The sequence below is a fragment of the Salvelinus namaycush genome, chromosome 30 (genome assembly GCF_016432855.1).
Source record: "Salvelinus namaycush isolate Seneca chromosome 30, SaNama_1.0, whole genome shotgun sequence".
In the NCBI taxonomy this organism is placed as follows: Eukaryota; Metazoa; Chordata; class Actinopteri; order Salmoniformes; family Salmonidae; genus Salvelinus; species Salvelinus namaycush.
Genome location: NC_052336.1, coordinates 27,415,142 through 27,559,320, shown reverse-complemented (window position 1 = coordinate 27,559,320; position 144,179 = coordinate 27,415,142). Strand labels below are relative to the sequence as shown.

At 41.6% G+C, this 144,179-nt stretch overlaps 4 protein-coding genes and 1 long non-coding RNA gene across 30 annotated transcripts; 2 read left to right on the top strand and 3 right to left on the bottom strand.

The window, feature by feature from the left end:
• Positions 1–46,916: 46,916 nt before the first annotated feature.
• On the bottom strand, positions 46,917–52,168 carry LOC120025010 (39S ribosomal protein L21, mitochondrial-like). 2 transcript variants are annotated; one of them, XM_038969437.1, is made up of 7 exons: positions 52,035–52,168; positions 51,624–51,681; positions 51,352–51,440; positions 50,934–51,097; positions 49,788–49,840; positions 49,544–49,647; positions 46,917–47,181 (listed from the first exon to the last, which is right to left on the bottom strand). In XM_038969437.1, the coding sequence occupies exons 1-7, from the start codon at positions 52,129–52,131 to the stop codon at positions 47,117–47,119; spliced, it is 630 nt and encodes a 209-aa protein (XP_038825365.1). In that variant the 5' UTR covers positions 52,132–52,168; the 3' UTR covers positions 46,917–47,116. The 2 variants fall into 2 exon arrangements, with proteins under 2 accessions (XP_038825365.1, XP_038825366.1); XM_038969438.1 differs by having other exon boundaries at positions 51,352–51,437.
• An 8,155-nt stretch (positions 52,169–60,323) lies between these two features.
• LOC120025321 (CUGBP Elav-like family member 1) lies at positions 60,324–114,010 on the bottom strand. 25 transcript variants are annotated; one of them, XM_038969819.1, is made up of 16 exons: positions 113,859–114,010; positions 112,288–112,332; positions 94,966–95,088; positions 82,128–82,315; positions 81,278–81,360; positions 80,321–80,369; positions 80,013–80,147; positions 79,419–79,498; positions 77,761–77,922; positions 69,352–69,430; positions 68,329–68,499; positions 67,958–68,074; positions 67,644–67,844; positions 66,348–66,491; positions 66,060–66,233; positions 60,324–62,684 (listed from the first exon to the last, which is right to left on the bottom strand). In XM_038969819.1, the coding sequence occupies exons 3-15, from the start codon at positions 95,067–95,069 to the stop codon at positions 66,106–66,108; spliced, it is 1,641 nt and encodes a 546-aa protein (XP_038825747.1). In that variant the 5' UTR covers positions 95,070–95,088; positions 112,288–112,332; positions 113,859–114,010; the 3' UTR covers positions 60,324–62,684; positions 66,060–66,105. The 25 variants fall into 25 exon arrangements, with proteins under 25 accessions (XP_038825747.1, XP_038825753.1, XP_038825748.1 ...); XM_038969825.1 differs by having other exon boundaries at positions 67,644–67,829; XM_038969820.1 differs by having other exon boundaries at positions 67,958–68,071.
• On the top strand, positions 62,662–74,361 carry LOC120025323. Its single transcript, XR_005472984.1, has 3 exons — positions 62,662–62,899; positions 74,041–74,198; positions 74,322–74,361. It is a non-coding gene; the product is annotated as an uncharacterized LOC120025323 (long non-coding RNA).
• Positions 114,011–120,581: 6,571 nt separating the features above from the next.
• Positions 120,582–125,110, top strand: LOC120025023 (NADH dehydrogenase [ubiquinone] iron-sulfur protein 3, mitochondrial-like). The gene is made up of 7 exons (XM_038969454.1): positions 120,582–120,655; positions 122,334–122,390; positions 122,653–122,750; positions 123,238–123,387; positions 123,515–123,640; positions 124,377–124,496; positions 124,829–125,110. The coding sequence occupies exons 1-7, from the start codon at positions 120,601–120,603 to the stop codon at positions 124,988–124,990; spliced, it is 768 nt and encodes a 255-aa protein (XP_038825382.1). The 5' UTR covers positions 120,582–120,600; the 3' UTR covers positions 124,991–125,110.
• Positions 125,111–129,322: 4,212 nt separating this feature from the next.
• On the bottom strand, positions 129,323–130,375 carry LOC120024867 (complement C1q tumor necrosis factor-related protein 4-like). Its single transcript, XM_038969201.1, has one exon. The coding sequence runs from the start codon at positions 130,373–130,375 to the stop codon at positions 129,323–129,325; it is 1,053 nt and encodes a 350-aa protein (XP_038825129.1).
• Positions 130,376–144,179: the final 13,804 nt, after the last annotated feature.

Here is a 144,179-nt window from a genome sequence, read left to right as displayed (position 1 = left end):
TTTCATTGCAGCCTCGTTTGAATGCCGCGGTTGTGCAAATTTGTACGGAATGGGGTTAGTCAACAGTACAGTGCAGGCTAACTCAAATGGTCTGCTAACATATCTAGCTATCTAGCCAACTTTACATACTGTATAGATAGCTGGCTAAGTGAATTAAATTATCTTGATCATTTGTAGGTAGCTAGCTACCAGCCATGGAGGAGGGTGAAAAGATAGCAGCCACAACTGTCAAAGTGAGAGTAGGCTATTCTGGATAGGGCAGGTACTTTTGTGTAGTTAAAGTCCCTAGAAGTGAGGACGGATATAATAGTAACATAATATTCAGTGCGGTCTAATTTGAGTATAATGAAGTCTGTTTCTTGTGAGGTTTTCTGTCCCAAAGGACTAGTATGAGTCAAGCGATAAGCTGTTTTGCAAATTCTGTCAACATTACTATTGATTGGACCCGTAAAAATATGTGTGATGACCACTTAAAGTCTAAAGCCCATGTGAAGAACAAGGAAAAGCACCATGTTAGCCAGAGCATGCCTCTTCAAACAACCATTACTAGTGCAAGCGCATCAGCAGATTCAAGAATTCATTCAGGACTTTGTGGCCGTGTGCGCCGAGTCTGACATCCAACGTAGAAAAGCTAAGAAAGCTACGGCCGTTTCTAGTGAAGAATTGCAAACAGGGAGGAGAGTTACCAGAAAATGAGAGCAGCCTCCATCAAATTTACCTGCCCCATGTGTTCGACCAACATATGACTGCCGTTCTACAGAAGATCCGTGGGAAGAAGTTTACGGTGGTTGTTGACCGAGACAACAGACGCAAGGGATTGCAGCGTTCTAAACATCGTCATTGGTGAGTTGAACTTAACAGCCTATTATTATAATGTTGCATTAGCCTACATTTACATTCTGCAATGTGAATTGTCCGCCTGCGAATTGTGATATTCCAAACCGTGGTGAAATATAGGATGCATAATGTCAGCAGCTGTCTGCCTCTCCGTCTAGCTAACTATCTCTGTATCTACATATTGTGTTTACACTTGAAATTTAAATAGCACTTTTATTTTGTCACATTCTTATTTTAGGTTCAAACATAATTAAAGTTGTTCCTCATCTTTCATTGCAGGTGTTGAAAACCAGTACTTTCTGGTGGATGACATTTTCATGGACAGATGCAACTACTCCACGTTTTCCCAAGCTATGCTAACCTCCCTCCAAAGCAACGATCTGAACCTAAATGATGCCCGGGCAGTGGTCACAGATAATGCCTCCTACTGCCTTAAGGCATGCAAGGAGGTTCTGAAAGGAGTGATTCCCAACAGTGTCCATGTAACCTGTCTCTGCCATGTCATTGATCTGGTGGGTGAGACCTGGCAGCACTACAAATACTTCTATGAAGTTGCATCACTTGTGACATGGATGAGATCTGTCTTCTTCAAGAAGCCTGCCAGAAAGAGAAGATGGGTGAGCTTCCTCATTATGAAGGAGTTTGTGCAGGCCAAGGCTCCTCCTGAAGCAGTGAGCTCCAGATGGAATAGCTGGTTTGAGGCAGTGAAGTACCATGCAGAGCATGTTCATCTGTATGGAGAGTTTTTGTTGGCAGAAAAGTCATCATCCCAGGCAGTCACAAACATCCTCAGCCAGCTGGAAACAGAGAAGGTCAGGCCCTCACTGTTAAGCTAACCTTCATCTCGGAGGGCTGCTCCAAACTGATGACAGCTCTGTCAATCCTGGAAGGACCCCACCGTCCCACAGCAGTGTCTGCATACAATGTCATGGAGGATCTGGGCTCTTACCTAGTGAATGGAACGGCAAAAACATGTGGGTATGGTGCCAAGACAAATGAGCTATTGAGAAAGATGGGGATTGGAGAAAGGAGGGAGGTGCTTGACCATCTCCATGATACATTCCACTTGGCCTTCACAAAGTTCTCAAAGCACTGAGACACACATTCAGCCAGAGAGGTCTACAGGCTGACTAGGGTGTTCGATCCTAGGCAGGCTCCAGCCATGGAAAAGCAGATTGAAGCCTACACACAACTGAAACCCATGGCAAGCCCATCAACAGAGCTCAGCGAAGAATGGATTGCCTATCAGCTCTGTGCGTCCAGGGAGCTTTGGCGCTTGCTGATTACTGGATGGGCCTGAGTGCGAGATTCCCAAGAGTTGCAGAAGTGGCAGTGCCCTACATCTACTTCCCAGTCAGCTCAGTCGACTGTGAGAGGAGTTTCAGCAAATACAAGACTCTACTCACAGACAAGCGAGAGGCACTCACCGAGCTCAACACAAAGAGGCTGACAATCTTGTACTTCAATGGAGATGTCTGTGATAGATGGAAAACTTACAATGGACAGATAGGAGCTCATAAGGTAGTTCCACAGGTTTTGCCTATTGCTGCATTATTGCCTAGATTCTTGCATTAATCTTTGTATTATTTTTTCATTTATAATGAAACACTTATGTGAAGCACTTTATTTTACAAAAAACAATGAATGCAATGTTCTTTTTTACATAAGTATAACTCTAGTTTTTGCCTATTGCTTGCTGCATTGTTGCCTAGATTCTTGCATTACTTTATTTCATTTATAATGAAACACTTAGTAGAACTCTGTATTGAAGCACTTGCCTTGATAAAAAATAGTGCACTGTTGTGTTGTATCATTACAAATGTACTGTTATATCTTATTAAATTGTTGACGTTTTATTCATTCAAATTATTAGACACTCTTTCTGATGATAAAATGTGCGTAAATCATAAAACACAGTTTTCAGAAAAATGTCAAATGAAAAAGAGGGATTTGGTGAAAAATAAAACGGAATTTGGAAAAAAATAAAACGGATTTCATAGGGCCCTAAAAACCTTCGGGCCGACTGGAAGCCCAAGGCTGGTTAGGAGACATCACTAGAGACACTATTATGTAATTGTGATGAACTGAGAGAATATTAGGGTAGCACTGTGATTCATTAATCATATGCTGCTCCTCTGTTCTTACCTCTTTCCTTTCTGTCTTTTACACTTATTTCGCAACCTCTTTCTTCCTCTGTTTTTATAATGCTCACCAGAAGTGCATTGAAGTACAGATTGAACTTGTATTTATAATATAATATTACAATTATAATGTTTATAATGCATATATTATGTATTTATAGTACTTGGATAATGAACTTCTTTCAATAAAGCATTTCAAATTCTCTACTGGTTGAAATTAAGTCTCTCATTTGATGAAATACTACACCTATCCTGTGTTTATCAGATCAATGCAGATGAAGGAAATTAGATATTGAGATGAACCGGTTTTAGAGTATTTACATGATGCATAGAAAGTGTAGTGTACTGTTTTTTAAATTATATCTATGTATATATGAATTACAAATCAGCCTTTATCTAGTTGAATCATGTTTGTAGTCTATTGCATAGTTACAATGTGTAACCATTGATGTCCCAGGACCAAGAATAGTAAACACTGTTGAAGTGTATAATTGCAATACATACATGCAGACACATCATCATTCAAAGACCAGAATTTGATACTCCTGGTATTGGATATGACTGAAAAATACCTGGACTGCACCTTTATTTGTCAAGGTAGAGTACATGATCATTGAATATATTAAATGTACAAGCTACAATGTGGGGATCTCATGCATGGTACTAACTACATGTATATATGACTTGCATCCTTGGCACAAAGTTATATTATATATATTCTATTCTACATTAATGTTATTCAGACTGTTTTGAAGTTGACTGGCTATGATAGCTGAGGTTCATAGCTAGGTTCTGAACTAATATGTATACCAAACGTGTTATGTTCCATACACAGATCGGCTGCATAGCTAGCTACACATCCATAGGCATACAGGTATTGTTATCCTCCACTGCACAATAAGCAAGAAAATAGTTAGCTAGCTACGTTACTTCATCTTTCTGCATTGCAAGGCAAATATCAGCAAAACAAGCTTACAACATTGTACATTCAATTTGCAGTAAATGCTTTAGCTAGCCATTGTTTCACAAGATGACAGCCTGGTTTGCTGGTTGTTTCAGAAGTCCCTAAAACATTAAACAACCAGAATTACACCTTCGCACTGCTTTCCTTCCATTGAAAATGAATGGGAAGCTGTGTTTCACCGCACGGCACCGCTTGCTAGTGAACAACCTCCATAACACCTCCTCCTCCACACTTTACTGTGGGAAATAAACATGCAGAGATCATCCTTTCACCCACACCGCATCTCACAAAGACACGGCAGATTGTACCAAAAATCTCCAATTGGGACTTCCTCAAATTTCCACGGGTCTAATGGCCATTGATCGTGTTTCTTGCCTCAAGCAAGTCTCTTATTCTTATTGGTGTCCTTTAGTACTGATTTCTTTGCAGCACTTCAACCATGAAGGCCTGATTCACACAGTCTCCTCTGAGCAGTTGATGTTGAAATGTGTCTGTTACTTGAACTCTGTGAAGCATTTATTTGGGCTGCAATGTCTGAGGCTGGTAACTCTAATGAACTTATCCTCTGCAGCAGAGGTAACTCTGGGACTTCCATTCCTGTGGCGGTCCTCATGAGAGCCAGTTTCATCATAGCGCTTGATGGTTTTTGCGACTGCACTTGAAGAAACGTTCAAAGTTCTTGAAATGCATTAAGGAAAATAATTCCACAAATTAACTTTTAACAAGGTACACCTGTTAATTTAAATGCATTCCAGGTAACTACCTCATGAAGCTGGTTGAGAGAATGCCAAGAGTGTGCAAAGCTGTCATCAAGGCAAAGGGTGGCTATTTGAAGAATCTCAAATATAAAATATATTTTGATTTATTTAACACTTTTTTTGGTTACTACATGATTCCATACGTGTTATTTCATAGTTTTGATGTCTTCAATATTATTCTACAATGTAGAAAATATTAAAAATAAAGAAAAACCCTTGTTCTAAAACTTTTGACAGGTAGTGTATATGCTATCTAACTAACTACCCAACGTTAATTGATTTGATTATTCACATCATTCTTAGCTTAGCTCATTGGTATAGTTGTGTGCATTCTCAATAGCCATTGTTAATTCTGGCTATCTACTCCAATTTCAGAGCACTCTCGTCTGAGTGTGCGCAGAATAACTGATGAATTTATGAAGGCTCAACACCCATTGAATGTGGCCGGTGTCAGTAAAAAGTGTAATAAATTGTTGCCAGCAGCACAGTTACAGTCACCAACACTCTGGATAACATGAAAACAGCCTGACAAGCTCTGCTAAGGCGAGTAAAAGTGTCAGAGTGAGGTGTTCTCTCATTTGTGCCTGGAAATAGCTAGCAAGCTAGCCAACGTTAGCCAGTTAGCTTGGGTGCTTGATTGCTGATGTGAGGTCTGAACGCTTGGATCAACCCTACTCCTCGGCCAGAGCGTCCAGTGTGTGCTTTGAACGCTCCGAGAGTGAAATGCTCTGAATTTACGAATGAACAATCTGACAACTCTCTGAACTTACAAAAGCCCAGGGCGCACTCTGGCACTCCAGATTGAATTTACGAACACACCTGAAAATGTCTAGCTAGAAATGTGTTATGCTAACAAGCTAGCAAGAGGTTGCATAGCAACAGCATCAACTTCCAGGAGACAGGCGAAGCGCTAGTACACTCAACTGAAAGGATACCATTTGTTTACAGTATACTAAAATTAACTAATAGTATGTAGTATATACTCATTAAGTATGTACAGTATGTTAGTATGGGTATTCGAACACAGCTATAGTTCATGGTAGAAATGATTATAATTGTGGATTCACATTTTATTTCAATAAATTTCCAACAAGTCAGTTCATCAAATTTCTGCCCTGCTAGAGCTGCCCCAGTCAACTGTAAGTGCTGTTATTGTGAAGTGGAAACGTCTTGGAGCAACAACGGCTCAGCCTCTGGAAGCAACATCAGCACAATAACTTTTCGTCAGGAGCTTAATGAAATTGGTTTCCATGGCCGAGCAGCCACACATAAGCCTAAGATCACCATGCGCAATGCCAAGCGTCAGCTGGAGTGGTGTAAAACTCTCCGCCATTAGACTCTGGAGCAGTGGAAATGTGTTCTCTGGAGTGATGAATCACACTTCACCATCTGGCAGTCCGACGAACGAATCTGGGTTTGGAGAACGCTACCTGCCCGAATGCATAGTGCAAACTGTAAAGTTTGGTGGAGGAGGAATAATGGTCTGGCTTCGGGTTAGGACCCTTAGTTCTAGTGAAGGGAAATCTTAATGCTACAGAATACAATGACATTCTAGACGATTCTATGCTTGCAACAGTTTGGGGAAGGCCCTTTCCTGTTTCAGCATGACAATGCCCCCGTGCACAAAGAGAGGTCTATGGTTTGTCGAGATCGGTGTGGAAGAACTTGACTGGCCTGCACAGAGCCCTGACCTCAACCCTATTAAACACCTTTGAGATTAATTGGAATGCGAGCCATGCCTAATTGCCCAACATCAGTGCCTGACCTCACTAATTCTCTTGTGACTCAATGGAAGCAAGTCCCCGCAGCAATGTTCCAACACTAACGGAAAGCCTTCCCAGAAGAGTGGAGGCTGTTATAGCAGCAAATGGGGGACCAACTCCATATTAATGTCCATGATTTTGGAATGAGATGTTCGATGAGCAGATGTCCACATACTTTTGGTCATGTAGTGTATCGTCGCGTTACTCTAAGTTTACTTCGATATGATGGTTATTATATCAATATTTGCACACTGCCATTTCTCACATAATTAATTTTACCAACACAAAAAGATCCCACCTTGTCAAGTTCACCAACAAATTTGCTATTTCCATCAGGCCTGTCGTGATATTTTTTATCCGACATGTACTTTACTCGCAGAAAAAGATTGGATGGAAACCTGGTTACTGTCTAGTTTTTCTTCTGGTTGTTGTTAGTTCTCAAAGATGATCCTATTTAAAAATGTATAGCTCCATTATCTTTACTACATACAGTACATTATATCTGGTTTCAGTTGTTTAAGTTTACACTGAAAACTTTTTCCCCTAAGAATATAACAGTGTGTCTCATTAGGCTAAACATGTAGCTACAGTAGCTTCTTGAGCTCCAAAACTTTACTGAGCTCAAATGATCCCTGTGAATTGACATTATCAAACATGTGCAAGTTCATCCTTTGAACTTAAATGTTGAACTTTTTGAATAAGCATACACTAATGCATATTAAATGCATTCAGCTAATCTAAATTTCTTTTGGTGGGTTGTAGTTTTGGTCTGCCTGGTGACATCACCATAATCATCATAAATTAGTTAATAGACCAGTAAGAAAGAGTTCCAAACCTCTCTGCCAAAAACAGCTAGTTTTCTGTTTTCCCCCCTCCCCCACTAAGAAGCAATTTTTGTTTATTTTTGACCATTTTAACTGAAAACAATCACAGTAAGGTACTTAATTGTTAACCAGAAATGATTTGATATTAAGATAAAAATTGCTCAATTGTACCTTTTAATGTTTTTATTGTCAACATAGGCCTTCTTCATATAAACAACTTAAAATTATTAAATACTACATCATTACGATCAGTTGGAATTATTCTAGCTATATGTCATATTTATTTCCTGATGCTCTCACTGTATTGTAACAGTATCTAACTAGATATGGATACACGACTACTCATGGATCAGAAAAACATTATTGGGAGTAATTTCCTCTGTTTCTTAGAGCCTCCCTTATTCATCATTGTTGTGCATTATAAAGAATGGAGTACTTCTACCGTACAATTTTTCTTATTCAATGTAATGCAATAGAAGAGTTCACCCTGTATCCTAAGGGTACTCTGATGGCACAGGCTTAAGTAAGCCTTTTCTGGAATGTTGTCCCACTCCTCTTCAATGGCTGTGCGAAGTTGCTGGATATTGGCAGGAACTGGAACCCGCTGTGCTCAATGGATGACATGTCTGGTGAGTATGCAGGCCATGGAAGAACTGGGACATTTTCAGCTTCCAGGAATTCTGTACAGATCCTTGCGACATGTCGCCGTGCATTATCATGCTGAAACATGAGGTGATGCGGCGGATGAATGGCACGACAATGGGCCTCAGGATCTCATCACGGTATCTCTGTGCATTCAAATTGCCATTGATAAAATGCAATTGTGTTTGTTGTCCGTAGCTTACGCCTGCCTATACCATAACCCCACCGCCGCCATGGGGCACTCTGTTCACAACATTGACAGCTAACCGCTCGCCCACACAACGCCATACACGTGGTCTGTGGTTTTGAGGCCGGTTGGACGTACTGCCAAATTCTCTAAAACGACGTTGGAAGCGGCTTATGTCAGAGAAATTAACATATAATTCTCTGGCAACAGCTCTGGTGGACATCCTGCAGTCAGCATGCCAATTGCACGCTCCCTCAAAACTTGAGACTTCTGTGGCATTGTGTTGTGTGACAAAACTGCACATTTCAGAGTGGCCTTTTATTGTCATCAGCACTGTGTAGTTGCAACTGTGTAATGATCATGCTGTTTAATCAGCTTCTTGATATGTCACACCTGTCAGATGGATAGATTATCTTGGCTAAAGAGAAATGCGCACTAACAGAGATGTAAACACATTTGTGCGCAGACAATTGAGATAAATAAGCTTTTTGTGCGTATGGGATCTTTTATTTCAGCTCATGAAACATGGGACCAACACTTTATATGTTGCGTTTATATTTTTGTTCAGTATACATCACACAATACCGCTATATATCAAAACCGTTTTACATAGAAACACCTGATTGTATTGTTGATTAATTATGAAATTATGAAATGAATAACATTCCACCCAAGAGGACACACTAGAGGGCAATTTGGTCATTTGACTGTAGGAAAGCGGTACGACCAATACTGAAAAGTGCATCTTGCTGAGTGTTGCTTCCTAATATGCAACCTATCAGCTAGGTTGCCAGAAAACTGTGGCTGAGATGTTGTCTATGTTTGTTATTATATGTTTTTAAAAGTATAGGACCCAGGCTCGGGTATGAGGAGGTAGGGGCTTTTAAGTCCAATACTTAAAAGTGCATCTTTCTGAGTGTTGCTTCCTAATATGCAACCTATCAGCTAGGTTGCCAGAAAACTGTGGCTGAGATGTTGTCTATGTTTGTTATTATATGTTTTTAAAAGTATAGGACCCAGGCTCGGGTATGAGGAGGTAGGGGCTTTTAAGTCCAATACTTAAAAGTGCATCTTTCTGAGTGTTGATTCCTATCCAAACTATTAGGTTGATGAAAAACTGTGGCTGAGATGTTGTCTGTGTGTTATTACAATAAGAACCATAGCCATGGGTCAATTAGACCTTAACGGGTCTCTGTTTAACGGTAAACATGTCCTCTGCTGTCACCAAGTTCGCTCGGGTATCGCAGTACATTAGTGTGTACCTCTGTTCTCTATTGAGCGAGGTGCTGGTGTAAGCTCACATCAACAGCCAAAGTCTCCTTTTTAAAGCATACTATTTTCTTTCACCTTATCTGTCCGGTGTGCGTAATTCGCCCTCGGTGCACAATGCGGCAAAGTGAACGCAAGTTGCTGAAAGGCTTTGTACATAAAAGGCTTTTATGTAGAGAGGCAGCTCAACAGATCCCTAGGAGCACATGATCATTACTAATCCGGTTAGGTTAGAAGTAATGTTTTATTATTAGTCCCATCCATTTAGATAATGGGATTCCCTTCACCATGCTACCAGGCTTTATATTCAGAATGCTGTTGTTGTCAGGTCGGCTTGGTAGTTGGATTAATGGAAGTTGTATAAGGCATTACACAACCTTTCAGTCACTTAACGGAATGAACGTTCAGGGGATGAAACACGAGATTCTGATAAACAAGCTACAATGAAAATCCTTTTGATATATCCATGAAAGCAATACTCAACTGAACTGTTGATATTAAAATAACAGATTTGGTAACATAATACTATTTATTACCAAATGTAATGATCTTTTATTGAAAGTGAATGAACTCTCCCAAACAAGATGATCAATTCCTAAAGCCATTTTCCTGAAGTTGAATTACTAAAGTTACTAATTCAATCGAGTTAGCTTATTGTTGATTTACATATGCAGAATCTGTCATGGTGCAAGTAAAGATCCTCTCACATTCAAGGACAGGAAGGAAACAAGGAAGAACTGTCCAGCTACAGAGGGTGAAGTCAATGCCCATGACAGCTGACATAGGGGACCCTTTGTCTGAAAGGTGCCTTATATGGTAGAGGCTTGACAAGGTCATGTTCTCTGGAGACATTTTGACCACACGTGAGACAACCTCAGTATTTACACTTTTAAAATCAAATCAAATTTGATTGGTCACATACACATGGTTAGCAGATGTTAACGCGAGCATAGCGAAGTGGTTCTAGTTCCGACAGTGCAGTAATATCTAACAAGTAATCTAACAATTTCACAACTACCTAATACACACGAATCTAAAGGGCTGAATGAGAGCATGTACCTATAAGTATATGGATGAGCGGTGGCTGAGCGGCATAGGCAAGGTGCAATAGATGGTATAAAAGACAGTATATTCATGTGATATGAGTAATGTAAAGATATGTAAAGATTATTAAAGTGGCATTATATAAAGTGGCATTGTTTTAAGTGACTAGAGATCCATTTATTAAAGTGTCAAGTGATTGGGTCTCAATGTAGGCAGCAGCCTCTCTGAGTTAGTGATTGCTGTTCAGCAGTCTGATGGCCTTGAGATAGAAGCTGTTTTTCAATCTCTCGGTCCCAGCTTTGATGCACCTGTACTGACCTCGCCTTCTAGATGATAGCGGTGTGAACAGGCAGTTGCTCGGTTGGTTGTTGTCCTTGATGATTTTTCTTGCCTTTTTTGGGCATCGGGTGCTGTCGGTGTCATGGAGGGCAGGTAGTTTGCCCCCTGTGATGCGTTGTGCAGACCGCACCACCCTCTGGAGAGCCTTGCGGTTGAGGGCGGTGCAGTTGCCGTACCAGGCTGTGATACAGCCCGACATCAACAGCCAAAGCAGTTTTTTTGGTACGTTGCAAAATACCACAGTTTCACACATCAGTGTTTCGCAGACTGCTCAGGGTTGAATTGTCTGGCCATACATTTGTTTTATATCTTGCATTTGTTTAGTTTATGGCCTTAACATATTGTATGGACTTACTTGGTCATGTTGCTCTTCTGTGTAAGCACAATGGCCTTCGTGAATTAAAGGGACAGTTCCCTGAAAAGAACAATCTACTGGTATTGACATCATGCAGGGTGTCACCTGGTGACTTTCAGTTGCAGGACTAATTCTTTACAGGTTAAGTAATCAATCAATCAACCAGTGATCAAGTGACTCATAAAAACGTTCCGTCATGGGTGCCCGTCTATCCATTAGAGCTCTCTCCTTGTCAATTTCACCTCACCGACACTCCCACAGATCATCCATGTGTCAGTGATGTACGATAGTGGCCATGCGATAATGTCCCCTTCTCTATCATGACTGGGTGTTGCTAACTGATTTAGACCACATAAACCAAGTGGGTGGACATTTCAGTAAACGAATGACAAAGCCATAAGGCACTGAAGCTCTGTTGGACTTGAATCATGACGCAACTCTGTTGGATGAAGAGAGTTTTTGTGAGCATAATTGGAAAAAGGAATAACTTTGAGACTTAAAGCCTTGTGGCCTGTCTGTAACATCATGTTGTGAGCCCAAGAATGCATTCCAATGTCCATATTAGCATACATATAGAATGTATGTATGGATATTGGGACGGAACCAGAACAGAACCCAAGTTCCCAAAATGTTGCTCTACCTCCACCCTACCGGGGGAATTTGTCAAACTGTCAAATCCACACACCTGTAAGCAAACCGCTATTTAGCTGACCAGGATACACAAGTAGAGTGTGTGGTGACTCAATAGACAAACATTTAAGGACAAGCACTGCTAAACCAACTCCATCCACTTAAAGTGATTGCATACAGGATTAAGGCTCATCTAGTTCTTCGATGATCTAGTTCTATACTCGTCATTCTACCCGGTAACCTCAACAGTCTCCGATTCCAATTACATTTATTCATAAAAAGACATTCATATTCATAATGTGCCCCCAATTATAAAGATTATAAGATTATAAGCACATTAGAACGCTTTGCTAATCCTCCATGTTAAATCGGAACATTAGACTGGGCTACCTCCCGAAAAGAAATGTCTCGAAAGCTTCAGAATTCCAAAGTGCTGTGTCAATAGCTACCATGGACCAGTTTCCTGGGTAAGCTCTATTATTGGATTCATGATATTGTTGTTGAGCAGCCGTCCTACTTTCCTTAGTTTGCTAAACAGCGGAGGCCTAGCTGAGCTAACAACAACTCTGTCACAATTGTAAAATGTTTGACTGTTTGTATCAGTGTATTCAATCATCAGAATCACTGCAAATTATATAGTTAACGATTGCTATTGGAATGCTTTGAGAATGTGTTCCTGTGTGTGTGTGTGTGTGTGTGTGTGTGTGTGTGTGTGTGTGTGTGTGTGTGTGTGTGTGTGTGTGTGTGTGTGTGTGTGTGTGTGTGTGTGTGTGTGTGTGTGTGTGTGTGTGTGTGTGTGTGTGTGTGCGCGCGTATGTGCGCGTATGTGCGTGCGTGGTGGGTGTGTAGTGCCACAGCTCCACACAGCCTGCAGCCTGCATTGCTCTCTCTACACATAGCATCACTGCAGATCTGGTAGAGCAGGGAGCCTCTATGCTCCCTGGGAAACAGTGCTTGCATGCCAAATTGACATTCACTGGAGTATGCTTCGCTCCTGTCATTTTGTCAACACCGTCACTGTGTGGAGTGCAGTCAAGCAAGCCTTCTGACAGACAGGCAAATGGGAGGAGGTGGACTTCAGCGACATAACACCCTCTCACCACCCCTCAGCCCAGTGGCGGGGTTCAGTGCACACGCACACAAACACGCGAGCAGGCGTGTGCACACATGCCTTTTTTGCCCGCCAACATCCAACACTTTTCTTGGACACATCACAAATTATCTGTAAGGTACAATTACCAAGCTATGATTCGCCTCAATGACTTCCCATTAGTCCAGATTTAGGAAAACTTGCACGTAGAATTCAAGGATGCCACAAATGTGTGGCAAATATCAATGGCCTCTGTTTTTTTACCCCCTTACAAGCTAAGTACCCCCTGAAGTACTGAGCTTGAAACTATTCAGTTTGCCTTAATGAAGATTGTACAATCGATAAGGTATTCGAAAGGTCACCATGGCAATGTTGTTGTGTAGGAAATAGAATCTTGAGGCTGGGCATAATCAAGAACCATTGTTGCCTCTTCACCATTCCATTAATCCAATACTCCATTTGCCAGGAATATAATCCAGCATATTGCTGAATTCTCCACCGGGCATGAAGGCACATTGAAAAAACATTTTTTAAACATGGCCGTCGCCGAAGATAAACGACCTCCACAGCATCATTGAATGGTTTATCCATTTCATTTGTGCTGGTATCCCTTGCAAAACACTCCCTCTCCAAACACACAGGAGGATGCACTTATCAGGAGTCAGGTGTCATGGCAAAACACCGGTGAAACACAGGAGATAGGGACTCAAATGGAACCAGCACTTGTCAGCCAAGATGGATCCCAGACACCGAATATGCTTAGGGGGAAGAGATTAGATAAAAAATAACAGAATCCATCCAAACGTTGTCAGAGGTGTGCAGGTAGCTGATAAAGGATTCAGATTTATGTAGCCCTACCAGAGGAAAAGAGCAAATATAATGTTGCCTGAAAATATATGCTCAGTGAGAGAGAGAGAGAGAGACAGAGAGAGAGAGAGAGAGAGAGAGAGAGAGAGAGAGAGAGAGAGAGAGAGAGAGAGAGAGAGAGAGAGAGAGAGAGAGAGAGAGAGAGAGAGAGAGAGAGAGAGAGAGAGAGAGAGAGAGAGAGAGAGAGAGAGAGAGAGAGAGAGAGACTAAATGTGACCTCTAAAATCTATTCTATTTTTTGAGTTTTCGCTCTTGCAATGGAGAGAGAGAGAGTTTTTGTTTGTCCTTCAACAGTAACAATACATCTCCCACCCACTACTGAGCTTGCCACCTGCCTTTGTTCCCAGATATTGATCTCATGATACGTCCCCCCTAGTGGTACCAAATCCATCTGTGGTGTGGTCTGGGTGGGAAACAACTGTTATTTCCCCCCATCATCCAGAGGCGAATAGTCAGAATCAGAGATACGTAGCTGAAAAAAAATATGAAAAAACGATACTATAAAAACACTCTGCTTTCATTTTAGGCTGTATTATTTATGATTCCGCTCTTTTGTTCATGCCCAGACCCATCTCTCTCCACACACTCTGATCTCTCAAATAATTTGTGAGTAATGCCTCTGAGCACTTTGGTTTGTTCCATAGGGTACCAATCACGGGCCATTAGAAAGCCAAAAGAGAAAGAGGGGGACGGAATAGATGCAGAACTCAGGGAGTGGGAGACATCCTTCAGATAAGTCAGATATGATACTGTAGGATGCTGCCGTACTGTCATGATTATAGTGTAGATAAAAACCACTGGAATAGTGATTACTGAAATATCCATCTTTGTATGATTTTTGATCGGGACCATCGTATAACCTGTAGGCTATATTTGAACTATTCCCAATTGTGTAACGTTCCAATAACGATAAGAATATAAATTATAGGGGTGGCATAGAGTTGATCAGACCATGTCATGCATTATACTGGTATTCCATCTCTCATCCTTTCTCTGTCGTTTCTGCATATTGACGCTCGACACGTCTACTCAGATCCTTGAGGTCTACAAACTCCAAACTTTTAAAAAATGAGGCAGTGCTCCTTTGAATTGACAGTCTTTTTCAGCTACTGCCAACTAAATATTTTACTTAAAACATAGTTGTTGTATTTAATATATAAACATATGCAAAACCCAGTCTCTATAGCACAGCTTTGCCCTTCAGGTTTCGACACATTGGAATGACATTAAGTGTCATGCCGAATGTCAGAAAGTGCATTCATCCTCGCAGCCCTCGGAATGCCACTGATGGGTTGATTGATGTTAGACTAAACACAACTAACGACTTGCCTGTGTAGTCAATTGCCCCTGTGGTCTTTGTATGCTGCCATGAGACCTGAGCGATCTGAGCGACATACTCTAACAGTAGAGGGCGACCGATTTATGATTTTTCAACGCCGATACCGATTATTGGAGGACCAAAAAAAGCCGATACCAAGTAATCGGCTGATTTTTATATATATTTGTAATAATGACAATTACAACATTACTGAATGAACAATGAACCCTTTTATTTTGACTTAATACAATACATAAATAAATTATATTTAGTCTCAAATAAATAATGAAATGTTCAATTTGGTTTAAATAATGCAAAAACACAGTGCTGGAGAAGAAAGTAAAAGTGCAATATGTGCCATGTAAAAAAGCTAACGTTTAAGTTCCTTGCTCAGAACATGAGAACATATGAAAGCTGGTGGTTCAATATTCACAGTTAAGAAGTTTTAGGTTGTAGTTATTATAGGAATTATGACGCGTCGACTATTTCTCTCTATACCAGTTGTGTTTCATATACCTTTGACTATTGGATGTTCTTATAGGCACTTTAGTATTGCCAGCCTAATCTCAGGAGTTGATAGGCTTGAAGTCATAAACAGCGCTGTGCTTCAAGCATTGCTAAGAGCTGCTGGCAAACGCAGTAAAGTGCTGTTTGAATGAATGCTTACTAGCCTGCTGCTGCCTACCACCGCTCAGTCAGACTGCTCTATCAAATATCAAATCATAGACTCAATTATATTATAATAAACACAGAAATACGAGCCTTTGGTCATTAATATGGTCATATCCGGAAACTATAATTTCTAAAAAACAAAACGTTTATTCTTTCAGTGAAATATTCCGTATTTCTATATTTTGTCGAACGGGTGGCAACTAAGTCTAAATTGAAATATTTAAAGTCTAAATATTCCTGTTACATTGCACAACCTTTAATGTTATGTCATAATTATGTAAAATTCTGGCAAATTAATTACGGTCTTTGTTAGGAAGAAACACAGTTCGCAACGAGCCAGGCGTCCCAAACTGTTGCATATACCCTGACTCTGCTTGCACTGAATGCAAGAGAAGTGACACAATTTCCCTAGTTAATATTTCCTGCTAACATGCATTTATTTTATCTAAATATGCAGGTTAAAAAAAATATTATTCTGTGTATTGAATGCGCTTTTCTTAAATCATCACCCGTTTGGCGAAGTTGAATTAGGCTGTGATTCGATGATAAATTAACAGGCACCGCATTGATTATATGCAACGCAGGACAAGCTAGTTAAACTAGTAATATCATCAACCGTGTGTAGTTAACTAGTGATTATGTGAAGATTTATTGTTTTTTATAAGATAAGTTTAATGCTAGCTAGCAACTTACATTGGCTTATTGCAGCCACAAGGTCCTTTTGACACTGCACTCGCGTAACAGGTGATCAGCCTGTCACACAGTTTCCTCATGGATTGCAATGTAATCGGCCAAAATCGGCGCCCAAAAAGGCCGATTACCGATTGTGATGAAACCTTGAAATCAGCCCTAATTAATCGGTCGACCTCTATCTAACAGACAAAGACATGTAGCGGTGTCTTGAAGGAGTCAAGGTTGTCTGAATTCTCCCACCGTGCGAGCACAAAGGGGTGGGAGTCGTTATCTCAAAGTCGCCTGCTCGTCAAATATGACAGCCATGATGTGGTTATACTGATAAATATATTATCTTCTATCTTGACAGCTAAAACTATGAAACACACTGTCTTTACTATAACTGCACATTTTAAGGGTATATTGAAGCAATTGTACACGAGAGGGCCTGGTATACGACTGCTTTAGCCTGGCTGTGCTGCGGTCGTAGGTACGAGGCGATAGCCGAGTAACGTAGAGTTACTAAAACGTTTTCAGTGCAAATTTAAACAACTATGTATAAATGTATACAACTATGTATAAATGCATATAAATGTATGTAGAAATGATAATGGAGCTGTATATTTTCTTATAAGATAATCTTTGAGAACTAACAATAACCAAATTAAAAACTATACAGTCATGGCATTGAGTTTGTTATAATGTTTGAGTCACTCAGATAGCATAAAAACATGGCAAAAGACATGGCAAAATGTGTAGAATTGCAGGAAATTAGCTTTAAAAATTTGTTTTTTTTCTCTGAAGCACCATTGCAAAATGTATAGAATTGCAGGAACTTTGCATTAAAACTACAACAACAACAAAAACTTAGCCCCGTGGCAAAATGTGTAGAATTGCCAGGAATTGGCTTTAAAACAGAAAAAGGTCCCGTGTGACTCAGTTGGTAGAGCATTGTGCTTGCAATGCCACGATTCTGGGTTCGATTCCCATGGGGGACAAGTACAAAAATGTATTCACTCACTATTGTAAGTCGCTCTGGATAAGAATGTCTGTTAAATGACAAAAAAAAAGACAGCATCCATGGCAAACTGCACAAACCTGGCCACGCTTGAAGTGTCAAACTTTTGGCATAGCCACGCCATTGTTATGAACATTCTAAAGAGCAATAGCGGCTTGTCGAGTCGTGTCTCGTCTTTCCTAACGAGGGCTAATGACTGTTTCCTCTAAATTACACTTTAGTGGCCTGAAAATATGATGACATTGCTAAAGTAGGCAAATAATTAGTAGGAAACAACTTTGGCATCATTATGATGTCGTCAAATTGATTTAAGACAGATGGCAATGTTGCCATTAGCTAGCAAAGTTGTCAAAAATACTTAGTGATGCTAAAAAAATAGTCCCACTATTTGCCAGAGTCCCACTTGGTCTTTTAACAAAAAGGGCTATCTTCTGTATACCACCCCTACCTTGTCACAACACAACTGATTGGCTCAAACACATTAAGAAGGAAAGAAATTCCACAAATTAAATTTTAATAAGGCACACCTGTTAATTGAAATTATAATGGCAACAGTGTACAAGGCTGTCATAATAGCAAAGGGTGGCTACTTTGAAGAAAATAAATATATTTTGATTTGTTTAACACTTTTTGGTTACTACATAATTCCACATGTGTTATTTCATAGTTTTGATGTCTTCACTATTATTATACAATGTAGAAAATAGTAAAAATAAATAAAAACCATGGAATGAGTAGGTGTGTCCAAACTTTTGACTGGTACTGTATGTCACAACTTTCCTTCCCTGGCAATAGATGACAGTAGAGCGCCAGCCAACGTGTTTAAAATGAACCATTCCCCTCTTTTTCATAGCTTTGTTTTGACAGCATTTAATTTGAAGCAAAGCTTGACATAAGCAATATTCTGCTTGAGCAGGGCTCTTCAACATTACATTTTGAATGCACCATTCACTGACTGTGAGGAAAAGCTCCCTGCATATTATTTCCTCCCTTTTTGCCTCATTTCTTCCATCTCTCCCAATAGAAAATCCTCTCTTATTTAGTTGACCCTTAAAATCCTATTATTATGTTATTACACTCAGCAGCAGCATGGAGAGGACAATCCTGCTCTAAAATGTGTATTGATCTTTGTTTATACCTTCAGCAATAAAGTCTGCTTGGCACTTCTGCATAGTTCACATCCATATTTCAACATCGAGCGCACAAGAAAACATAATTAAGTGTATCATAGAAGCAAAAGCAGACGCAGATAACATTTGAAGGAAAAAATTATCGTTTTCCCGGAACTAGATGAAGAGAAAATGAGTGATTCACTGTAACTTTATTTGAGTAACAAAGATGGGGTCATATCAAATGTCTTGCAAGAAGAATGGGTGCAAACAAACATGGAGTGCTACGTCACGTATGGCCTTAAATACCAACTTATTGTATCATGGTGTCGTCTAATGAATTTCTCATTGGTCGGGATTTACCCAAGGTTCTGTTTATTGTAGCCCACTTCATTGCTGTCATGTGGCCAATGTGGTTGCCATGGCGCACTGATTACACTGTGTCCTTCGAATTTCAATTATTATTCACATCCTGCCTCACACTATAAGGACATTACCGTCTTACACAAATGTAATTTTTCTCATCTCAGGGCTCGAGACCTACCCTACCTCTGCATTTATGAAATCATTTGACGACAAGACAGAAAATCAGGCCGAACGTCTGAAGCTGTGGCACTGGTTAAAAGCTCTTGGGCTTCGCTTACAATGGTGATGATGCGCCTCGCATTAAAAATCTAATCATGGAGGCAATTTTCTATCTAATTAACCCTCTACTGCATGCATTATGATAGAACCATTCTCACTTAAAATGGCCCCAAATAGACAAATGTAAAATACATTTTCGGATTTTTTTTTTTTTTTTACGTTTTGTGAGATTTGTGCGACAACATTAACAATATGCAACTACTAAAAACATTTTTTTAAATGTTTTTTATAATAGAAATGTGGTGTTTGAGTTATAATTGTATTGTTTTTATTCCTTCACACTATCTGAAATTATGTTTTGTTGTAAAAAAAAAATATATATGAATGTACTCTGGACATTTACTTTTATAATGCTATCATTATTATAATGTTATGAATATTAAACATAATTGTTTTATCCACGCATATATAACATATTGTTTGGCCATATGTTATCTTTACAAAAATAAGTTGAAATCATATTAGTCATGTGAATGTTGCCCAAAGAATACAGAAAATGATGATTTCATTGTAATTTGCCTATGACCAGGCCCCTCCCCCCATCGCAAATGTTTTGTGTCCGGGAAAGGAAGCCCCACAGAGTGGGTTCTTCTCATGACTTTACCAAAGCGCATCATTGGCTAGTCTAAGCCCCTCCTCACACCTACTTCTGTAAAAGGTTATGGTGCTGTATTTTTTCATTCAGGGAAACAAGGGGGTGAAAGAAATGATATGTTGCCATATGGCAACACCGTGCAGTAAAGGGATAAATAAATATCTCCCCATTCGACAACTTATCCATTAGGACAGGTGAATACCAACACTGAACAGTTCCCATGCGCAAGTTGTTATTTAACAGTAGTGTTTCCTTCAACGCTTAATCCCTAGAGTCTATTGACACACTGGTGTGTCAAGCTTAGAAAAGAAAGGTAGAACCCTTTCTACAGAGGGTTCTACATGGAACCCAAAAGGCATCAACCTGGAACCAAAAAGGGTTCTCCTATGGGGACAGCTGAAGAACCCTTTTGGAACCCTATTTCTATGAATGTAAGTAACATAATAAAAAAATCCACGTCAATTTAAGCTAGCGATTTTTGCATGGGCTGTGTCTCAATCCAATGCATTCGCCTGTCGCCCTTCCACATCTGCGGTGGAAAGTGGCAGTCTTCACACGAAAAGGTCTGAAGCATCCAAATGACCTATAGAAAGGGGAGACTCTCACGATGGTGTGTTCTCCGTTTTGCTCTATGATCCCCACAAGTGTCACGGGACTTGTCTAAAGGTAACCTATACAAATTAATGGAAGTATGGAGGTAGTTTTGTGCCCCAAAAAAGTGGTTAAATATGTGAGCTAGATATAGTACAGACACGTCAAAACCTTATTCCTTATGATACCTTTTTTACTGTCTTTTTTTACATGTTTTAATGTGTTTTCCAGTGCGTTTCTATGGGCTATAGCAGTAACGACCAAATTCAACATTTTATCAAATCATTTTGAAATATAATTTGTTATACCTAAAGAGGTCCTAAAATGTTCTTCTTAAAACAATTACTTATGTCAACTTAGAACCCCCCACAAACAGCTTAGACTTTTAATAATGAATTTGTCATCGTGACCAACCATCTGAAATCGTCCACCGTTATCCCAAATTGCTACTGTGCAAAATACATGAGTGTTTGAGCAAGATGTCAATCAAACAAACCAGGCTCCGAAATGCTTGTGTTATAAATCAAGCAGAGCATTTAATTAAAATAATGATGGACCATTCACTCCGTAATCACAAATAGCCGACTTAACTACTTGGCAGAGGAGCCAAAGCCGCTTCCTGATGATAGACAAAGAGCAAGCTAGCAAGCACCACTACACTCACATTTACCATTAAATACCTCAGGTGCTAAACAATAGGGGTGGATGAGACGAGATGGTCTCTTTGGTCATTATCCCCGGCCAAGCATGCACAGTCCATCAATGCATATATACCATCTTGCCCCTGTCAATAGTTCAGTCTAATTCCCAGGATGCCCTGCATTTGACCCTCTGATCTAGGCAATCACTGCTTTACTTCTCTGTCAAACATTGCTTAGAACTATTACCCAAGACTTCAGGGGGGAAAACATTTAAAGCATTTATAGTAACAGAATAACATTCTTGGGGTTGAGTCTTTCCCATGTTGCAAGAAGGGTTTGTTTTTTTTGTCGTAAAATTGTATTGTTTTATTAAATTACTTAATAGGTACCTATGTAATACAATTGATAATCTATAGCACCATTCCAGATAAGTTCGAATATATCTTTGATCTTTGTTTGATCAATATCTTTGATCTTTGTTTCACAGAGAGTTTTTCCTCTTAATCTCTAACACGGTCAGGTGGATACTGGATCAATATTTCTAACATAAGAATGTAGGGAATGGTCAGTGGGGAGCAATAGAAAACTAATGTCATATGGGTTTTCATTTTGTGATGTCATTAAACTGTAACTTGGAAAGTATATCCCCTTTATCTGTCAAGTTTCCATCCAATACGTTGTGCATATAATATTAACAATTATGAAAGTATTTTTGTTAAGATATGAATGTAATTTTAGGAGGGATAAGAGAATCTATCTCCTATAAACTGTTCATAGTAAGTAGCCACACCCCGAATGAGGTCAGAATGAGGTTGTTCCGTCAGACTGACGGAACAATCCCCTTTTGACGAGAGTGCATAAAAATCATTGCCAACAAAAATTAACATTAGACCAGGAAAGACAGGGAGTTGCAGGCCACGTCTAAAATGGTTTAAACTCTGAATCTCAGAGACCAGGAAACATAAGGCTACATGTTTGAAATGATTGGAATTTTGAACCTCAACATGAGGTGAAGAAATAAACTCACCTTCCTTTAGACCAGAGAGACGGCGAGCTGCAGCGCATGTCCATAGTGGTCTGAATCCTGAACCCTGAATAATCAACACGAGGAGGAAGAGCCGACAAACTCCTCTTTCAGACAATCACTGGTACAGCTGATTAGCTGTCCTGAGTAAAATAGCTTGAACTCTTCAAACCATCCTACTACCCTTGTCAAATCGCCGTAGTACACTACTCGCATCACCCCACTGGAACCATTGATCTTCATATAAGCAGCTTTAGGAGCGAATGGAACAGAGTGAACTATGTAGTTCTGTTGAGGACTACACAATGGACAAAGACACTCACACGTAAATACATTAATGATTTCCTATTCCAAACAGGCGGCGGTTCGTGTGCAAACTATATGACTAATGTGAGAATAATTTTGAAATGTATCAACGATAAGTGTCTTTTTCTCTCTCTTTCTCTCTCTATGTCGTTGGGTAAAATGCCATATTGTAAAAGTTCGCTAGGGGCCTTTGTCTCATGTATTAAGTGTGTATGTTATCCTGTTATTATTTTGTTAGCTAGTAAATAAATAATTAAACCAATTTGTGTAATACTGAATCATGAGCAAGGCTGGGGTTTTTGCAGATGCATGAGATTACGACTGTTCCGAATGATGATATGATAAGAGGTAATGATTAATAAGATGACTGTTTATCGATGAAATAGATATATACCTTATAGAGTTTAATTCGGGAGATGGTAACTCTTTAAACAACCTCTTCCGTGGTGCCCCAAATCCTAATGAGATAATTGTTACATGATTAATTTAATCGGGTAACAATTAAACATAGTTAGTTGATTAAATAAATAACAGTCATCAGATTAATGAAAGTAAAGTCACGACAACTGCTTGCTGTTAGCCATGAACATGACATATGGAACACACACAGCGGGAAAACAATTAGTTATGAAATAAGTTGTAAACCAAAGACAAGCCAGACTAAACAGAATATAATAGTCTCAATTTCTAGTTAAATAAGATTTATCTCAATTATATGATCTCAACAAGTATGAAGCATTCCACAAATATGGAGAAATATGTAATGGTTAGACGACCAAGAAGGACTTTCGGGGTTAATGACTTGCAAATTGGGGTTATTCTCAGAAAGATTACAATTTTCCAGAGATAGAGAAAGATACATTTCTTATCCACAGGAAATACTGTATCTTGACAAATTAGAAATGTAGCTCATCATTTCAATGGGAAGCTTCTGAATCCCATCAGTTGAGTTACCACCGACTGTCATGTATAGCTGCTAGGTCATTATGCTCTCATTACAAAAGGACCTATTCAATTCCCCATCACCTTCCAGCAAGATGACATACTGGATATTAGCATGTATTATCAGGCTATTACAACAATTGCCAGGCTCCCATTGTTAATCTCCAGAGTCATAAACCGCGTTCCTCTTTAATGGCCCACCCCATCCAACATCAAAGAAAGAATTTTAAATGCAATGTGCTTAGTATTTACAGCCAGATGTGAAGAGACTAAGCAATGCAGGCCCTGTCTGTGTGATATGTACAGGATCATCCAAGGATTTCGGCAGTCTTTAATTGCGGGCCAGTACCTAAATATTTAATGTTATGGAGTTCCCAATGGACACCGGCATTTACCAGACATGGTTACGTAGGTAGGAAACATCAAAGTTAGTGTCAATAATAAAGAACATTTGTGAAAATCCCATAAAAGAGACTTTGCAAAGACATGAATGGTGAATAGGCTGGACTGCATTGTTGTGAGTTGTGAGCAGCCACAGGAGCTCATGCGTGCACACACACACTCAGAAACACACAAACATACACACACACTCAGAAACAGCCACACACACATATGCACACACACACAAAGAAACAGCCACAGTACTCTAAGCCTAATCAGATGCAAGGAGGAAGTGTGGCAAAAGTAGGTTGAATTTCCCCTAATCAATTCTATACTGTTACTTTCTCCCTGGTCAATTATGTGCCAGTTTTGATATCAGCCAACAACTCTTATAGTTGTGAAACAATGTATGAACAACATCCTCTCAAGCAGCAGTAATGTACTGCTTGGTAAAAGAACAAGATAGATGTCAGTAAAGCTGCAAAAGCAACTGGTCTGGATGTATTTGATCATAAGAAAACCGCTAGTATTGTTTGCTTGTGGGGAGGTTTACTAATAAGGACCTTTATGAAAAACATGATTACAATTTGCGAGTTTGTTTAGTCTACAATATAATACTTCATGCCTACGTCATTGTATTTCAATTAATTGTATATACCAAGAAGTCAACATGACACCTTTCATGTCAATTTGCAACCAGAAGATAATTCCTCTGGTAATATTACTCAGCGTATTGAGATCAGTTTATTCAGAGGTCGTGTCTACACTTGACACTTAGATGCGACTTCTGCTGTCAGAATTCAAAGATCGCATTGAAAAGACTGGTCTAGATGCACAATTTGCTTTGTGGTCTCATTGTGTTCAGATCTGGCTCACCACTTCAGGAAGTGGTCTGGGATGCATTGTTTGCGGATTTCTCCTCAGTCTGGACGGAATCAGGCTACCGAAAGCGCATACAGTGGGCGACGTCATCAGCACTCCTCCCACAAGACTCCAGAAAACTTGAGTTTTGGGACCGAAAGGCACCTTTCATTATAACGTTGGAGGAAATATGTTCCTAGAGTGTGAGGAACATGCTTACTGATCTCAAATGGTAGCCAGCTAGCTAATATTTAGAAAAACTTACCCATTTGCAATCCCTTTAGCGTTGTTTGCTAGCTTGCTGGCTAGCTACAGAGGTTAGCTGGCTAGTTGGCTACAGTAGTTAGCTACTGCCATCAGTTGTTGTTGTGTTATTATCATATTTTGCCTATTCCACCGTTTGTAGAATGCATACAGGAAATTGAATATAGCGTGGGAAAACGGAATCCGGACACACTGTGGACACGGTAGACCCTTTTAAAATGTAGGTGTAGATAGATGCATGACGCATTCAGAATTCCCTGATCAGAACTCTAAAGCTGCATGAACTATCAAGTCTAGAAACGGACAGAGTTGTCTAGTAGTAGATACCTGCTCAGGGACCATTGAATTAGTCTAGGTCAGAGCCATATACAGAAATGGACTGGCCATAAGGTAGTTCAGGCAAATCCCAGATGGGCTTCATCTTTAGCAGTGTGCCTGTCTAAATTGTGTTTTTTTGCACAGAATGGTCATTATTTGGCCAATTATGGGACACTCTCAAGGGAAGAAAAGGACATGGTGTCGGGGCCTCGAGGAAGAAAATCCAGTCCGTACCTAGCCATATACAGTATATAGATATATCTTTATAAATTGGCTCTGGTCTATGTAACTGGGGAGCAACAGAGCTTAACACATCAGTTGAGCCTCTGACACACTAATGCCACTTGTTACATATAAGTCATTAGTAAAATCAATCAATCAAGCAGCCAGTCAGTCACTCACTCAATCATGACTTCAAGTGTCTCATTGGGGTAATTTACACTATATATACAAAAGTATGTGGACACCCCTTCTAATTAGTGGATTCAGCTATTTCAGCCATGCAATCTCCATAGACAAACATTGATAGTAGAATGGCCTTACTGAAGAGCTCAGTGACTTTCAACGTGGCACCGTCATAGGATGCCACCTTTCCAACAAGGAGAATGCTAAATGTCCCAATGCATAGTGCCAACTGTAAAGTTTGGTGGAGAAGGAATAATGGTCTGGAGCTGTTTTTCATGGTTCGGGCTAGGCCCCTTAGTTCCAGTGGAGGGAAATCTTCACGCTACAGTATACAATGACATTCTAGACGATTCTGTGCTTCCAACTTTGCGGCAACAGTTTGGGGAAGGCCCTTTCCTGTTTCAGCATGACAATGCCCCGATGCACAAAGCAAGGTCCATACAGAAATGGTTTGTCGAGATCAGTGCGGAAGAACTTGACTGGCCTGCACAGAGCCCTGACCTCAACCCCATCGAACACCTTTGGGATGAATTGGAAAGCAGACTGCGAGCCAGGCCTAATCGTCCAACATCAGTGCCTGACCTCACTAATGTTCTTGTGGCTGAATGGAAGCAAGACCCCTCAGCAATGTTCCAACATCTAGTGGAAAGCCTTCCCAGAAGAGTGGAGGGACCAACTCCATATTAATGCCCATGATTTTGAAATGACATGTTCGACGAGTAGGTGTCCACATACTTTTGGTCATGTAGTGTATGTCATTCAACTTTGTAAAACACAACCCAAACTTCTAACATTCATCAGCATATTCATTATCCAATATAAAGTCTGCTTTCAACATCAAACGGAATCTGACTTTTTAAAATCTCCAGCATCATCAAATTAGCTTATTCAAATCTCTCAGGGCTCTGCAAAATGTGCAAATGCATTGATTGTCTATGTGTATGTGTATGTCTCTGTGCTTGCATATTCTGCCACTACATTCATCACTTAGGAGCACACTTGTAGAGGTCTACCAACCCAAGCTGAAATTCCATCATGTCAAACTAGACACAACTGCAATGAGAGGAGAGCAAGTTTCATAATGTGTAGCTAGCTGTCTTTAAGCCATATTTAAGACTCTCTAACAACCTTGGCTTTTGTTTCACAAAGACCCCAGTAATAGGAGTAGTGCTCAGGCACTAGTTTGAAAGAGGAATGATTTTATCAATGGTTAAATTAATCATTACAACCTCCCTCCGCACTGCACGTCGCCTCATCTCTCAATTTCTCTCGCCTCTCCTCTTCCTCCCCTCATCCTACTATTCCCCTCAATGCATTATTCTGCACATACACACACACACACACACACACACACACACACTCTCTCTCAAGACACTGCAACATTCTGGGCAGCCCAGTTCCTTCTTTAGCCGGCTCAGACTTAACTTGCTCCCTTCCAGCAAGCAGGAGACAAGACCTACCGCAATCCCAGTAAGCGATGCCTACACAATTCCAAGGCATTTTTAGCCAGTGAATTTCACCACCAAAGACATATGTCTTTCAGTTTAACAAAGAGAATAGTTCAACAGATAAACCTTTATTTTGCCTTCAGTCTACTGCCTTAGAACATCATGCTCCGCACACAGGCATCTCCCGCCAGAACCCAGGCTGCCTCAACCAATTTCGTAGGACTGACCGGAGCTAAAGATTAACGTTAGTATCTTCTATGATTAGTCATTGTGCATTCACCCTCCCCCTTTCTTTCAGAATCACTGAAGGTGAAGGAAGAAGAATATACCCTTCTTATTTTCGACTTACCTAGTGTTGAGGCTCAAAGCTGGACAAAGAAGCAGGAGGCAAATAGCTCGGATTAATTTCATAGCTTTGTCTTGCACTCTCACTCCGATTCGCTCTCTCCCTCTCGATTGCTTTCCTTTCCCCTTTCACTCTCTCTCTCTCTCTCGCTTTCTCACTCACTGGCTCGATCGCTTGCCTGCGCACACTCACGCACGCACGCACGCACACACAGGCAGAGAGAGAGACAGGCAGATGCAACCCAGTGGCTCTAACAGAGCAAGCAAGGATCTCTGGCATTAAATAACACAGTGACACAGACAGACTTATTAATGAGGAAATTAATGGGGGTGGTAAGAGGGAAGAAACAGACTGGAAAGATGAGAGCAGCTCCCACTGAGGATAGCAGGGACGTAGGCATGGGTGGGCCTGGGTGGACACAGGCCCACCCACTAGGGAGCCTGTCCTTGCCAGGCCCATCCAATTTGATTTAGCAAAAAACAAAACAAAAATACTATTATTATAAAAATACTCCTCAGTATTTCTGGCTACACAGACTTCAGTTCAATGTCTATTTTTGATTTACATTTGGCTAACGTGAATTCACTAACGTGAATTCAACGTGAAATCAACAAAGAAATATCACCATGACATTTGATTTAGTTTAAAAATTGGTTGAACAAATGACGTAATTCCCTTACGTTGAGGACTTTTGGCAAATCCAATCAGTATCTCACATTGGTTCAACGCCATCACCTTTTTTGCTGTTGTTGAAATGATGTGCAAACAACATGGATTCAACCCGTTTTTGCCCAGTGGGCTGCCACTGGTGGTGAGAGCTGAGAGGCATTCTTCCTCATTGTGGCTTGAAGAATCCCTGCCTCTCACTCAGCACCTATTATTACCTGCACTCTAAGGGACCACAGGAGCAATTATGCGACGATGGGAGCAACAGTGTCATCCGCCGAACAACCACAGGGTTCACCAGCAGCCTCTGTGATTCAGCCATAATAGGATGTGTCCTAATGAACCAGCATGCTGAATTTGACACCTGTAAATGCTACAAACAAAAGGGTCTAGAGTTTAAGTGGCGTGTTGATAGAAAGGGGGGATGGAAATATCAAGTGATAAATGTATCATTCCTTCAACCCCGTTCCACACCATCCTTTCTTCTGATTTTTGGGGTGTTTGTTGACCTCATCAAAGATTTAGTGAGACTAGTGCTCGTCAACATGATGTAGAGGATTTTGTGCATGTTTTAAAATAGGCATAGAGCGGTGTGAAATACGGGCAGAATATTCAACACGACAACACAAAAAGGTGGAGGTCATACGCCATAGGCATGATAAATTATTCCATTAAGGATTTAATAGAGTTTGGAGTCCATTGTCCACGGGGTAGTAACCTACACCTCGTTCTGCAGGACTTCCACCCATTTATTAGGGTCTAATTAGTCCAAGCCCCATGCATGGAAACACACAGTGACCAGTTCTTAATGACAGCTTTGGACCTCATCATGCTTCGGTGACCGGAGAGTGTCCTAAAAGGGGCACCATAATCCGTCTCAATTACGTAGCGCATCAGCCAGAAAGCGGAAGTCTCACTGATTGTGAGAGTATACCTGTTTCGTGCATTATTATGGGAAAATGAGATCAATGCAATGCCTGAAGAGTTAATTGTATGTTATTTATAATTACTTCTAGAACTACTGTATTCAATGTACATAGCCCATCTATAATTTAGCCCAAACAACTACCTCTTCCCCTACTGTATTTATTTATTTTGCTCCTTTGCACCCCATTATTTCTATTTCTACTTTGCACATTCTTCCACTGCAGATCTACCATGCCAGTGTTTTACTTGCTATATTGTATTTACTTCACCACCATGGCCTTTTTTTGCCTTTACCTCCCTTATCTCACCTCCTTTGCTCACATTGTATATAGACTTATTTTTCTACTGTATTATTGACTGTATGTTTGTTTTACTCCATGTGTAACTCTGTGTTGTTGTATGTGTCGAACTGCTTTGCTTTATCTTGGCCAGGTCGCAATTGTAAATGAGAACTTGTTCTCAACTTGCCTACCTGGTTAAATAAAGGTGAAATAAAAAATAAAATAAAAAAATCTGGAACTTCATGACGTAAAGCATGATGATGATTTCATATTTGGTCTGAGATAACTTGTGAAATCAAAATAGTATGATTGCCTTTACCACGACCATTAAATTACATGTAGGTCAAATCAATATACACCGTGACTATTTTATTTTACAAGAGCAACATAAGTTTCCAATGACCTTCACACAGTGTTATATTCATATCAACCTCTATTTGAGTTTCTGTATTACATTTTCCAGATATCTTGAAATGACTCAGAGCTCTGAATACTACACACACAAAAATTATTGTTCTAAATAGAACCAGATAAGGGTGACTTGGCTTGTAACCATAGCTATATAGAACCCTTTTCTGAAGGTTCAATGAAGAACCGTGCTCAATTGGTTCTAAATGGAACCTGTATGTGACTATAAAGAACCATTTCCTAGGGTTCTATAAAGAACCATTAAAAAATGTTCTATATAACACCAAAAAAAGAGTTCCACTATGGTTACAACAACCCTTTTTATGGTTCTTTAAAGAACCTTATGGAGAATGGTTCAATAAAGAACCTTACAGATACACAATACAGAGTTTTTTTTATTCTGGTCAGCCATATTATATTGTTAAAATTCCATAGGTGTTATTATTCTGTTGATTGACATGTTGAATCAAGTGAATTGAGAAGCACTGACTGATTTAGTCAAGTGTTCTCAATTGACACAAGGACATACGTGAGTCTTTAAGAAAACACTCTCACTGTCCGTAGCCATATATAACATGTCATGGAACAACACAACACATTAGATAAACTGGAATGACACTCACTCATGGTTGCTGTGCGCAAACCCCGCTCCAAAGTATTCTAATGAGCCACCTCCCCTACATTTAAATGATCACTAAAAGAGCCAATAACCCTTTTGTGAACTGTAAAGAACCATTGAAGAGCTCAAAGGGTTCTTTGAGTCATTATGGTTCCTTCCACATAGAACCATCACCCTTCCCAAAGAACCCTTGAGGAACCCTACGTTTTTTTGGTGTGCACTGTAGTTTATCTCCTCACATCCCTCACATTGCTGCGTGTCAGTGAGTCAATGTCATAACCTCTAAGGGGCTGGGTGTCACATGTGCTCCCTCTCCCGCCTCTAGGTCACCATGCTGCTCGTTAGGGCGCGCACCTGTCACCAGCGTTAGGCACATAATGACATTCACCTGGACTCCATCCCCTCCTTGATTACCTGCCCTTTATATGTCACTCCCTTTGGTTTCATCCCCAGGCATCGTTGTTTCAGTTTCTGTTCCATGTCGGTGCGCTGTTTGTGTTACGTGTTTGTTTCATTTATTTATTTATTAAATGTATTCACTCCCTGAACCTGCTTCCCGACTCTCAGCATACATCTTTACACTGGGGAAACAGACATCTTACACTGGCTTTTTTAAATTATAGAGTTGTACAGTCCAAAAGTCTGAGACGTTTCTTATTTTTTGGCCATTTCTTCATAACCTTTTAGTATCTGCTCAGATACAGTGTCCATCTTAGGACAGCGTTTGAGTCAGTCAGAGTGGGACAGCATCAAAACAATGCTGATAGATGCACAATAACGTTAGATTTCATTCAAAATGTGTTTTTAGCTCTCAGACGTTGCTACTTGTTTGTTTGAACGAGGAAGTGTAAACCACCCCAAAACCGAATCAGCTTGAGATCCACTCGAAATTCATCACTGAACTGTGTGGGGGAAAACATGGTAAACACGGTCAGAATGATGGACCCGGTGTAATCAAAGCACCATAGTTCCCACTGAGGATTCTACATCTTCAACCTCAGCAGCAGCAGGAGTTACAGCCTCTACTGTAGCTGCTTCTACAGCTCTCACTGACCCTACAGCAACAGCCCCCACTATCCTAACCCCTACCTCTCCTGCCCCACAATCTCTCCAGCCTTCAACCATAACCGTATACAACTCCCACTGATGCTGCCACTATACCCCTATAGCACCCATAAAGACACACATACACACAGCAGGGGTTCCTGCAGCCTATAGTCCCTTAAGTGCTAAGTGGGTAGACGTGATAGAACTTCTCAAAAGTGAGTCCCAGAGGATTTAGAATGGGGGGACCAAACAACATGTATCTTCTGGAAATGTTTTATGCTTCTCTTTCTTTCAAAGAAAAGAACGTAATTCAACACAATTGTTTTCTCCCCCAATAAATATTTATTATTTAAAGGAAAAAGAGACTCAAATAATTCAACGGAAATCCAAAATGTCTGAATATTCTCTCACTTGAATGAAAGCATAAATCACGAATGTGTGAACAAACTAATAATCGTGGTTTTGATTTTGTAACAAGTAGGTGCCAGTGCACACACACGAAGGGAATCTACAGTACAGTATGTGCTTTGTTTACAGTACCTACAGTGTAATACCTGAGATATTACATGACAAACAAAAATGCGACTTTGTAAAAAAAAAATATATATATATATCTATTGCATGTTTAATTAAGTTGAGCCTGTTCTCTGATTACCAAAGTGTGAACATAGCAGGTGTCTGAGTCCTCACTTTAGTCAGTTTTGATCTGACCTTTTTTGTAAGAAATGGACAGAATCACCAGACTGCACAGTAAAGCCCACTGTAAACTGAAAGTTGGCAAGAGTGTTGAGGCCCAAGGCAGTTTTCCAGCCTGGCAATATGAAAGCATATGGTTGAGCAAGGCGCACACTGCAAACAATGTGTCTTCCCTACAGAGCCATCAGTGTTGGCTGATAGAATACAGAACTTGATGAGAGACCTCGAAACACTGGTAATGGACTGCCTCACAGAGCCACAGTGCAGATGGTTAGCACTATGCCTTACACCACTGATAGAACCTACTGGAAAGGCACAATTGTCATGTTAATGGATGGGTGTATTGACTACACTTTTGGGATATAGTGGCAAACATCGACACAAAATAATCAACCAATACAAAAAATGTTGGTCCAAGTCCAAGTTATAATGCCTGTATCCTCTAATAAACAGACAGAGCCGGAAAGCAATAGACTCCCTTAAAAATGCACAATCAAATCAGAAGACAAAAATAAATAAAAAGCATTATCATATATTGCTTTTGTCCACAAAGATTCACAGAAATTTAAAACATAGGGAAAGACAGTATTTCTGTGACATGTATTTGAAGAAACCCTGATTTGTTACAAGATACAGCAAATAACGTTGGTTTTTTTCTCTTCAAAACACTCAAGATCTATATTGTGGAAGCTTGGAATCTACAATTGTTTATAAAACATATGTAAAGGTATTTTCAAGAAGTTCAGAACCGAGCTGTAGATGTGCTTCTATCATGGATGCCACGCTTGTACAGATATAGGATCTTAATTTGATCACCTGTAATGTATATGCTGGGAGTCTGAAAGCAAGTGCAGGTGGTGAGTTTAATAATAAACTGAACATCGAACAATGTAACAAACACGAGTAGCGTATAGACATGAAACATAAACAATAATGCCTGAGGAAAGAACCAAAGGGAGTGACAGATATAGGGAAGGTAATCAGGAAGGTGATGGAGTCCAGGTGAGTCTCATGAGGCGCAGGTGCGTGTAACGATGGTGACAGGTGTGCGTTATAATGAGTAAACTGGCGACACAGAGAGGGGTTGCGGGAGTAGACGTGACAGTAGCCTCTCCCTGACGCGTGGCTCCAGCCGCAGGACGCCGACCAGAGGAACAGTCCCGGGGACCAGGAGCGGGCCAGTCACCTCTGCTGAGGCACGGGAACCTGACGAGCCAGCTGAGGCACGGGAGCCTGATGAGCCGGCTGAGGCGCGGGAGCCTAACGAGCCAACCGAGGCTTGAGAACCTGACGAGCCAGCTGAGGCTTGGAAGCCTGATGAGCTGGCTGAGGCATCCTGTAAATGCTACAAACAAATGGCCTAGAGTTTAAGTGGCGTGTCGATAAAAAGGGGGGATGGAAATATCAAGCGATAAATGTATCATTCTTTCAACCCCGTTTCACACCATCCTTTCTTCTGATTTCTGGGGTGTTTATTGACCTCATCAAAGATAGTGAGACTAGTGCTCGTCAACATGATGTAGAGGATTTTGTGCATGTTTTAAATGAGGCATAGAGCGGTGTGAAATACGGGCAGAATATTCAACACGACAACACAAAAAGGTGGTCATACGCCATAGGCATGATCAATTATTTAGTGAGACTGTTGCTTCCCTTTGGTGAGGCGTTATTCTTTAACGTGTACGCTAATAATCGGGAAGCAAGTACAGGTGGTGAGTTCAATAATAAACGGAACATCGAACAATATAACAGACACGAGTAGCTTACAGACATGAAACATAAACAGTAACGCCTGAGGAAAGAACCAAAGGGAGTGACAGATATAGGGAAGGTAATCAGGAAGGGGATGGAGTCCAGGTGAGTCTCATGAGGCGCAGGTGCACGTAACGAGGGTGACGGGTGTGCATAATAATGAGAGTACTGGCGACAACGAGCGCCAGGAGGGGGAAGCGGGAGTAGACGTGACATCACCCTGTTGCAGGAGAATTTTCCTGCAATGCAGATTTAAATTTGAGGTTTAAAAAGATTTCTGAAGTTCGTCATTTCCTCTTTGAAATTTCAGACTTGATTTACCCTTAAGAAACATTTATCAGCCCCTACAAAAATGTCCATTAATTATAACCCACATAAATATTCGCATTTCCTGATGCTGCAGGATGATTTTTCTGCTGTAGCAAACTGGCTCAAATCAAGATCCTACATCTGTGCCACGACCAGAAGACAAATCTTTGATCTGAATCGGCAACAAAATCCAAATAATCTGGTCAGGTAAGGAAAGGCAGCCTCCATCATCTTTTAATAATTGATTATGGTGGTTAGGCTTCCTACCTAGACCCCGATCAAGTGATCTACTGATTAGAAGCCATAGATAGAGACGTATCCCATTCGAAGTACCCCTGGCACGTGCGTGCCAGGTCAGTAATACAACCATGATTACTACAAGGCTTAGATTGCTGGCTAGCAGTTGCCTGACGACTCAACATGAATTCTTCCGGTGCTCTATCGTCCACTACATACTTCATTGCGGAGGAAAAACTATTGTTGGTCTGCGTGGCAATTGGTCGGCGCAATAAAGCTGGGTAGCCAGGCAAAGCTAGTGGCTAGACCAATTTATCTATAAAATCTTAGCTGACATGGGCTAATTGAGTGACTGTCAGTGACTGACATAACATGAGGGAAAACTGCTGATGCACAACCACATTTCGACATTGCACAGTGTGTATTCTGCTATCCTAACTAACAGTACGTTGACACACCAACTGACTACCTGGTTGGGGCCCCCTAGCGGCATCTTGTATCGCTTATGACTAGAAATGGCACTGATCAGTTGTGTATATCCAGCTATATACTTTAACCTCAAATGAATGGAAGAAATATGGGAAAGACATTTTGGATTATGGTATAAAGTTAGATATGCACACCTGATGGTGTGGGGCATGGGTTAATCCTGACATTACTTTTGATATCTGAAACCCTCCAACCAACTTTGATTTTGGAGTGTAATGTCCTTTTAACGGTCAACATTTTGGTAGTCTGTCAAATAACATCTGTTAGTCTGTATCAATTCAGTTTCATACATAAGTTACCTTCGTCCAAGTGTTCTTTACTTCAACCTGCCTGCTGTAAAGGAACCTTTGCTATTAGTTGGCCTATGCTGCCATCTAAGGATACACAGTACCAGTCAAAAGTTTGGACACCTACTCATTCCAGTGTATTTCTTTATTTTACTATTTTCTACATTGTAGAATAATAGTGACGACAAACTATGAAATAACACATATGGAATCATGTAGTAACCAAAAAAGTATTAAACAAATCAAAATATATTTTAGATTCTTCAAAGTAGCCATCCTTGATGACAGCTTTGCACACTCTTGGCATTCTTTCAGCCAGCTTCACCTGAAATGCTTTTCCAACAGTCTTGAAGGAGTTCCCACATATGCTGAGCACTTGTTGGCTGCTCGACCATGAAGGCCTGATTCACGCAGTGTCCTCTGAACAGTTGATGTTGAGATGTGTCTGTTACTTGAACTCTGTGAAGCATTTATTTGGGCTGCAATGTCTGAGGCTTGTATCTCTAATGAACTTATCCTCTGCAGCAAAGGGGACTCTGGGTCTTCCCGTCCTGTGGCGGTCCTCATGAGAGCCGGTTTCATCATAGTGCTTGATGGTTTTTGCGACTGCACTTGAAGAAACTTTAAAAGTTCTTGAAATTTTCCAGATTGACTGACCTTCATGTCTTAAAGTAATGATGGACTTTCGTTTCTCTTTGCTTATTTGAGCTGTTCTTGCCGTAATATGGACTTGGTCTTTTACCAAATAGTGCTGTCTTCTGTATACCACCCCCTACCTTGTCACAACACAACTGATTGGCTCAAATGCATTAAGAAGGAAAGAAATTCCACAAATTAACTTTTAACAAGGTACACCTGTTAATTGAAATGCATGTTAATTGCCTCCAATTTGGAGGTACTAGTTGTGTCAAAAGGCACCCGACAAAAATGAACGAATCTGAGCGTATGGATTTGCTGTTTATACGTTAGGGAAAAGATCAGATATGTATCAGATATTCCAAATAATTGTCAAAAGACCAGAATTCAGTTGCCTGTGTTAAAGCAGCCAATTTGTGCAAAAAACAGCTCCCTGATTTAAAATGTAAAATGGTGGTCCTCCAGAGTGGCGCAACGGTCTAAGGCACTGCATCACAGTGTTGCGGCATCACTACAGCCTGGGGTTTGATCCGAGTCATTACCTGCCGTGACAGGGAGTCCCGGCTGTGACAGGGAGTCCCGGCCATGACCGCATGACTCGACCTTTGCCTCTCCCAAGCCCGTTGGCAAGTTGCAGTGATGAGACAAGGTCGTAATCATGAAATTGGGGAGAAAAAAGGGGTTAAATAAAAATGTAAAATGGTTAAGGTTAGGTAAGGGTTATGGTTAAGGTGAGGGTTTGAATGAAACTCATGTTTAATGACTGAGTGGAATTTCTTTGAATTGCACTGAATTAAATTCAAATTTCAACTCATGAGTTGAATGGGAGTCAATTACAAAATGTTGAGTTGAGCCCAAGCCTGGTTTATGTTACTGTAGTCTATCTGCTGCCGCTTGCTCACCTGTAAAGCATATGGAACAGCTTTATTCTTGGAAAAAGTGATATTTGGCAAAGGTAAGTGTAATGAATATTCAGGAAGAAAAATGTGTAGATTCACACGCAGAGCGCGGCAGGTGTTTATTTCCCCTTCACAGAAGGCAGGAATCGTGGTCAAAGGCAGGCAATGGTCATACACAGGTAGACAAACAGGCAGGTGAAACAAAACTAGGACTGAAGGCTATAACTGGTTTTCACAAACGAGCTAGGAAAAGGCTTAGTAGAGTCAAAACGAACAAAACCTCACAAAGGTACAAACAGAATGAACTGAACTGAATAAGGAGCTGATGAGACCAGGTGAGTAACTAACACAAGTGAAATCAAAGAACAAAAATGAAAGACATGGCTACCTTCAAGAACACAAAGACACAGGGCTACATTCAAGAACACAGTGACACAGAACACAAGGTTGACTAAGAAAATAAATACAGAACCATACAGTAAGTGTTTTGGAAACCTCAGAATCTGCTTTTCTGATACTACACAACAAAAATATAAACGCAACATGTAAAGTGTTGGTCCCATGTTTCATGAGCTGAAATAAAAGATCCTAGAAATGTTCCATATGCACAAAAAGCTTCTCACAAATTTGTCCTTTGCCAAGAAAATCGATCCACCTGACAGGTATGGCATTTCAAGAAGCTGATTAAACAGCATCATCATTACACAGGTGCACCTTGTGCTGGTGACAATAAAAGGCCACTCTAAAATGTGCAGTTTTGTTACACAACACAATGCCACAGATGTCTCAAGTTTAGAGGGAGTTTGCAATTGGCATGCTGACTGCAGGAATGTCCACCAGAGCTGTTGCCAGAGAATCCCATTTGAATTTCTCTACCATAAGCCGCCTACAACATTGTTTGAGAGAATTTGGCAGTATGTCCAACCGGCCTCACAACCGAAGACCACATGTAACCACGCCAGCCCAGGACCTCCAAATCCGTCTTCTTCACCTGTGGGATTGTCTGAGACTAGCCATCCGAATAACTGATGACACAGTGGGTTTGCACAACCGAAGAATTTCTGAACAAACTGTCAGAAGCCGTCTGAGGGAAGCTCATCTGCGCGCTCTTCGTCCCCGCCAGGGTCTTGACCTGACTGTAGTTCGGGTCGTAACCGACTTCAGTGGGCAATTGCTCACCTTCGAAGACCACTGGCACGCTGGAGAAGTGTGCTCTTCACGAATGAATCCCGGTTTCAACTGTATCGGGCAGATGGCAGACGTGTATGGTGTCGTGTGGGGGCAAGTGGTTTGCTGATGTCAACATTGTGAACAGAGTGCCCCATGGTGGCGGTAGGGTTATGGTATGGGTAGGCATAAGCTACGGACAACGAACACTACTGCATTTTATCATTGGCTATTTGAATGCACAGAGATACAGTGACAAGATCCTGAGGCCCACTGTCGTCCCATTCAGTCAAACCAACTCACGTTTCGGCATGATAATGTACGGGTCCATTTCGCATTGTAACATAAGAATTTGTTCTTAACTGACTTTCCTAGTTAAGGTTAAATAAAAACAAATTTTAAAAAGGATCTGTACACAATTCCTGGAAGCTGAAAATGTCCCAGTTCTTCCATGGCCTCATACTCACTAGACATGTCACACATTGAGCATGTTTGGGATGCTCTGGATCGACGTGTTTGACAGCATGTTCCAGTTCCCGCCAATATCCAGCAACTTCACACAGCCATTGAAGCCACAATCAACATCCTGATCAACTCTATGCGAAGGAGATGTGTTGTGCTGCATGAGGCAAATGGTGGTCACACCAGATACTGACTCGTTTTCTGATCCACGCCCCTACCTCTTTTTTTTAAGTTATCTGTGACCAACAGATGCATATCTGTATTCCCAGTTGTGAAATCCATAGATTAGGGCCTAATGAATTTATTTCAATATTTCAATTGTCCTTATATGAACTGTAACTCAGTAAAATCTGTGAAATTGTTGCATGTTGCATTTATATTTTTGTTCAATAGCACCTATACGCTTTGTTTAGTCATCTTCTCCCTGGTCTTCACAACTATTAATCTTTCCATGTGTATAAACATCAAATTAGTATAGCCAATATACAATACATTCCTTGCACCCCCGCACATCAAAGCAACTTTAGAAGCCATTTCTATTGCAGGTGCCCCTAATCGTAAAGGCTTGTATCAGGTTTAACAAATAAATAAATAAATTCTGCAGGATCCTTTTTACTCAAAAGTACTAAACTGTGATGCATGTATGAAGCCTCATATACTTATAGTATATAGGAGAATATGGTCAACAGTAATATTTGATGGGACCAATTAAGTTCCATGTTATTTTTTGTGTATTTACAGTACTTCAGATAGTAGACGTTGTTTGTGGCTTTCAAAGAATATACTTAAACATAAACATCTAAGCAGGTAATGCTTTCTACTGCCTTAAAGATTGATCTTGAGGAAAGATCAAATACACCTGCCTCTTCTTGTCACACCCTGGCCTTAGTTATCTTTGTTTTCATTATTATTTTAGTTAGGTCAGGGTGTGACATGGGGAAGTTTGTGTGTTTTTGTATTGTCTAGGGTGTTGTATGGTTTAGGGGGTTAAATAGAGTAGATGGGTTAGTGTTCAGTGTAGGTGTCTAGGAAAGTCTATGGTTGCCTGAATTGGTTCTCAATCAGACAGCTGGTTATTGTTGTCTCTGATTGGGAGCCATATTTAAGGCAGCCATAGGCTTTAGCTGTTTGTGGGTAATTGTCTATGTGTAGTGTTTGTGTCAGCACGATCTGTCTTTATAGCTTCACGGTCGTCAGTTTTGTTATTTTGTTAGTTCGTGATTAGTTGTTCGTTTCTTGTTTGTTTTTTCTCTCTTCTTAAAATAAAGAAGATGTATTTTGCACACGCTGCGCCTTGGTCCAATCTCTCACAGCAAGACGATCGTGACAGAATTACCCACCAATCTAGGACCAAGCGGCGTGTCAAGCGGCAACAGGACCCACCTACACAGGATTCATGGACATGGGAGGAGATACTGGATGGTAAGGGACCTTGGGCACAACCGGGAGAATATCGCCTCCCTCGTGAAGAGCTGGAGGCAGCTAAAGCCGAGAGGAGGCGATATGAGGAGGCAGCACGGAAGCAAGGCTGGAAGCCCGTGAGTACAACCCAAACATTTCTTGGGGGGGGCCTTAAAGGGAGTGTGGCGAAGTCAGGTAGGAGACCTGCGCCTACTCCCTGTACTTACCGTGGAGAGCGAGAGTACGGGCAGACACCGTGTTACGCAGTAGAGCGCATGGTGTCTCCTGTACGCGTGCATAGCCCGGTTCGGTACATTCCAGCTCCACGTATCGGCCGGGCTAGATTGAGCGTTGAGCCGGATGTCATGAAGCCGGCCCAACGCATCTGGCCACCAGTGCGTCTCCTCGGGCCGGCTTACATGGCACCAGCCTTACGCATGGTGTCCCCGGTTCGCCTACATAGCCCGGTGCGGGTTATTCCACCTCCCCGCACTGGTTGGGCGACGGGGAGCATACAACCAGGTAAGGTTGGACAGGCTCAGTGCTCAAGGGAGCCAGTACGCCTGCACGGTCCGGTATTTCCGGCGCCACCTCCTCGCTCCAGCCCAGTACCACCAGTGCCTACACCACGCACCAGGCTTCCTGTGCGTCTTCAGAGCCCTGTGCCTCCTCCACGCACTAGCTCTATGGTGCGTGTCTCCAGCCCTTTACCACCAGTGCCTACACCACGCACCAAGCCTCCTGTGTGTCCCCAGAGTCCTGTGCGTCCTGTTGCTGCTCCCCGCACTAGCCCTGAGATGCGTGTCCTCAGCCCGGTACCACCAGTTCCGGCACCACGCACTAGGCCTAATGTGCGTCCCCAGGGTCCAGCATGCCCTGTTCCTTCTCCCCGCACTAGCCCTGAGATGCGTGTCCTCAGCCCGGTACCTCCAGTTCCGGCACCACGCACCAGGCCTACAGTGCGTCTCAGCCGGCCAGAGTCTGCCGTCTGCCCAACGGCGCCTGAACTGCCCGTCTGCCCAACGGCGCCTGAACTGCCCGTCTGCCCAACGGCGCCTGAACTGCCCGTCTGCCCAACGGCGCCTGAACTGCCCGTCTGCCCAACGGCGCCTGAACTGCCCGTCTGCCCAACGGCGCCTGAACTGCCCGTCTGCCCAACGCCGTCTGAACTGTCCGTCTGCCAAGCGCCGCATGAACTGCCCGTCTGTACTGAGTATTCAAAGCCGCCCGTCTGTACTGAGCCTGCAAAGCCGCCCGTCTGCCATGAGCCTTCAGAGCCGTCCGCCAGACAGGAGCCGCCAGAGCCTTCCGCCAGACAGGAGCCGCCAGAGCCTTCCGCCAGACAGGAGCCGCCAGAGCCTTCCGCCAGACAGGAGCAGCCAGAGCCTTCCGCCAGACAGGAGCAGCCAGAGCCTTCCGCCAGACAGGATCAGCCAGAGCCTTCCGCCAGACAGGATCAGCCAGAGCCTTCCGCCAGACAGGATCAGCCAGAGCCTTCCGCCAGACAGGATCAGCCAGAGCCTTCCGCCAGCCATGAGCATTCAGATCCGTCAGCCAGCCATGAGCAGCCAGATCCGTCAGCCAGCCATGAGCAGCCAGATCCGTCAGCCAGCCATGAGCAGCCAGATCCGTCAGCCAGCCATGAGCAGCCAGATCCGTCAGCCAGCCATGAGCAGCCAGATCCGTCAGCCAGCCATGAGCAGCCAGATCCGTCAGCCAGCCATGAGCAGCCAGATCCGTCAGCCAGCCATGAGCCGTCCAGCCAGGATCCGCCAGAGCCGTCATCCAGCCAGGATCCGCCAGAGCCGTCATCCAGCCAGGATCCGCCAGAGCCGTCATCCAGCCAGGATCCGCCAGCCAGCCAGGATCCGCCAGAGCCAGCCAGCCAGGATCCGCCATCCAGCCAGGATCCGTCCCTCAGTCCGGAGCTGCCGTCCCTCAGTCCGGAGCTGCCGTCCCTCAGTCCGGAGCTGCCGTCCCTCAGTCCGGAGCTGCCGTCCCTCAGTCCGGAGCTGCCCCTTATCCTGGTGCTGCCCCTTATCCTGGTGCTGCCCCTTAGTCCGGTGCTGCCCCTTAGTCCGGTGCTGCCCCTTAGTCCGGTGCTGCCCCTTAGTCCGGTGCTGCCCCTTAGTCCGGTGCTGCCCCTTAGTCCGGTGCTGCCCCTTAGTCCGGTGCTGCCCCTTAATCCAGTGGGGTTAATGTGGAGGGTGGCCATTTGGAGGAAGCTACGAAAGCGGGTAGTGACTATGGTGGGGTGGGGACCACGACCAGTGCCAGAGCCGCCACCGTGGACAGACGCCCACCCAGACCCTCCCCTAGACTTTATGCTGGTGCGCCCGGAGTTCGCACCTTAAGGGGGGGGTTATGTCACACCCTGGCCTTAGTTATCTTTGTTTTCATTATTATTTTAGTTAGGTCAGGGTGTGACATGGGGAAGTTTGTGTTTTTGTATTGTCTAGGGTGTTGTATGGTTTAGGGGGTTAAATAGAGTAGATGGGTTAGTGTTCAGTGTAGGTGTCTAGGAAAGTCTATGGTTGCCTGAATTGGTTCTCAATCAGACAGCTGGTTATTGTTGTCTCTGATTGGGAGCCATATTTAAGGCAGCCATAGGCTTTAGCTGTTTGTGGGTAATTGTCTATGTGTAGTGTTTGTGTCAGCACGATCTGTCTTTATAGCTTCACGGTCGTCAGTTTTGTTATTTTGTTAGTTCGTGATTAGTTGTTCGTTTCTTGTTTGTTTTTTCTCTCTTCTTAAAATAAAGAAGATGTATTTTGCACACGCTGCGCCTTGGTCCAATCTCTCACAGCAAGACGATCGTGACACTTCTACTTTCAAAAATATACTCTCTGTCTACTAAATTAAGAACATCTGCAGAATGTTCATTTTAGCCACATGATACTGCAACATTTTATTTCTAGATGCTTTTGATATTTGGTTTGTTGTTCATAGGGTTGAGTAGGTTACTTTCTAAATGTAATCCGTTACAGTTACTAGTTACCTGTCCAATATTGTAATCAGTAATGTAACATTTGGATTACCTAAACTCAGTAATGTAACCTGATTACATTCAGTTACTTTTAGATTACTTTCCCCTTAAGAGGCATTAGAAGAAGACAAATATATATGTTACCAATTTAATTACATCCATTGCTGGATAAATCAATGTTAAAGTTTACATAGCTGGCCATATATGGAAATATTGTCAAATTTTACTTTATAGGTTGGTTATGTAGGCTTCTTGTAACCCATTGCTTTCTACTAAATATAATAATACAATTAAATTATATATTTACATTAAAAACCAAAGTCTATCAGAATTCCAGTCATTCCAATAAATAATATACCCCTTGGTCTTCAAGAATAGGACTTGGAAATATGGAAGCATAGATTAGCCAAATTGTTTTACCTGCGCATAATCCCAAAACGAAGGACTTATTTGCCAGCCCTGTTTATGATCATGTTGTCATGGAGGACTGGTTGGGCGCATTGATTCGAGTTGAATAAGAAATGCTGCGCTCATGGAATGGCATGCTTTGAGGACTACTGAAAAGTGCTATTTACATGTGAAAAATGAATGCCATCTGCTGCGTTTGCTATAGACCTATTGTTTACCTTTTTGTTGGTGACACTTTGATATCTAGATAATATGAAGCTGTTTAAAGGACAAATCTACAGATTAAACAATAACAAAACGGCCGCCCCGCTCTGTTTTGGTAAAAAACTGAGGGATGGGCCTGGAGAAATGTAACCACTCTCAGATTAATAGACATAGCTATGGATGTAAGGTCTGATCATCCATGATATCAAAATTATTATTTTAACCATATTATGAGCCTATACAGTGTTTGCTTACATTTACAATGTTTACAAACATTGGAGAAAAACAAGCTTATATTTTGGGTTCTCATGGAGTGTGACAGTTGAACTAAGCTCATGAGGCATTTAAGTTATATTCTTCAAGAATCAATGGATATATATATATATATATATATATAATTTATAAGTCCAAAAATGGATGTAGCAACTACAGATTGCCCCTTTAAGTCTATCAAAAGTGTGCAAGTTTGAGCTTGTGTCCATTAAGCCTATGGATGTATTTTTTATCAGCATGAATTAGATTGAGTAATAAAATACAATTTTATTCCATAGGCTGGGATCTGCACTATGCAGCTGTTGCAAGAGCGCATTTTTCACTGGCTGTTTACTGGTTTCAAAAACAATGATTGATAGGCAGCTTAGATTCCTTGTATTCAACCATAATTGGATTCAAATACACAATTAGATTTGTGAACAGCCATTCACAACAACCACAATCCGTAAGCTGCAAATAGCTAAATGAGAGAGCAGCAGTGTGATTCACATCAATGCACTATGTAGATATCAATAATAATCTTTGGATGCCAACAGCAGTCGCATCATTGGAAGACATAGCTTGGACTGTAGCCTACAAAAGCCTATTCCTGCTCTTTTCCAGCGATCCATCAAACCCATTTGGTGTGTCATCATAGTCTCTGACTTGTGGTCAGACTCGCTCACGTGGAACAAATTTAAACTTGCGCCTTTTTTCAATGCTGATTTGAATGTCATCGTGAAAACAGAAGTGTCAATGATTTTTCCCCCATAGAGCACTAACACAGCTATTCTAGAGAGGCACGCTGCCAAAACAACAAGTTTCACATTTCCCCTGTGAATACCCAAATCACAGCCGCTGTTCAGAGCCCCAACCCATCCGGCTCAGTCAAGCAGGAAGTCCTTGAATGAGCTGAAGCTGAAGCTGCGGTCAGGCCTGCCAGGAGGATTGGAGTTGATCCTGGGGATCTTCTGCATCAGCTTGGAGACTGCTCTCCTGCGGAATGAGGCAGGGGAAGTGCCAAGTTGCTGGATCACATCTCCATAAAGAACAGTAAAGACGCCCGCTGTCTCTTCCCATCCGTCACGCACCGAAATCTCATGGCCCCGTGACAGGCCTTCTCCATCCTCAGTGCTCACCATTCGGTCAAACTCAAGGTCCTACTTGTTGGCCACAATAACTATGGGTGGAGGCTCAAGGCAGCACTTGCAGGCGCCTGAAGAGGAGTGGATGTGATTGACGAGGAAAGAGAGGAACATGACCTCGTCAAAGCTGTCTGTTACAGAGTACACAATGACAAATCCATCTTCCCACTATCTTCTCTTCGATCAGCAGGGCATCTTCCTCCTTACAAGAAATGTATATTTAGTTATAGAATGGCAAAAACACAAAAATCATAAATTTTAAAAAACTACCTGAGTATACCAAACATTAGGAACACCTTCCTAATATTGAGTAGTGTCTGGCATTGCAGCCAAATAACAAATAACTGGACTAATTTGTCCAGATCACATTGTTCCAGTAGTTTTGGTCTTTACCCAGGTGTTGTCAGTCTTGTAGTTCTTTTTTGAGAGCAGAGGCTTCTTCCTTCCTGACCTCCCATGTAGGCCAAGTTCGTGCAGTCTCTTTCTGACAGTTGACTCATGCACTTCGATATTGATTGGAGCAAGAGGCCTGTAGATCCCTTGATGTTACCCTGGGGTTCTTAGAGACTTCTATGAGCATCTTTCGGTCAGCTCTTGGGCTGAATTTGGTGGGACGACCTGTCCTAGGTAGAATGCCAGTGGCCTGGAATTTTCTCCATTTGTAGATGATCCGTCAGACAGTAGAACGATGTACTTCGAATTGCTTGGAAATGGATTTGTAACACCTCCCAGACTCAGGGGCATCAAACTTTCTTGAGGGCCTCAGGTATTTTGATCTTTGCATGATGTGTTACCACAACCCATATGGTTAAGACCAAACCAGACCAAGTTTCTAATCTTTATGGAAGGCTACCCAAGGTACTCTCTAATGATTTCCTAATCATTTGCACCTGTTTTGGTGCACGATTCTAATTTTAGCCATTTTAGGTGATGGTAAAGGTAGGGGTGTACACATTTTTTCTGCATAAGGAAATATAATTTTTGTTCATTTTAATTGCATAACATTTTCAAAGTCATTTTTTTTGTGTGTGATTTGTTAAATTGGGCTAGCTTAACAATGAATGTGGTTGGAATTTAAGTGTCCAAATATGTAAAGAAAAAAAAAAAAGACCACTTTCCAAAGGGTGTACTTACTTTTTCACGACTGTATGTAACTATACAAAACGTAACATATCATACTAATGTGAGGGTGTTTTAAAAGAACCGACCTCAGTCCTCTTTAAAGTGAAATCTGTGGTAGAAAAGAGCAAAAGTACTCAGTTCTCTTTGTATTCACACTGCCCTTGCCTTTGAATGAGGACTCAACTCTTTTGCCAGTTCACTTCACCTATTTTGTGGACCGAGTCCTCTTTGCATTCACATTGATATGTTTAGAAAGGAACCAATATCTTTTTCCAACATGCATTCGAGGTTTTTACAAAGTGCAGGACAAGCCATTTAATCACAATGTGTTATCGGACAGCTAGACATACCTCCTTACATTTTGGAAGCTAATAGATTGCATTTAGTTAAAATACAAGACATGATAATTATAATCGGAAGATACTAGTAACATGTAAATTTGATTGGTAACAGAATACATAGCAATAGAACAACTGTAGAATAAATAACGCTGTCATTGAAAATTGTACACCCAAGGTAGGCTACTGCCCCTTTAAGAGCTAGAATAAATTGCGTACCCTATGTTGTGATTTTCACCAAATATGTTGTCTTCTCACTATTGAAACTCCACAAACAATAAACAGCTTATGAAGCTCTCAGCCTAGAGATCAATTTTTTGGGTAGATTATTTGTTTGCAATATTGATTATATTGAATAAAACTCCTTGACAATCACTAATCAATAACCAAAAAGAGCACACATTTTCTTCCATGAACCTGCACATCATCATCTCTCTTTGTGGCTCGAATGTGAGGGTTTATAGCAGGGGAAACGGTGTTGCAGTAGTCTAGTGTGTGGTGCGGGAATAATAAGCGAACTTGGGGAGCTTTGTGTTTACGTTGTCCTAAAAAAGAGAACCGAACCGAGACCACCTCAAGATGGTCTGTTCGGTTCGGGGGCTCTTTTGAAGGGTCTGAGATATTTTGGAGTATTCACACTGCAAAAAAAATAAGCGAACCACACTGAGTTCACAAAACTTGTCTGAAAGGGACCAAGTGTGAAAACACAATGTGTCCCAGATTCACTTACTATATTATGTCTAGTCTATGAGACCAGGCTGGAATAGCTCAAGTTTTCCTTCTTTGCTGTCTTCAAGCTAGGTTTCTCCACTGTGCAACATGATATCATAGGTGTCCTATGGCTATTTGTCATATAGGTGAGAAACTGCGCCTGGATTTCACCAATTTCATAACAGATTCATAAACAATTGACCTATGACAGATTGCTTTAATTGTACGTATACAACAGATCTGATTACATAAAAAGGCACATTTACAAAGATTCACTTGAAAGATACCAAATATTGATCATAAATGTGTTTTCCCATTATATTTTCAACTGAGCATGTGTTCCAAGTTTCAGTGGCACATTCACTGGCCAAAAGTTTATTTACAATTCAAAACATATAGCATCAAGTCAATCTGGGAGCAACTTCAATTGTGTTGATCCGAAGCACTGTTTGTGGTTGCACAATAACTGAAAAAGGAAAAGACAATAGTTAGTCTTGCAGCAGCCACACGTACACAACATTATTCTGAAACACACACTGTCAGGTTATTCATACTGCTTTTACAGAGTTTACTTCAGAGGATGAATATAATTTAGAATGTTTGAATATAATTTAGAATGTTTAATGAATAAAAAAATACTATTATAATGCAAGGCCTCAAGTGTGCCTCTCTTTTCTGTTGTGATATCCTGGGGAATTTCCACTCTCTGGAGAGATTTAATGTTCCGGTTTACTCCAAGAAAACAATATGAAATTATCCTTGAACAGTAATTGGCATGTGTGGACAGAGGAATTCAGGTCATTCATTGAATCTAAAAAGAGAATCTTAGAATTGATGATCAAGTGATCACCCAACTACAGTGTATTCAGAAAGTAGTCAGACACCATGACTTTTTCCACATTTTGTTACGTTACAGCCTTACTGTAAAATGGATTAAATACATGTTTTCCCTCATCAATCTACACACAATACCGCATAATGACAAAGCGAAAACAGGTTTTAGAAATTTTTGAACATGTATAAAAACCATCCAAAACAGAAATAACTTAAGTATTCAGACACTTTGCTATGAGATTCGAAATTGAGCTCAGGTGCATCCTTTTTCCATTGATCATCAATGAGATGTTTCTACAACTTCATTGGAGTCCACCTGTGGTCAATTCAATTGATTGGACATGATTTGGAAAGGTACACACCTGTCTATACAATGTCCCACAGTTGACAGTGCATGTCAGAGAAAAAAAACAAGCCATGAGGTCGAAGGAATTGTCCATAGAGCTCAGAGACAGGATTGTGTCGAGGCACAGATCTGGGGAAGGGTAACAAAAAATGTCTGCAGCATTGAAGGTCCCCAAGAACACAGTGGCCTCCATCATCCTTAAATGGAGGAAGTTTGGAACCACCAAGACTCTTTGTAGAGCTGGCCGCACAGCCAAACTGAACAATTGGGGGAGAAGTGCCTTGGTCAGGGAGGTGACCAAGAACCCGATGGTCACTTTGACAGAGCTCCAGAGTTCCCCTGTGGAGATGGGAGAATCTTTCAGAAACCGAACCATCTCTGCAGCACTCCACCAATTAGGCCTTTATGGTAGTGGCCAGATGGAAGCATCTCCTCAGTAAGTTTGCCAAAAGGCACCTAAAGACTGAAAAGCAAGATTGAACTCTTTGGCCTGAATGCCAAACGACACGCCTGGACGAAACCTGGCACCACCCCACGTTTATTTTTTAACATTTTATTTAACCTTTATTTAACTAGGCATGTCAGTTAAGAACACATTATTTACAATCATGGCCTACCCCGGCCAAACTCTGGGCCAATTGTGCACCGCCCTATGGGACTCCCAATCACGGCCAATTGTGATACAGCCTGGAAGCAAACCAGGTTCTGTAGTGATGCCTCTAGGACTGAGATGCTGTGCTACTCGGGAGCCCCAAATTGGTGAAGCATGGTGGTGGCGGCATCATGCTGTGGGGATGTTTTTCAGCGGCAGGGACTGGGAGACTAGTCAGGATGAACAGAACAAAGTAGAGAGATCCTTGATGAAAACCTGCTCCGGAGCAAAGGTTCACTTTCCAACAGGACAAAGACCCTAAGCACTCAGCAAAGACAACGCAGGAGAGCTTCAGGACAAGTCTTAATGTCCTTGAGTGGCCTAGCCAGAACACAGACTTGAACCCGATCGAACATCTCTGGAGAGACCTGAAAATAGCTGCACAGCGACGCTCCCAATCCAACCTGACAGAGCTTGAGAGGATCTGCAGAGAAAAATAGGAGAAACTCCCCAAATACAGATGTGCCAAGCTTGTAGCGTCGATACCCAAGAAGACTCGATGCTGTAATCGCTGCCAAAGGAGCTTCAACAAAGTACTGAGTAAAGGGTCTGAATACTTATGTAAATGTTATATTTCAGTTTTTCATTTTTACTAAATTTGCAAAAATGTCTAAAAACCGGTTATTGTCGTTATGGGGTATTGTGTGTAGATTGATGAGGGGGGAAAAAATATTTTACCAATTTTATAATAAGGCTGTAATGTAACAAAGCAAAACCAAAAAATACCTTGGAATGTGTCACTTTCCCACACAAACTCTTGCAGCTTTTACACGCTTGTTCATGCTGACAATTCTCCCAGGGATATTATTCTTGACGTTTCCATTAGAGTATTGTTGTTTATATTGTTTCCCAATTAAAACATTTCATATACGCGTCATAGGAATAAAGGAATAGTGTTGTTGCTAGCTTTGATTTGTACACTACGCAGTTGCAAAGATTATTTTAACTTCATTGTTTAAATATCAAAAACATTCAACATGTAAAAAAACTAAATACTTCTTTTCCTCTGGTATCTGTGTCTTTTCCAGAACCGCATGTGAACTTTGGGCCAGGATTCAGTCTTCTCAATGACAGTTGCCTCTACTCTGACCAAATCACGACTACATGCGAAAAGAGGGGAAATTACTGTTAGAAATGAGAAAATTAGAGCAGTATATTCAAAATGGACACTGCATACATTCAAAAACCAAACATGCATAATCCGCCCACCCAGTTGATGATATAGAACTAGAAAACTTACCCGAGTAGGGGCCTCCCAATCAGTGTGAACTCTTCTCCACCAACCAGTAGCACCTATTAGATGGAAAGATTTTGTCCATTAAAATGTGCAGCCTATAAGACTGCACTTGATGCTAGGGTCTACCAACATTGCAGACTTATTTGAGACTTATTTGTGTGCCAAAAATAGGGCGAGCGAAAATATGTTGTGGTTGAGAACTGTAATTTAGTAAAATACATAAAATAATTTTATGTAAGTGTGTGGGGTTATATCCTTCCTGTTTAGCCCTGTCCGGGGGTATCATCGGATGGGGCCACAGTGTCTCCTGACCCCTCCTGTCTCAGCCTCCAGTATTTATGCTGCAGTAGTTTGTGTTGGGGGGCTAGAGTCAGTTGGTTATATCTGGAGTACTTCTCCTGTCTTATCCGGTGTCCTGTGTGAATTTAAGTATGGTCTCTCTAATTCTCTCCTTCTCTCTTTCTTTCTCTCTCTCGGAGGACCTGAGCCCTAGGACCATGCGTCAGGACTACCGGGCATGATGACTCCTTGCTGTCCCCAGTCCACCTGGCCTTGCTGCTGTTCCAGTTTCAACTGTTCTGCCTGCGACTATGGAACCCTGACCGGTCCACCGGACGTGCTACCTGTCCCAGACCTGCTGTTTTCAACTCTCTAGAGACCGCAACTGACATTTACTCCTGAGGTGCTGACTTGCTACACCCTCGATAACTACTGTGATTATTATTATTTGACCATGCTGGTCATTTATGAACATTTGAACATCTTGGCCATGTTCTGTTATAATCTCCACCCGGCACAGCCAGAAGAGGACTGGCCACCCCTCATAGCCTGGTTCCGCTCTAGGTTTCTTCCTAGGTTTTGGCCTTTCTAGGGAGTTTTTCCTAGCCACCGTGCTTCTACACCTGCATTGCTTGCTGTTTGGGGTTTTAGGCTGGGTTTCTGTACAGCACTTCGAGATATTAGCTGATGTACGAAGGGCTATATAAAATAAACTTGATTTGATTTTGACAGATGTTTGGGTTGACAATGACAGCAATTGAGTTGGTAAGAGCATAAAAAGAACTGGGACAAGGCTAAAAAGATTTGGCATGTGTGGAAAATGTTTCCCTTCCAAATAGTAATGACACTAAGAATATAAAGGACACAGACCTTCTCAAGTCTAATCCTGTCACCACATTCAGCATCAATGTGGTTTTCAATGAGGATCAGGTCTTCATTTGTCACTTTCCACTGTCGACTTGCAAAATGGAGAACTGCAAAAAGCCTTCCATAGTCTTCCTTTGCAAGAAGGGTGTTCACATTTTCTAGAACCACTGAAAGGCAATGGGAGAGTGATCATTCAGACACAGTAAATTACAAAAACACTGAATTTAAAGATTGATTTAGCCGTAGGCTGAAATTTTATGTCTCTTTCACTACAAAATAGGCCTGTGTTAAAATGTTTTAAAGGACACATATTTCACATAAATTGTCTTTGATGTGTGTTTAATGTAGGTTTTGCTTTATCAAAACTGAGAAAGCATTCAGAAAGCAACAATTAGTGTACATCGGTCATCCTTTCCCCCACCTTTGTGCTGCCTCTCCTTTTCGTCACTGCTGATATAGGACAATTCTGGCCACAGTGGTCTGGATAAGGACGTCGGTGGTACATAACTGCTGGGGAACATGAGCCGAAATTGCGTTATTTTGATTCTATAATATTTTGGGTGGGTGAAGGTGTTCTCTTTAAATGATTTGAGATCAGACATCACACAGAAATAATTGTAATCTAGAAACAATATGGAGTACGAAGTAATACATAATCATTTTACATTATGAAGTTGAGTGGATATACTGTACCTTGATGGTAATTTGCTCTGAGAACTTCGATGACGTGCTATTGCAGGACACAGAAGTCCTGAATGACAGATTATTCAGTTAGTTTATTCCCTCTGGGAGAGATTGATCCTATTCATTGTCTGAAATACAAGTTTGTTGTGTAACTATTCACTGGCTATAAATTATTTACACACCAAGATGATGCTCAATATATTAAATTGCAACAAATTTTATACAGATGAGATGTATTAATGAAAGCTGCTGTTTTGCCTTTGGATTTCAACACAACATACTCATCAAGCTTGTGAGATGTAGCCTAACCGGCTAATGGTTAGCTAATGTGCACATTTAGCTTGCTCTATTCCAGAGATAATACATCGCACGGATAACTTGACCAGTTTAGATTTGTCGACATACGGGTGAACAACCTACCCATTTGATTAAGAACAGGAATTTTCACATAACGTGTTTGTAATCTCCAACACGTTCTCAGCATCTCCAGATATCCTTTTCTCAAAGTCAGCGCCATCTTGCCTGTCAATATTAGGTGTTACAGTCATTACATTCCCCGGATTCCTATCAAATAAAAAGAGTTCCATTAAAAAATGTTATTAGGAAATGGAAGATGCACAATGACTATACAGATGTCACTCCGACATTTCCTGCTTGCTAAAATTCTAATAGATCGCCTAATTTCATGCAATGTGACAAAACAAGCAAGTATAGTGTAGAGATGTATTATCGTACCATCTAAACCGTGTGAAATATATTTACCATAACCAAAAATATTGTATTTTCAGCTGTTTGAAGCTGGTGTGCAAAACCGAAATTAAAATTTAAAAAAATAAAATGTAAGAACAGGAAGCATATAAATAGCGCACATAGAACATATCTACCGCTTTCAATTAGATGTATAACGCACATTTCTATGTGAATTTGGTCATCGCCCCAAAAATGACATATTGCAGCTTTAAGACCCCAACATTTCACTCGTTTTTTTTGCTAAATAAGTATTGAATACATCAATGTAGTAGTGTAAGGCAGAAATAAGTGTGAATACATGAGAAATATACTGCCACATACCTAAAGAATAACATATACCAATAATAATCTTAGATTGTCAAAGACGCCAGCCACTCAAGTCATAAACTGTTCTCTCTGCTACTGCACAGCAAGCGGTACTGATGCACGAAGTCTGGAACCAACAGGGCGCCGGACAGCTTCTACCCCAAAGCTATAAGACTTCTAAATAGTTAGTTAAATAGTTAACCAATAGCTACCTGGAATATCTGCATTGACCCTTTTTGCACTAATCTGTTTGACTCATCACATACTCCGTATCTATCCTGTTGTCTAGTCACTTTATCCCTACCTATATGCACATTTATAAACTGGGTGGTTCGAGCCCTGAATGCTGATTGGCTGACAGCCGTGGTATATCAGACTGTATACGATGGGTATGACAAAACATTCAGTTTTACTGCTGTAATTACGTTGGTAACCAGTTTATAATAGCAATAATGCCTTACTGCTTAAATCTACCTCAATTACCTCATACCCCAGCACATCGACTTATTACTGGTACACAGTGTATATTACCCAGTTATCATTTGTTTTATTTTAATTTTTTCTACAATTTCATTTTTTCTTGAATTGTTTGGAAGGTCCCGTAATAAGCATTTTCACTGTTCGTCTACCCCTGTTGTTTACGAAGCATGTGATTTGATAAGGCATACTTTTTATTCCAAAATAAATACATTAAAAACTATATTTTTGTAGGTTCCCATGAGGACTTTTCCAAGCCTCTCAACACTTTGGCAAAAACAAACAGAACACAGTGTCTGTAGACACCTCTGTGGAAAAGCAACAGCTCATTGTTTTTTAGGAGGGACTACCAGTTGGTCAAATAATGAAAGTCACAGTGGGGTGCCAAAACACAGTTGGCTGTGAACTGTCTATTTACAGTTTAATATTACTGTATTGAATGGCCATTTCCTTGTCAAGATTGTGTGACATCTTTTTTTATATGCATTGGCAGAGATATTTATAATAACAGAAGCAGACTCCAGTGCTGCAACCATTGAAATACCTGTCCTGTCACACCCTGATGTTTCACCTGTCTTTGTGCCTGTCTCCACCGCCCTCATTATCCCCAGTGTATTTATACCTGTGTTCCCTATTTGTCTGTTGTCAGTTCGTTTTGTTTTGTGAGTTTGTTCGTTTGTCAACTCGTTTTATTTTCCCCTTGCTCCTGTCTGTTCTAGTTCCTGTTTTAAAAAAAATCCCGGTTTTGACCTTTCTGCCTGCCTGCCGTTCTGTACCTTGCCACACCACACTGGACTATTGACCCCTGCCTGCTCTGACCTTGAGACTGCCTGCCGTTCTGGACCTTTTGAACCCTATCTGGATTACTGACCTCTGCCTACCCCTGACCTGTCATTTTGCCTGCGCCTGTATTAGTAATACATTTTTGTTACTTCGACACTGTCTGCATCTGGGTCTTGAAATGTGATAGTACGAACTGGCCATGATTGACCCAGCAGACTCGGACCAGCATCGCAATGCCATCTCCTGCCAAGGAGCCACCATTGGAAGGCACGAGGAGACCTTGGCCGAACGCCATGACCAAGCATTGAACACATTTCTGGAGCAATTCCGCGGGTTGTCTATTAGGCAGCCTACCACAAAGGTAACCTCCCAGCCCCTCAGTAACCCGGCTGTTAGCAGTGCCGTCACCCCGGTTTCCCGGGAGTCCACTTACCTCCCCCGGAACGCTTCGATGGAGAATCGGGCACCTGTTGGGCGTTTCTCGCTCAGTGTTCCCTCATCATCGAGCTGCAGCCCTCCTCCTTCCCCTCAGACCACTCTAAGATAGCGTACCTCTTCGCGCTGCTGTCCAGTAGGGCTCTCGCCTGGGCTGCAGCAGTATGGGCACAACAGTCGGCCGTATGTCTGGAGGAGTTTGTGGCGGAGGTAAAGAAAGTTTGAGGCTCCATTGTCCGGGAGAGAGGCTGCCCGGAAGTTACTCCAACTTTGGAAAGACTCCCGCAGTTTGGCAGACTATGCGGTGGATTTCCGGACGTTGGCAGCTGAGAGTGCCTGGAACCCGGAAGCGCTGTTCGACATGTTCCTGCACAGAGTATCGGAGGAAGTAAAGGACGAGCTTGCAGCCCGGGTACTACCGACAGATCTCGACACGCTCCTCGTCTTGACCATTCGGATCGATGGGCGACTATGGGAACGAAGGAAGGAGAGGAGAGTTGATTCCACCTCGCCTCTAAGGCATCCCGGAAGTCCACAACGGCTCCGTTCCCGAGAGAACCAGAGGCTACCCGAGTTCTTCCGAAGACTGCCGATTCACCTCTTCCCGAGCCACCTCTTCCCGAGCCTATGCAACTAAGCAGAGCATGGCTGTCTCCAGCTGAACGGCTATACACTAAGAGTTGCCTGTATTGCGGGACTACTGGTCATTTCATCTCCACCTGTCCACTAAAGGACCAGGCTCACCAGTAGGAGCGAGTACTCTGGTGGGCCATACGGAGAACTTTTCATCTCCCCTTACTCACACCTCTTTTCAAGCCATTTTGCTGTGGAGGAACCAGTCAATCTCTCCGGAAACTCATCGACTCTTGAACGCTACCCGGGCTTCCGAGCTGGACATCCCCACCCAGCCCCTCTCCATTCCCTTGGATGTTAGAGTGCTGGAAGGGCGCTCTATAGGCTGGGTCACCCACAATACCACCCCCATCAACCAACGTGGGTCAGGGAACCACAGCGAGATGATTCAATTCCTGCTCAATAAATCTCCTCAGTTTCCCGTGGTATTGGGATTCTCCTGGTTCCAGCGACACAATCCCCTCATTGACGGGTCTGCTGGTGCCATCATTGGCTGGAGCCCGTTCTGCCACGCCAGTTGCCCCGGACCTCTCCGTATTTTCCATGGAGTACTAGGACCTTCGGGAGGTGTTCAGTAATGCCCGGGCCACTTTGCTTCCGCCGCACCGACCATATGACTGTGGGATTGACCTTTTCCCAGGCACCACTCCGCCCCGGGGACGACTGTACCCTGTCGGGTCCGGAGAACAAGCATATGGAGACCTACATTGAGGCCTCCCTAGCTTCAGGGTTCATTAGTCCTTCTGCCTCCCCCGCCGGCGCAGGGTTCTTCTTTGTGGAGATGGACAAAACCCTGCGCCCGTGCATCGACTACCGTGGTCTCAACGACATCACAGTGAAGAACCGCTACTCGCTACCACTCATCTCCTCGGCCTTCGAGCCACTCCAGGGGACCACCGTGTTCTCCAAGCTGGAACTACGGAACGCCTACCACCTGGTGGGTATACAGGAAGGGGACGAGTGGAAGACTGCCTTCAACATGGCCAGCGGTCACTACGAGTATCTTGTCATGCCATTTGGCCTTACCAACGCCCCTGCTGTGTTCCAGGCTCTGGTTAATGATGTGGTCCGTGACATGTTGAACCGGTTCGTCTTGGTCTACCTCGATGACATCTTCATCTTCTCTCGCTCCGCCCAAGGACACGTGCTCCACGTCCGACATGTTCTCCAACGCCTCCAGGAAAACCAGCTTTTTGTAAAAGCAGAAAAGTGCAAATTCCATCGCTTCACCATCCCCTTTCTGGGTTACATCCCTGCAGGGAGTGTGCAGATGGGTCCCGGGAAGGTGAGAGCGGTGGTGGATTGGCCCCAGCCTATGTCCAGGGTGCAGCTGCAACATTTCCTGTGATTCGCCAACTTGTATCATCGAATACGCCCGCAACACCCTTCCTTGCTCTGCCACGGGTCTATCGCCCTTCGAGTGTTCCCTGGTGTATCAGCCCCCGCTCTTCCCTGAGCAGAAGAGGTCGGCATACCTTCGGCCCAGATGTTTGTCCGCCGCTGTCTTCGTACCTGGAAGAGACCCCGGTCGGGCCTTCTCAAGACCACCTCCAGGTATCGACGACAAGCGGATCGCCACCGGACCCCGGCTCCCCGGTATCGTCTCGGGCAGAAGGTATGGCTGTCCACCCAGGATCTGCCCCTCTGGGTGGAATCCCGCAAACTCTGGTTTATCGGCCCTTTCCCCATCTCCAAGGTCATTAGCCCCTCTGCTGTTCATCTTCTGTTGCCCCGTACACATCCCACTTTTCATGTGTCCAGAATTAAACCCATGTCTCACAGCCCTCTGTCTCCTGTTTCCATTGTCTGGTGTAGGGGGTGATATGAGACATAATTAAGCCTTACCACTGTGTGGCTGTCGCCTACCATTGAACGTCTGACTGACATGACACCAACGCCTTACTAACATCTGCGTTACATCTGCGTGTAACTAACATGTCGTCATATCAATGCCTTACTAACGTCTGCATGTTAATGAAAGTCATAAGGTGCATAGGTTATATTAATTAAATCTCAACCATAAATGTTAGAAATGTAGTTTTTCCCGTGCAAGCCGACATTCCGAAGTCGCCTCCTTAAGTTACAGTGTAGCTGTAGCCTATGGCTTGTGTATTTCCTATTATCGCTAATTGCCTAGAAAAGTTTATGTACAGTCTATAGGTAATCTGTCTTTCCCTCAACACCTCACGGCATGGTTTATAAGAGCGGATATCGACTCTGCCACTCAAGCATGCTTTTGGGGCACAGTCGACTTCGGGCTAGAAGGTTGAGGGTTCGAGACCTGCTCCCTGCTGTTTCATTGCAGTATGTATATGATTACTGCCGCTAGGGGGAGCTGTTACATCAATGGAGTGAGTGAGATCGTGATGTCTTGGAGATTTCTTCAATCTTCTTCAAACAAACTTTTCTCCGTCTCATCATTTTACCCTATTAATTCAGGTATGTAATGTGCAAAAGTGCAATATGACTTAAAATATTGAGGTAACATGGTTAGTTACATAGTGCATGAGTTTGGTGAGGTTTGAAGGCAGTTGAAGAGAGTTTTAACCGAGTGAAAAACTGGTTGGTATTTTCCCAATTGTAAGTAATGGAGTTAGGTTAAGAGAAGGGATTAAGATGGCGTCCGACCTTTCTGTACTTTTTCCCCAACGGTTTAGATCAATTTGTTTTATTTTCTATGAACAAAGGCTCAGTTTACTTTAGGTAATATACATAAATATGCGATGTCACGATAAAATGTGTTTGTATGAAAATAGCATTTAACAGTTCGCTATCTTGATGCTAACCAAATTTAGCTTGGATAAGCGCTAGCTAGCTCTAGGCTAGTTGGTTTTAGTCAATGTCAGCTTACATGTTAGTGATTAATGTAATGGTTGTAGCATTGTTTTGCATAGACCTCCAGCAATTTAAAAAATATATATCGAAATTGACACTGATAGTATAGTGTGTTACATATATTTATATACTAGGTGGTTCGAGCCCTGAATGCTGATTGGCTGACAGCCGTGGTATACTTAAGCAGTAAGGCACGAGGGGGTGTGGTATATGGCCAAAATACCACGACTAAAGGCTGTTCTTATGCACGACGCAACGCAGAGTAAATTGTAACGTATCCCTTGATGGTATTTGTTAGCTCAACATTGTTGTAACATAGGACATATAGATATATATTTAACCACAAGGGTGTACTAATGAGCTATTTCAGTGTAGATAAGGGAAGGCCTGCTTAAATGAAAACATGCCAGCCAGACAAGCCAGGGTATGAATCAAATGTAATTGCATATGAACGGAGTGGAAATTAGCTGACTTTGTGATCTGTAAAGTAAGTAAGATTAATGTGTGGGGGGGGCATAGAAATTATATTTTTTACCCTGATGCCTGTTTATTCATAAAAAGCAGATTGTGGTAAATAACATTAATCGCAATGGTTAGCCTATTCAAATTAATTGGGGGAAAAAAGCTTATTAATAGGAATACATTTAGCCTAATTGGTAACAAATATGACATGGGGGAAAGACAGGATTCTAGTCAGGCTTTTGTTTGTCAAATCCAGATTAAATATAGGTCTTCATGTGTATCAAATCTGTGGGTGATTGTGGGCTAAATCAATGACAAACAGCTGAAATGTTCAGGCTTCATCATGATCTGGGATCAAAACAGGCGTTCTCGGTTCGGTTTAGGCTAAGGTTATGCAAAAGAACGCAACTGCACTGAAATGAATAGCCTGATTCAATTGGATTCTCCAGAATAATACTTGTTTTTATCGGTTAAACTGTTTGGTCTACGCATAGACCCATAACGATTCTAACTTTTTGGTATTTTGCTGTAGGCATAGCCTACCACTATTATTTTAAATTGCGGAGCATTTACTAAACAAACCACATTTTCCTGTGATGTTGAGGCTGAGCAAGACCTTTGACTGTGGAAATAATCGTAGATCGCTTTATATAATCTGGACCGTTGTTTTCCTATGGCTAAGCAAATAAGGGGTAGCATATGCTTTCTGCCCGTCTCTATAACAACGGTTAGACCTATATCCTCACATACCCCCTCAATTCGAACCCTGCTTTTAACCATAAGACATCTCCACAGAAATGTATAGCCTAAGGATTGCATGGTGACAGTGATTGTGTCTGTTAATCCGGTAAACTGGGAAGTGGGGGGGAAAAAACGAGGTCAAATCATGACAGTGATTTTCAGGTCAAAGAGATGCCAGAGTTTCTGAATTGGAATTCCGAGTTGGATGACCGTTCCAAAAAAAATATCCCAGTCTGAGCTCGTTTTATTCCAAGTTCCCAGTTGTCTTGAACACACTGAAGTCGGAAGTCAGAGATTGACGAGTTCTGAGTTGTTTTAAATGCGCCACTAGAGACCAAGCTACCTCTTATTCTGAATAGGGCTACCTCCAACAAAGAAGCCCTTGTGTCTGTATTGATGTGAGAAATAGGCATATCTACACAGTAATGGTGGCTGGCTGCGATATCAACTACCAACATAATTTTTGTATTGAGGCGGTATGCCTATTTTAGAAATCATGTACATTTATAAGGCATTCATGGTGAGATCTTTAATAATTAAACTAAACAGACACTTAAACTAACGTAACGCGTAACACACGTAGACGTTAAGGCGTTCATGGTAAGATCGTTCATAATAAACTGACAAGCAAACTGACACGTGACATGTTACACGACGTGAACACATCTACATGACATGTCACGACGCGAACACTACGTCTACATGTTATGTACGTGTCACGTGACGGGAACATGTTGGCAGTTTGCCGCCTTAGAAAAAATCTTGTGTCCATTGACAGTCCATGTTAATTCATGGTGGTATTTTATGGCACTAGGAAGACATTAGGTGACTTCGTGAGGTGGCAGTAGCTTCACGAGACTTAATTTCAGCCCTTATCACCCGCCATAGTCTAGCCTTGCGTGCCAGTCCTCTCTAGGTTGTCCAATGGTAATCATAATAGAGGCTATACTCATGCCACGTAGGATCGTCAGACACGCAGCAGGTGAATGGGCTTATTTTAGGCCTAAATTGAAAAGGTTTCCTGCTTTTACAAATTACAGTAAATCAAGATACCAGCAGGTATCCCCACCTAAAGAATTTAGCTACACTTGCAGTTGAGGGATGACAGGCTCTCAACAGGGATCTGTCAGCTGTGATGCAGCGGTGTTCCCCTACCCTGAAATGTGCTTTGATGCAAGCAAAAATAATTATGTTCTTAAGGAAATGTACCTTTTCTAGTTGACTCACATATTTCAACACATTATGCCTTAATATTTCCTTTAGAGAAAAGGGCAAATAGTCAGACAATTTTAATATTAATTTTTTAACATTTTAATTGTACATAAACAAACCAACCAAATAGGATCACAATTTTGGCTCACAAAACAACTGCTTATTGAGTGTGCACTTAGCTTCACGCCTGTGGAGACAAGTGTTATCCTTAAATCAAAAACATTTAAGACAATATTGAACTGAAATTATTAAAAAAGCAACTGTTCTGGCCATCTAATAAATTCAGCAATGTCTATGCCTCACAGCAAAATCACAACATTGTAAAACAAAACAAAAATATATAGAAAGAAAAGCTTTTAATTGAATTCAACGAAAGGCGACTTCACAGAATTGCATTCTTATCAATTAATATTACAGCTGTACAGACTAAGGTTTGGTCATGTGGCAACTAAGCTCTACATGTTTGAACTTTCTTGAATTTCAATGTCACATTGTGAAATATAATAACTTTGTTCTAGTAGAAAAGGCAACTGTACAAACCAAATGTTCAATAGAAAATCAGTCACTTTGTACCAATAATAATGCAAAAAATATCCAACAGGTTTGTTTTTTAGGATCACATTTAAACTCAGACCTAGCAGCTGACAAATCTGGAAATACAATCTGTCACATAATATTAAAATTAAATGAACCCAGTCAATCCAATGTGTCTTTTTTTTCTGCAGGTCAATTCATTTAAGGAGAATCCATCCAACCCATTTTTGTTGAACAATGGGAGATCAATAACCCAGAGAAGTGGTTTTTAATGGTGAAAATAATTAAAGGGTAGTTCTGAGTACAGAACATGTGACAGTTCTATAATGTGGTTAGAGGTTCCATTTCTAAAACCCAATCCTGGTTTGAGAAGAGGGCCCTGATGTTAAACAGGGATGGAGCCATGTTTTAACTACTGCAAAGACAATGGTTTGTATACATGTGGACCACTGAAATGATGACAGTAGAAAGGATTCATATTTCCCAAGTAAAGCAAATTGATGACATTAACGCACAACGACACACATTTAACATGCCTAAAGTTATCAGACAAACTCAGGTCAGATAAAGCATCACTTCACATGCTACACACTGTGCCAATGCAATACAACTATATTAAAGACACAGTATGCTAATAAAAAACAGTTCTATCTGGGAGTAAAATACAAAGTTTATCAGGAACTGCATGAAAAAGGAAGTGTTTAGCCTTTATTATGAGAAACAAAAACACTCCCAACAGAATTAATCCCAAAGTTGAAACAAATAAGCCTTTAACGGCACATGCTTTCTAACCTGGTTTTATCTAGTTTGGGGAATACTTGTACTACAGAAAAATCCAAATAATTCCAACACCTAACTTCACCTCAAGTCCTAATATAAAAATAGGGGTCTCTAAAATCAGTCTAAACACACACACACGAAAACCTACGAGGTACAACCCATCACATCAACGTTGAAAAAGAAACCAACCCCTACTTTTGTTGCCCAGATCTTAACTTCAAAGGGCAACGTGTAAGAGATAAATGTGACCACCAGCATCGTTTGGCACTAGTTTATTCATAACTTTTTTTAGTCTATTAAAAAAGTCAATCACATTTTGCTGAGGATTTCAGTGCAGTTACAAAAAAATGAGCATGCTAAATATATATAACTGAAAAGAAACTCAATTCTGCTCATTTTTTATATTTTATTATTCAGACTAAGGATGATTTCCACACAAAAGGAAATGAAAACATTATGTGCCTGTGATGACTACACACACTGAAAGACAAAAACGGTGATTCAAGTGTATATCGTTGTCACTCATTAGAAACTCCCCAAAAATTACCCTCATACCAACTAACCTAACACAAAATTACAAAGTCATCCCCAGTTCAGCAAAATATGACCAAAGACATCCTAAAAAAGCTTAGAACTTACAAGAGAAAAAACACCCACACGCAAAAGTAGTTTCTATAAATCGATTGGTTGCTTTCAGACACAAAACAAAAACGTAGTGTGGGGGGCGCTAGGAAGACCGCTCAAAACATAAAGGGAAAAATAAACGAGTTTCCTATTAAAGGTAAAATTAAACAAAAAATAAACCGATTTGGAAAAATCTAGTGGTTATGTCAGTAAGTTCTCGAAAAATAGATTCTCTTTTTTGCTTGTAACAACTCATGTAGCTTTATACATTTATTTTCTTGGCAGTCTTTCTAGCGCACCCTATTGGCAGCACAAAGGACAAAAGAGAAACAGAACAAACAAAAACATTTTCCAATAAACACCAAAAGCTAACAAAATGTCAAAAAAGGTGAACATTTCAAGCGGCATAGAAGTGCAGAGGACAACGAACTGGACGATGAACTTTTGACGTCACATCAACATGCTAGGCAAACGATGAACAAACGGGCACGAAGATATCTAGAATAAAACAAAACAGGGAGACAAACTTAGGTTAAAGCAACAACGGAAAAAGGAGAGGGAAGAAAAAAGAAAATCATAAATGATTATCTTTGCATGGGGAGGGGAGGGGGTCACTACCAGATACACAATCTAAACACAGAACATTTAATGTGAGACAGAAGAGGCGAAAGGACAGAGGGGGAACACAAGCAACATGCGAACAGAGAATTGAGGTGAGAACTTACAGGACACAACACCGAGACACCACACTGACTGCCTACTACTGTACAGTCAACATTTGTGACTTAGTATTACGTTTGAGGACTTTTAATACAGTAGTCGAAAATATAAAGGAAAATATATAAAATGATCAGTAATATTCCAATTTCAGGAAATAATCCTCCCAAGGGGTTTAGCTCCATCTGTCCCAATGTGCTTTTTAAAAATATTTTCTTACTGATTGTAAAAATAGCAATTTCTTGCTATTCATTGCTTGTAATGATAGTCACCTGGGTTACGAGCCAGCAATATTAGATTAATTGTGCTTTGCTAGAATGATCTGGGAGAGCTGATTGTCAACTAATCTCAGTCAACATTTCTCTTGATTGTGTGCTTCATCTGTTCATAATTCCATCATATGCAATGCAATACAGCTAAATTACATCCACAGCAAAGGAGCTTTTCGAGAGCACAATACAAAAGTGAGTGAAGTACAGTATCTGTACTTTAAGTGGCAAGGAGGTAACTTTCTTTTTAAATAAGGCAGTTTGTCAATACAATAAAGAAAGCGTAAGTAAAGACAGCGCAAACAAACTGAAGACAATTTATAAAACAAATGAGTAAAAACGTTTAAGCTATAACACTTTAAGACTACATTAGTCTGTTTCACATTATAAACAAAACAGCTTTTCTGTGAGTGTTTGGCATCTTCGAGTTCTCTCTACCATAATCTGCTGCTATTCTTAAGAATTACACTTCTGTACGCTTACGCAAAATGATGCCTTTCATACAAAGCAAAACTATGAGATGTACAGCAACGTTTACAGTGATGGTTAAGTTCATGTACAACAACTATGTGCACCCATCAGTTGAGATTCAGTCTTTGGACTTATTTTAATGGCAGCAAATACCCTGGACTTAACCTTACAGTAACCCTGCTTAAGCCTATTTTCTCAGTTGGTATTGTTATGCACATGGAAATTATAGTTAAATAGGCACACATCTAGGTTGAACTCAAGTAAAATATTGATTTTCCCTATAATATATTCCATTCTTAAAATGCAAGGGGACTACAGTTTCGAAATCTTTAGCAACTGGCAAATCCTACTCACTGACCATACAACATTTTCACTTGTTGCACATTAACAATAAACACTTGAATAGGGATACACAGGTCAGTAGTTTAACCCTCACATATTTAAATGTAGCAACCAACGTCACATTAGGATTCTACAAAATACTGTTGAATATTCTTGAAACAATCATTTCAATTCAGAGAAATAATGTAGGCAATAAATAGTTCCCGACACTCGGGAGAAGTATAAAACCTTTATAAAAATAGAAAAGGCATAATAGTTTTGTAATATACATCATCTGGACAATTGCTTCTTTCCATTTCTATAAAACACTTTATAAGATAATGGAAGTCTAAGAAACGGATTACTGTGTTTGTTGTAGTGATTAACATTTATTTAACGTCGCCAATCATGAAATGCTAGCGTTTTTAGTTAATAAACACACACACACTGGAGTAAAAATCTGCAGGGATGCCAGTATTTTGAGGGAGTAGTCTCATCTAACCAGCTCTGAGAGGTAGAGCAGACTACTTGAACTGCGGATGATGAATAATTACAAAACATTTTGGTTAACGAGAGAAAAAATTTAAATACAAATCAATTATACTATCTAATTAGAGCATTATTTTTGCATCAGTAATTAGTAGAGCTGATTGGATAATTTAGGATGAATCTGACAAATGTTAACTTCGAAAAGTCCCAATGTTGCTCTTTTCCAGGACACTCGATTGCCGCAAGCCTAAAATTCCAAGTGATATTCCATTTAGTGTTAGAAGTAGGACGGATGTTCTACTTGAACTGACAGCTAAAAACAGAAAGGAAATAGATTTAATGTGAATTTTTCTAAATGGGGCGGAATGCTCGTTTGAAGTTAAAGATAATGGGAGAGTAGAGACTAAGTTATTGCCGCTATTAAAGTCACTGTTCCTCACATAAAAGACGACATGTGAAGGGCAGCATTAGACAGAAGGCCAAATGTACACATCTGACAGATGGGGAATAAAATGACTTAAGCCAGATGACATCATAGTGGCTGTGTTAATTAAAACTTAAAGTAGGACCCAATTACTCCCCCCTTCACACACATACACAGCACAGTATTTGTTAATGACGCAGGACCCCATATTCTCTCTCAGATATTCAATTGAAAAAAAGGGTGAAATATTTCAGATAAGCTACACTACATGCCTAAAGCAAGGGTGTGGCGTTGTGACATTGTCCTGAGACCAATCAAGAGGTTGGCAAGTTAAATATCTCACAAAAGCAGTCCAGGCAATACTGCTGACGTCTTACAAATCAATTCATTCAGAGTTGTAAAAAACTATATTTTGCTCCAAAGTATGTTGAGAACAGAAATTCAAGCTTCTTGTTGGTTAATTAATAAATAAATAAATAAACAAACAAACAAAAATAATGAGTAAAAGCCTACTGTATGCAATGTATTCCTGGTACAGCATCACAAATAGACTTTTCAGGCAACTTATAAATAAAACAAATTTTTAAAAATGGCTCATCTACTGGAGTGAAGTCAGATCTTGCGTACATGTAGATAATTGCAGTTGGCAAACAGCTATTGTTTTCTTGCCATTATCCGGTGCATGGCATGTCCATCCTCATTTCAAAAAGGCAGTTTTCTGGAAGGCTCTGCATGACGCATCAGAGCGTTTAAGAACGCAACCGTGGGGCTGGTTTGGTTATGATGGGATTAATTTGGAGTTGGGTCAGGGGGCATGATTAGGTGGTGGTGGGAGCAGGGGTAAAAATCAAGGGGATATTTTGGCAACTGGCTGTCATTGTGCAACATCATTATGACTTAACTTTACACAGCAAACTAATGACACCTTAAAATGAACAAATACAATTATGTTTAAAAAAGAAACATTCTAAAACAAAAACAGAATGTAAGTATCCAGTTTCAGTTGAGCAACATCCTTTTGCATGTTGTTTTTGTTTTCTGCTTGCGTTTGTTAATACAGAGAATAAAAAGGAGTGACCCCAGCAAAGTGGTAATCTTGAAATGCGCAAAGGGAGAGGGAAGAATGAGGAGAGGGTAGGGGTTTGCAGCAGGGTTTTAGTTTCTTATTCACACTCCACTTACCAGAAAAAAAAATATTTCCTAACCAAGTCCAATTGAGAGAAAGCATTCAGTATGGCTTGCTGTCATTTTTGGATCTCTTCAGCTGCACCTTTAGTCGCTTCATGCCAATTTGGAAACCGTTCATCGACTGAATGGCGGCCTGGGATGAGACTGGATTGTCGTAACTCACAAAGCCTGTAAGAGAGTCCAGATAAAAGTCGTATGCAAGATACAAATCAATCCTTACCTTCATAATAAGAACACACTATATACACAGTGATGTGCTGTTTTCCCCATCCTCCAGCTTACCAAAACACTTGCTGAGGTTGGTCTGCTTGTCAATGAACACCTTAGCGGAAATAACGTTGCCAAAGGGCATGAACATCTGGAGCAGGTCCTGGTCTCCAAACTCCTGGGGGAGGTGGTAGATGAACAAGTTGGCTCCCTCAGGGCCTTAAGTGAGCAGAGCAGGAAATCATGTATTACAATGTCTGACACAACAAGATGGTAATGAATACAACTAAGCCAGAGGCAACAATTTTGGTTTTGACAGACTAACAGCATTTCAAAATGTTATCTGAGGAGCCTTCTGATACGGATTTATGCTAATTTTAAAATGACATTTTCTACAACAAGTACTGTCAGTGGCGGTTCAAGCTTGTATGGCTCCCTGGGCGAACCCCCCCCCCCCCCCCCCCCCCATTTGTGTTGATTTTGCACTCAAGCGTCAATACATTACCCATCCCCCAACACTGTCAACCAAGAGTCAAGACTAAACCAATTCACCTTGGTGGTGTGCAGACTGGTTTAATATTATTCTTAACGATTTCACACAAACCAGAAAAAATTAACTATATATTCACAGTATTATGAATGAATTGTGGTATATTTGGTAGCATTTCGTAGTGTGATTGATTTTACTAATTGCATTACTACTGTACAAAGTTAGAGGTGTGCTATTTGATAGATTACCCCACCACCCTACTTCAGGGTTCCAGGGGGGAGCCCTGAGGTCAACCTACCCCCGCCCCATCTCATACTTCTGAGTGGGAGACCTTCCCAGGCAGTAGCCTGCCTAGCTCACAGACTAGAATCAGGGTGCCCACTCCGACAAGGTCAATTGACCCACAGCCCCACACGGTGACATGATATCATTGTCGTGACGTGCAAAAGAGTGACAGAAAACCGATCGCGCAAATGTCACCATTCTGATTTTTTGGGGGCGGGCGCCCCGTGCCGACCACGGCAAGATGCCGCCTATACCTAAATCCGCCACTGAGTACTGTGAAAACATTTCAGAGTGTTGCAATTAAATCTTACCCGTGCTCCGACTGTCACTTGCTGTTGCAGCATATTTAAAACAAGACAGAACCCTCAGCAGGTGACAATACATATTTTCACCAATATCCCACACTAAGGTCACATCAAAAATGATGTAATCTATAACTAAGCTCTTAATATCCCTTCCACTAGTACTACAATCAAACATCAATCACAGCGTAGCACGTGATCCCTGTAGAGCAGACATTTCAGTTAACACAAATCTCCCTATCCCCACACCCCCAGTCAAACCCTTTCATGCCCCATCTCTATCCCCCTACTTGCCTTCCTTCTGGCTTCCTGCAGCACTGACACTCTGTTGGGAGAGCAGGCTCTGGTTGTAGAGGCTGGGGAGGGCAGCAGCAGCGTACTGCTGGATCCCAGAGTAGGCCTGGGTAAGGGCCTCCATGGTGCTACCAGTTCCGTTCGACATGCCCCCGCTGCCTAGACCGCCGTTCAGGGCTGCCATCCCTAGACACAGGAGCTCTGTTACAAGATTAGGGCTAGAATACCTTGTATATGTATCATGCACTCTTAAAATTTGAGGTAATATATTTGTGGTAAATTAATGAATACAAATATGTTTTGAGTCTGCTAACCTGCAAGCGAGCCCATGTTGAGGCCGGCTCCAGCCCCTGCAGCCAAAGACTGCAGCGCCCCTAAGGAGGCCATGGCGTTCATTGAGTTGTTGTTACAGGAGGTGGGTGACGATCCTGCTGTGGAGATGAGTCAACCCCAAAACATTTAATCACTTGGAGGAAAACGCCACCATTTGACTACGCTAGTAGGACTTCAAAGTCTTAATTCACAGACCAGGGAACATAAAGCAGAGACTAGGGATGGGAAGGCAACAGGAGGAAAGGTAAATGAGAAACAACCAACAGTGTTTACAGAGGCAAGTCAGTGGAATGAGGTTAAAGATACATACAGGTGAGGGGGGGTGGGGTGAGAGATAAAAAGCGGGACCAACCCTTGTAGGCGTCCCATGATGAGTGTGCCTGCTGTCCAGTACTCGTACCTGAGCTGGTGAGCACGCTGAGGGGACTGCTAGAGGTGGTGAGAGCGCTGCTGCCCGTGGGCGTGGCCTGTGTGGCGCTGGCCGCTGCTGCCAGGGCAGCCAGGTTCTGCATGGCATTCAGCCCTGAGACACACGCATAAGCTGCACTTAATACGGGCTATGGAACCTAGATCTCGCTTAGGGCAATATATAGGTTACACTGAGTCATGCAATCACTGTTTTTGCTTTACAACATGTGAAGCTTAAAGCAGAGAGTTGCAGGTACCTTTCCAACACAATCTGAAATGGGTGAGATGGGAGGCAAAAGTAGAAACTTAGCAGCCCATTCAATAAACACAACTAGAGCACTGGCCAAAACACACAGAAAGCAGATACAACAATGCAGTGATATGTGGGGTAAGTCAAGAAGTGGGATAATGAGCTGACTTTGGTAACGAGGTAAACAGTTTGAATCAACTCGGATGAAGTTTCAAAATGAATTTAAAGCAGGCTTTGTAAAATCTTGAACAATTGTAGCTTGCCCCATGACATACCCCGTGGTTATCATATTGGAATGATAACCAGGAATGAAAACATTAATTACTCAGTTCTTGCTATGATGAATTCGATAAGTAGCCACTCGCTGCAGCAGACACACTGCTAGAAACCAGATGAAAAAACACCAGTTTGTGTGTTAGTGTTTACGTCTGGAGTTTCCTAGTGGCAGCGCGTTTCAGCTCAAAACTCAATTCATAAATGAGGAGCCGGTTTTGAACATGGTCCCTCACCACTGCTTGACAAACACAGCACACTGAACAGATTACTTGGGAGTTCAGACATGCAGAGAATGACGCACTCAGCAGTATCAATAACGCACATCTTCACCAGACACACTACAGGTGGCAGTTGGATGGGGGAGGAAAACACATTTAGCGTGCAGGTGTAAGAATGGAAAGGGGGGAAGGAGGAAGAGAGGTGGGAAATGTCTGTTTTTACCTGACATACCAGACATGGGATGAAGGTTGTTGAGGGCATTCCCAGAGGTGGCAGACTGCTGGAGGAGCTGTAAATAAAGCTAGACATTACACCAAAACAGAGAACACAAAAGGGTCAGGACTGCATCCGGGACTGTGCTTTCAGGAAAGAAATCGCAGAGAGAGAAAAAAAGGTAAAGTGGGTGAGTAGGACAGATGAAGGGTAAAAGGACAGGAAAGAGTGGAGGTGTAAATGTTGGTGATAAAGAGAGGGGAAGAATCACAGAGAAAATTAGAAGGTAAAAAACAAATCCAGAGAAAACATGACGCTGGGAAACAGTGAGTGGGATGAAATGAGAGTTAAGAGGATTTAAATGGAAGGCAAGACAGCGAAGAAAAGGAAGAGGTTGGAAGATTTTCACAGCACACCCATGGAGCAGCACTTACATCGCAGAAAGCTCTGCCGTTTATATTGGACTGGCCACATAATTGGAGGGTCAGGAGATCCACTCCCCATTTAGAATTAAAGATGCCAATTGAAAACATCAGGTCTTTAGGCGAGTTGAGACTAGATGGCCATCCAACATAGATAATTGGAAACGATGAAAATATAAATCTCTGTCTAGAAAGACAGCAAACCAAACACAAGCAAGGAGGGAGGGAGCTGGCTGGATGCAGAAAATGCCCGACTCAAACAGAAGAAACAGATCATGTGTCTACTCTCTAAGGTCAGGGAGAATACTTACGAGGCAAAACTAACAATGTTCAATCAATGGAAACCTTATGTCAAATCAAGTCTAACAACAAATTGAAAATATGGCAGTCAATGCTCCAGAGCAGGGGTGTCAAATCGGACCGCAGGTGGTTTGTGAAAAAAAAAAAAACTAATTACGTTATTTGTCACATGCTTCGTAAACAATAGGTGTAGATTAAAAGTGAAATGCTTAATTACTTCACAACAACGCAGGGACAAATATAGAGAAATAATAGACAAGTAACAAGGAATAAATACACAATGAGTAACTATAATTATTTCGCTATATACACGGTGTACCAGTACCGAGTCGACGTGCAGGGGTACGAGGCAGATATGTAAATATAGGTAGGGATAAAGTGACTAGGCAACAGGATATATAATAAACATATGTGAGTCAAAAGAGTTAATGCAAAAGGGGGGCAACGCAGATAGTTAAACCGGAAGAGTCATTCAAAAGCATATAAAGTGATTTGACAATAGCTTTGGTCGAAAATGCAAGCCTGATGCAACCTGAGCCTGATGAGCCATACTTTAAATACATTTTATGAGCCCTACATAAAAATACATTTTTTAATCCCAAGCCCAAAAAAGCACAAATGATTGTGACGTTAGCCAATACATATGACATATAGGCGACTAAGCATTACGCACGACAGAAAAACGTAAAAGCCCATAGATGTAGCTAGCTACAATGCATTTGGAATGTATTTAGACTGCTTCCCCTTTTCCTAATTTTGTTACGTTACAGCCTTATTCTAAAATGAATTAAATAAAATGTTTTTCCTCATCAATCAATACACAATACCCCATAACGACAAAGCGAAGACAGGTGCATTCATAAGGGCCTTGGTCAGGGAGGTGACCAAGAACCCGATGGTCACTCTGACAGAGCTCCAGAGTTCCACTGTGGAGATGGGAGAAACTTCCAGAAGGACAACCATCTCTGCAGCACTCCACCAATCAGGCCTTTACGGTAGAGTGGCCAGACGGAAGCCACTCCTCAGTAAAAAAAGCCCGTTTGGAGTTTGCCAAAAGGCACCTAAAGGACTCTCAGACCATGAGCAACAAGATTCTCTGGTCTGATGAAACCAAGATTTGAACTCTTTGGCCTGAATGCCAAGCGTCACATCTGGAGGAAACCTGGCATCATCCCTACCATGAAGCATGGTGGTGGCAGCATCATGCTATGGGGATGTTTTTCAGCAGCAGGGACTGGGAGACTAGTCAGGATGGAGGCAAAGATGAACAGATCAAAGTACAGAGAGATCCTTGATGAAAACCTTCAGAGCTCTCAGGGCCTCAGATTGGGGCAAAGTTTCACCTTCCAACAGGACAACGACCCTAAGCACACAGCCAAGACAACGCAGGTGTGGCTTCGGTACAAGTCTCTGAATGTTCTTGAGTGGCCCAGCCAGATCCCGGACTTGAACATCTCTGGAGAGAGCTGAAAATAGCTGTGCAGCGACACTCCCTATCCAACTGACAGCTTGAGAGGATCTGCTGAGAAGAATGGGAGAAAGTCCCCAAATACAGGTGTGCTAAGCTTGTAGCATCATACCCAAGAAGACTCAAGGCTGTAATCGCTGCCAAAGGTGCTTGAAAAGGTACTGGGTAAAGGGTCAGAAAAAGTGGGGGGGGGGGGGGGGTGTCATACATAAATTACCAGACATAAGAAATACTGTTTTGGCTTGGTCATTATGGGGTAGTGTGTGTAGATTGATGAGGGCGGAAAAAACGATTTAATCAATTTTTGAATAAGGCTGTAACATAAAATGTGGAACAGCCCCGAAACCTGAAGGATCTGGAGAAGGTCTGTATGGAGGAGTGGGCCAAAATCCCTGCTGCAGTGTGTGCAAACCTGGTCAAGAACTACAGGAAACGTATGATCTCTGTAATTGCAAACAAAGGTTTCTGTACCAAATATTAAGTTCTGCTTTTCTGATGTATCAAATACTTATGTCATGCAATAAAATGCAAATTAATTACTTAAAAATCAAACAATGTGATTTTCTGGATTTTTGTTTTAGATTCCGTCTCACAGTTCAAGTGTACTTATGATAAAAATTAGACCTCTACATGCTTTGTAAGTAAGAAAACCTACAAAATCGGCAGTGTATCAAATACTTGTTCTCCCCACTGTATATACACACTATATATACACATACATACATACACACACACACACACACTACCAGTCAAAAGTTGGAACACCTACTCATTCAAGGGTTTCTTTATTGTTACATCAAAACAATGAATTAACACATACGGAATCATGTCGTAACCAAAAAAGTGTTCAAATCAAAATATATTTTATATTTGAGACTCTTCAAAGTAGCTGCCATTAGCCTTGACAACTTTGCACACGCTTGGCATTCCCTCAACCAGCTTCATGAGGTAGTCACTGGGAATACATTTCAATTAACAGGTGTGTCTTGTTAAGTTAATTTGTGGAATTTCTTTCCTTCTTAATGCATTTGAGCCAATCAGTTGTGTTGTGACAAGGTAGCGGGTGGTACAAAGAAGATAGACCTATTTGGTAAAATACGAAGTCCATATTATTGCAAGAACAGCTCAAATAAGCAATGAGAAACAACAGTCCATCATTACTTTAAGACATGAAGGTCAGTTAATCTGGAATATGTCAAGAGATTTGAAAGTTTCTTCAAGTGCAGTCGCAAAAACCATCAAGCGCTATGATGAAACTGGCTCTCATGAGGACCGCCACAGGAAAGGAAGACCCAGAGTTACCTCTGCTGCAGAGTTCATAAGATTTAACTGCACCTCAGATTGCAGCACAAATAAATGCTTCACAGAGTTCAAGTAATAGACATCTCAACATCAACTGTTCAGAGGAGACTGCGTGAATCAGGCCTTCATGGTCAAATTGCTGCAAAGAAACCACTGCTAAAGGACACCAATAAGAAGAGACTTGTTTGGGCCAAGAAACACGAGCAATGGACATTAGACCGGTGAAAAGCTGTACTTTGGTCTGATGAGTCCAAATTTGAGATTTTTGGTTCCAACCACCGTGTCTTTGTGAGACGCAGAGTAGGTGAACGGATGATCTCCGCATGTGTGGTTCCCACCGGAAAGCATGGAGAAGGTGTGATGGTGCTTTGCTGGTGACACTGTCTGATTTATTTAGAATACAAGGCATGCTTAACCAGCATGGCTACCACAGCATTCTGCAGCGATACGCCATCCCATCTGGTTTGCGCTAAGTGGGACTGTCATTTGTTTTTCAACAGGCCAATGACCCAACACACCTCCAGGCTGTGTAAGGGCTATTTGACCAAGAAGGAGAGTGATGGAGTGCTACATCAGATGACCTGGCCTCCACAATCACCCAACCACAACCCAATTGAGATGGTTTAGACAAGTGAAGGAAAAGCAGCCAACAAGTCCTCAGCATATGTGGGAACTCCTTCAAAACTATTGGAAAAGCATTCCAGGTGAAGTTGGTTGAGAGAATGCCAAGAGTGTGCAAAGCTGTCATCAAGGCAAAGGGTGACTACTTTGAAGAATCTCAAATATATTTGTTTAACACTTTTTTTGTTACTACATGATTCCATGTGTGTTATTTCATAGTTTTGATGTCTTCACTATTATTCTACAATGTAGAAAATAGTAAAAATAAAGAAACCCTGGAATGAGTAGGTGTCCAAACTTTTGACTGGTACTGTGTGTGAGAGATCTATCTATCTATATAACAGGATTATCTATTTTGAATGGAATTGGTAAGCAACAATTGATGAGACAGGGAAAGACTGCTCACGCGTGCATGCTCTAATTCAAGATTTGTCACATAATAGCGCCGAAGGACATAGCCACCGTTTTACAATCCCGTAACCAATTGTGCTATTGTGTATGTTTTTTCGCATTATTTCTAACTTCTTTTGTACATAATGTTTCTGCCATCGTGTCTTATGACCAAAAATAACTTCTTGATATCAGGGCAGCGATTACTCCCCTCGTACTGGAGGAATTCTTCAACGAGTCGGACGGGAAGGATTTACTCCAGACACCCGACAAGAACGTCATTCGCAGGAGGAAAAGACGGAGGTATCGTGGACGACAGTCCGGGTGCCTTGTAAGGATCCGTCGCCGAGAGGGTAATCTACCTTTACCATCAGTCTATTAGCCAACTTACAATCAATCAAAATAAAATAAACAAACTACGAGCATGTATATCCTACCAACGGGACATTAAAAACTGTAATATCTTATGTTCACAGAGTCATGGCTGAACGACGATATGATTAACATACAGCTGGCGGCTTTTAAGCTTTTTCGGAAGGATAGAACAGCGGCCTCTGGTAAGACAAGGGGCGGAGGCCTATGCATATTTGTAAACAACAGCTGGTGCACGAAATCTAAGGAAATCTCTAGATTTTGCTCACTGGAGGTAGAGTATCTCATGATAAGCCGTAGACCACACCATTCACCAAGAGAGTTTATCAACATTTTTCGTAGCTGTCTATATACCACCGCAGACCGATGCTGGCACTAAGACCGCACTCAATGAGCTGTATACGGCCATAAGCAAACAGGAAAATGCTCATCCAGAGGAGGCGCTCCATGAGGCCGGGGACTGTAATGCAGGGAAACTTAAATCCGTTTTACCAAATTTCTATCAGCATGTCACATGTGCAACCAGAGGGGGGAAAAAATAAAAAAATAAGAAAACTCCAGACACAGATACAAGTACAAAGCTCTCCCTCGCCCTCCATTTGGCAAATCAGAACATAATTCTATCCTCCTGATTCCTGTTTACAAGCAAAAACTAAAGCAGGAAGCACCAGTGACTCAGTCAATAAGAAAGTGGTCAGATGAAGCAGATGCTAAGCTACAGGACTGTTTTGCTTGCACAGACTGGAATATGTTCTGTGATTCTTCCAATGGCATTGAGTACACCATATCAGTCACTAGTGTCACGACGTGGCCCTTTTGGGTGTACATCGTGGCTCCCCCTTCTCACTCTCTCTCCCACCACAGGTTTTACAACCATCAAAAATTCCTGGTATATACTAAAGTGCCTATAAGAACATCAAATAGTCATATGAAATAGAAATCATATAGAGAGAAAAAGTCCTATAATTCCTATAATAACTACAACCTAAAACTTCTTACCTGGGAATATTGAAGACTCATGTTAAAAGGAACCACCAGCTTTCATATGTTCTCATGTTCTGAGCAAGGAACTTAAACGTTAGCTTTCTTACATGGCACATATTGCACTTTTACTTTCTTCTCCAACACTTTGTTTTTGCATTATTTAAACCAAATTGAACATGTTTCATTATTTATTTGAGGCTAAATTGATTTTATTGATGTATTATATTAAGTTAAAATAAGTGTTCATTCAGTATTGTTGTAATTGTCATTATTACAAATACATTAAACATTTGTTTTTTAATTAATAACTTTATTTTATTTATTTATATATTATTTTTTTTAATCGGTATCGAATTTTTTTGGTCCTCCAATAATCGGTATCGGTGTTGAAAAATCATAATCGGTCGACCTCTATTAAGAACACTTCCGATTGGTACTCTGAAGATTCCATTATAACAAATACGACAGACTTTGATCTCTGGTGGACAAACCAAAGACTTTGTCGACTGACTATCCAGCAGACGGACCGGCGTTGGCAGAGAGGGACAACCAAGACATACACTCGTAAATATGTCAATTGCATTTCTAAAATCCAATTGAGCAGTTGTTAGGGTGTTAAGTGTCCATATTTACGATGAAGTATTCAACTGTATGTAGTGAATCCACTCTGAGTTTGCCGCTCTTGAACCGTTCCCACCCCTTTCCTTTGTCTACCAAGCCGTCATATCAGTTTAGCCCACTAGGGACTTTTCTATCATGTCAGTAACCAATGTATGACCTATTGTGTGCGTTTATGTAATTCTGTGATTGATTAAGTTAGTTAATAAATAACTAAGCCAATTTGTATATTGCTGATTCATGATCTATGTTAGGGTTCGCGTAGATATCCATGGGTTTGTGCCATTCAGAATATGACTGATGTGATGATAATACATTAATAAGTGACTAAATCGATAAGATATGAAAATATCTGAGGAGTTATATTCGGGAAATAGAAACTCTTTCCCGTGGTGCCCAGACTTCCTAGTTAATTAAAGTTACATTAGTTTAATTGCGTAATTAAAACAGATAGTACAGAATTGATTTGATAAATTAAAAAGTCTTAATTACACCACTAAATTGCAGTTATTGATGAAGCCATCGATGACGTCGTCCCCACCGTGACCGTACGTACATACCCCAACCAGAAGCCATGGATTACAGGCAAAATCCGCACTGAGCTGAAAGGTAGAGCTGCCGCTTTCAAGGAGCGGGACTCTGACCTGGAAGCCTAAAAGAAATCCCGCTATGCCCTCCTACAAACCATCAAACAGGCAAAGCGTCAATACAGAACTTAGAATGAATCGTACTACACCGGCGACGACGCTCGTCGGATGTGGCAGGGCTTGCAAACTATTACAGACTACAAAAGGGAAGCACAGCCACGAGCTGCCCAGTGACATTGAGGGAGAGTTTGTTTACCTGGCACCACACTGCAAACTCAATATACTTTTAAATAGTGATGCACCGACATTTTTGTCCGATACTGATATTTTCCTTTGACAGTGCACAGTGCAACTGATTGTAGTGGTGTCGTGTGCATGTGCAAATTCAGAACACACAACATTCTATAATAGAACTGTGTTATTTGACATGTCAAATTTAAAGCTTATTTGACTCATCTTTTTTGACACGCAAAGATCCAAACGGCGTTAGATAGTATGTCGTGAAGCTAATGGCAGTGACGCTGTTACTGTGCAACTCCAGTAGGGCAACAGGTGTACCGGAGCTCGAACAGTCGGCGAAAGGAAACATCGCCCACGACAGAGAACGGTTGATAGTCAAGGGCAAAGAATTCCATTATCTTGGCGTTAATGGATTTTGCCTTTGAGTTGTCTCGCTGAAATGTTCTTACTCTTTCAAATGACTGCTGGACTTGTTGACTGCTCAAGCCACACAGCAGACATTGTGGGCTAGGTGCGCAATTTTGTCATGTGCCAACGTTATATAGGTATGCACGTCAGCTTTGACATTGGTTTTGCACATCGTTAAACTAGACATCGGACCGATACCGATGTTGGCATTTTTAGCTCATATCGGCCGATTCCGATATGTTCACCAATATATCGTGCATCCATACTTTTGAATCATTAAAACCAAATCGAAACTGTGTGGAAATGATAATGGACCTACATTCAATTTTGACGGCGATTAAATATTTAAATCCCTCATGAACTGTATGTAGACCGAATGCGGCCCCCAGGGCAAAATTTGTTTGACATCCCTGATCTAGAGACTGTCTAAATCAGTCTGCCAAACAGCAGTGCATTTTAATGTGTCCCAGCTGTAACCCTCATCTTTCTAGAACAAACCTGAGATTGTAACCAATTGCAACTCAAACCTTAATTTGCTTGCAAACACAAACAACAAGCTAAGCTTTGTCCTGAATACCTACCTCTGGAAATATTAACCTAAAAATCTGTCAATTTCTAAATTGGAACATTAACAAGGGCTTGAAGCCAAGCCACGGGCCTTTCCAAAGCTCCGCTGGGGATGGTGCCGGAGGTGGTGGTCACTTACTGCCAGATACTGTGGTCCCAGAGAGTTGAGCCCAGTCAGATTCCCCCACATTGAGGCAGTGTTGAGCTGCTGCATCTGCTGCTGAAGCTGCTGGGCGATGCGCTTCTGCTCCTTGTCCTTCTGCGTGTCGGCAAACTTCACTACGATGGGAGACGAGCAGCCCTAAAAAGTCGGGATAGACAGCAAATAGTGTCATTTGGAAACTATCTTCGATATTCCTCTAGCACGATAACAGCAATTTCAAAATGGCATTACTTGAGTAATGGGCCAGCCAATCATATAAGTAAGGCATAGAGGAAAAAAGCAGGTTATTATGTTATACTGAACAAAAATATAAATGCAACAATAAATGCAACAATTTCAAAGACTTGACTGTTACAGTTCATATTAGGACACGCAAAGATCCAAACGGCGTTAGATAGTATGTCGTGAAGCTAATGGCAGTGACGCTGTTACTGTGCAACTCCAGTAGGGCAACAGGTGTACCGGAGCTCGAACAGTCGGCGAAAGCAGACATCGCCCACGACAGAGACTATTGAAATAAATTAATTAGGCCCTAATGTATGGATTTCACATGACTTGGAATTCAGACATGCATCTGTTGGTCACAGATACCTTAAAAAAAAAGGTAGGGGCGTCAGAAATCAGAAATCCAGTCAGTATCTGGTGTGACCACCATTTGCCTCATGCAGCGCGACACATCTCCTTTGCATATACTTGATCAGGCTGCTGATTGTGGCCAGTGGAATGTTGTCTCACTCCTCTTCAATGGCTGTGCGAAGTTGCTGGATATTGGTGGGAAGACGCTGTCGTACACGTCGATCCAGAGCATCCCAAACATACTCAATGGGTGACATGTCTGGTGAGCATGCAGGCCATGGAAGAACTGGGACATTTTCAGCTTCCAGGAATTGTGTCCAGATCCTTGTGACACGGGGCCGTGCATTATTATGCTGAAACATGAGGTGATGGCAGCGGATGAATGGCACGACAATGGGCCTCAGGATCTCGTCACGGTATCTATGCTCATTAAAATTGCCATCGATAAAATGCAATTGTGTTTGTTGTCCATAGCTAATGCCTGCATATACCATAACCCCACCGTCACCATGGGGCAATCTGGTCACAACGTTGACATCAGCAAACCGCTTGCCCACACGACGCCGTACACGTGGTCTGCGGTTGTGAGGCCGTTGGACGTACTGTCAGATTCTCTAAAATGATGTTGGAGGAGGTTTATGGTAGCGAAATTAACATTCAATTATCTGGCAACAGCTCTGGTGGACATTCCTGCAGTCAGCATGCCAATTTCACACTCTCTCAAAACTAAAAGACATCTGTGGCATTGTGTTGTGGGACAAAATTGCACATTTTAAAGTGGCCTTTTATTGTCCACAGTACAAGGTGCACCTGTGTAATGATCATGCTGTTTAATCAGCTTCTTGATATGCCACACCTGTCCAGTGGATGGTTATCTTGGCAAAGGAGAAAGGCCAACTTTTGAGAAATAAGCTTTATGTGCATATGGAACATTTCTGGAATCTTTTAATTCAGCTCATGAAACATGGGACCAACACTTTACATGTTCCATTTATATTTTTTTTCAGTGTAGATTCTCTGTTTCTGAAGAATGGGAGGTGTGCAGGTTCAATGCTTACCTCCATAGTTTGTGATTGGTGCATGGATTTGATTGTTGACTGTGCCATCTGTCTTGCTGTAAAAGTTATAAACGCACAACCTGCAGAAGGGGAACAACTCGTAAATGGTTGACATACACGGTCCTGACTCCTGACAGCATTTAGAAACAGATAATGGAAAGCATACTGCAGCATGCTATGGAGTCTGTTAAGTTCTTGTTTTAATTAAACAGCCCTCCAAAAAACACACTTGGAACAGTGTCTAACAGATATTTGGATCATAAATAACTAGAATTTAAGTCAATATGCTACATCTCGAAGTGATGACCTTGAGATTGGTACATTTTCTGTGGGAGGATTTGTATGGAAGATACGTGGGATTTGTACACAAGAGGACAAATGAGAGTAATGACTTATCACCCATCTGTATGCAACTATTTTAGAGTGAGTGTGTGGGAGTGTACGTACCGCGTGTAGAGAGATTCATGTTAAAACAATGACTAGTCCTCATAGTATAACTGATAGAGTAAATGTGTATGTGTGTTTGGGTGCATCTTGTTGCAGGTGAGTGTGTGTGTGACGATGAGGATGAAAGGTGAACTGAATCTGCCTCACCACGGCTCAGTCCATCCGGCCCACGTAGTATTCTACATTCCTCGATCTGTCCGTACGGCGAGAACATAAGTCTGATGTCATTCTCATTACACTTTTTCGATATCATTCCTATGAACAACTTCCTGTCTTCCACCGCTGAGAGAGACAATGAAGAAGAAAAGGTTGTTTCAACAAACAATGAGTAACTGCATTAGAGACAACATACAACAACAAGGGCAGCTTCTAAAATGGTAGTGCTTCAACATAAAAACAGAATTACCACACCATCCACCAGTCTCCCCTGCCTGCAGAGATGTAGCTATACTCACCATTATTCTTCTCACTGTCAGCTGGCTTCATCTGAATGGGGTGATGCATCTGTTGAGGAAAGACATTGAATTTAAAGGAAGGAAGAAGCGCTGACAGATACTGCCTTGATAGGTATAAATGGATGTGTGGTTGGCATCTCTAGGGCCCTATAAAATCTGCGATGTGGAGAACACAGAAGGAATCCAGACATTAAAACGGAATTCCACAATATTTAAATGTATTAAACTTCGTAGGGAATAAACTAAATGTATGGAACATTGTTTAAATTTGCCCACGTTTATCATAAGATATGAACAGAATGCATCAGTGATGGCTATTTCCTGCAACTTTCTTATTAAGAGGCAACGAGAATTTCCCCTGACTATGTCTGGTGCAAAAGCTACCACTTTGTGCAGCCATTAACAATGATGCTAAAGAAAATAATTCTGGTAGATGGAAAGGCTTTCCCAAAAACCTTCTCAATTAAATGTTAAACTACAAAATAGCCTATGCTTACCTGGCAGAATGAGATCATTATTTGCATCAATCCAGTATTTGTTCTGCAAACTATCACCACATGTGCTCTACAAAAACCTCTTGCTAGGTGCCACTGATATTAAAGGGTAAATATCTAAATCTAAAAAAAATATATAAAAAAATTGAGCTCAAAAGCAGTCTTCTGATGTGGTTTAACTATTGTTGTAGACTTAAAGCGTCCCATTTAGTTGTTTTCTATTTAAACAAGTGTGATAAAAATAAATAAACTGGGGGAAATGGAAACCTTGAAAAACAAAATGGAGAAAACGGAATTTGGGGAAAAACGAAGTAAACAGGAAAAATATACAACAGATTTTATAGGGTCCTACATCTCTAGAGATAAAAGCTGAACAGCAGCACTGACTGTTCTCTATTACAACCTGGCAAGCTACCCAATTCGATTTACTGAGGAAGTTAACATTTCTACCAAACCTACTCACCCCTGGGAGAATTTTCATGTTGTGAAGAGCATTTTGTGCTTCCAATGCAGATTTGCGAGTGTAATATGTTATGAAACAACAACCTGTTTTGGAATATAAACAGTTATTAGACAAAGTAAATGTTAGTCAATTATAAAATGACATTGATAGAGTATTGGTGGGTCATCTATGCCTCTTCCCCAGAGCTAAAGAACATGTTCTGTACATGTGTTAGTTCACGCACACATCTCCCTTCACGTTTCTCTCCCTCTTCTGAACCCTTCCCATCAACTAATTTGATTGACATGATGATGTAGACTAGCTTACATCCGAGTATCATATTTCTGAACAGCTGATATAAAAACCTGCAATTTGAACCAACATTCCAAAAATATATATTTTGTAGGCTAATTTAGGATGTAGGCTACAACCTTTTCGGTCTGTTGTAACTAAGGATATTGCAGTAGCACAAGTAGGGCGCAGCCTACACACTGCATTGGAGAAAAAACAAATCTGTTTTAACCACAAATAACCTACATCTTTTAAAAAAAGAAAAACACTATTTTGACTGCCCATCTTCCTCCAACTCAGTCAAAGTTTTCAATGATGATGAAAAAAATAACATTAAATTGCCATTTAGACTGCCTGTCTGATTCCTGCTCCTTTGATATGCTGCGGCAGCGGAGGGAGTAGTAAAGTAGAGAATCCCGCAAATACGCAGAAGCTTCCGTTGTTTAGCTATCTATAACAGAATTCCAGAGAATTCAGCAACACAGCCAATACATATAAAAAAACAGCATGGAATTCTGGATAGGGTGAGGGGGGAGTGTAATGGACACCTCTGGTGAAGAACTCAAGACAGCACTGTCACCTTTGCTTTGTGGGGGATTTTGACTCCTGTCACGCAAGACATTGATTTCGTAGACGGCGCCGTAAGGCTCAAAAAGCTCCCGCAGCTGTTCTTCTGCCCAGGACCGTGGGATCTGGCCAACGAACATCTTGATAGCATCGATGTCGGGCTGGTCCGGGTGGTCCAGGGTCCCGTTCATCTTCTTTGCCCTGAGAGGGAAAGATGATAACAGTTGTTATAATATGGCTACATGATGTGAACTTGGGCAACAGAAGAAACATTTATGAGCCGTCTTCCCCAGTGACGCATTAAATATGTCCCTGCTGGAAAAAACATATTTGCATAATCGACTAAGCAGCTGGAAGCTTCACAAAATTGCATCTGAGCAAAGGCTATTTTGCAGAAATGTACAATCAAGTCTAGACTATTTCAGTAGCACTGCATACGTTGTAGTCAAGTAATTATTAAGTGTCAGTTGAAAGAGGTGCCATCTGAGGAAACGTTCTAACATGCATACAAAAACATACAGCACCAAATGCATACTGCCAGCAGAGAATTGACCTACGCAACTAAGACCAATAGCTCTAAAGAGAATGATCTTGAATGTGAAATTTGTTTTGGGAGATCTGATCATTCATAACCAAACAATTATTCATCTCATGCCATATTGAAGGCCGCACAGAACAAAACAAGAAAATACTAGTCTACATCAAGTCCATCCATGTCAAATTCATAATAAGTATGAATTAATATAAAAAGCCATTTAAATATCATTTGAATGTGCAAGCACAAACCAACTAGGTTTTCGATTGACAAACTGTACCTCCATATGGTCAAAGTAGTCCAATCAAGACTGTCTAACATGCTGACCAGACCACACGCGAGCGTGCAGTATCGCATGCATGTTGATTTTGTCCCCACACACCAGACGCGATCAGGACACGCAGGTTGAAATATCAAAACAAACTCTGAACCAACTAAATGAATTTGGGGACAGGTCGAAAAGCATTAAACATTTATGCCAATTTAAATAGTTAGCTTGCTGTTGCTAGCTAATTTGTCCTGGGATATAAACATTGAGTTGTTATTTTAACTGAAATGCACAAGGTCCTCTACACCGACAATTAATCATTTCTAACTTAACAATTTCTGCTAGTTAGTTTTTGCTACCATGTGGGTTTTAGCTTGCTTGAGCCTGCTAACTGAGGAGTGTTAACTCACCTGTTTCCATACACGTTTCATTTTAAAACATCTTACAAAGGAGTTGTTTAATCTAACTTCTTAACTCTACATGGAATTGTATTTGGGTTTTTTTACTCATCTTTTTATAATCTTTACAGCTTGAGCCTGCTAACTGAGGAGTGTTAACTCACCTGTTTCCATACACGTTTCATTTTAAAACATCTTACAAAGGAGTTGTTTAATCTAACTTCTTAACTCTACATGGAATTGTATTTGGTTTTTTTTACTCATCTTTTTATAATCTTTACAGCTTGAGCCTGCTAACTGAGGAGTGTTAACTCACCTGTTTCCATACACGTTTCATTTTAAAACATCTTACAAAGGAGTTGTTTAATCTAACTTCTTAACTCTACATGGAATTGTATTTGGGGTTTTTTACTCATCTTTTTATAATCTTTACAGGAACATGCCACGGGCACTATCTGATGTGTGGAGACATTTCACTGCAGCTAACATAGAAGGATAAGCTGTGTACATTTGCAAATACTGTGCCAAATCATATGTGAAGAATGCAACAAAGATGCAGAATCATCTGGCCAAGTGCATAAAATTCCCTCAGCGCTCACAACCTCTGACAAGTCTCTCTACTTCTATTCGAGGTGAAAATTATGAATCAGACACCTTATCGATAGCAACAGCTAATGGTCCTCCTGGAATCAGAAGTTTTTTTGACTCAATGATGGAAGGTAGTCAGAGAAAGACTGTATTGCAATCATCTCTGATGGGTGGTTGAATGTTCGTGGCCAAGGAATAATTACCTACATCATCTCCACCCCTCAACCAGTATTCTACAAGAGCAGACACAAGGGACAACAGACACACCGTTAATTCCCATATACTCCCGTTAATTCCCACGAAAAGTTTCCACCTCTGAATATTCCCCAAAATGTGCAACCCTACATAGCAACATACAAAAACTTTTTCAGATGACTGGCTAAATCGATTATTTGATGCGAAAACTAAAATGGATGAGTGGAACATTTCTTTTGATCTTTTCGGTGGCATAACTATAGATTAATGGGAAAAAGAGATAGCAATAATATCCAGGCATGCAGATTTGGAGGACACGGCATTGAATGATCTAGAGAAAAGCCACAACAAAAAAGACAGTTAAGAATACAAACTGGGTTGTGCGTTGCGTCAAGGGATGGCTAGAAGAGAAGGGGGAAAAAGTTGTTGACGTCAAAACTGTCACTAAGGAAGAGTTTAACATCCTTCTCCGACAGTTAAGGAAATGCACGAAATGGGAAGGTGGGAGCAGTACAGCATAAGTAGATACCTGGCACTACGTAGTGGGCTCAACAGGTTTCTAAAACACCCACCCATCGGTCGCAGCTGGTGCCTTATGAAGGACACTGAATTTACCACCTCGAATCATGTATTTTTGGGCAACATCAAACAGCTAAGGCGGCAAGGAAAATATATCACAAACAGCCACCATCCCATCACCGATAAGGACATTGCCCAGCTCCAAAACTCCCAGGCTCTGAATCCAGGTGCACCAAGGGGTCTGGTCCAGAAAGTGTGGTTCGACCTCCAGTTACATCTGGGTCGAAGAGAGGGGAACAGACAACTAAAGCCCAACTCATACCTCGTAAAAACAGACAAGAACGGTCTAAGCCAAGGTATGTTGTTTATAGCCTGTTTGTGTTATTTCTAAGTTGCACTCCTTATTAGGCTACTGGAAAACAATATTATAACGCATTCTCTCAGATACGCCACTCTCGCATAGAACGAGGACACAAAGAATCATCTGGACCCAAAGGAGACACCCGTGCCAATATATCTACAAACACCGGCTTCTCGGGCATTCATCAAAATAATGTTTTAATGAAACCATGTCGATCATTATTTGAACGTTGGTAACACGTTGTATAAAAGTGATAACGCCCTCGAAGCCGGTGTTTGTTGGATATATTGTCACAAATATATTGTCTCGGGCCTAACAACACCCGTGCCAATATAGCCAACAAACACCGCCTTCTCGGGCATTATCACTTAAATGGATACTGCCCAACCCTAAGCTCTAACCATTAGCTCAAACCTGCTTTAGTTTCAAACGTATGACAACAACTGTTAGTAGCCTATTAATTCCCTTCACATTAACCCACTCTAAAGCCCTAATGTGTACGTTACATCTAACCTAAAATGTTTATATCTTTAAAAGTAAAAACGCAAGATCAACAAATAATAAGCAGCAACCTTTCCTAACGATTTCCCTGTAGAGAAATTGACAGACTGCCATGGTTATGACATAGGTTAGACCACTTTTTTTAAAGCCTCTGACATGTACAATAACTACTGATTGTAAGTCGATCTGGATAAAAAACTAAATTATAAAAATGTAACTGCACTGCATACGGAATACAGACTATGAACCATTACGGGGGCACTTGGGGAGTATGCACCTGTTGAAAACTCGCTCTACCACCATTTTCGCCTCCAACACCTACATATCAAATTTAAAGCGCCAAGTTTTGGACTGGAACATTATGGCAAGCACAAAAACGTCAAGTCACATGCTGGGACTAAACTACAGATCAAGAAATTGAGTATCAGTCTGTACAGCTGAAAATACACGGCGGAATACCAGGTGGAACCAATATATAGCCTACCATCACCCCTCCCCCCAAAATGACACCAAAACGAATGGGGGGGGGGGGGACTACACCTCAAATCCATTTCTGAAAAGCACTTTTAAAAAAACATTCCGTACAAGCAATAAGCTTATTAACTCATTGCTAAATAAATAAGAAAAACTACTCACACAGGACTAGAATTCAAAGAACAATGGTCCACCATCATCTCAGGCAAAAAATCCAGCTTAAAAGAGCCCATGTTCCCTTTTCCAAAGAAAAATTAAAACAAACTTGATCACACTTTTTCACGCCAGAAAAGTCAATACACTGCAAACCACTAGAGCCTTCTCAGAAACTTCTCAGCAGGAGGCTGCTGTGGAAAAACTATGGCGAAACCACATGGAGGCTGATCCAAAACTACGTGAAGTAACATAAATGGTAAAGAACCAACAACTTCAATTAATTGGACAACGGTGAAACGTTGAACCAGAGTATAACACAAAACAAATCCTCACTGTCCAACAAACTGGGTCTAGAGTAACAGAAGAGTAGGCAGGCCACTAAAAGCTGTGGCCCCGGGTCCCACAAATAAAGTGCTGATGGGCTGGGGCTTTTTGTGAGCATTTCTCTTAGCCAAGCAGAACTGGGTGCAGCGTCAGATAAATAGAGTGTCAGATTGAGGCTGATAAGGGCGAGTGACTGTCCAGAATGAATGGGGAACTGGAGCGAGCTGGTAATCCCTGCACTAATATGAGGCTGGGGAGACAATCAGGTTCCGGCACTGGGACACGGTCACCCTGTTGTTCAGCGCAGTTGGGGGAGGGGGGGGGGGGCTGGGTCATATGACATTGGTCGCATTAACTCCCACCCTAACCCCCTGACCGTAGAAACGCCACAGGCATGGCAGCGAACACAAACAAGGAGGGGAACCTGTGTAAACAACCTGGGCAGTGGATGGCTCAATAAACTTGCCATTTCTTTTGTTGCGCAATCACAACAACCAGAGCGGTTTCAAAACCACCATTACGATTTAATACGCCCTACTTATTTTATAGCAAACACTGCTTTCAAGCTTTTGTGACCATTTCTGTACAATGTCAAGCAAGTTACATGCTGGGTCAATTAGGAATACAAAATGCCAGCCAGTACAAAATGCTGTGTACTTCACCAAATTTCACAGTGGGTGTGAGACACTGTGGCTTGTGGGCCTCTCCAGGTCTCGCACCCCCTGTGAAATTTGGTGGAGGATCTGGGGGTGCTTCAGCAAGGCTGGAATCAGGCAGATTTGTCTTTGTGAAGGACACATGAATCAAGCCATGTACAAGGGTGTCCTGGAAGAAAACTTGCTTCCTTCTGCTCTGACAATGTTCCCCAACTCTGAGGATTGGTTTTTCCAGCAGGACAATGATCCATGCCACACAGCCAGGTCAATCTAACCACCAGATCAAGACCCTGTCATGGCCAGCCCAATCTCCAGACCTGAACCCCATTGAAAACCTCTGGAATGTGATCAAGAGGAAGATGGATTGTCACAAGCCATCAAACAAAGCCGAGCTGCTTGAATTTTTGTGCCTGGAGTGGTATAAAGTCACCCAACATCAATCTGAAAGACTGGTGGAGAGCATGCCAAGACGCATGAAAGCTGTGATTGAAAATCAGGTTTATTCCACCAAATATTGATTTCTGAACTCTTCCTAAGTTAAAACATTAGTATTGTGCTGCTTAAAAAGGAATATGAACAAATTTTCTTTGCATTATTCGAGGTCTGACAACACTATCTTTTTTGTTATTTTGACCAGTTGTCATTTTATGCAAATAAATGCTCTAAACGACCATTTTTATTTGGAACTTGGGAGAAATGTTGTCAGTAGTTTATAGAATAAAACAAAACATTTGTTTACCAAAACACATACCTATAAATAGTAAAACCAGAGAAACTGTGTATACAGAGCTGTGTATACAGTTGAAGTCGTAAGTTTACATACATTTAAACTCAGTTTCACAATTCCTGACATTTAATCCTAGCAAAAATCCTCTGTCTTAGGTCAGTTAGGATCACTACTATTTTAAGAATGTGAAATGTCAGAATAATAGTAGAGAGAATGATTTATTTCAGCTTTTATTTTTTGCATCACATTCTCAGTGGGTCAGAAGTTTACATGCACTCAATTAGTATTTGGTAGCATTGCCTTTAAATTGTTTAACTTGGGTCAAATGTTTCAGGTGGTCATCCACAAGCTTCCCACAATAAGTTGGGTGAATTTTGGCCCATTCCTCCTGACAGAGCTGGTGTAACCGAGTCAGGTTTGTAGGCCTCCTTGCTCACACACGTTTTTTCAGTTCTGCCCACAAATGTTCTATCGGATTGAGGTCAGGGCTTTGTGATGGCCACTCTAATACCTTGACTTTGTTGTCCTTAAGCCTTTTTGCCACAACTTTGGAAGTATGCTTGAGGTCACTGTCCATTTGGAAGACCCACTTGCGACCAAGCTTTAACTTCCTGACTGATGTCTTGAGATGATGCTTCAATATATCCACAATTGTCCTACCTCATGATGCCATCTATTTGCACCAGTCCCTCCTGCAGCAAAGCACCCCCACAACATGATGCTGCCACCCCCGTGTTTCACGGTTGGGATGGTGTTCTTTGGCATGCAAGCCTCCCCATTTTTCCTCCAAACATAACGATGGTCATTGTGGCCAAACAGTTCCATTTTTGTTTCTTCAGACCAGAGGACATTTCTCTAAAAAATAAGATTTTTGTCCCTATGTGCAGTTGCAAACCGTAGTCTGGCTTTTTCATGGCGGTTTTGGAGCAGTGCCTTCTTCCTTGCTGAGCGGCCTTTCTGGTTATGTCGATATACGACTCGTTTTACTGTGGATATAGATACTTTTGTACCTGTTTCCTCCAGCATCTTCACAAGGTCCTTTGCTGTTGTTCTGGGATTGATTTGCACTTTCCGGACCAAAGTACGTTCATCTCTAAGAGACAGAACGCGTCTCCTTCCTGAGCGGTATGATGGCTGCGTAGTCCCATGGTGTTTATAGTTGCGTACTATTGTTCGTACAGATGCACGTGGTACCTTCAGGCATTTGGGAAATGCTCCCAAGGATGAGCCAGACTTGTGGAGGTCTACAATTTTTTTTCCTGAGGTCTGGCTGATTTCTTTGGATTTTCCCATGATGTCAAGCAAAGAGGCACAGTTTGAAGGCAGGCCTTGAAATACATCCACAGGTACACCCCCAATTGACTCAAATTATGTCAATTAGCCTATCAGAAGCTACTAAAGCCATGACATCATTTTCTGGAATGTTCCAAGCTGTATAAAAGGCACAGTCAACTTAGTGTATGTAAACTTCTGACCCACTGGAATAGTGATACAGTGAATTATAAGTGAAATAATCTGTCTGTAAACAATTGTTGGGAAAATTGCTTGTGTCATGCACAAAGTAGATGTCCTAACCGACTTGTTAACAAACTATAGTTTTGACAAGAAAATTGTGGAGTGGTTGAAAAAAAAGAGTTTTAATGACTCCAACCTAAGTGTATGTAAACTTCCGACTTCAACTGTATATACACACTACCGTTCAAAAGTTTGGGGTCACTTAGAAAACCACATTTTTGTCCATTAAAATAACATCAAATTGATCAGAAATACAGTGAAGACATTGTTAATGTTGTAAATGACTATTGTAGCTGGAAACGGCAGATTTTTTTATGGAATATCTACATAGGCGTACAGAGGCCCATTATCAGCAACCATCACTCCTGTGTTCCAATGAAACGTTGTGTTAGCTAATCCAAGTTGATCATTTTAAAAGGCTAATTGATCATTAGAAAACCCTTTTTCAATTATGTTAGCACAGCTGACAACTGTTATCCTTATTAAAGAAGCAATAAAACTGGCCTTCTTTAGAATAGCAGTATCTGGAGCATCATCATTTTTGGGTTCAATTACAGGCTCAAAATGGCCAGAAACAAATAACTTTCTTCTGAAACTCGTCAGTCTATTCTTGTTCTGAGAAATGAAGGCTATTCCATGTGAGAAATTGCCAAGAAACTGAAGATCTCGTACAACGCTGTGTACTAGTCCCTTCACAGAACAGCGCAAACTGGCTCTAACCAAAATAGAAAGAGGAGTGGGAGGCCCCGGTGCACAACTGAGCAAGAGGACAAGTACATTAGAGTGTCTAGTTTGAGAAACATACACCTCACAAGTCCTCATCTGGCAGCTTCATTAAATAGTACCCGCAAAACACCAGCCTCAACGTCAACAGTGAAGATACGACTCCAGCATGCTGGCCATCTAGGCAGAGTTGAAAAGAAAAAGTCATGTCTCAGACTGGCCAAAAAAAGAAAAGATGGGCAAAAGAACACTGACACTGGACAGAGGAACTCGGCCTAGAAGGCCAGCATCCTGGAGTCGCCTCTTCACTGTTGACGTTGAGACTGGTGTTTCACGCTTGTGGGGGTCGTAGAGCAAAACGGAGAACACCATCGTGTTCGTGAGAGTTTAAAACATAATAGTTTGTAGGCCAAACGCTACCAACAATTTTGTGAAAAGACCGATTTCCGGGATGTCTCATGGTCTGACAAACGCCACTCCATCTGTCACCTTTCACCGCAGATGAGTAAGCGCGACATCGGCGGATGTGGTGGATTGAGACGGGTCCAATGCAGAAAAACATATCTAGCTTAAAACGGACCGATTTTTGATTTTATATGCTAATTTGATTTCCACAGTGGCGCAGACATTTACTCTAGACGGTTCAAATCGGGCCAGTGCTGTCTGAGATATCACGTACGAACAAACTAATGTATGAAAGCACTAACGGACGGAGACAGATCCACAGTCCCCTTCCTGATTTCATCGTGGGGGACAACAAGTAGACCACACAGACAGTCATGATATGGGGAATAGGAGACATAGGCCTAACTTATGAATGCATACTGATTAATAGCCTAGTTTTACACCATTACATACTATTGTCACAATGTGTCTAATAGGGTTGTCAAGATAGCAGAATTTTGACTTCGATACCAAGTTTAGTATCATGACATTGTTTCCGCTGCAGTCATTTTACTGTGGCACCAACATAATACGGAATATGAAAAAAATACTTTTCCTCTGCAAACAAAACAATTAATGAATAGAAAGATCAGACGCAATAATATTATATTTTATCCATTTACCTAGGTGTGTGTTCTATGAGTGCCGTGTGCCATAGGGAGGGACAAGCAGTCAATCCACAACAATACTTGCAATTGCGAAAAGAGACGTTTTAATGGCCTTTGTTGAATAGAGGGGGATCCCAGCTTTCCATTCAACTTTATTTAGGATCATGCCTCAGGACTACCTGGCCTGATGACTCCTGGCTGTCCACAGTCCATCTGGTCGTGCTGCTGCTCCAGTTTCAAATGTTCTGCCTATGGAACCCTGACCTGTTCACCGGATGTGCTACCTTGTCCCCGGACCTGCCGTTTTAAAATCTCTCTCTACTGCACCTGCTGTCTTGACCTCTGAATGATTGGCTTTGAAAAGCCAACAGATTTACTCCTGGTACTGACCTGTTGCACCCTCTACAACCAATGTGACTATTATTTGACCCTGCTGGTCATCTATGAACGTTTGAACATCTTGAAGAACAATCTGGCCTCAATGGCCATGTACTCTTATAATCTCCACCCGGCACAGCCAGAAGAGGACTGGCCACCCTTCAGAACTTGGTTCCTCTCTAGGTTTCTTCCTAGGTTCCTGCCTTTCTAGGGAGTTTTTCCTTGCCACTGTGCTTCTACCTCTGCTTTGCTTGCTGTTTGAGATTTTAGTCTGGGTCTCTGTTTAGCATTTTGTGACATCTGCTGATGTAAAAAGGGACTTACAAATACATTTCATTGATTGATAGACAGACAGACAAATAGTGAGTAGACAGACATTTTCTGGTTGAGCAAAAGTTGTGGCAACCATGGAAAGTGTTAGAGGAAAAAATAAGGACATGAAGTGGTTTCTGTGAGAAGTACAGGCAGGGGGCGTGTTACCCCAAGTCACCCTAACAGGTTGGCCTACATTCTATTCACTGTGTTTATGCAAAACATTTTTAGACATAAAATTCATCAATAGGATGCTAACTAGTTAGAATATCCCATTTAGGACCTGGCTAATCATTAGCCCAATAGGCAACCCCACGCTTCACCCTACTTATTTATAGTTTATTTATACTGTATCAGTTGGGCTACAGGTGATAATGCTTAATAGCATACCTCATAATATTGATCGCGCATAGGCTATATGCTTGGTCCAATTTGCAAAAATCATTTTACCAATATGTTAATAGCTTATTTCTGGAAGTGGAAATTATATTTTAGATGGTGTCAGCATAATTGAATTTTAATTCATTTAGGAGTAGAATATCGTTTTAAAAAGTCACTTGAGCTACTCAGTCCTTCTACATAAAAATATCTGGGGGGCACACTGGACCCCCCCAAAACAAGGGGGGAGGGACCCCCAATTCAACAGTTTATGGTGGAAATCAGCTTTGAAATCAGCATATTTTCAATTGACGTTAGCTTCAGCTGTAAGCTACCAAGACAAGTTAGCTTACAAAGCTACCAGTATCTTCTCGCATTATAAAGTGTTCTAGCCTCTATGGACATTGTTTTGCAAACTGTAATTAACAGTTTCAGCATTTCTACATGCAGTGTCACATTATTCAAGTGTGTTAACTTCTGTGCAGCATGAATTTGGAGCTAACATGATGCAGTCCAGATCCCAGTACAGGCTAACAATTAGTAAGTGGAGCAGGCACAGTGCGTGTCTCGCACTATAAGGGGGACATTGGCTGTGCAGATAGAGTTGATCCGAGAAGCACATTTGACACAAGTACCAAAAACATTTCAGTACCGAAAAGTTTTTCATGTTCTAGTACTGAACATTTTCAGTATCCCGTGCAACACTAGTGTCTACATTATAGAATAACAGATGCAGGAGTCATTTTCCAAAATGTCTGCTCGAAACATCTTAACTTCTTCTGGCTGCAAGCCCGACGTCGGAACAGCCAGCTCAAGTGCAGGGCGTGAAATTCAAAATATATATTTTTTTAAATATTTAACTTTCACACATTAACAAGTCCAATACAGCATATGAAAGGTACACATCTTGTGAATCCAGCCAACATGTCCGATTTTTAAAATGTTTTACAGCGAAAACAGCACTTATATTTATGTTAGCTCACCACCAAATACAAAAAAGGACAGACATTTTTCACAGCACAGGTAGCATGCACAAAGCCAACCTAACTAACCAAGAACCAACCAAACTAACCAAGAAACAACTTCATCAGATGACAGTCTTATAACATGTTATACAATAAATCTATGTTTTGTTCGAAAAATGTGCATATTTCAGGTATAAATCATAGTTTACATTGCAGCTACAATCAGAAATTGCACCGAAAGCAGCCATAATAATTACAGACACCAACGTCAAATACCTAATTACTCATCATAAAACATTTCTGAAAAATACATAGTGTACAGCAAATGAAAGACAGGCATCTTGTGATTCCAGCCAATATTTCCGATTTATTAAGTGTTTTACAGCGAAAACACAATATAGCGTTATATTAGCTTACCACAATAGCCAGAAACACAAGGCATTTCCCAGTAGCAAAAGTTAGCGATCGTAACAAACAAGCAAAAGATATATAATTTTTGACTAACCTTGATATACTTCATCAGATGACAGTCCTATAACGTCAGGTTATACATACACTTATGTTTTGTTCGAAAATGTGCATATTTAGAGCTGAGATCAGTGGTTATACATTGTGCTAACGTAGCTACTTTTTCCCACAACGTCCGGATATTTTTCTGACACACATATTCTGACCAAATAGCTATTCATAAACATAACTAAAAAATACATGTTGTATAGGAAATGATAGATCCATTAGTTCTTAATGAAATCGCAGTGTTAGAATTCTAAAAATAACTTCATTACAACATACAGCTTCGGTATAGCTAGAGTACCCAAAAGCTGGGCGCCGACGACTAGTTCACATGTACGACAGATATATGAAATAGCATCATAAAATGTTTCCTACTTTTGCTGATTTTTCATCAGAATGTTGGACAAGGGGTCCTTTGTCAAGAACAATCGTTGTTTGGATTTAGAACGGCCTCTTTCCCTCTCGATTTAGCAAGCGCACTAGCCAAGTGGCACGAATCTCTCCATGTCAACAAACGGAAGAGAACGGAACACGGCAAAACTCCCGAAAAAATTTCAATAATCTGATTAAACTATATTGAAAAAACATGCTTTACGATGATATGGTCACATGTATCAAATAAAATCAAAGCCGGAGATATTAGTCGTCCGTAACGACAGCTTATCAGAAGGCAAATCCAGGTCCCATGACGCGCTCTCCAGAAAACAGGAAACTGGTGACTCGTCATACAAAGAGCAATTATACGAGCCCAGATCAAGTTACACAGTTCATTTCTTCTCTCACTCCTTGTCGACATCTAGTGGAAGACGTATGAAGTGCATCTAAACGAATAAATCTCAAGGACTTTAATAGGCAGCCCCTAGAAGAGAGCATCGATTTCAGATTTTCCACTTCCTGTCAGGAAGTTTGCTGCAAAAGGAGTTCTGTTTTACTCACAGATATAATTCAAATGGTTTTAGAAACTAGAGAGTGTTTTCTATCCAATAGTAATAATAATATGCATATTGTACGAGCAAGAATTGAGTACGAGGCCGTTTGAAATGGGCACCTTTTATCCGGCTACTCAATACTGCCCCTGCAGCCCAAACAGGTTAAGGCTTTTCAACTTTAGAATCTTGATACACTACCATGCTTCACATGCAATTCTTAACCACTACTTGTAGACCCAACTAGTATCTACTACTATAGTTAGTGTCCTCTACTGCATTTCAGCACCAGAATTAGCACTTGTGTGGCATGTTGACCCAAAGCATACAAGTGTAGGCAGAGGGTCCACTGAAGTGGAAAAAGCAAGGGAGAGAAAAAGTTCTTACCCCCCCATGGTAGGCACCTCCAGGGCAGTTTGGGGAAGCTCACATTTTGGCTGCCCATGCTGCTCCGTGGACAGGTACAACCCCTCAGCGTCGATACTATCCATCCAGTGCCTTTCACAACCACTACAGAAACACACCAAACAGCACAGGACAAACATGACACCCATGTAGTCACAAGAAAAACACAAACAGTGGATGGAAAGGACTTACAGTGGCTGAGACAAAGACATCCAGAGTTTGGCCAAGGAAAAAGTGTAACATGCACATGGAAGATATGAGAGAAATCAAAATGTACATGACAAAATTGGACAGACAATAATGATATAACAAATAAATTACAAGCACTGCATGTAAGCTAGACTGTACATTGTCGTTCTTTCTGGATGCAAACAAGGGCAGGGAACCTAGAGAACGTTACATGGAGTGCACAGCTACTAGAGCAGAGTGATTTGCCTTATTGCGTTGAGGATATGAAATGAGTGGACCTAAAAATACTGCCAGCTCCTTGGCCTACATATAAAGAAATGTATTGGTAGTCTGAGTTGCTTTGTGCTTCTCTGAATTACTTGCACAACTCACTTATGGGATGTGAGAAGCTAGGTCAATGTGTTATCTAAGAACAAGGCATCTGGTTAGATTACAACTACCCTGGGGTGTAAAGGTGAAAAACTGCTTTCTGACACGAAGTACACCGACATTTACGCTTATACAATGGGCTAGCTGTGTTGTTGAAAGGCCCCAAGATTCAGGACTGTTTACATGCCAGATGTCCATAGCTACTCCATCATGCCAAAGAGTGTTTAAAGACATGTGTAACAGTATTGCTTCCGTCCCTCTCCTCGCCACAGTCACCCTCGAAGCATTGTTACCTATCGCGCCGCAGCCCTTGCAGAGCAAGGGAAACAACTACTTCAAGGTCTCAGAGCAAGTGACTTCACCGATTGAAATGCTATTAGCGCGCACGCCGCTAACTAGCTAGCCATTTCACACTGGTTACACATGCTCCAGTAATTTGGCGACCAGTATATATATTTTTTTAAACCTCCCGCTTCGGGCTGGATGTGTCAATACATGTATACACTATGAGCAGAATTACTGTCATACCTCAATTAGCCACGAAATCCCTAGTTTGAAAGCAACTGTTTTCTGGAAGCTGTGTAGTACCATTTTCTCTACATTTCCTCCCACGTGTGCCAGCCCCCTAGCGATTAGAGTTCCGGCCAATGAGCTTCAACCCCTTGCCATTTGAGTGACAGCTAGCAAGATGCACACACAGTAGAGCGAGAGAGAGCAATGACGTGGTGCACAGTCAGTCGGGGACCATTTTGGGAGCTGTTTTTGGCTTGTGGGTGCTACTTTCAGAACTACTGGCTAAAAAGTATACAAAAGAACCGGAGATTGCCTCCCAAATTGCGCAGCAGTCTAAGGCAGTGCATTGCAGTGCTTGAGGCGTCACTACAGACCCGGGTTCGATCCCAGGCTGTGTCACAGCCGGCCGTGACCGGGAGACCCATGAGGTGGCGCACAATTGGCCCAGCTTTGTCCGGGTTAGGGCAGGGTTTGGCCGCCCGAGATTTCCTTGTTCCATCGCGCTCTAGTGACTCGTGGCGGGTCAGGCATCTGCAAGCTGACTGCGGTCACCAGCTGGACAGTGTTTCATCTGACACATTGGTGCGGCTGGCTTCCGGGTTAAGCGAGCAGTGTGTCAAGAAGCACTGCGGACTGGTAGGGTATTTTTCGGAGGACGCATGGCTCTCGAACTTCGCCTCTCGAGTCTGTAGGGTAGTTGCAGCGATGGGACAAAACTAACTACCAATTGGATATCACGAAATTGGGGAGAAAAATGGGTAAAAGTACAACAAAAAAACAAACAAAAAGTACAGGATATACCTTTAAAGGTTAGGATTACTTTTCATAAATAAATAAATGAATACTAGGATAGTCTTTTTTTATAAACACCAATAGGAGAGAAAATTAGTCCTTGATACTACTCAACTACACATTGTGCAGATCTTCCATGACTCAAGTGAAAATTACATTTGATAAAAAGGGAAACAATCATAGGCCTCTAATCTCAGACAAGCATGTGTTCACTTTGCTGTCAACTGTGGTACCCCAGCAACAGACATAATTGGCGAGAAATGCATTATCCTTTCACATGGCCAATTAATTTTCTGAACCAAGCAATTCACCAATCCTGGGCTAGGGTAGATTTGTTCACTGAGTACTATTAATTCTTGATCTGTTCTCAGTACAGCCATGCAATGAGTCCTATCTAACTGTAAAATCTCTTCCGTCTGGCTTGATTGGTGTTAGTGGACAACGCACCCAAAGGGTTTACAGCAGGGGTCATCAACTAGATTCAGCCACGGGCTGGGGGGAGGGGGAGGCGGAAAATAATTATTAATAATTTGTACTCTGCAAATTGATGCAAGAAGCCCGAACAGATATTGCATAAGACAAAAACAATCATTTCAAACCTTGATTACATTCGTACACAATCATGTCTGAGTGGAAATACTTGGGAATAGATTTCCTAAATTAAAATAATTTTGAGGTGAATTCCTAGTGAGTTTAGTCTCATTTCCAAAACCTAAAATAAAATTTTTAAATGTGGTCCGCGGGCCCTCAGTTGATGATCCCTGGTTAACAGGTACACATGTTAGCAAGCCTGGAATTTGTCCAGTAGTGCTGAGCGAATAGTGTTTATTATTTTTATTAAAATTGGATCGTTTTGGTTTCTCACATTTTCTTTTATATCAAGGTTTTTCAATTTTGGTTTCGCACATTTTTTGGGGACATTAAATGCACCAAAACAATTAAGAAAAAGAACCATGATGGTAGTGACTGCCCATTATTGCTTATCACTTATTTACCATCATTTATTCACATTACTTTAATAAAATATTTCAGTTGTGTATATATTATACTGAACAAAAACATAAAAACGCAACATGCAAGAATTTCTATGATTTTACTGAGGTACAGCTCATAAGGAAATCAGTCAATTGAAATGAATCTATGAATTTCACATGACTGGGCAGGGGCGCAGCCATGGGTGGGCCTGGGAGGACATAGGCCCACCCACTTGGGAGACTTGCCCAACCACTGGAGAGCAAGGCGCAGCCAAACATAATGAGTTTCTGTCCACAAAAGGGCTTTATTACAGACAGATATACTCCGTTTCATCAGCTGTCTGGGTGGCTGGTCTCAGACGATCCCGCAGGTGAAGAAGCGGGGTGTGTAGGTCTTGGGCTGGCGTGGTTACACGTGGTCTACGGTTGTGAGGTCGGTTGGACCTACTGCCAAATTCTCTAAAACGACGTTGGAAGTGGCTTATGGTAGAGAAATTAACATTAAATCCTCTGGCAACAGCTCTGGTGGACATTCCTGCAGTCAGCATGCCAACTGCACACTCCCTCAAAACTTGATACATCTGTAGCATTGTGTTGTGTGACAAAACTGCACATTTTACAGTGGCCTTTTATTGTCCCCAGTACAAGGTGCACCTGTGTAATGATCATGATGTGTAATCAGCTTCTTGACATGCCAAGATAATCCATCCACCTGACAGGAGTGGCAAAGGAGAAATGCTCACTAACAAGGCAGTAAACAAACTTGTGCACAAATTGAGAAAAATAAGCTTTTTATGCATATGGAACATTTGTGATCTTTAATTTCAGCTCAATAAACATGGGACCAACACTTTACATGTTGTGTTAATATTTTTGTTCAGCATACATGTTTATTTGATGTCTTTATTATTTAATTCCAAGTCATCTTCTCTATTGAGCTAAGGCTTACGCTGTCTGACAAAATCACTATTTTAGTAGTTCTAAAAATTAAAGTCATAATTTAATGACTGCTGAATAACAACTATCAATGACTTAGATCGGTACCCCCTGTATAAAGCCTCGTTATTGTCATTTTATTGTTTGTCTTATTTATTTTTTACTTTAGTTTATTTAGTAAATATTGTCTTAACTCTTATTTTTCTTAACTGCATTGTTGGTTAAGGGCTTGAAAGTAAGCATTTCACAGTAAGGTCTGCACCTGTATTCGGTGCATGTGACAAATAACATTTGATTTTGTATTTTCAGGTAGAGATACCTCGCGAAGCAACTGCCCTCTAGACTGAGTTCTTCCCTTTGTCTCCATGCCCACACAGACTGGACAATTATACATGGAAAGGATTATGGTCATTGTAGTTAATTATAAAAAGTCTTCTGCGCTAAACTATGTAGAATATTGGCCTGTTGGAAACTACCACCCAACTGCATTGCACAGTTCGGGCTTGATCTCTAGAGAAACTGAGCATTGAGCTCAGAAAAAACAAACTAAATGGAATTCAAATAACGGACCTGACCTCAGTCAATTAGTTGTTTAAAAAGTGGGGAAAAAACATTTCAGATTTATTTATTTTCGCACTATTGTCCAGATAAGACAGTTTAGAATCCGGATAGATATTTTCATGAGGTAAAATAGTTTTGATCTGTACACAAGATTAATTTGTTGATGGTTTTTACACTAGTGATCAACTTTTTGGACATACCCACCAGACACTAAAATGGGAAAGGCCAGTCATGGCTAGAGGCAGTTCAGAGAGAAACGCACCTAGTTCTGTTAAAACCTCATTTGTCTTGCAGCTCTCCATCTGCTAAATACTTCCATTAAAGAAGAAATTAAAAAAGCTGATAAATATTACCAGTGGCAGACCACTCCCTACTTGGCTGCAATCAAACGGAAACGGTTATTACGGAGGGTAATATATGTGTCTTTGAGAACAGCTCTGCCGTCCAAAAATGTAATCTTCGGCTCTGCTGGGAGCAGTACAGAAACAATAAGCACACCAAAGATCGACAGGGGTGGTGATAGTAGGGGATGGGTAAATTCAAATGAGCAAACAAGGAACCTGGGAGTTTCCATAAATAGACATTACCTTTAAAAAACAGTTGCTAAGGAGTCTTGCAGGGTTACAACAAACACGCATTCTTGGGACAAGAAACACCTCTGACAAGTTCGCCATTGCCATGAATAACCAAAATGAAATAGCGTCACAATAATGCATTGAAAGCTCATTACAAGGTGTGAAACCCCTCAATGAGTACGGTTAATATGATTATTGTGGATAATCACATGAATATAATAAAAGTTCATTTAAAAATGTTTAAATACTTTGCAAGACAATTTCGCAAATAATCCTGTTTACACAGACACATCTGAACTCAGGCTACCTGATGGGACTAAAATAAATGCATAAAATGGGCAACAACAAAAAAAGTTCTACCACAGGGACCATGTTCTATTTGATTCTAAGTTCGGACAAAGTTTGCATGCGAAAGACGTATACTTTGTTTTTCTAAAATCACTTCACTAGCGTATAAGAGGTTTGCGCTACCGGTTTTTGCCCCTGCGCAGATCAAATATGCCGATTTAAGCTACTTACATGTTCGAACAATTCGTAAGATGATTCAAACACATTGTTTTCTGAACAAGTGTATGCTTACTTCGATTTTGACCTTATGTTGATTAAGACTAGCAAAGTGTTTACGTCTCCCAAATGGATGGAAAGGTGGATGAAGGTGGCAACTGATAACTGACTAAATTGTGTGCACTCACCACTTACTGTAAGTTGCTCTGGATAAGAGCATCTGCTAAATGACTAAAATGCAAATGTAATGCAATCACAACCATTATCTAAATAGAGGTGGTAACAGTGAGGTATGGCATTCCATTTAAGGCTATGCCAGAGAACAAAAAATCTTGGTTGACTGAAAGTCACCTGTTCTTTCGACCAATCGATTGGTAGAAATATTAAACATGTATTTTTCCATATACAGTGCCTTCCGAAAGTATTCAAACCGCCTGACTTTTTCCACTTTTTCCTTATTCTAAAATTGATTCAATTGTTTTTTACCCCTCAATTTACACACAATACTCCATAAATGAAAAAGCAAAAACAGGTTTACAAATGTTTTTACCAATTTATTTGTAAAAAAATATGTAAATAAAAAAATATATATATAAGTATTCAGACCCTTTACTCAGTACTTTCTTGAAGCACCTTTGGCAGCTATTACAGCCTTGAGTCTTCTTGGGTATGACGCTACAAGCTTGGCACACCTGTATTTGGGGAGTTACTCCCATTCTTCTCTGCAGAGCCTCTCGAGCTCTGTCTTCTCTGCAGAGCCTCTCAAGCTCTGTCAATTGGATGGGGAGTGTCGCTGCACAGGTATTTTCAGGTCTCTCCAGAGATGTCCAACCGGGTTCAAGTCCAGGCTCTGGCTGGGCCACTCAAGGACATTGAGACTTGTCCCAAAGCCACTCCTGCGTTGTCTTGGCTGTGTGCTTAGGGTCGTGAAATTTCGCCCCAGTCCGAGGTCCTGAGCACTCTGGAGCAGGTTTTCATCAAGGATCTCTCTGTACTTTGCTCCGTTCATCTTTGCCTTGATCCTGACTAGTCTCCCAGAACCTGCAGCTAAAAAACATCTCCACAGCATGATGCTGGCATCACCATGCTTCACCGTAGGGATGGTGCCAGGTTTCCTCCAGATGTGACACTTCGCATTCAATCTTGGTTTTATCAGACCAGAGAATCATGTTTCTCATGGTCTGAGTCTTTTAGATGCCTTTTGGCAAACTCCGAGCGGGCTGTCATGTGCCTTTTACTGAGGAGTGGCTTCCGTCTGGCCACTCTACCGTAAAGGCCTGATTGGTGGAATGCTGCAGAGGTAGTTGTCCTTCTGGATGTTTCTCCCATCTCCACAGAGGAATTCTAGAGCTCTGCCAGGGTGACCATCAGGTTCCTGGTCACCTCCCTGACCAAGGCCCTTCTCCCTCAATTGCTAAGTTTGGCGGGGCAGCCAGCTCTAGGAAGAGTCTTGGTGGTTCCAAACTTCTTCCATTTAAGAATAATGGAGGCCACGGTGTAGAGTTTCTCTGTGGAGGTGGGAGAACCTTCCAAAAGGACAACAATCTCTGTAACACTCCACCAATCAAGCATTTATGGGAGAGTGGCCAGACGGAAGCCACTCCTCAGTAAAAAGGCACATGACAGCCCGCTCGAGGTTTGCCAAAAGGCATCTAAAAGACTCAGACCATGAGAAACATGATTCTCTGGTCTGATGAAACCAAGATTGAACTCTTTGGCCTGAATGCCAAGCGCCACATCTGGAGGAAACCAGGCCCCGCTCATCATCTGGCCAATACAATTCCTATTGTGAAGCATGGTGGTGGCAGCATCATGCTGTACAGAGAGATCCTTGATGAAAACCTGCTCCAGAGCACTCAGGACCTCAGACTGGGGCTAGGGCTGTGGCAGTCATGAAATTTTGTCAGCCGGTGATTGTCAAGCAAATAACTGCCGGTCTCACGGTAATGGACCATTAATTAACATAAAAACATGTAGCATTTCCTGGCGTTCACACATAGCCTACAAGCCACTGCTGCAGACCTTTGGAACATCTACATTTAAAAAACATCTAATAAATCCATTATTTATTTTAGACAGGTCTAAAGAAACATGATATGAAGAAAATGTAGTCTATTTCAGAAGAACTGAATAGCATACCGTCATGACTGTCCTGTAAGGATCCAAATAGGTCAGATAAGTTTAGCCATAAATTACTTCGGCCAGACCACCTCACCCCCACAGGGGGGGAGAAGGGAGCTGGTGGGGGGTTGACAGCTCACACCATGTTGTAAATACATTCAGCCATCTCCCTCTCCAAATTCACACAGTAATGTGCCTTTGTTAAATAGACATTTTCCCGCCAAAACTAACACATTCTAAAGCGGATACTGGAACAATATTTCTAACATAGAACGTGGGGAATGGTCAGAGGCGACCCAAAGACCACTAATGTTGTTTGGTTGTTATTTTGTGATATCATTAAAAATGTTAAAGGAAATACTGTAACTTGAAAAGTATACACACTATGTGTGAAGTGTCCATCCGATGAGTTGTGCATGAAATATGAAAAAAGTGTGTTTTTGTTAAGAGGGATGTGATCTTAGAAACTATAAGAGGAAATTGTTCCCATTACTTTGTACAAGTAAGAGGTCACCGCCCCCTTGAGTGAGGTCAGAGAGCATGTCAGCCTCACAAACCACTCCTTTTGAACGAACTGTATAAAACGATGGGTTAAGAATTAACATATGAGACGTTGAGCTGCAGCTCACATCCAAAGTGGTTCGAACTGTGAAATCTCAACGAGGTAGAGACAATAACATCACCTCCCGGACAATCACTGGTACGGCTGATTAGCGGCCCTAAGTAAAGTATCTAGAAAAGTGAACTTAACTTCTTTGGGGTAGGGGGCAGTATTTTCACATCCGGATGAAAAGCATGCCCAGAGTAAACTGCCTGCTACTCAGGCCCAGAAGCTAGGATATGCATATTATTAGTAGATTTAGATTGAAGTTTCTGAGTGTTTTCTAAAACTGTTTGAACGATGTCTGTGAGTATAACAGAACTCATATGGCAGGCAAAAACCTGAGAAAAAAATCCAACCAGGAAGTAGGAAATCTGAGGTTTAGTTTTTCCAACTCTTTGCTTATCCAAGATACAGTGGAAATGGGGTCATGTTGAACTTCCTAAGGCTTCCACTAGATGTCAACAGTCTTTAGAACCTTGTTTGATGCTTCTACTGTGAAGTGGGGCCGAATGAGAGGGGATTGAGTAAGGTCTGCCATGAGCTGAACATGCGCTGACCATGCGCGTTCACATGAGAGCGAGCTCTGTTCCATCGCATTTCTGAAGACAAAGGAATTCTTCGGTTGGAACATTATTGAAGATTTATGTTAAAAAAATCCTAAAGATTGATTCTATACTTAGTTTGACATGTTTCTACGGACTGTAATATGACTTTTCGTCTGAACTTTTGCCTGGACCTGCCCGCGTGTCGTGAGTTTAGATTGTGTACTGAACACGCGAACAACAAGGAGGAATTTGGACATAAATGGACATTATCGAAAAGAAAAAAAACATTTGTGGAACTGGGATTCCTGGGAGTGCATTCTGATGAAGATCAAAGGTAAGTGAATATTTATAATGCTATTTCTGACTTCTGTTGACTCCAACACGGTGGACATGTCTTTGGGATGATTTGTCGTCTGAGCGCCGTACTCAGATTATTGCATGGTTTGCTTTTTCCGTAAAGATTTTTTGAAATCTGACACAGCGGTTGCATTAAGGAGAAGTGGATCTAAAATTCCATGTATAACAGTTGTATTTATCAACATTTATGATGACTATTTCTGTAAATGGATGTGGCTCTCTGCAAAATCACCGGATGTTTTGGAACTACTGAACATAACGCGCCAATGTAAACTCAGATTTTTGGATATAAATATGAACTTTACCTAACAAAACATACATGTATTGTGTAACATGAAGTCCTATGAGTGTCATCTGATGAAGATCAAAGGTTAGTGATTAATTTTATCTATATTTCTGCTTTTTGTGAATCCTCTCTTTGGCTGGAAAAATGTCTGTTTTTCTGTGACTTGGCTCTGACCTAACATAATCGTTTGGTTTGCTTTCGTCGTAAAGCCTTTTTGAAATCGGACACTGTGGCTGGATTTACAACAAGTGTATCTTTAAAATGGTGTAAAATACATGTATGTTTGAGGAATTTAAATTATGGGATTTCTGTTGTTTTGAATTTGGCACCCTGCAGTTTCACTGGCTGTTGACGAGGTGAGACACTACCGTCCCACATACCCTAGAAAGGTTAAGCGGGACCATTCCACTACTCTTAAATCACCGTAGCACGCTACTTTCATCACCCCAAATGGGAACCATCGACGGGCTGACTAGCTTCAGTAGCAAATGGAAGAGAAATCAACTCTGTAGTTCTGTTCTACGTGACAAGTCACAGGATACTGGATGATAGCAGAGATTAACAGTAGAAGACGGATGGGGACCCCTTTTGGACAATCAGAGCCTTACAAGCGTTCCGCAAAAAAAGACCCAACAACCTTTCCCAACAAGGCCTGGTACCGACAGAAATACACCAAGAACCAAGACACTTACACATAAATACATTCATGATTTCTTACTCCAAACGAGCGGCGGTTCATGTGCAAAGTATATGATTACAGCGAGAGTAATTTCTAAATGTACCAAAGTATTGTGTCTCCGTCCCTCTCTCTCGCCCGTCATGTCTTTTGTAAGAAGCCACCATATTGTGTCAGTCCGCCAGGGACCTGTTTCTAACGTATTAAGTGTGTATGTGTATCCTCTGTTTCCATTTACTTAGCTAGTAAATAAATATTTAAACCAATTTGTGTAGTACTGAATCATAAGTAAGGCTGGGGTTTTTGCAGATTCAGGAGGTTACGACTGCTCACAATGATGATATGATACGAGGTTATGATTAATAAGTTGACCGTTTATGTGATAGGTTAAGATCTTTAGAGTTGGTAACTCCTTAAAAGAACCGCTCTCGTGGAGCCCCAATTCCTAATGAGTTCATTGTTGCATGATTCATAAAAATAATAATAAATTATTTAAATGTATTTATTTAAAAATCATAAAATAAAAATCAGGTAACAATTAAACATAGTTGATTAGATAAATAACAGTCATCAGATTAATGTAAGTAAAGTCACGACAATACTCTGAGTTGTCCTTATGTTAGGCCCTGATCTGGCTATGCAATATGGCTGTGGGCTACACTAGTTCATTTAGCAGACAATATTTGCTTAGACCTCTGTGGCATTATTTTATACTATGAAGAATACAATTGAACATAGCTGAATAAAATAGAAGGGCTATTTTCTCCAAACGATTTGAGGAAGTGCGCATATGCGGCTATTCTATGTTGAGCAGTTAAACAGATACTCCTATATGTTTGTTTAATTTAGAGTTATTTATATAACTTTAGTTGTGATACAAATGTTGGGCTATATGTTTAGATGTTTAATACATTCTAAGGCTGCATACTGCGACTCTAATGATGATTTGAAAAAAGTTGCCTGCTTTGTTTTTTGCTTATGCTGTACACACTTCAGTCTCATTCACAATTTGACAAGTACAAACAAAAAATCAATTTCTTTTGTGGCCAGTGGCTGTTGTGCCTTTTGGTTGAATTTAAAAATGATAATTCCCTTCTCCCGGCTGCACGCCGAAGCACCTCTCACTCACATGGCTCTCCGTCATGTGATCGGGTCTTTCGCACAGGCTACCGCACAGGCTACAAGTGAAGACATGTCCTTATCCAATTCCGAGGTACATATTGAAGATATTGGAAGAATTGTCCACATTTACTTTTCGTCAGCCAACAAGATGAGTAGGCCTAACGAACAGCAAAAGCACTAGTCTTGGTCAATCTACTATCCATAGTACCCCATAGTACAAAAGTTGATCTATTCTATGCGAGAAATACATATTCCAAACATAGTCTGGGACAGTTGTGGGATGCGATAGATCCCAATAATACAGCCACTAGCATCAAAAAATGTTTTAAGCAATGAGCCTGACAACAGATGAGAACGTTTAGCTTAAAATGTTGATAAACTATTAGGCCATGTCTTCACATTATAAGCGCAGCAATGCGCACATGGCAGTAGACTATAGGCGTGAATCTTCCATAACAGGAAAACACCACTCTCAAAAGTGATCACAAATGTAATTATTCATGTAATGATTTTATTATAAAAAGGTGCATTTTTATGGTGAAAATGATCTTCCACAAACGTGTGTATAGTATGCCAGTTAGGCTCTACACCAGTTGTAAAGCGGATTAATGTGTTTCATTTTAAGTAGTTATTTGGCCACTTTAGTTGTGATACAAACCTTATCAAAATATATAGGCCTATGGGCTAAGCTACATGAGATGTACGACTACGATTGGAAAAAGTCACCCAAAAAAGCATGCGCTGGTTCTTGCCTTAAGCTGGGAATCATTCACAAGTGATATGCAAATATTAGAGATGCACAATATAAAATCGGTCAACATATCGGAATCGGACAATATTAGCTAAAAATGCCAACATCGTATCGGCCCAATGTCTAGCCGATGTAAAAAAATTTAAACGATGTCAAACCTACCGTGCATACCTATATAGGTACATGACGTAATAACGCCACGTAAAATGTTGAGCTACACGTGCAACACAGCATTCCTAACCTAGCCCTCACAATGTCTGCTGCGTGGATCAACCAGTCAACAAGTTGAGCAGTCATTTGAAAAAGAACATTTCAGCGACACAACTCAAAGGCAAAATCCATTAAAGCCAAGATAATGGAATTCATTGCCCTTGACAATCAACCGCTCTCTGTTGTGGGTGATGTTGGCTATCGCCGACTGGTCGAGCACCGGTACACACTACCAAGTGCGCCATTCCTCATTTGTTTCCCTACCGGAGTTACACAGTAATAGCGTCACTGCTATTAGCTTCACGACATACATACTATGCAACGCCGTTTGGGTCTTTGCGTGTCAAAGAAGATACAATAGCACTGTCAAATATGTACAAAAAAAAAAGTCTACAAACAAGCAAACACCAGCCACGAACGATGTGTCTACAATACCACGTAGGTAATAAGGCATCATTTATTTCGACCGCAACTTCTGGGGTAGCTAGCTTTAGCTTGGTACCTAGCTAGCTCCAACACAACCAGCCTGAAAACAATGACCAGTAGAAACTGCAGCCATGTTCATTATTCGTAGCAATGATACAGGAATCATTGTGAGTAAGTATTAGCTAGGTTGCCACTTGTTGTTCCCCTATTGAAATTGAACTTTAGATCATGAAAATAAATAGCTAGCCAGCTACTTAACCCTGTTGCCCAAAGCTAACGTTATAAGCAGCCAGCTAGCGTCATCTGGCTAGTGAGGCTCGACCGGACCAGGTTATGTGTTGTGAAGCTAGCCACAATAAGGATTAGGCACAATAGTGGAATTTTCGGTTTGCCTACAGATGTTGTGTTATTTGACGTGTATCTTTTTTGACACGCAAAGACCCAATGGGGTTCCATACAAATCCTGGTTGAGAATGAAAACGACTGAACAAATGAACAACAAAACAGCACAGCAAGTAAGTGAAAGAAATAGGTTTTGATTATGTTTTACTGGTAATGGGAACATACGTAAATGCTAACAAAATATATTTTTGGTCAGTGTGGTGTGTGTAACCTTTATTTAACTAGGCAATTTAACTAGGTTAAGAACAAATTCTTATTTACAATGACGGCCTAGGAACAGTGGGTTAACTGCCTTGTTCAGGGGCAGAACGACAGATTTTTACCCTGTCAGCTCGGGGATTCAATCTAGCAACCTTTCGGTTACTGGCCCAATGCTCTAACCACTAGGCTACCTGCAGCACCTGTCACATTATTATAAAGTATATGGTAGTCCAGTCACGTGGTGTTTGTTCACAAGCACACAACGATAAGAGACTGCTGGTTATTTGTTTTGTGCGTGCAGCAAACTGTGTAGCATTTGAGTAACTTGAATACGTTAGGTCAGCATTTTAGCATTCTCTATAGGATTTTACATGTACTTGTTAGCATTGCTAACCTTCGAATTACAGATTATTAGGTTTTGAAAACAGCGCCCCCTTGTGTCCAGTGCTGGTATTACAGAATATCCCAGTATGGGACAATACAAGGTCGGTATGAAGGTATGACAATCTGGAAACCGCCCAAGCCATAGATTTCCAAGTAGATTTAACTCAACATTCAAAGGCTTCTTGGTAAGCAACTACAGTGTAGATTTGGCCTTTTTATTCTGTCCAGGTTTCCTTCTTTTCCCTTTGTCAATTAGGTTAGTATTGTGGAGTAACTACAATGTTGTTGATCCATGCTCAGTACTCCAATCACAGCCATTGAACTCTAATTGTTTTTAAAAAATCACCTTTGGCCTCTTGGTAAAATCCCTGAGAGGTTTCCTTCCTCTCCGTCAACTGAGTTAGGAATGACACCTGTATCTTTGTAGTGACTGGGTGTATTGATACACCATCCAAAGTGCAATTAATAACTTCACCATGCTCTAAGGGATATGCAATGTCGGCTTTTAATTTTTAGACCATCGACCAATAGGTGCCCTTCATTGCGAGGCATTGGAAAACCTCCCTGGTTTTGTGAGGTGAATCCGTGTTTGAAATTTACTGAGGGACCTTGCAGATAATTGTATGTATGGGGTACAGTGCTAAGGTAGTCATTCAAAAATCATGTTAAACACTATTATTGCACACAGAGTCCATGCAACTTATTACGTGCATTGTTAAGCACATTTTTACTCCTGAACTTATTTAGGCTTGGCATAGCAAAGGGGTTGCATACTTATTGAATCAAGACATTTCAGTTTTAATTCATTTTTTTAAATTTCAAAAAACAATCCCACTTTGAAATGGGGTATTGTGTGTAGGCCAGTGACACAATGTCTCGATTTAATCCATTTTAAATTCAGGCTGTAACACAACAAAATATGGAAAAGTCAAGGGGTGTGAATACTTTCTTTCGGCACTGTATTTTCTCTGAGACTGGTCAGTGGGAAACAAAATTGTAAGTATTTTTTCATTCCTCTTCTGACATAAAACAAGGGGGTGTGTCACACCTATGTCAAAATTCAGCCAAGAGCAGTCATCTACCCTCACTCAGCCATTGATTTACTCCATAACACCTTTGTGTCTCTCTTTCAAAATGGCATCTAAAAGCATGTTGACAAATCATGATGCAAAAGGAAATACATCACTCAGAGGCAAAATCTAAGGCCTCATACACAACCATTTCTTGCAATGACACCGTAGGCTATTGTTATAGTTCATAACATTATTATCAATTCCATTACAAATGTGGACACCACAGTTACAGGAACAAAGGGTTTATAAAAACAAGCACAAGTGTGTAAAATCCATATTAGTGTGACATATGGAAACTGTCCAATGTCATATATGTTGCTGGCTAATTGCCTCAACAACAAAGGCACAACAACACCTCTGCAACTTGTCACCACAAGATCTCATGGCAAAAAAATTGTTTTTCTACTGATTAAATCAACAATCAGTCCAACTGTTTTAAAACGTAAGTGATAGTGCTAACTGTAAGTGATAGTGCTAAAATAAAAAAAGTGCATTCAAGTACTTGTCCTGCGGCCAATTATTTTTTGTGGTTTGCATCCCAGCCTTATGGTGCAACATAACGCAGGTACGTTAACAATAAGGCTGGGATACAAACTACCCCCAAAAATTGGCCGCAGAACACACACTTGAACGCACTTTTTACTTTTACTACTTTTACTTTCTTTGTCTTTTTTTGTGGGGGTACGTATGATATTCATATATATTTACACAGTTTATACCACAGGCTGCCACGCTAAAGCAAAACAATTAAAAAGTATGAATATATAGAGAAATCATATAACATGATTTTGGAATAATAAAGTTGGTATGTAAAGAAAGGAAAAACCCCTTCCCACCCAGCAACACAAGTTGGTTTGCAGTCCCCCCTCCCGTATCTCTATCTACCAACGCCCACCACCCCTTAACCCTTTTTGCACATTGTAACTTTCAATCGAACAGTAACTCAATGCCCGTCTGCCTGCTTTAAAATAGCAAGCACGGCCATGTGACTCACTATCTGTAGGAGCGAACCATTTTTGTGAACGTTTACCTAATAAACTGGCCACAGTGTATATTTTGTTTGTATGTATGTGTTGGGCTTTAGCTGAGATTATTCTTTACAGAGTCAAGTATTTGTCCAGGCCTCAATTGTTCCTTGACTAGCACCATTCATTCTCACCGCCAATAATTCTAATGTTATAACTTCTAACAGTGACTGTATCCACTGGCGATTTGAGAGCGGGCTGTTTGCTATCAAAGAGCCAACATTTTTTTGCGGCAGTGCTGCCTGCCAGCAATAATTGTCTCCGACAGAGATTAAAGGAGCTGTCATTGTTAAGTAACATAGAAGATGCAATGCATTTCATATTTACATTCATGCACTTCCTCCCAAGAAGCTTAACTGCATGGCACTTCTACATCATATGAAGGAATGTGCTTACTGGATTTACGGGACACAGTGAACAGTTGGGAGTTAGGGCCAATTTCGTCATAAGTTTTCCTTGGTGTGAAATACAGTCTGAACAAACTTTAAATGTATACAATTGATGGTTTAGATTTCAGGACGCCAAGGTCATATTTTTCCATATTCTGTTCCAGTTAAAGGGTTGTTCAGATTCACTTAGATCTGTGGACCATACTTTTTTAATGGCTAGCTCAGAATATAATGGTACGGATTCCACATTTGGACCATTGGGGGGATGCAAAGCATTATTGTGAAATAATGGAGTACGGGCATGCCATTTTTATTCCCAGGTACAAGCACTTGAATGCACTCATGACTCAATTATATAAGCACCAAACTTACAATTTGTTTGTCTGAAGTGCCTTGTGAAAGCTGAACAAAGTAAGATCGTATTTTATAGCTTAGCAAAACATTTTGGCAATAGAATGCGTTTTCAAATGATTCCCACCTGACCCAGATTGGGATTTATAAAATAATGTTTTTGGAATGTGTAAACAATATTAATTGTGTGATGGGTGTTCCAAACAAAAAACTACAAGTGTGCATGCTTCAGTTCCTCAATCGTAAAGCTAGGAGAGCTAAAAGCAAAGTGCCTTATAGTCGAAGGCTCTTTCCTTGAGTCATGAAAGTACATTGAAATTACTTAGGAACAGTTTAGCAAGGTGTGTGGCCACTTGGAGAAATCTGTTAGACCTCTCATTCAAACCCTTAAAATTGTTTATTCTTGTTGCACCTACCCCAACATTTCAATGAATATATTCAGCAACAAATGAAGAATATTCAGAGTATTTTCAGATTTCATTATTGGCAAATGCTGTGAAGTACAGTAAATGTAAAATGCACATACAATCAAAAGTGTAATGTTTGGATTCAGCCTTGTGTCAGGTGAACTGTTGTGTCCTCACCTTTGGTCTGATAATGTCCCCCTAATCTCCAAAGTCCTCTCATGTATTTGCTTTTTATATTTCTTCTGTTAGAAACATTTCAATTTGGCCATAAGAAGGCTACGACGGGTAATTATGTTTAGAACAGCTTGTGCCTTTTCTGCCCATATGATGAAAATTAATCTCTGGCCATGACTTAAATAGCCTACTTGCCCTGCATCAAGGCATTGAAATAGCCATATTGTTTCAGTGACCCAATAGGCTACTACTACAACTACTACTCTCTGAAAACCATTTTAAGCCAGCTGAGCCCATTACATCCTCAAAGTCATTTTAAGTAGTCTGCCTCTAAGCAGTAGATGACAGAGAGAAGATTGTCTGAGAATGACTAGCCTGATGACTTACCCTGGGTTTGCTTGTCACGTAGGTAATGGTTCTTCCCCCTTTATCCTGTTAACAAATAGAGACATAAAATGACCAAATCTGTGTGACTGACATAACAGCCATTGATTCTCACTTTTGGCATTTTAAGCAATAAGACAAGAGTCAGAGCTGATTATTTGCTTCTGAGATCTAAACCTGCTAACATAAATAGTCAAGTTCTCCAGTTTGGAGGACACCATGGCTCCATGACAACTCAACTGCATTGAATAACTAACACAAGCCACCTTCAACTTGTCAAGCATACCGCCACCACCCCCATCCAGTGTAGCACATTACCAGTGCTGTAGGTCACATTGCAATGCACCAGACAGTGACATGAAAACTACATTATTTGTATGCAATCAATTTCTGTAAATGGCAATACTTCAAACATGACTTATGTTGCATATTGTATGCATAATGAAAATGTAATGTGAGGTTATGACAACTGGTCTGACCAAACGCCATTTCATAAAATGAGTCATTACTACAAACGAACTTGTAGAGAACCAGTTATCATCCATTAGAAATTATTTAGACACATAACATCTGCAATAGGCAGCTAAATTCTTATGTATGAAAACGATAGATTTGAAAATAGGGAACATATGGACACAGAGTATATGGACACAGCGTACTGTAGGCGTGACTCACCGGTGTACTACAGAGAGAATCATCGAAGTCACTTTTATGAAGACACCAGTCAGAATAATTTGTTTTGTCGTGGTATCTAACAATAATAATTACTATACATTGGCAACTTAAATAGTTGCTCTGAAGAACACGTAGCACACAAGCCTCAAACACTGTTTTTGAACTGCCACTGTTGCAACTCACTCGTATGTGGCCTGAGGACAGACGTTCGAGAAAAGTAGACCTCACCCCTCATTTAGCTAGTTAACGAACGTTACTAGCTATTCTAGTAATTCATGCAAGGGTTGTACAAATTTGAAATATTCAACAGATACTTCAGAATATCGTCTCGAGTCAACATTTAGAAATTAATTGTGAAACGGTTAACCAGCCTATTTATTTCGCCATTTTTGTTCTAACGTTAGGCGAGCAGAAATAAATATGTTTTGCTTGTTTATTCCAAGTGCATTGAGCATCGAATCCAATATTTTACCAGATTTGGTAGCTAACAGTAGCTGTTCTGTGAAACAGCAAGTGCTGTAGTGTGTGAGGCTAACTTAGCTGTTTAGAACCAGGCTCGGTGGTACTAGTAACGTTAGCTTGTTGATAAGCATACTGACAGGCTATTTCAGTCTTCTGTTAGCTAAATGCAAACATTATCAAAATAAGAACCATGCGTGTTTGGAAAGTATTCGCTAGCAGTTTGTATTTATTGTTGGGTAAGAATGGTTCCATTTAGCAAATAGATAGATAGCTTTCTGGAAAGCAGTTTAATGACGCACGTTGTTTGTGACCCTCTTTGCTAAGCCAGCTGACAGATCCATAAACAAGCCAAATGTGCACCGCTATCTAGCATTGGATAACACATTTGATAGCTAGATAAACTAGCTGGCAAATAATTTTACTTCAGCCCTACTTACCTGTGTGATGTCTTAACTTTAAATGCGACTACCTATGTGTTTAGCCAACACGGTGTGTTATCAGTATTTGCTAAGTGTATGTTTGGTGGCTTATTATTTCGATTATTTTCTTCACCAGCTCACTTTTAGACTTGTACTTCTATCTTGCAAAATGGCGGTCTTTCCTGCATTTACCATCAAACTCTCGGAAACAGGGGATTGGGGGTGTGACCGTCGATTATGTTTTTTTAATTGAAGTGAATGTTGGACCAAACAACGTTAGCAAAATATTTGTTGTAAATGTGCGTTATATTTTACAACTTTCCTTGCGTTTTCGAGTCGCCTTTAGACCCATTGTGCCATTTAGAATAACAAGTGTCCCCTGTGTCACAACATGGTACGTTCTAGATTCTTTCTCATGGGAGGATGTTATGTAGTCATCCTGTTATTTTATAGCTCAATGGTCAGTTGCAAAATTATTGCGTTGCTATTCAACTTATGTTGATCAATGTGTTTTGATGTAAGTGCAAGGGAAAAACAACATGTTGAGCAGCATTTGAAACTAATTCTTAGAAGTCGGTTGTACAACACTGCATCTGAAGCAATTACACAGATGGTCATGTTTCTCAGCTGATAGTTCGCAGGTTTTGACAGCTGGCTGATCCTGCCCCAGTATATGCTTTTAAAGATGTTGATGATGAGTATGCCATGTCTCCTCTCCAAGGCTCAGTAAGCTCCGATTCAAACTAGACAGCTCTGCAAGCGTTATAATGTCAAAATAGGTTTGTTACTCACAAAATAAAAATGTACACGCAATCGAAAGAGTGCCTATTCACTCACATCCCAAGGACCCCGGATAGCACTAACCTTACTGCTATGCACAAGTCGGAAGTCTACGACAGCTCAATATATTGGCGGTGCCGAAGAGTGTTTTTTCCCTGTTGCTTGTAAAATATTTGTGTATCTTTTTTTTGGAAGTACATACCGGGGGTCACGGGAGTAAATTAAGCTAGTTGCTCAGCGAAACCCCACATTTGTTAAATACCGAACGTATTTTTACATAACGCTTGCAGAGCTGTCTAATGAGAGTTTGAATAGGAGCTTCCTGTTAGAGAGGAGACACTCGTCGCTGACATCTCTAAAGCACAGATACTGGGTAATTAGCCTGTTAATTACACAGATACTGGGTAATTTGCCTGTTATGTTGAATAGTACCTCTGAAACAACACGTTTTCCTACCAGTCATTTAGATGTTGTTGGTTTGGGCCATGCATCTATCTCGGATTTGGAATTTGCTTTAACATTGGTGCTGACTACGATGTAAATTTAAGTGTGAACGTGTCTGGCGCGTTAGCAAGGATACTGTTTTAAATGATTTAACCTTTAACTAGGCAAGTAAGTTAAGAACATTCTTATTTACAATGACGGCCTAACCCGGACGACGCTGGGCCAATTGTGCGCTGCCCAATGGGACACCCAATCACGGCCAGATGTGATACAGCCTGGATTCGAACCAGGGACTGTAGTAAAGCCTCTTGTACTGAGAAGCTGTGCCACTCGGGAACCCTGTAGACCCGAAGCATAAAGAGAAGCACTGCCTTTCAAATCAATGACTAAGGAGGTAGCTAGCTGATGAATGTTGGTTATGTGAACTCCAGTCCAGTCTACTACTTTTAGCTGGCATGCACGCGCTACTGATTTTGTAATGGAGAAAAAGAAATTGACATCAGCATTATTTTCTACTTCCAGCTGGTGCAGATGTAACGATGTATTTAAGTTGTTCAATTCCTGCATAAAATGGGTATTATTCCACCTCCTGGTGGATTACTGTGTTTACATTGTCTAATACACTCTGTAATAAAGGTATGGGATTCTGGGTGTTCCATAGCTCTATGGAGAGTTGCTGTGGGTGAGTCGAAAGGTCCCGGGATAGAAATTACATCGTTACATCATAAAATCCACCTTTTACATCAGCAATGAATGTTATTAGTAACAAATGTTGTTGGTGTGGCGTGAAATAAGCCACTCTAAGTTATTTGCCGAATCTTAGTTTGCCATGTGGGTTTTTTGCTAAAGTTCCCTCTTTGAAGTTGGTAGCTAACTTGAAAATGCATATTCTTTAGGAGTGCTATTTGTATCCCGTCGACTACTCATCATGCAGCCATACTGTGTGTGTCCCATGAGTGCAGGTAATTTATGACAAATGTATAAAGAATGTTTTATAAATGTATGAGCACCAGCTAGCAGCGTTTTGGCCTGGTTTTGTTTGCTTAGGAAAATATGGTACATTCTAGGTGTATTATATTTCTTCGCCACAAGAGTGTGACGTTGAGTGATTTTTCGGGTTCATTTGATATATGTTGAATACTTAAGTGGATGATCGTTTGTTCTGATGTGAATATGAGATTACACATGGAAACAATATATTTTTATTATAGTGAATTAGGGATTGTTGAATCCACTATATGATAATGACTTTGATAGACATTTCCATTGTTATTTTGTTGGTATATTGTACAGCAGATCTATGGAGAATTGCTGTGGGAGTGCTATTTATATCCAGTTGACTACTCATCATTCATCCATACTGTGTGTTTGTCGCATGATATAAAATAAATGAACAATCCATCCATTACTCCTTCCTGTGTTGACTCACTGACTTGAGGGACGGGACCAGGAAGGTCACACAGACAGAAAATGTCAGGTGGGTGATAACCATGAATGAGGAATATGAAACAAAATTCTTCTGCAACTCAGCTGAGGTGAGCTGATGATTTATTTCCTATGGAAATCTAATGACCCTCCTCTTGGAGAGAGATGTGGACTCATTTCAGTTCTGCTCAATAATCTACCTACTCAGCTGCTAATCATCAGGATTTTGATAAACTGATTCAGGTGTGGTAGAGCAGAGTTAGAACAAAAGCCTGTCTAGGTGGGTTCGCCCTACTCTATCTGTTTGTACAGTAGCTTAATTGACACATAAATACAGAACCTCTGATTTAAAAACAGGAGCTTCGTGGTGCTCTTGAACACAAGGTCAGGGACATGTCTGATATGTTCATGTGGGCAAGAAACATGGCTTGTGAGTTTTATCATAGGAAATGTGAAGTTGTATTAGAAACAGCTTTGTTTGTTTTGAAACTGGAGTGGAAAGCTGAGGGGGTGGCGCAGCTGCGACTCAGCACAGTGGACCTGACCGGGGTGCCCAGTCTAGAGAACCTGCACAGAGGAGTGGAGTTCGCACTCAGTCACCGGGAAAAGGGCTCCAGTGTCTATGTCCACTGTAAGGCTGTCGCAGTGCTACACTAGCTGCTGCATACATCATACGGGTGAGTCAGTGGCTTTGGCCAGCAAACGACAGTCTTTGCTTTCCATAGATTGCCACTGCTGGCTATCCTGATCATCACTAGTACTGAATTAGTTATCTACCGAACTTGTACATCAGTTTGTTGGTCTGTTTACAGGTACACTGCTAGGGTCCAGAGGAAGCATGTCAGATGTTGGCCTCTATCTGACCACATGTAATAATTTGTTCTAAACAGCTGGAGATGCTTCGGCGGTACCATCAGCAAGTCTGTGGTGTGGGGTTCCATTTAAGATTGTTGAGAGGCTGCCAGCATACTTTATTGCACTCCTACAGAAACTGTAAAATGAGCTTTGTCAAAACAAACCATATTCTTCTTGAAGAGTTTTTTGACCTTGAGCTTATTCTTTATTACATTGTTTTGTTACTCAACTGGATCAAGTGCATTGTATAATTCAAATGTTTTATCACAGCTCATCAGAACATGAGGTATAATAAAATGCAATCCCCATCAAAGTACTGACAGGTGGGTGAGGGGGTGGGGTGGGTGTATTTAAAAGCATGTTTCTACATAACGTTTTTTCTTCCTTAATAGGAAATTTGATTACAATTTCTATGTTAAGAGAATTTTTGTTTGTTACAAATTTCACTGATTGTGTGTTTATGTACAGTGGGGAGAACAAGTATTTGATACACTGCCGATTTAGCAGGTTTTCCTACTTACAAAGCAGGTAGAGGTCTGTAATTTTTATCATAGGTACACTTCAACTGTGAGAGACGGAATCTAAAACAAAAATCCAGAAAATCACATTGTATGATTTTTAAGTAATTAATTTGCATTTTATTGCATGACATAAGTATTTGATCACCTACCAACCAGTAAGAATTCTGGCTCTCACAGACCTGTTAGTTTTTCTTTAAGAAGCCCTCCTGTTCTCCACTCATTACCTGTATTAACTGCACCTGTTTGAACTCGTTACCTGTATAAAAGACACCTGTCCACACACTCAAACAGACTCCAACCTCTCCACAATGGCCAAGACCAGAGAGCTGTGTAAGGACATCAGGGATAAAATTGTAGACCTGCACAAGGCTGGGATGGGCTACAGGACAATAGGCAAGCAGCTTGGTGAGAAGGCAACAACTGTTAGTGCAATTATTAGAAAATGGAAGAAGTTCAAGATGACGGTCAATCACCCTCGGTCTGGAGCTCCATGCAAGATCTCACCTCGTGGGGCATCAATGATCATGAGGAAGGTGAGGGATCAGCCCAGAACTACACGGCAGGACCTGGTCAATGACCTGAAGAGAGCTGGGACCACAGTCTCAAAGAAAACCATTAGTAACACACTACGCCGTCATGGATTAAAATCCCGCAGCGCACGCAAGGTCCCCCTGCTCAAGCCAGCGCATTTCCAGGCCCGTCTGAAGTTTGCCAATGACCATCTGGATTATCCAGAGGAGGAACGGGAGAAGGTCATGTGGTCTGATGAGACAAAAATAGAGCTTTCTGGTCTGAACTCCACTCGCCGTGTTTGGAGGAAGAAGGATGAGTCCAACCCCAAGAACACCATCCCAACCGTGAAGCATGGAGGTGGAAACATCATTCTTTGGAGATGCTTTTCTGCAAAGGGGACAGGACGACTGCACCGTATTGAGGGGAGGATGGATGGGGCCATGTATCGTGAGATCTTGGCCAACAACCTCCTTCCCTCAGTAAGAGCATTGAAGATGGGTCGTGGCTGGGTCTTCCAGCATGACAACGACCCGAAACACACAGCCAAGACAACTAAGGAGTGGCTCCGTAAGAAGCATCTCAAGGTCCTGGAGTGGCCTAGCCAGTCTCCAGACCTGAACCCAATAGAAAGTCTTTGGAGGGAGTTGAAAGTCCGTATTGCCCAGCGACAGCCCCGAAACCTGAAGGATCTGGAGAAGGTCTGTATGGAGGAGTGGGCCAAAATCCCTGCTGCAGTGTGTGCAAACCTGGTCAAGAACTACAGGAAACGTATGATCTCTGTAATTGCAAACAAAGGTTTCTGTACCAAATATTAAGTTGTGCTTTTCTGATGTATCAAATACTTATGTCATGCAATAAAATGCAAATTAATTACTTAAAAATCATACAATGTGATTTTCTGGATTTTTGTTTTAGATTCCGTCTCTCACAGTTGAAGTGTACCTATGATAAGAATTACAGACCTCTACATGCTTTGTAAGTAGGAAAAACTGCAAAATCGGCAGTGTATCAAATACTTGTTCTCCCCACTGTATATATTGGAAAATAATGACTTATAAAAGAATAGCTATTGATACTTCATCCATGGAAACATAACCGGAGTGAACATGTAGCCTAATTATCTGGAAAGCCGATGTTGAAATGAGCGTTTGAATCAGGAAAGTTCTCTCACGATATTCAACCAGGAGGTTGAATAAAATTATATGTTAACGTACTTAAGCAGTTTGTGCAGTTGGTCCTTTTGGCGGTAAGAATGTGAGACAATATCCACAGGACAGTATCGAATTATGCTGAACAAAAATATAAACGCAACATGTAAAGTGTTGGTCCCATTTTTCATGAGCTGAAATAAAAGATCACAGAAAGGTTCCATATGCACAAAAAGGTTATTTCTCTAAAATTGTGTGCACACATTTGTTTGCATCCTTGTTAGTGAGCATTTCTCCTTTGCTCAGATAATCCTTCCACCTGACAGGTGTGGCATATGAAGAAACTGACTAAACATTGTGATCATTACATAGGTGCACCTTATGCTGGGGACAAAAGGCCACTTTAAAATGTGCCGTTTTGTCACAACACAATGCCACAGATGTCGCAAGTTGAGGGAGCATGCAATTGGCATGCTGACTGCAGGAATGTCCAACAGAGCTGTAGCAAGAGAATTTTATGTTAATTTCTCAACCATAAGCCACCATTTTAGAGAATTTGGCAGTACCCGCTACTGGCCTCACAACAGCAGACTACGTGTAGCCCTGGATATCAGTCTTAACATTCCACAGGGAGTTGAATGTACCTGAACAGAGACCAGCAACCAGGCTAGTATACATTTTGGATAAAAATTAGTATAGCAACAGATAGCTCTTGATGAGATCTATCCCATGTTAAATTACCTGTCTGAAATTTGCATTAAAAGTAAATGGTAAAACAAAGACCATCAACCGTTGATTCTACTGCATCACTTCATCTGTAAATGGCGGTGATGCAAAAACTTTTAACAAAGATTTATATAACTAAACCAAGATGGACCACAGCCTGTCGTTTACAACGTGAACAAATTAGTCATAGCAGGCAGAAAAAGCAAAGCCAAGCACGACCTAGCGAGATCCTATCCGCGCGTACTAGCACTCATCTGCATATTTCCGCCAGGGAACGCCTACTCTAAAATGCGGGTGTGGAATTTAAAAAAAAAAAAAAAAAAAAAATGATTACGTCATTGAAAAAACATGGCGGCATCGTTAGTGCGTTTTGTTCGCGGAGGTTTCAGCAGGACTTTGAATCGTAAGTACATTTCGAGTGGTAACTGTGCACTAACATGCTGTCTTAATGTTTAGTTAATGTGCGTGATAACGTACTTATATTGTTGTTAAGATCGCGCTATCTGTAGTCGGCCGATTCTCACTTGACCTTCCATCAAATTTACTAGCAAGTCAGTGGTTATGTTCCAGGTCGGGATTTTAGTTGTCACTGCCCATCTAGAAGCTTGTGAACGCAAGTCCGATTTTGATTATCTGCGCAGTACGACAGAAACAGACGACGTCTGGAACACACATTGTAATGTCAGTTATAAACTGACACTAACGGGCATGTATGCCTTGTATACACTATATATACAAAGGTATGTGGACACCCCTTAAAAATTGTGGATTCGGCAATTTCGGCCACCCTTTGCTGACAGGTGTATAAAATCGAGCACACAGCCATGCAATCTCCATAGACAAACATTGGCAGTAGAATGGCCATACTGAAGAGCTCAGTGACTTTCAACGTGGCACCGTTGTCAGTTTGTCTGCTAGAGCCGCCCTGGTCAACTGTAAGTGCTGTTATTGTGAAGTGGAAACGTCTAGGAGCAACAACGGCTCAGCCGGGAAGTGGCAGGCCACCCAAGCTCACAGAACTGGACCACCGAGTGCTTTAGTGTGTAAATATCGTCTGTCCTCGGTTGCAACACTCACTACCGAGTTCCAAACTGCCACTGGAGGCAATGTCAGCACAAGAACTGTTCGTCGGGAGCTTCATGAAATGGGTTTTTCATGGTCGAGCAGCCACACAAGTCTAACATCACAATGTCCAATGCCAAGCGTTGGCTGAAGTGGTGTAAAGCTCACTGCCATTGGACTCTGGAGCAGTGGAAACGTGTTTTCTGGAGTGATGAATCACGCTTTACCATCTGGCAGTCCAACAGACAAATCTGGGTTTGGCGGATGCAAGGAGAACACTACCTGCCCGAATGCATAGTGCCAACTGTAAAGTTCGGTGGAGGAGGAATAATGGTCTGGGGCTGTTCTTGGTTCGGGCTAGGACCCTTAGTTCCAGTGAAGGGAAATCTTAACGCTACAGCATACAATGACATTCTAGATGATTCGGTGCTTTCAACTTTGGCAACAGTTTGGGGAAGGCCCTTTCCTATTTCAGGATGACAATGCCCCTGTGCACAAAGTGAGGTCTATACAGAAATGGTTTGTTGAGATTGGTGTGGAAGAACTTAACTGGCCTGCACAGAGCCCTGACCTCAACCCCATCGAACACCTTTGTGATGAATTGGAACGCTGACTGCGAGCCATGCCTAATGCTCTTGTGGCTGAATGGAAGCAAGACCCCGCAGCAAATGTTCAAACATCTAGTATAAAGCCTTCCCAGAAGAGTGGAGGCTGTTATAGCAGCAAATGGGGGAGGGACCAACTCCATATTAATGCCCATGATTTTTGAATGAGGTGTTTGACGAGCAGGTGTCCACATACTTTTGGTCATGTAGTGTATCTATTAGCTAGCAATATTCTTGTTATGACAATGTTATGTAGCCATAACTGAGTCAAGTAACGTGAAAGTGTTAGTAACTTAGCTGCTAGTTAGCGAGCAGTCAACTAGCTCAGAGGAGAGGACCATGCTGGTAATCCAACCTGTTTTAACATTAGCTAGCCATTGTGTATGTAATGTTATTTTATGTAATATGTTACAGTTGCCAATCAAAGCCCATGTCTCGTGCAAGCGAGATCCGAGACTACTGAAACAAAACGTGAGTATACCAGTGTATAATAGAATTCACCCAGGCCGTGGCATTTGTCTTTATGGTGTACATTGCAGATAATCATCATCATCAGTATGTTGAACCCGCAAAGTCCTAGTCCATCCCCAATGTAGTATAGTTATCTAACCATTTAGCTTTCAATTCCGTCAGTGATCTTTGCGACACTGAATACAATAGATGATTGAGTGCAACAATAACTGTATCGCCTCTTCCTTTTATTTGAATCTATTTCATGTGCCCATCTATGTAGCCACTGTCAGACCCAAGGATGCGGTCACCCATAACCAACTTGCTACTTTTGGAGAATATGTGGCTGAAATGCTTCCTAAATATGTGCAGCAAGTCCAGGTAAGATAATGTAATTGCACCAACTGTAATGAATACAGTTAGCTTTAACACGAAGACTTCCACACAATCATACCATGAGCAACCATTTAGGGAAACTATACTGTAAATCCTAAATGCGTATGGTGCATCTAAAACATTGGGAAAATACACATAAGGTTAGAAAGGAGCCCACACTTGGGAATTAAGCTGGCAACCGGGAAGTTGCTGGTATCAAATCCTAGATGCCATTGTGCCCTTGAGCAAGGCCCTTAACCCCCCACAACAACAGGTCCCCGGGCACCCAGTGTGGCAGCCCCTCGCACCTCTCCAAAAATTTGAGGGTTTGGGTTAAAAGCAGTTAATTTCGGTTGGACCTTGTGTACAATTGACCACTAAAGTAATCTTAATCTTAATTTACCTTCTTAGAAAGCTTGATGTTTTTGTATAGCTAATTGAATGTCATTTTGAAGCCATATGAGCTTCACAAGGATGCATGTTATATCTTCAGGTGACGTGTTACAATGAGTTGGAGGTGATGATCCATCCTGACGGGGTCATCCCTGTGTTGACCTTTCTGAGAGACCACAGCAACGCTCAGTTCCGAAACATGATTGACCTTACTGCAGTGGACATTCCCACCCGCCAGAATCGCTTTGAGGTACCATTCCTTCCATACCCCCAGCCCCATAAGTAAGAATTTAACCAGATTGTTTTGACGAACCCTGATCTATTCAGAGTTTTTATTTATTTTTATGCCTAAATCTGTTTTCTTTGATGGTGAATAGATTGTGTACAACCTGCTCTCCCTGCGCTACAACTCCCGGATCCGTTTGAAGACCTACACCGACGAGCTCACCCCAGTAGACTCCTCTGTGTCAGTCCACAACGCAGCCAACTGGTACGAGAGGGAGGTAAGTCTGACAGTGACATCGTAAGAATGCTTTGCTTGAAGGGTTAAAAGATTTTAATGTACCATTTTTTTGTGTTGGCAGCTCAGGATTTATGTTTTGCCTGCCAAAGGCAAATGCTCATGAAAGGATAGGTTTGTAAAACTAGCAGTAATTTACCAAAGTTACTGGAATCTTCGGTAATTAACAGGTCATCTATGGCAATCTATTGTAACTTTGGTCAGTTATACTCTAATACATTTTTTTTTCTTCATAGTATACATTTTATATCTGTTCATATTCTACATGGGTTTTTAGTGGAGGCCATATGGTTCAAGAGAAAATATCTAATTATTGAAAAAGAGCATCTAATCAACAATGGCATTATTTCAATTAACTCTGCAACTTTTCCAACTATTGACATTTTTCACAACTGCCAGCAGTTTGGCACCAATATATTTATAACAAATACATATTGACATAGTAAAATAAGTGTGGGGGGAAATATAATGGATATTTCATACTGAAACGCATATATTAAACAACAATGATATTCACTAAGTTGATGGCCCCACAGAGGGCCAGATATAACTACAGACACCTGGATAATCTGAAGTACCCAAAAAGGCCACTAGATGTCATAAAAACAACATGAATGTTACCAAAATTCTGGTAGTTTACTGGGAAACTTAGAAAGTTTTCAGAAATATACCCTCCCTTTCCAACACTATGAAAGGATATGTTTTGTGCTTGTCATTAGGTGTGGGACATGTATGGAGTTTTCTTCGCCAACCACCCTGACCTGAGACGTATTCTGACAGATTATGGGTTTGAGGGGCATCCATTTAGGAAGGACTTCCCACTGTCTGGATTTGTGGAGGTAAGGTCAGACGTGAATGCTGAGAAATGTCCCATGTAGTTTACATGCATTAAAGGCCGAATTATAACCTAATGCTATCCTAAGATCTGTACATGTGACTTCACATTACTGAAGTGTTGTATCTACCACAGGAGGTTGGTGGCACCTTAATTGGGGAGGACGGGCTCGTGACAATGGCTGAATGAGTGGAATGGTATCAAATATATGGTTTCCATGTGTTTGATGCCATTTCCATTTGCTCTGTTCCAGCCATTATTATGAGCTGTCCTACAATCATCAACCTCCACAGGTATCTACCATATTTTTCATTCTGTCCATCTGGTACATCTCAGGTGCGTTATGATGATGAGGTGAAGCGTGTGGTGGCAGAACCTGTGGAGCTCTCACAGGAGTTTCGGAAGTTTGACCTGAACAGCCCATGGGAGGTGTTCCCAGCCCACCGTGAGGCCAAGGCACCTGAGCTGTCAGCTGGGGATAAGCCAGCTGACAAGTAACCATCTACCCCAGAGATAAAATGCCCACACCTATATATAATGACTGTACTGTTGATGGACCCATGTCCCGCTTGAGCCCACTTAAGTATTTATGTAAATAAAAACAAAAGGTAAACATTTGTTTGTCTTTGATATTTATTCATTAGTTGGATGTGCTGAGTAGAGATTACATTTTGACTGTATGTTTAAACTCTAGTAGACTGTAGCACTAGTAGAAACAGACCTTACCTGCCATACCATAGCAGACCAAAAGAGGGCACTGTGTGCATGTTAAAAAGCAGTTCCGTACAGGTTATATAGAATTTTTTTAACACTTTTATATTCAAGACCACAAATGATTTAAATGTTATTATTGGATTAAATTGATTTGTATATTTTGAATATTGTTGAGGTTTAATGTCTCATGAGTCGATTAGCATCATGCTGCTATAAGCTCTCCCTATGGGCATGTTCAAGTTCACTGACATACACTGCTCAAAAAAATAAAGGGAACACTTAAACAACACAATGTAACTCCAAGTCAATCACACTTCTGTGAAATCAAACTGTCCACTTAGGAAGCAACACTGATTGACAATAAATTTCACATGCTGTTGTGCAAATGGAATAGACAAAAGGTGGAAATTATAGGCAATTAGCAAGACACCCCCAATAAAGGAGTGGTTCTGCAGGTGGTGACCACAGACCACTTCTCAGTTCCTATGCTTCCTGGCTGATGTTTTGGTCACTTTTGAATGCTGGCGGTGCTTTCACTCTAGTGGTAGCATGAGACGGAGTCTACAACCCACACAAGTGGCTCAGGTAGTGCAGCTCATCCAGGATGGCACATCAATGCGAGCTGTGGCAAGAAGGTTTGCTGTGTCTGTCAGCGTAGTGTCCAGAGCATGGAGGCGCTACCAGGAGACAGGCCAGTACATCAGGAGACGTGGAGGAGGCCGTAGGAGGGCAACAACCCAGCAGCAGGACCGCTACCTCCGCCTTTGTGCAAGGAGGAGCAGGAGGAGCACTGCCAGAGCCCTGCAAAATGACCTCCAGCAGGCCACAAATGTGCATGTGTCTGCTCAAACGGTCAGAAACAGACTCTATGAGGGTGGTATGAGGGCCTGACGTCCACAGGTGGGGGTTGTGCTTACAGCCCAACACCGTGCAGGACGTTTGGCATTTGCCAGAGAACACCAAGATTGGCAAATTCGCCACTGGCGCCCTGTGCTCTTCACAGATGAAAGCAGGTTCACACTGAGCACGTGACAGACGTGACAGAGTCTGGAGACGCCGTGGAGAACGTTCTGCTGCCTGCAACATCCTCCAGCATGACCGGTTTGGCGGTGGGTCAGTCATGGTGTGGGGTGGCATTTCTTTGTGGGGCCGCACAGCCCTCCATGTGCTCGCCAGAGGTAGCCTGACTGCCATTAGGTACCGAGATGAGATCCTCAGACCCCTTGTGAGACCATATGCTGGTGCGGTTGGCCCTGGGTTCCTCCTAATGCAAGACAATGCTAGACCTCATGTGGCTGGAGTGTGTCAGCAGTTCCTGCAAGAGGAAGGCATTGATGCTATGGACTGGCCCGCCCGTTCCCCAGACCTGAATCCAATTGAGCACATCTGGGACATCATGTCTCGCTCCATCCACCAACGCCACACCACAGACTGTCCAGGAGTTGGTGGATGCTTTAGTCCAGGTCTGGGAGGAGATCCCTCAGGAGACCATCCGCCACCTCATTAGGAGCATGCCCAGGCGTTGTAGGGAGGTCATACAGGCACGTGGAGGCCACACACACTACTGAGCCTCATTTTGACTTGTTTTAAGAACATTACATCAAAGTTGGATCAGCCTGTAGTGTGGTTTTCCACTTTAATTTTGAGTGTGACTACAAATCCAAACCTCCATGGGTTGATAAATTTGATTTCCATTGATCATTTTTGTGTGATTTTGTTGTCAGCACATTCAACTATGTAAAGAAAAAAGTATTTAATAAGAATGTTTCATTCATTCAGATCTAGGATGTGCTATTTTAGTGTTCCCTTTATTTTTTTGAGCAGTGTAGATGTGCCTTCTACCAATAAGAGTACAGAAAAATAAACATTAACTTTATTTATTCTGCTTCACATGTTCCAAAGCATCCATTGTATAAGAAATATTTTTTACATCTCGAGCCAACAAGAAGCAGACTACTAACACATGGGTTGAATGTACCCAGGGCAAAATGTTATGCAGTTTACAATCATTCCTTTGTAAGGACAAAGATATAAGCACAGGTCACCAACGTGTTATTTACAACAACAAAAAGTTATGGATAGAAATACGGTCTCATTACAAAGATCTTCAAAGCTGTTAGACGATTATTCTCCATGACAGCATGCATGAAATTATTAGTCAAAATATTCCCCAAGACTCAATTCCCAATATCATAATGCCTGTTATCTCTCTGGAAATTGATCTCACTGAGCTCTAAGAAATAATACTTTTTATGGGTTCCTTACTCTCTCAAAAGTTGTCATGCTAGTGGTTTTTAAATACAATTAAAGCTGTTCTACAAATTTGGTCCACTCAACTCGGACTATTTCCTATGCACATAATGATTGAAATTAGAACTACAAAGCAAATGCTAAACTACAATTTTCCCATACAAATTGAAAAATTATACATCTGTTTCATATTTAATACATTTGCTGTATCGAAAAAGTAATTCCAGCCTCAGGGTACAAAAGTTGCCACAATTAGTGACACTTGGGCATTAGGGAGTCAAGAGAGTGACGAAGGATGTGCTCCAAAAGTAGGTTGTGTAAGGGCAGCACCACAGGAGTGAGTATATGCCTGACACTGCAATCACAGGCAGGTAAGCATTTTTCTTCAAGAATCTTGTTCTGGAGGCAGCTCTGCTGAGTAGTCACTAGCTGGCACAGCCACAAAGTCATACAAATCTGATTTTAAACAACCTTAACTACACTGCTAACCCTAATGCCTAAACTTAAATTAAGACCATAAATAACATTTTGACTGCAGCTAGCGGAAATGGCTCAGTTCTGCCTCCAGGGCAAGATTCATGACAAACATCAACCTGCTGTTCGCATAGTAGATGACCATTAAGTGGGAGACTAACTATTACTGAAATAGTCTCATTATTCAGCAAGTGTCACATTTTGTGTTAATTCCTTTTGATAAGATGCTAATTCAAACTGAGAAGGAACACTACCCAGAGATGGTGTACATAACCCAATAGGCCCACACAACTCAGGATGTGACCCAGATGCAGACACAGGAGGCGGATAGTACAGTTCTCATATTTATTATACAAGGGGGCAGGTAGAGGTCAGTAATCCAGGCCAGAGTCAAGGAGGGACAGAACGGCAGGCAGGGTCAGAGCAGTCAAAACTGGGAAGACTAGAAAACAGCGACTCAAACAGGGAAAACACGCTGACAAGACTAACTGGCAACAGACAAACAGAAAACACTTGTATAAATACACAGGGGATAATGGGGACAAATGGGAGACACCTGGTGGGGGGTGGAGACAAGCACAAAACAGGTGAAACAGATCAGGGTGTGACATGTGGAGAATCAAAATACAGTATTTGCTGGAGTGTAAAATTAACATTACAATTGGACTATATGCTATTTTTATATGTTTAAAATCTCAAACTGAGACTGTAATTTGCTGAAGTCTGGCACAATTTTAACAGCATTTTTCTCTCTTGGGGTGTGTGAATTAAACCGGCACGATTATCATAAGGGATGATATAGGCAATTCAATTTTCTCCACAGCGGTCACCATCTGAGGAAATAAATTAAACTCTGCTAAGTTAGAAATCAAATTATGAGCCTGGTGCCCCGAGGTCCAAAACTAGCATGTGCTCTGTGAGAATGTGCTCAGACTTCAAGCTACAACCAGGATGAGTATGGTGTCTATTTATCCAATGGACAGCCCTGCACTGTAAAAGGACATTTATTCTAAATGTTGGTCATGCTTTTAGGTTCAAAATGCCATTTTATTTCATTGTGATCAGACACTGGCCTTAGCAGAAACTCACTATAAAATGAAGGAAAAATACTAATTTTGACACAAAACAAGTGTCCCCATTATTTGACCATGCCTTTCAAGACATTGATAAAGGTATGTTAAAAATCCAGATAAGTATTAACTGAGACATCATATCCTGAAAATATCAGAAATGCTAGCACATAGTAACATCTTCATTAATGCAAGACTGCAAGTTGGAGTTTGACAAAGTACACCCATTGAAAGAATTAGCTGGACATAGAATAATTGAGTGTAGTAGGTCCACAGCCAACTGTGTTCTTGACACTGTCCCTTATGGCTTCCGGCTCTGCTGTTACTGCTGTTTGGTGGCTGGTTTTTGTATTTCTGGATAGACCAGGAAGCCAGTGAAGGTTATATACTTGGCATGGTTGCTGTATGCTCCAAAGCCATTGCGCTGGTGGCTATAAAGCCAGACGATATCACCACGGCGCAGAGACAGCATCAGACTTTGGCTCTGCAGAGCCTTCTCAGTATCACTGTCATCGTAGATCATGGCCTGCACCTCCAGGTGGTTCTTCATCAGCTTGATTGACAGGGTTTTGTGGGGAAGCTTGCCAGCATTGAAGGAGAAGAAGTAGGCTCCTGGAATACGGCAGGTGAATACACCTTCGGTGACGTTAAAGTCAGCGCCAATGTTGACAAAGTCTGTGTCAAAGGCGATAGGACGGTGCTCTGTGAAGCCCTGGTCCACCCCTACGATGCTCTGAGTGCGGCCAACGGAGAAGGCTGACCTCTGGTCCTCCTCTTTATCCTCTACCTCCTCTCTCTTCTCTACGTTGTCCCTTTCTCCCAGCCTATCCTGGTCTGTTAGGGTGTGGTCATTGGCATTCGCCTCGTTTCCATTCATGGGAGTTGGGTCCTCGTGCTTGGGGTCTTGGAAGGTGTAGGTGTCAGGGTAGATTAGGTAGCCGTTAAAGGTGGTGTAGTGACCTGTGTTGCTGTAGATGGCATAGCGGGGATCACCGTGAAGGCGGAGCCAGACTGTGTCACCAAAGTCCAACTGCAGCATGGCGCTTTGGCTCTGCACCTTACGCTCCTCTCCCGCATTCTCATCATACACAATGGCCTGCACTTCATTCCTGTTCTTCATTAGCATGACTGACAGGTCACGACGTGGGAATTTCCCCACTGTGAAGGAGAAGTAGTATGCTCCCGGGATGCGGCAGCGGAACATGCCTGCCTTTGGATCAAAGTCCCCACCGATGTTAACATACTCCTTGTCAAAGGTCACCACCATCTTTGGTCCACCCTCCATGCTGCTGGTGCGTGCCACTGAAAAGGCAGAACGCAGTTCTGCATCCTCGGGCAGGCGAGCAAAGGCCCACGTGCAGGTTACTTGACACATCAGGCCAATCAGGAGACAGCTAGCTGATATAGTCATCTTTCCTGTTGGGGAAAAAGTTTGGCCCAGTTAATTAAACAACAAAGTCAGGTGCCTAATCTCAATATAATACACAACAGATATACCATAACAGACCAAAAGAGAGCACTGTGTGCATGTTAAAAAGCAGTTCCGTAGCAGTGTGATACCATGGTGCAGGGTATATATGAATTGACTGTATGTCAACAATCGCATAGCTCAAGGCTTTGCCAGCTCTATTGAGAAGTAAAATCAGAAACAAGTGAGATTGTTATTAGTGATTCAATACCACCTGGATCCATTGAGGATTCAATCTTCTCTGAGACACTTGCTTTGAAAATATGAAGCAGCGTTTAATACGTCCCTAATTAGCATTTCATTTTACCCGGGCTAATGAAGGAACAAAAAGATAGACAAGAATATTTGCCCTCCGCTGGCCGAGATGCCAAACCAACTGGAGAAAACACACATTCATCTTCACCCAAAGTCATCCGTTTACTCAACATCAATTATATCACGACGTAATTCTCTCCTGTCTCATCACTACAGTACATTGATCCCAATATCTTTGTAAATGTGATAGTGCTTTGACAAAGGGGCTTGCTTTCAAACACGCCAGCGATCATCGAAAGGAATTAAGCTGCTGTCCTGAACCTTCTTTTATAATTGCGTCTTTGTAAATGTTTTAACATTCTCTATGTGCAAGTTATTATAGTCAGTGAGCATAATTATGTCCACCATTTAAAGGCTTGATCCAAAATCACACTAATCGGACTGTTTCTTTTTTATTGAGGGTAAACAAAGTCTGTTCTACTAGGTCCTGTCATCTGTCAAATGTCTGTGTGTGTTGCAGTAAATATTGATTTTAGGATCAATGCAGGCAGATTTCGAAATCATACAGTAATTTCCTAGTATGGCTACTAAAGTTCAAAACACTAATGAGATCTTCTCTTCCTGCCTGTGTGGAGTCATCACTAAAGCCATAACAGAAGTGGACCTGTCAGAAGGAGTTTCAGACCATGTCTTAAATTTACTTTATCAACATACAATAGGTTATTCCATGGGGAGTCTTATAATTTCAAACAGAAAAGAAGGAATTAAACAGAAAAACATGAGATCCCATGGGATTGATATTACTATTTATAAACAGCACTTGGACCGACACGAACACAATACACATAGTTATCTTCATTTCTTCTGTCATTGAAGGGGGGGGGGGGGTTGAACGAGATTTGTGTCTTGGCGGTGTGATTCGATGTGGGTGTTATGTTTGCTATATTGTACTCTAGCAGTTATTGCTGCTTGTCCTTCTCGAGTCACGGTCGCAAGATTTCGCCCTCAAAAATAGTCCGAATTAATCTAAGATAAATCAAGAAATCTCTAATTAATTTGGACTTTTGTTTTTTTTCAACTTTCTCACTGTCTATTACCGGAGTGTCCGTCTGGCAGAATTTCATAGCAAATCATGTTATACAACAAGATGCTTGCGAATTGGTATGCATTTTGGAATATTGACAAGTCGTTGGGTTGTGTGCGCAACGTCTCAATTCTCATTTTGACCAAAACAGTGATCATTGAGTCTGCCACTGGAATGCGGTACAAAGGCAATCCTCCCGGTTGTTCTGGAGAAGTTCCCAACGCCGTGTAATTAGACGCAGTGGCGAACCACAATATCCATTCATCCAATTACATGCGTTAAGCCTTTACTGGCTAGAGACGAGTCTGTAGCTCAGTGATAATTATGGTCAGGTCATGTGAATCAAACCTTATTCATCATAACAGCTGTTGCAAATCTCAGTTTTGGAAGATACTGACTTTATGATAAAAATTATATTATTTACACATTGTAGTACATTTGTACACTGACTAAAATCGATGCAACATACGCCGTTTTCAACTAGATACATATTTTTTGGGGGGGAGGGGTTCAGCTGCTGTGAGGCTATCAGTGAACGACAGTTCTAGTATTGTGTGACAGCAGCCTCAAAGATTTGTTGCATTCTGCATTTGACTAGCCTGCTGCAAAGAGGTTACTCATTTCTTCATGGTTGATGCAGAGTGACATGTTGAAACCTGCTCCATGAGCGCAGCAGCCCTGTTTCCATCCAAAGACGAATCAATCGCTAGTGAATACATCTAAATGGCAAGCTGACTGAGGGCTGAGTCTTGCCCTTACAGTGAATGTAACATTGTCTGTGTGTGTAACGGATGTGAAATGGCTAGCTAGTTAGCGGGTACGCGCTAGTAGCGTTTCAATCAGTTACGTCACTTGCTCTGAAACCTAGATGTAGGGTTTCCCCTTGCTCTGCAAGGGCCGTGGCTTTTGTGGAGCGATGGGTAACGACGCTTCGTGGGTGACTGTTGTTGATGTGTGCAGAGGGTCCCTGGTTCGCGCCCGTGTCGGGGTGAGGGGACGGTTTAAAGTTATACTGTTACATGTAGATATTCATCACATCTTCAATTACATTGGAGGCATTTACAATTATGTTTTCTATTCAACCTAATATCAGCAGAATACATAATCACTTCTATTTTGAATGTTGATAGCTTTGTTGGTAATTATTTAATATTTTGAAATCTATTTTGAGTGTGTGCATGTTTTTTTGGGGGACACTGTGCAATAACCAGGGGCTATGAGAGTCCAAAATAAGTTAAGAGTGAGCAGCATTTCCTCACTTTAATGCTGTTGGTGAAAAGCATTCCACCACGCTGAGCCATCTGCTAGAGGTGATAACAAACAAATGCTCAGAAATGAATAAGTCCCAATGGTGGCCAAATAGTCTCATCCCTGGAGTGTCGATGGATCCATAAGTGGGCCTAGGTTGTAGAATGTTAATTTAGATACGTGCAATAGTAGACTCTCAGTTAAGGGATATAACTTAAACGTAAATATTAGCCTATCGTACGTTTGCAATGATATTAATCAATTTCTGGAAGTATATTCTCGTATACTCAAGTAAAATGTCACATAATATATAACAAATATAATATGTTATATGTGCAACATACAGGGCATTCGGAAAGTATTCACCCTTTACCCCTTTACTTATTCCACATTTTGTTACGTTAAAGCCTTATTCTAAAATGTATTAAATTATTGTTTTTTCCTCATCAATCTACCCCCATAATGACAAAGCAAAAACAGGTTTTTAGAATTTTTTGCAAATGTATTAAAAATAAAAAACACATACCTTATTTACATTAGTATTCAGACCCTTTGATATGAGACTCAAAATTGAGCTCAGGTGCATCCTGTTTCCATTAATCATCCTTGAGATGTTTCTACAACTTGATTGGAGTCCACCTGAGGTAAATTCAATTGATTGGACATGATTTGGAAAGGCACACACCTGTCTATATAAGGTCCCACAGTTGACAGTGCATGTCAGAGCAAGAACCAAGTCATGAGGTTGAAGGAATTGTCTGTAGAGCTCCGAGACAGGATTGTGTTGAGGCACAGATCTGGGGAAGGGTACGAAAACATTTCTGCAGCATTAAAGGTTCCCAAGAACACAGTGGCCTCCATCATTAATAAATGGAAGAAATTTGGAACCACCAAGGCTCTTCCAAGAGCTGGCTGCCCATCCTAACTAAGCAATTGGGGGAGAAGGGCCTTGGTCGGGGAGATGACCAAGAACCCGATGGTCACTCTGACAGAGCTCCAGAGTTTCTCTGTGGAGATGGGAGAAACTTCCAGAAGGACAACAATCTTTGCAGCACTCCACCAATTAGGCCTGTATGGTAGAGTGGCCAGACGGAAGCCACTCATTAAAAGGTACATGACAACCCACTTGGAGTTTGCCAAAAGGCACCTAAAGACTCTTAAACCATGAGAAACAATATTCTCTGATTCTCAAGATTCTCTCCACTGACATTTTAAACCTCTCCCTGTCCGAGTCTGTAATACCAACATGTTTTAAGCAGACCACCATAGTCCCTGTGCCCAAGAACACTAAGATAACCTGCCTAAATGACTACCGACCCATAGCACTCACGTCTGTAGCCATGAAGTGCTTTGAAAGGCTGGTCATGGCTCACGTCAACAACATTGTTCCAGAAACTCTAGACCCACTCCAATTTGCATAACGCCCCAACAGACCCACAGATGATGCATCTCTATTGCACTCCACACTGCCCTTTCCCACCTGGACAAAAGGAACACCTATGTGAGAATGCTATTCACTGACTACAGCTCAGCGTTCAAAGCTCATCAATAAGCTAAGGACCCTGGGACTAAACACCTCCATCTGCAACTGGATCCAGGTGGTAAGGGTAGGCAACAACACGTCTGCTACGCTGATCCTCAACACATGGGCCCCTCATGGGTGTGTGCTCAGTCCCCTCCTGTACTCTCTGTTCACTCATGACTGCATGGCCAGGCACGACTCCAACACCATCATTAAGTTTGCCGATGACACAACAGTGGTAGGCCTGATCAACGACGAGACAGCATATAGGGAGGTCAGAGACCTGGCCGTGTGGTGCCAGGACAACAACCTCTCCCTCAATGTGATCAAGACAAAGGAGATGATTGTGGACTACAGGAAAAAGAAGACCGAGCACGCCCCCATTCTCATCGATGGGGCTGCAGTGGAGCAGGTTGAGAGCTTGAAGTTCCTTGGTGTTCACATCACCAACAAATTAACATGGTCCAAGCACACCAAGACAGTCGTGAAGAGGTCACAACAAAACCTATTCCCCCTCAGGAGACTGAAAAGATTTTTCCTCAGATCTTCAAAAGGTTCTACAGCTGCATCACCGAGAGCATCCTGACTGGTTGCATCACTGCCTGGTATGGCAACTGCTCGGGCCTCCGACCGCAAGGCACTCCAACCGCAAGGCACTACAGAGGGTAGTGCGAACGGCCCAGTACATCACTGGGGCTAAGCTCCTTGCCATCCAGGACCTGTATACCAGGCGGTGTCAGAGAAAGGCCCTAAAAATTGTCAAAGACTCCAGCCACCCTAGTCATAGACTGTTCTCTCTGCTACCACACGGTAAGCGGTACCAGAGCGCCAAGTCTAGGTCCAAGAGGCTTCTAAACAGCTTCTACACCCAAGCCATAAGACTCCTGAACACCTAATCAGACTATTTGCATTGCCCCCCCCCCCCCCCCCCCCCCGCCTATTTTACACCGCTGCTACTCTCTGTTGTTATCATCTATGCATAGTCACTTTAGTAACTCTACCAACATGTACATATTACCTCAACTAACCGGTGCCCCCGCACATTGACTCTGTACCAGTACCCCCCTGTATATAGTCTCGCTATTGTTATTTTACTGCTGCTCTTTAATTACTTGTTACTTTTATTTCTTATTCTTATCCGTATTTATTTCTATATTTTTTTTAACTGCATTGTTGGTTAGGGGCTCGTAAGTAAGCATTTCACTGTAAGGTCTACACCTGTTGTATTCAGGGAATGTGACTAATACAATTTGATTTGATGAAACCAAGACTGAACACTTTGGCCTGAATGCCAAGCAAGTCTGGAGGAAACCTGGCACCATCCCTATGGTGAAGCATGGTGGTGGCAGCATCATGCTGTGGGGATGTTTTTCAGCGGCAGGGACTGGGATACTAATCAGGATCGAGGGATAGATGAATGAAGCAAAGTACAGAGAGATCCTTGATGAAGTCCTGAGCGCTCTGGAACAGGTTCTCAGACTGGGGGCGAAGGTTCACCTTCCAACAGGACAACGACACTAAGCACACAGCCAAGATAACGCAGGAGTGGCTTCGGGACAACACTTTGTCTGCTGAATCTTGTAAGCAGGAAGACAGGATCACAAAAACCTCGACATTTGGCATTGACCCACAAAAACATGTAATCAAGCACAAACTAATTTTCGCAAGCACATGACCATGGCAATAGCACTGCTGTCAAGGGTAAACATCAACAGTGTTTATAATAATGCCCTGATAATTAGGTTTTCAATAACCCAGCATAACCACCTCTTAAAAAGAACCTAAAAGTAACAGCCATCCAGGAGTTGTTTATATAGGATTATGTTAATCAGACATCATGTTGCTACAGCATATTTCAGGTTCATGTTATATGATACACAAGGTTTAAATGAAATAGGCACACAGAAACACAGTGGAATCATATCCATATTCAAAATTTGACCAAAATCTATATTTGTTTATTGCGTTCTCATTTTTCTTTGGTCTACTTTCAAATATGAGAAGTGGCTTCTTTTATTTATTCCTATTTTTATTCTATGCTTCTTATTATATTTCCACTTACAGGATATACTACACAGAGGATAATACTGTATATCCCACTCGTGAAAATCAACAGAGAAAAAACAAGTTAAAAGCCTACATTTTCATAGTAACTAAAATTAGACTTATGTGTGAAATGTGTTTTTACACTTTCAAAGAACATCATTGCCACACAACCTAAAGGTAATGAGAGGCAATCTCAATGAGCGAGCCACTCAATCTCTCTCATAGGCATAAAGTGGTGAAATAGTCCCCTCTCTCCCATATGATCAGCCTCTGAATATAACCTGCTCAATCCTAATTCCAGCATAATAGCATCCCTCTGTCAGCTATCTGTGGTAATTCATGTAAATCATACATGACAATGAGGTGTACCGCCACTATGCCATAGTTACAACCCTGTAGGCACCAGACATATGGCTGATACCATAACTTTTGTCATCCTATCATTGATCTATGAACAACAGTTCATTTGCTTAGTTGGTGCATTTATCAATGGAAGATGTGCGTACATTACATGTTATTGTAAATTTAAGCTAAAGTTAAGTGTTGACTGTAGATTTTCCTCTCAATAAACTCACCACCCTTCTCTGCATTTCCAAAATGTAAATTTCTGCTTAGCATCACCTACTTCTGCTGTCACGCCCAGATCTGTTTCACCTGTTCCTGTGATTGTCTCCACCCCCTCCAGGTGTCGCTTATTTTCCCCAGTGTATTTATCCCTGTGTTTCCTGTCTCTCTGTGCCAGTTTGTCTTGTATGTTCGTCAAGTCAACCAGTGTTTTTTTTCCCGTACCCCTTTTTGCTATTCTCTTTTTGATAGTCTTCCTGGTTTTGACCCCTGTCTGACTCTGGACTACTTTCCCGCCTGCCTGATCATCCTGTCTGCCGTGACCTTGATTCTGCCTGCCCTTCGGTACCTTTTGGACTCTGAACTGGTTTTGACCCTTTTGCCTGTCCACGACCATTCTCTTGCCTTACCCTATTGGATTAATAAACATTGTAAAACTCCAACCATCTGCCTCCTGTGTCTGCATCTGAGTCTCGCCTTGTGCCATGATATCTGCTTTGAATAAGGATGGTTTTTATTATCTTTGCACCACTGACATTGGGGATCAGATGGATATTTTCTTCGACAGCGCAGGTGACTGACCAATGGTTAAGCCAATTTGAGTACATCTACCCCTGAGTGTGGATGCATATCAAAGTGAAGACTTCAGTCAGAGGACCCTGGTATCTGAGATCATATGACGGGTCCCTGCCGCTTCTGTCCCTCTTATTAGTCACATCCTCGCCAGATGTCATCTCACTGCTCAAGTGGAGCCTTAACACGAGGCATGGATCTGTCACCATCTGGGGTCATTGGCTCAAACGAGAGAAAAGGGGTAGGAGAGAGAGAACCAGCAACAGGGGGAAATGAGCAAAGAGATTTTTTAAATGTCAGGCTTGAGAATTAATCTGTATCTGTGAAACTATTTGACGTTTTGCGCATACCACCATGATTTTAAAAAAGGAGAGGAAAAGCTTTCCCTGGACTGGCCCTTGATGCACAGTCCCATCATTTATAATGGGACAGCAGTAATGACTCAGGAGTACACAGACACAGTCCATTAACAGCGAAGCACGGTTTGTGTTCGATCTACACCCTACCAACAGGAGCAAGACACCTGGTGAGTATCTCACATATTGATTGTGTGAAGAGAAGAGGCTCACTGAGCAGTTGACTTGACAGCTCCCCAAACGGGTCCATAGTTGGACTGGATTCAAATGGATCCCAAGATTTAAAGGGCTGAGGAAGACTCGCAGCAAAGAGTATCAAACACAGCCACTGTTTGGGAACTGAAGGGACCTCTACACAACAACCACTGCCCATGGGACAATGTATGAAACTCAGTGGTGGAAAAAGTACCCAATTGTCATACTTGAGTAAAAGTAAAGATATCCTCATAGAAAATGACTCAAGTGAAAGTCACCCAGTAAAATCCTACTTGAGTAAAAGTCTAAACGTATTTGGTTTTAAATATACTTAAGTATCAAAAGTATAAATCATTTCACATTCCTTATATTAAGAAAACCAGACTGCTATTTTCTTGTTTTTTTAAATTCACGGCTAGCCAGGGACACGCAGACATAATTTACAAACTTTAGGATGTGTTTAGTGAGTCCGCCAGATCAGAGGCAGTAGGGATGACCAGGGATTCTTGATAAGTGTGTGAATTAGACCATTTTCCTGTCCTGCTAAGCATTCAAAATATAACGAGTACTTTTGGGGGTCAGGGAAAATGTATGGAGTAAAAAGTACATTTATTTTCTTTTGGAATGTAGTGAAGCAAAAGTTGTCAAAAATATAAATACCAAAAAAAAAACGACTTAAGTAGTACTTTAAAGTATTTTTACTTAAGTACTTTACACCATTGATGAAACTGTCAGGCCCACTTCTCTCTTTCCTTGATGAACATGGTATGGGTACTCAATATACATGATACTCCCATCAGCATTATCATCAAATCAAATTTTATTGGTCGCGTACACAGTTTAGCAGGTGTTCTGGTGTGTGCAGCGAAATGCTTATGTTCCTAGTTCCTATCAATCAATGCAGTAAATTATGCACAATTATCCTTCCAGATCCCTCTATCCTACAGTATCATAAACCTCTGCAGTAGGGCAAGATTAGTTGCGTTGGAACATTTTAAAATTAGGAAGATTTAATATTAGCAACAAAAAATGTAATACCATAATGACATTGATATTACCTCTGTGTGAAATATCAAACAATTTGACGTTTAACAGTCTTGTTTTGTATTGTAAACTTTTGTGGTTAAAACCAGAGATCTAGATACTTAGCTACATGCGTAGTGACAACTCTGCCGAATGTGTGTATGACTGAGCCTGTAATCCTCCCACTCACATTTAAAAAAAAAAAAAAAAAGAAAACACTAACTCCCTCTGACTAGGACACCTGCCTGACCGAGTTTGCGTTTGTCTCTATGTTTCTTTCTGCTTTTATGTACCAATTGGAATTGGTTAAGATTAAAGCCCCCTCTGCGTTTTATCATCTCCTTTCTTCTCTATACCTCCCACTGCTGTTGACAGATCAACCTGAACCAGGGATTGGGTGGGAGATGTTAGCATTCTCCATGTGCTGTAGATGAATATTCTATATACCATGCCCACGCATCCTCCTGCGAGATGTTATTACCTTCTTCTGGTCTATGCATTGGAAACACTCAAATATGAACAAAGGAAGAGAAATTGAGAATACAGCAGGGGATGTGCATAGGCAGAGAGCATTGTTGCTGGAGTCACCTAATAAACCACAATCTCAAGGCTACAGCAATCCTCTCACCTCCCTGAGATGAAGAGGGGTACATGATAGATAAAATGATACAGTCCTATTTACTCAGCAGTGTTTGGCACCCCGTCCGGATTCCATATTGATGTTGCTGTAGATCAGTGCAGACAAATAACGCATGTTGCTTAGACGCAACAAGATTCTAAAATGCACAACATCTACTTCATGCAAGAGAAAAAAAAGTAACCCCCTCTATACTGCAGTAATCCTTCATTCAAGGTGTCCTTACCTCTTTGTAGTAGACTGTGCTGTAGGAGAGAAATGCTCAAAGTTCTCCAAAAGAGCTCTGCACCAGGAAGCGTTCACTGTCTTTGTGTGTATCAACCTGCTGCTGCTGCCTGGGAGGCTGTGTAAGCAGCACACCCACATATATATACACACTCACTGGAGGATATGAGAGTGATGAAGGGGCTCCTCATCTGATCAGGGAGACTCTGGAAGTGCAGAGCGCTCCTCTACTAAGGCATTTTCGGAAGCGGGGTGACACAAGGGGGGATTGGAAAAGGTGGGGGGGATTTTTGATGTGATATCTTGGCATGATCTTCCATGTATCTCAAACAGATAGTGTTTGCAGAATGTGCCTATGTTTTCTAATTGGATGTTTGTGAATGTTTGTTTGCGTGTGTGCATAATGGCTGTGTGTGTGTGTGTGTGCGTGCGTGCGTGTTCACATGAAAGGGGAGGAGAGAGCCTGTCAGGGTTTAATCACTGAAGGGCTTTGTTATATTGCAACAATGTTGCCAATTTCACACTCATCCACATTGTTATAGTCATTATCCTCATTCTCAGTGGGGAAGAGGGTGGAAGAAGGATAGCATGTAATGCCCTCAATTTGAAATGTATCTGACAATACTTATTTTATATTCTCATTCAAATGTCACATTATGTTCCTACTGCACGTATTTAAATGAGCAATCCTTCAATGTGTAACTTTCCCAGGATTTGGCACACACAGTGTTCCAGCAGCAGGTGCTGCTAACTCAGCACCATGTAGACCTCCATTCTGTTCATGTTTGCAGCAAAGGACCAATTTTGGCTCAGAACAAACAAGGGGAGAGATGATGCCACCAAAGTTGTCGTTCTCTCACTCTTTGTGATCAGTAGCCCTCCATTCTTCCTCCACTTTCCTGGGTAATCAATAAGACCGGAGTCAACGTAAATGCTGCATGCCTGGTAATGGCTGGCACATAGAGGTTCAGGTTGACGTTTTATGGGCCTTTAGTGTTCTCTAGTGTGGATTTAAAAAATATTTACTGAAAATGTATTGGTATGTGTTCTGGTTTAAACAGAATCTCATTGAAATATCGTAAAATGCGAGATAAGTAATCTCAACAAAAACATTATTATTATTATGAATGGGAAATTACATTGACAAGTGGTAGTTCAGGGCAACGTTGACAGTAATGAGCAATCATTTTAAAGTCGGAGAACAAAATATGGTTATTACAATGTAAAGTGACGTCAAATCCAATTTTATTGGTCACATACACATGGTTAGCAGATGTTATTGCGAGTGTAGCGAAATGCTTGTGCTTCTAGTTCCGACAGTGCAGCAATATCTAACAATATCTAACTGCATCGCAGCGCTAGCTGTGCCACCAGAGTCTCTGGGTTCGCGCCCAGGCTCTGTCGCAGCCGGCCGCGACCGGGAAGTCCGTGGGGCGACGCACAATTGGCCTAGCGTCGTCCGGGTTAGGGAGGGTTTGGCCGGTAGGGATATCCTCCGCTAACTAAGGGGGCCTGGTGCACGGTGTTTCCTCCGACACATTGGTGCGGTTGGCTTCCGGGTTGGAGGCGCGCTGTGTTAAGAAGCAGTGCGGCTTGGTTGGGTTGTGCTTCGGAGGACGCATGGCTTTCGACCTTCGTCTCTCCCGAGCCCGTACGGGAGTTGTAGCAATGAGACAAGATAGTAATTACTAGCGATTGGATACCACAAAAATTGGGGAGAAAAGGGGGTCAAATAAAAAAATATATATATAAATTTAAATTTAAATTTAAAAAATAAATGAGGCTCAGTAGTGTGTGTGGCCTCCACGTGCCTGTATGACCTCCCTACAATGCCTGGGCATGCTCCTGATGAGGTGGCGGATGGTCTCCTGAGGGATCTCCTCCCAGACCTGGACTAAAGCATCCGCCAACTCCTGGACAGTCTGTGGTGCAACGTGGCGTTGGTGGATGGAGCGAGACATGATGTCCCAGATGTGCTCAATTGGATTCAGGTCTGGGGAACGGGCGGGCCAGTCCATAGCATCAATGCCTTCCTCTTGCAGGAACTGCTGACGCACTCCAGCCACATGAGGTCTAGCATTGTCTTGCATTAGTAGGAACCCAGGTACAACCGCACCAGCATATGGTCTCACAAGGGGTCTGAGGATCTCATCTCGGTACCTAATGGCAGTCAGGCTACCTCTGGCGAGCACATGGAGGGCTGTGCGGCCCCCCAAAGAAATGCCACCCCACACCATGACTGACCCACCGCCAACCGGTCATGCTGGAGGATGTTGCAGGCAGCAGAACGTTCTCCACGGCGTCTCCAGACTCTGTCACGTCTGTCACGTGCTCAGTGTGAACCTGCTTTCATCTGTGAAGAGCACAGAGCCAGAGCCAGTGGCGAATTTGCCAATCTTGGTGTTCTCTGGCAAATGCCAAACGTCCTGCATGGTGTTGGGCTGTAAGAACAACCCCCACCTGTGGACGTCGGGCCCTCATACCACCCTCATGGAGTCTGTTTCTGACCGTTTGAGCAGACACATGCACATTTGTGGCCTGCTGGAGGTCATTTTGCAGGGCTCTGGCAGTGCTCCTCCTTGCACAAAGGCGGAGGTAGCGGTCCTGCTGCTGGGTTGTTGCCCTCCTACGGCCTCCTCCACATCTCCTGATGTACTGGCCTGTCTCCTGGTAGCGCCTCCATGCTCTGGACACTACGCTGACAGACACAGCAAACCTTCTTGCCACAGCTCGCATTGATGTGCCATCCTGGATGAGCTGCACTACCTGAGCCACTTGTGTGGGTTGTAGACTCCGTCTCATGCTACCACTAGAGTGAAAGCACCGCCAGCATTCAAAAGTGACCAAAACATCAGCCAGGAAGCATAGGAACTGAGAAGTGGTCTGTGGTCACCACCTGCAGAACCACTCCTTTATTGGGGGTGTCTTGCTAATTGCCTATAATTTCCACCTGTTGTCTAATCCATTTGCACAACAGCATGTGAAATTTATTGTCAATCAGTGTTGCTTCCTAAGTGGACAGTTTGATTTCACAGAAGTGTGATTGACTTGGAGTTACATTGTGTTGTTTAAGTGTTCCCTTTATTTTTTTGAGCAGTGTATATATAAATATATGGATGAGCAATGACAGAGCGGCATTGGCAAGATGCAATAGATGGTATAAAATACAGTATATACATATGAGATGAGTAATGCAAGATATGTAAACATTATTAAAGTGGCATTATTAAAGTGACTAGTGATCGATTTATTAAAGTGGCCAATGATTTCAAGTCCGTATGTAGGCTGCATACATGGACACTCTGTGTTAGTGATGGCTGTTTAACAGTCTAATGTCCTTGAGATAGAAGCTGTTTTTCAGTCAGTCTCTCGGTCCCAGCTTTGATGCACCTGTACTGACCTTGCCTTCTGGACGGTAGCGGGTTGAACAAACAGGCAGTGGCTCGGGTGGTTGTTGTCCTTGATAATCTTTTTGGCCTTCCTGTGACATCGGGTGCTGTAGGTGTCCTGGAAGGCAGGTAGTTTGCCCCCGGTGATACGTTGTGCAGACCTCACCACTCTCTGGAGAGCCCGGCAGTTGTGGGCGGTGCAGTTGCTGTACCAGGCGGTGATGCAGCCCGACAGGATGCTCTCAATTGTGCATCAGTAAAAGTTTGAGGGTGTTAGGTGACAAGACAAATTTCTTCAGCCTCCTGAGGTTGAAGAGGCGCCTTCTTCACCACACTGTCTGTGTGGGTGGACCATTTCAGTTTGTCCGTGATGTGTACGCTGAGGAACTTAAAACTTTCCACCTTCTCCACTGCTGTCCTGTCGATGTGGATAGGGGGGTGCTCCCTCTGCTGTTTCCGGAAGTTCACGATCATCTCTTTTGTTGTATTGATGTTGAGTGAGAGGTTGTTTTCCTGATACCACACTCCGAGTACCCTCACCTCCTCCCTGTAGGAGTACAGGAGGGAGCTGAGCACGCACCCTTGTGGGGCCCC

Coding starts and splice junctions, on each gene's coding strand:
- LOC120025010 (XM_038969437.1), bottom strand. CDS start 52,131: ATGGCGCTGACTTTGAGAAAAGGATATCTGGAGATGCTGAGAACGTGT. Junction 51,098..51,351: donor AAAGGAGAGGCAGCACAAAG/GTGGGGGAAAGG, acceptor ATTGCCTTTCAG/TGGTTCTAGAAAATGTGAAC. Junction 49,841..50,933: donor ACAGGATTAGACTTGAGAAG/GTCTGTGTCCTT, acceptor TCCATCTAATAG/GTGCTACTGGTTGGTGGAGA.
- LOC120025321 (XM_038969819.1), bottom strand. CDS start 95,069: ATGGATAGTATCGACGCTGAGGGGTTGTACCTGTCCACGGAGCAGCAT. Junction 68,500..69,351: donor TCCCATGTCTGGTATGTCAG/GTAAAAACAGAC, acceptor CGTGTGTCTCAG/GGCTGAATGCCATGCAGAAC. Junction 68,075..68,328: donor ATCATGGGACGCCTACAAGG/GTTGGTCCCGCT, acceptor TCATCTCCACAG/CAGGATCGTCACCCACCTCC.
- LOC120025023 (XM_038969454.1), top strand. CDS start 120,601: ATGGCGGCATCGTTAGTGCGTTTTGTTCGCGGAGGTTTCAGCAGGACT. Junction 122,391..122,652: donor CGAGACTACTGAAACAAAAC/GTGAGTATACCA, acceptor CCATCTATGTAG/CCACTGTCAGACCCAAGGAT. Junction 124,497..124,828: donor CACTGTCTGGATTTGTGGAG/GTAAGGTCAGAC, acceptor GGTACATCTCAG/GTGCGTTATGATGATGAGGT.
- LOC120024867 (XM_038969201.1), bottom strand. CDS start 130,375: ATGTGTCAAGTAACCTGCACGTGGGCCTTTGCTCGCCTGCCCGAGGAT.